The sequence below is a fragment of the Phasianus colchicus genome, chromosome Z, assembly GCF_987193195.1.
Source record: "Phasianus colchicus chromosome Z, bPhaCol1.hap1.1, whole genome shotgun sequence".
NCBI lineage: Eukaryota > Metazoa > Chordata > Aves > Galliformes > Phasianidae > Phasianus > Phasianus colchicus.
This window is the reverse complement of record NC_143476.1, coordinates 9,826,317-9,966,454: the sequence shown is the minus strand read 5'-3', so window position 1 is coordinate 9,966,454 and position 140,138 is coordinate 9,826,317. Positions and strand designations below refer to the sequence as shown.

Sequence of the window (140,138 nt, the reverse complement as noted above, 5' to 3'; positions counted from 1 at the left end):
TCCAAGGTGAGGGCACACTCTGCTCTTTAACTGGCACTCAAAGAGAAATAGAAAATGAAAAACAGATGTGTTTCCCTGCCCATGGCAAACACCAGCCTTTCCATCCTTACAGTCCTTCCTGACATCATCAGCAACTGAAACAACTTCCCACTCACCTTTGCCATGTCTGGCAGAGGTTGCAGCTCTTTCTATTGCATCCCTCTAGCTTTCAAGTCAAGAGCTCCTGTGTCACACAAGGAAAAGCAATCTTTTACCTGCTGTGCCATGCTCATGGCAGCAGCAATGCAGATGCCAGCAGCTGATGCCCACAAGGACAGCCAGCCTGGACTTATTTTCATTGCACATCTTTATACTGATGTCCTTCTAGAAGCTGGAACATTTCTCCATCTCAGCAGAAGAGGGCAGGAGGGGTCCAAAGTGAGGGCACACTCTGCTCTTTTTCTGTACACAAAGAGAAAATGAAAACCAGATGTGTTTCCCTGCCCATGGCAAACACCAGCCTTTCCATCCTTACAGGCCTTCCTGACATCAGCACTCATTGAAACAACATCCCACTCACCTTTGCCATGTCTGGCAGAGGTTGCAGCTCTTTCTATTGCATCCCTCTAGCTTTCAAGTCAAGAGCTCCTGTGTCACACAAGGAAAAGCAATCTTTTACCTGCTTTGCCATGCTCATGGCAGCACCAATGCAGATGCCAGCAGCTGATGCCCACAAGGACAGCCAGCCTGGATTATTTTCATTACATATCCTTGTCCTGATGTCCTTCTAGAAGCTGTAACATTTCTCCATCTCAGCAGAAGAGGGCAGGAGGGGTCCAAGGTGAGGGCATACTCTGCTCTTTTCCTGGCACACAAAGAGAAAATGAAAACCAGATGTGTTTCCCTGCCCATGGCAAACACCAGCCTTTCCATCCTTAAAGTCCTTCCTGACATCAGCACTAATTGAAACAACATCCCTCTCACCTTTGCCATGTCTGGCTGAGGTTGCAGCTCTTTCTATTGCATCCCTCTAGCTTTCAAGTCAAGAGCTCCTGTGTCACACAAGGAAAAGCAATCTTTTACCTGCTGTGCCATGCTCATGGCAGCAGCAATGCAGATGCCAGCAGCTGATGCCCACAAGGACAGCCAGCCTGGACTTATTTTCATTACATATCTTTGTACTGATGTCCTTCTAGAAGCTGTAACATTTCTCCATCTCAGCAGAAGAGGGCAGGATGGGTCCAAGGTGAGGGCACACTCTGCTCTTTATCTGGCACTCAAAGAGAAAGAGAAAATGAAAACAATATGTGTTTCCCAGCCCATGGCAAACACCAGCATTTATATCCTTACAGTCCTTCCTGCAATCATCAGCAATGGAAACAACATCCCACTCACCTTTGCCATGTCTGGCAGAGGTTGCAGCTCTTTCTATTGCATCCCTCTAGCTGTCAAGTCAAGAGCTCCTGTGTCACACAAGGAAAAGCAATCTTTTACCTGCTGTGCCATGCTCATGGCAGCAGCAATGCAGATGCCAGCAGCTGATGCCCACAAGGACAGCCAGCCTGGACTTATTTTCATTGCACATCTTTATACTGATGTCCTTCTAGAAGCTGGAACATTTTTCCATCTCAGCAGAAGAGGGCAGGATGGGTCCAAGGTGAGGGCACACTCTCCTCTTTTTCTGGAACACAAAGAGAAAATGAAAACCAGATGTGTTTCCCTGCCCATGGCAAACACCAGACTTTCCATCCTTACAGTCCTTCCTGACATTAGCAGCAACTGAAACAACATCCCACTCACCTTTGCCATGTCTGGCAGAGGTTGCAGCTCTTTCTATTGCATCCCTCTAGCTGTCAAGAGCTCCTGTGTCACACAACGAAAAGCAATCTTTTACCTGCTGTGCCATGCTCATGGCAGCAGCAATGCAGATGCCAGCAGCTGATGCCCACAAGGACAGCCAGCCTGGACTTATTTTCATCACATATCCTTGTCCTGATGTCCTTCTACAAGCTGTAACATTTCTCCATCTCAGCAGAAGAGGGCAGGAGGGGTCCAAGGTGAGGGCACACTCTGCTCTTTAACTGGCACTCAAAGAGAAATAGAAAATGAAAAACAGATGTGTTTCCCTGCCCATGGCAAACACCAGCCTTTCCATCCTTACAGTCCTTCCTGACATCAGCAGCAACTGAAACAACTTCCCACTCACCTTTGCCATGTCTGGCAGAGGTTGCAGCTCTTTCTATTGCATCCCTCTAGCTGTCAAGTCAAGAGCTCCTGTGTCACACAAGGAAAAGCAATCTTTTACCTGCTGTGCCATGCTCATGGCAGCAGCAATGCAGATGCCAGCAGCTGATGCCCACAAGGACAGCCAGCCTGGACTTATTTTCATTGCACATCTTTATACTGATGTCCTTCTAGAAGCTGGAACATTTTTCCATCTCAGCAGAAGAGGGCAGGATGGGTCCAAGGTGAGGGCACACTCTCCTCTTTTTCTGGAACACAAAGAGAAAATGAAAACCAGATGTGTTTCCCTGCCCATGGCAAACACCAGACTTTCCATCCTTACAGTCCTTCCTGACATTAGCAGCAACTGAAACAACATCCCACTCACCTTTGCCATGTCTGGCAGAGGTTGCAGCTCTTTCTATTGCATCCCTCTAGCTGTCAAGAGCTCCTGTGTCACACAACGAAAAGCAATCTTTTACCTGCTGTGCTATGCTCATGGCAGCAGCAATGCAGATGCCAGCAGCTGATGCCCACAAGGACAGCCAGCCTGGACTTATTTTCATCACATATCCTTGTCCTGATGTCCTTCTACAAGCTGTAACATTTCTCCATCTCAGCAGAAGAGGGCAGGATGGGTCCAAGGTGAGGGCACACTCTGCTCTTTAACTGGCACTCAAAGAGAAATAGAAAATGAAAAACAGATGTGTTTCCCTGCCCATGGCAAACACCAGCCTTTCCATCCTTACAGTCCTTCCTGACATCAGCAGCAACTGAAACAACTTCCCACTCACCTTTGCCATGTCTGGCAGAGGTTGCAGCTCTTTCTATTGCATCCCTCTAGCTGTCAAGTCAAGAGCTCCTGTGTCACACAACGAAAAGCAATCTTTTACCTGCTGTGCCATGCTCATGGCAGCAGCAATGCAGATGCCAGCAGCTGATGCCCACAAGGACAGCCAGCCTGGACTTATTTTCATTACATGTCCTTGTCCTGATGTCCTTCTAGAAGCTGTAACATTTCTCCATCTCAGCAGCAGAGGGCAGGAGGGGTCCAAGGTGAGGGCACACTCTGCTCTTTATCTGGCACTCAAAGAGAAAGAGAAAATGAAAACAATATGTGTTTCCCAGCCCATGGCAAACACCAGCCTTTCCATCCTTACAGTCCTTCCTGCAATCATCAGCAATGGAAACAACATCCCACTCACCTTTGCCATGTCTGGCAGAGGTTGCAGCTCTTTCTATTGCATCCCTCTAGCTTTCAAGTCAAGAGCTCCTGTGTCACACAAGGAAAAGCAATCTTTTACCTGCTGTGCCATGCTCATGGCAGCAGCAATGCAGATGCCAGCAGCTGATGCCCACAAGGACAGCCAGCCTGGACTTATTTTCATTGCACATCTTTATACTGATGTCCTTCTAGAAGCTGGAACATTTCTCCATCTCAGCAGAAGAGGGCAGGATGGGTCCAAAGTGAGGGCACACTCTGCTCTTTTTCTGTACACAAAGAGAAAATGAAAACCAGATGTGTTTCCCTGCCCATGGCAAACACCAGCCTTTCCATCCTTACAGTCCTTCCTGACATCAGCACTAATTGAAACAACATCCCACTCACCACTGCCATGTCTGGCAGAGGTTGCAGCTCTTTCTATTGCATCCCTCTAGCTGTCAACTCAAGAGCTCCTGTGTCACACAACGAAAAGCAATCTTTTACCTGCTGTGCCATACTCATGGCAGCAGCAATGCAGATGCCAGCAGCTGATGCCCACAAGGACAGTCAGCCTGGACTTATTTTCATTACATATCTTTGTCCTGATTTCCTTCTAGAAGCTGGAACATTTCTCCATCTCAGCAGAAGAGGGCAGGAGGGGTCCAAGGTGAGGGCACACTCTGCTCTTTATCTGGCACTCAAATAGAAAGAGAAAATGAAAACCTGATGTGTTTCCCAGCCCATGGCAAACACCAGCCTTTCCATCCTTACAGTCCTTCCTGACATCAGCACTAATTGAAACAACATCCCACTCACCTTTGCCATGTCTGGCAGAGGTTGCAGCTCTTTCTATTGCATCCCTCTAGCTTTCAAGTCAAGAGCTCCTGTGTCACACAAGGAAAAGCAATCTTTTACCTGCTTTGCCATGCTCATGGCAGCAGCAATGCAGATGCCAGCAGCTGATGCCCACAAGGACAGCCAGCCTGGACTTATTTTCATTACATATCTTTGTCCTGATTTCCTTCTAGAAGCTGGAACATTTCTCCATCTCAGCAGAAGAGGGCAGGAGAGTTCCAAGGTGAGGGCACACTCTGCTCTTTATCTGGCACTCAAAGAGAAAGGGAAAATGAAAACCAGATGTGTTTCCCTGCCCATGGCAAACACCAGACTTTCCATCCTTACAGTCCTTCCTGACATTAGCAGCAACTGAAACAACATCCCACTCACCTTTGCCATGTCTGGCAGAGGTTGCAGCTCTTTCTATTGCATCCCTCTAGCTGTCAAGAGCTCCTGTGTCACACAACGAAAAGCAATCTTTTACCTGCTGTGCCATGCTCATGGCAGCAGCAATGCAGATGCCAGCAGCTGATGCCCACAAGGACAGCCAGCCTGGACTTATTTTCATCACATATCCTTGTCCTGATGTCCTTCTACAAGCTGTAACATTTCTCCATCTCAGCAGAAGAGGGCAGGATGGGTCCAAGGTGAGGGCACACTCTGCTCTTTAACTGGCACTCAAAGAGAAATAGAAAATGAAAAACAGATGTGTTTCCCTGCCCATGGCAAACACCAGCCTTTCCATCCTTACAGTCCTTCCTGACATCAGCAGCAACTGAAACAACTTCCCACTCACCTTTGCCATGTCTGGCAGAGGTTGCAGCTCTTTCTATTGCATCCCTCTAGCTGTCAAGTCAAGAGCTCCTGTGTCACACAAGGAAAAGCAATCTTTTACCTGCTGTGCCATGCTCATGGCAGCAGCAATGCAGATGCCAGCAGCTGATGCCCACAAGGACAGCCAGCCTGGACTTATTTTCATTGCACATCTTTATACTGATGTCCTTCTAGAAGCTGGAACATTTTTCCATCTCAGCAGAAGAGGGCAGGATGGGTCCAAGGTGAGGGCACACTCTCCTCTTTTTCTGGAACACAAAGAGAAAATGAAAACCAGATGTGTTTCCCTGCCCATGGCAAACACCAGACTTTCCATCCTTACAGTCCTTCCTGACATTAGCAGCAACTGAAACAACATCCCACTCACCTTTGCCATGTCTGGCAGAGGTTGCAGCTCTTTCTATTGCATCCCTCTAGCTGTCAAGAGCTCCTGTGTCACACAACGAAAAGCAATCTTTTACCTGCTGTGCCATGCTCATGGCAGCAGCAATGCAGATGCCAGCAGCTGATGCCCACAAGGACAGCCAGCCTGGACTTATTTTCATCACATATCCTTGTCCTGATGTCCTTCTACAAGCTGTAACATTTCTCCATCTCAGCAGAAGAGGGCAGGATGGGTCCAAGGTGAGGGCACACTCTGCTCTTTAACTGGCACTCAAAGAGAAAGAGAAAATGAAAACAATATGTGTTTCCCAGCCCATGGCAAACACCAGCCTTTCCATCCTTACAGTCCTTCCTGCAATCATCAGCAATGGAAACAACATCCCACTCACCTTTGCCATGTCTGGCAGAGGTTGCAGCTCTTTCTATTGCATCCCTCTAGCTTTCAAGTCAAGAGCTCCTGTGTCACACAAGGAAAAGCAATCTTTTACCTGCTGTGCCATGCTCATGGCAGCAGCAATGCAGATGCCAGCAGCTGATGCCCACAAGGACAGCCAGCCTGGACTTATTTTCATTGCACATCTTTATACTGATGTCCTTCTAGAAGCTGGAACATTTCTCCATCTCAGCAGAAGAGGGCAGGATGGGTCCAAAGTGAGGGCACACTCTGCTCTTTTTCTGTACACAAAGAGAAAATGAAAACCAGATGTGTTTCCCTGCCCATGGCAAACACCAGCCTTTCCATCCTTACAGTCCTTCCTGACATCAGCACTAATTGAAACAACATCCCACTCACCACTGCCATGTCTGGCAGAGGTTGCAGCTCTTTCTATTGCATCCCTCTAGCTGTCAACTCAAGAGCTCCTGTGTCACACAACGAAAAGCAATCTTTTACCTGCTGTGCCATACTCATGGCAGCAGCAATGCAGATGCCAGCAGCTGATGCCCACAAGGACAGTCAGCCTGGACTTATTTTCATTACATATCTTTGTCCTGATTTCCTTCTAGAAGCTGGAACATTTCTCCATCTCAGCAGAAGAGGGCAGGAGGGGTCCAAGGTGAGGGCACACTCTGCTCTTTATCTGGCACTCAAATAGAAATAGAAAATGAAAAACAGATGTGTTTCCCTGCCCATGGCAAACACCAGCCTTTCCATCCTTACAGTCCTTCCTGACATCATCAGCAATGGAAACAACATCCCACTCACCCTTGCCATGTCTGGCAGAGGTTGCAGCTCTTTCTATTGCATCCCTCTAGCTGTCAAGTCAAGAGCTCCTGTGTCACACAAGGAAAAGCAATCTTTTACCTGCTGTGCCATGCTCATGGCAGCAGCAATGCAGATGCCAGCAGCTGATGCCCACAAGGACAGCCAGCCTGGACTTATTTTCATTGCACATCTTTATACTGATGTCCTTCTAGAAGCTGGAACATTTTTCCATCTCAGCAGAAGAGGGCAGGATGGGTCCAAAGGTGAGGGCACACTCTCCTCTTTTTCTGGAACACAAAGAGTAAATGAAAACCAGATGTGTTTCCCTGCCTATGGCAAACACCAGACTTTCCATCCTTACAGTCCTTCCTGACATTAGCAGCAACTGAAACAACATCCCACTCACCTTTGCCATGTCTGGCAGAGGTTGCAGCTCTTTCTATTGCATCCCTCTAGCTGTCAAGAGCTCCTGTGTCACACAACGAAAAGCAATCTTTTACCTGCTGTGCCATGCTCATGGCAGCAGCAATGCAGATGCCAGCAGCTGATGCCCACAAGGACAGCCAGCCTGGACTTATTTTCATCACATATCCTTGTCCTGATGTCCTTCTACAAGCTGTAACATTTCTCCATCTCAGCAGAAGAGGGCAGGATGGGTCCAAGGTGAGGGCACACTCTGCTCTTTAACTGGCACTCAAAGAGAAATAGAAAATGAAAAACAGATGTGTTTCCCTGCCCATGGCAAACACCAGCCTTTCCATCCTTACAGTCCTTCCTGACATCAGCAGCAACTGAAACAACTTCCCACTCACCTTTGCCATGTCTGGCAGAGGTTGCAGCTCTTTCTATTGCATCCCTCTAGCTGTCAAGTCAAGAGCTCCTGTGTCACACAACGAAAAGCAATCTTTTACCTGCTGTGCCATGCTCATGGCAGCAGCAATGCAGATGCCAGCAGCTGATGCCCACAAGGACAGCCAGCCTGGACTTATTTTCATTACATGTCCTTGTCCTGATGTCCTTCTAGAAGCTGTAACATTTCTCCATCTCAGCAGCAGAGGGCAGGAGGGGTCCAAGGTGAGGGCACACTCTGCTCTTTATCTGGCACTCAAAGAGAAAGAGAAAATGAAAACAATATGTGTTTCCCAGCCCATGGCAAACACCAGCCTTTCCATCCTTACAGTCCTTCCTGCAATCATCAGCAATGGAAACAACATCCCACTCACCTTTGCCATGTCTGGCAGAGGTTGCAGCTCTTTCTATTGCATCCCTCTAGCTTTCAAGTCAAGAGCTCCTGTGTCACACAAGGAAAAGCAATCTTTTACCTGCTGTGCCATGCTCATGGCAGCAGCAATGCAGATGCCAGCAGCTGATGCCCACAAGGACAGCCAGCCTGGACTTATTTTCATTGCACATCTTTATACTGATGTCCTTCTAGAAGCTGGAACATTTCTCCATCTCAGCAGAAGAGGGCAGGATGGGTCCAAAGTGAGGGCACACTCTGCTCTTTTTCTGTACACAAAGAGAAAATGAAAACCAGATGTGTTTCCCTGCCCATGGCAAACACCAGCCTTTCCATCCTTACAGTCCTTCCTGACATCAGCACTAATTGAAACAACATCCCACTCACCACTGCCATGTCTGGCAGAGGTTGCAGCTCTTTCTATTGCATCCCTCTAGCTGTCAACTCAAGAGCTCCTGTGTCACACAACGAAAAGCAATCTTTTACCTGCTGTGCCATACTCATGGCAGCAGCAATGCAGATGCCAGCAGCTGATGCCCACAAGGACAGTCAGCCTGGACTTATTTTCATTACATATCTTTGTCCTGATTTCCTTCTAGAAGCTGGAACATTTCTCCATCTCAGCAGAAGAGGGCAGGAGGGGTCCAAGGTGAGGGCACACTCTGCTCTTTATCTGGCACTCAAATAGAAAGAGAAAATGAAAACCTGATGTGTTTCCCAGCCCATGGCAAACACCAGCCTTTCCATCCTTACAGTCCTTCCTGACATCAGCACTAATTGAAACAACATCCCACTCACCTTTGCCATGTCTGGCAGAGGTTGCAGCTCTTTCTATTGCATCCCTCTAGCTTTCAAGTCAAGAGCTCCTGTGTCACACAAGGAAAAGCAATCTTTTACCTGCTTTGCCATGCTCATGGCAGCAGCAATGCAGATGCCAGCAGCTGATGCCCACAAGGACAGCCAGCCTGGACTTATTTTCATTACATATCTTTGTCCTGATTTCCTTCTAGAAGCTGGAACATTTCTCCATCTCAGCAGAAGAGGGCAGGAGAGTTCCAAGGTGAGGGCACACTCTGCTCTTTATCTGGCACTCAAAGAGAAAGGGAAAATGAAAACCAGATGTGTTTCCCTGCCCATGGCAAACACCAGACTTTCCATCCTTACAGTCCTTCCTGCAATCATCAGCAATGGAAACAATATCCCACTCACCTTTGCCATGTCTGGCAGAGGTTGCAGCTCTTTCTATTGCATCCCTCTAGCTGTCAAGTCAAGAGCTCCTCTGTCACACAAAGAAAAGCAGTATTTTACCTGCTGTGCCATGCTCATGGCAGCAGCAATGCAGATGCCAGCAGCTGATGCCCACAAGGACAGCCAGCCTGGACTTATTTTCATTACATGTCTTTGTCCTGATTTCCTTCTAGAAGCTTGGACATTTCTCCCTCTGAGCAGCAGAGGGCAGGATGGGTCCAAGGTGAGGGCACACTCTGCTCTTTATCTGGCACTCAAAGAGAAAGAGAAAATGAAAACCAGCTGTGTTTCCCTGCCCATGGCAAACACCAGCCTTTCCATCCTTCCAGTCCTTCCTGACATCAGCACTAATTGAAACAACATCCCACTCACCTTTGCCATGTCTGGCAGAGGTTGCAGCTCTTTCTATTGCATCCCTCTAGCTGTCAAGTCAAGAGCTCCTGTGTCACACAAGGAAAAGCAATCTTTTACCTGCTGTGCCATGCTCATGGCAGCAGAAGTCCAGATGCCAGCAGCTGATGCCCACAAGGACAGCCAGCCTGGACTTATTTTCATTACCTTTCCTTGTCCTGATGTCCTTCTAGAAGCTGGGACATTTCACCATCTCAGCAGCAGAGGGCAGGATGGGTCCAAGGTGAGGGCACACTCTGCTCTTTATCTGGCACTCAAATAGAAAGAGAAAATGAAAACCTGATGTGTTTCCCAGCCCATGGCAAACACCAGCCTTTCCATCCTTACAGTCCTTCCTGACATCAGCACTAATTGAAACAACATCCCACTCACCTTTGCCATGTCTGGCAGAGGTTGCAGCTCTTTCTATTGCATCCCTCTAGCTTTCAAGTCAAGAGCTCCTGTGTCACACAAGGAAAAGCAATCTTTTACCTGCTGTGCCATGCTCATGGCAGCAGCAATGCAGATGCCAGCAGCTGATGCCCACAAGGACAGCCAGCCTGGACTTATTTTCATTACATATCTTTGTCCTGATTTCCTTCTAGAAGCTGGAACATTTCTCCATCTCAGCAGAAGAGGGCAGGAGAGTTCCAAGGTGAGGGCACACTCTGCTCTTTATCTGGCACTCAAAGAGAAAGGGAAAATGAAAACCAGATGTGTTTCCCTGCCCATGGCAAACACCAGACTTTCCATCCTTACAGTCCTTCCTGCAATCATCAGCAATGGAAACAATATCCCACTCACCTTTGCCATGTCTGGCAGAGGTTGCAGCTCTTTCTATTGCATCCCTCTAGCTGTCAAGTCAAGAGCTCCTCTGTCACACAAAGAAAAGCAGTATTTTACCTGCTGTGCCATGCTCATGGCAGCAGCAATGCAGATGCCAGCAGCTGATGCCCACAAGGACAGCCAGCCTGGACTTATTTTCATTACATGTCTTTGTCCTGATTTCCTTCTAGAAGCTTGGACATTTCTCCCTCTGAGCAGCAGAGGGCAGGATGGGTCCAAGGTGAGGGCACACTCTGCTCTTTATCTGGCACTCAAATAGAAAGAGAAAATGAAAACCTGATGTGTTTCCCAGCCCATGGCAAACACCAGCCTTTCCATCCTTACAGTCCTTCCTGACATCAGCACTAATTGAAACAACATCCCACTCACCTTTGCCATGTCTGGCAGAGGTTGCAGCTCTTTCTATTGCATCCCTCTAGCTTTCAAGTCAAGAGCTCCTGTGTCACACAAGGAAAAGCAATCTTTTACCTGCTTTGCCATGCTCATGGCAGCAGCAATGCAGATGCCAGCAGCTGATGCCCACAAGGACAGCCAGCCTGGACTTATTTTCATTACATATCTTTGTCCTGATTTCCTTCTAGAAGCTGGAACATTTCTCCATCTCAGCAGAAGAGGGCAGGAGAGTTCCAAGGTGAGGGCACACTCTGCTCTTTATCTGGCACTCAAAGAGAAAGGGAAAATGAAAACCAGATGTGTTTCCCTGCCCATGGCAAACACCAGACTTTCCATCCTTACAGTCCTTCCTGCAATCATCAGCAATGGAAACAATATCCCACTCACCTTTGCCATGTCTGGCAGAGGTTGCAGCTCTTTCTATTGCATCCCTCTAGCTGTCAAGTCAAGAGCTCCTCTGTCACACAAAGAAAAGCAGTCTTTTACCTGCTGTGCCATGCTCATGGCAGCAGCAATGCAGATGCCAGCAGCTGATGCCCACAAGGACAGCCAGCCTGGACTTATTTTCATTACATGTCTTTGTCCTGATTTCCTTCTAGAAGCTTGGACATTTCTCCCTCTGAGCAGCAGAGGGCAGGATGGGTCCAAGGTGAGGGCACACTCTGCTCTTTATCTGGCACTCAAAGAGAAAGAGAAAATGAAAACCAGCTGTGTTTCCCTGCCCATGGCAAACACCAGCCTTTCCATCCTTCCAGTCCTTCCTGACATCAGCACTAATTGAAACAACATCCCACTCACCTTTGCCATGTCTGGCAGAGGTTGCAGCTCTTTCTATTGCATCCCTCTAGCTGTCAAGTCAAGAGCTCCTGTGTCACACAAGGAAAAGCAATCTTTTACCTGCTGTGCCATGCTCATGGCAGCAGAAGTCCAGATGCCAGCAGCTGATGCCCACAAGGACAGCCAGCCTGGACTTATTTTCATTACCTTTCCTTGTCCTGATGTCCTTCTAGAAGCTGGGACATTTCACCATCTCAGCAGCAGAGGGCAGGATGGGTCCAAGGTGAGGGCACACTCTGCTCTTTATCTGGCACTCAAATAGAAAGAGAAAATGAAAACCTGATGTGTTTCCCAGCCCATGGCAAACACCAGCCTTTCCATCCTTACAGTCCTTCCTGACATCAGCACTAATTGAAACAACATCCCACTCACCTTTGCCATGTCTGGCAGAGGTTGCAGCTCTTTCTATTGCATCCCTCTAGCTTTCAAGTCAAGAGCTCCTGTGTCACACAAGGAAAAGCAATCTTTTACCTGCTTTGCCATGCTCATGGCAGCAGCAATGCAGATGCCAGCAGCTGATGCCCACAAGGACAGCCAGCCTGGACTTATTTTCATTACATATCTTTGTCCTGATTTCCTTCTAGAAGCTGGAACATTTCTCCATCTCAGCAGAAGAGGGCAGGAGAGTTCCAAGGTGAGGGCACACTCTGCTCTTTATCTGGCACTCAAAGAGAAAGAGAAAATGAAAACCAGATGTGTTTCCCTGCCCATGGCAAACACCAGACTTTCCATCCTTACAGTCCTTCCTGCAATCATCAGCAATGGAAACAATATCCCACTCACCTTTGCCATGTCTGGCAGAGGTTGCAGCTCTTTCTATTGCATCCCTCTAGCTGTCAAGTCAAGAGCTCCTCTGTCACACAAAGAAAAGCAGTCTTTTACCTGCTGTGCCATGCTCATGGCAGCAGCAATGCAGATGCCAGCAGCTGATGCCCACAAGGACAGCCAGCCTGGACTTATTTTCATTACATGTCTTTGTCCTGATTTCCTTCTAGAAGCTTGGACATTTCTCCCTCTGAGCAGCAGAGGGCAGGATGGGTCCAAGGTGAGGGCACACTCTGCTCTTTATCTGGCACTCAAAGAGAAAGAGAAAATGAAAACCAGCTGTGTTTCCCTGCCCATGGCAAACACCAGACTTTCCATCCTTACAGTCCTTCCTGACATCAGCACTAATTGAAACAACATCCCACTCACCTTTGCCATGTCTGGCAGAGGTTGCAGCTCTTTCTATTGCATCCCTCTAGCTTTCAAGTCAAGAGCTCCTGTGTCACACAAGGAAAAGCAATCTTTTACCTGCTGTGCCATGCTCATGGCAGCAGCAATGCAGATGCCAGCAGCTGATGCCCACAAGGACAGCCAGCCTGGACTTATTTTCATTGCACATATTTGTACTGATGTCCTTCTAGAAGCTGGAACATTTCTCCATCTAAGCAGAAGAGGGCAGGATGGGTCCAAAGTGAGGGCACACTCTGCTCTTTTTCTGGACACAAAGAGAAAATGAAAACCAGATGTGTTTCCCTGCCCATGGCAAACACCAGCCTTTCCATCCTTACAGTCCTTCCTGACATCAGCAGCAATTGAAACAACATCCCACTCACCTTTGCCATGTCTGGCAGAGGTTGCAGCTCTTTCTATTGCATCCCTCTAGCTTTCAAGTCAAGAGCTCCTATGTCAAACAAGGAAAAGCAATCATTTACCTGCTTTGCCTTGCTCATGGCAGCAGCAATGCAGCTGCCAGCAGCTGATGCCCACAAGGACAGCCAGCCTGGACTTCCTTTGATTCCTTCCCTTTGGATCAGCGTCCTTCAGGAAGGCGGAACATCTCTCCAGCTGAGCAGCAGAGGACAGCAGGGCTTCGTTGTCTGGGCATGTTCTCTTCTGGCCCTCTGGCCCTCACAGACACAGGAGGAGGACACAGAGGCTGCTGTAACACAGCCAGCCCTGCCTCTCAGGTCAGCTCTCAGGCCATCCTCTCTCCCCTCAGCAGCAGCTCACTGTTCTGCACTCCTCTGGCCTGGGCTGGCAGAGGTGTGCAGCAGTTCTGCTGATCTCCCAGTGCTGGCCATGTCTGCAGTGCCTGTGTGAAAGACACAGGAAGCTGCCAGCATTGCACTGCTCTGCTGTGCCCCTGCCATCACCGAGTTTGCTGTCAGCAGCTGCTGCTACACGTCCATTCAGGCACAGGCCTTTCCTTCCTGGCCCTCTTTCCCCCCCTCTCTCCTCTGCTCTCTCTCGTGCTCCCCTTTGGCCTGGGCTGGCTGAGCAGTGCAGGCCTTGTTGTTGCTCCCTGGGCCAACTACGTCACGGTTCCCCGTGACTCTGCCAGCTGCTCTGACACAGCGACTGCGTCCTCAGTGTGGATTCCAGAATGCGACAGACGTCCAGAGAAGACTTCCAGGGCTGATTGGAACATGCTGCCATCAAGAACTGCCATGGCTCAGGCCCCCTGGGAATCTGCTCACAGCGAAAGCTGCTGTCACTCTGTGTGGGCACAGCCTTGTCTGTGTAGGCCTGCTCACACTGCAGCCCCTGTCTGCACCAGAACCGTGCCGATCCACCTTCTCTTGGCCTCCTTGCCTGCATGGAAAAGGGCAGCTTGGGCTGAAGTCCCTCAACTTTCAGATGGCCGAGTGAAGTCTCTGAGCCCTGGTGACCCACTCAGCTCTTCAGCCTTCTGACCTGCTCTGCTGGGGCTGTCTTAAAAGGCAGAGGGCACGTTATCCTTATGTCCCCACATCCATCCCTCTTAGCATACTGTAGGCCAGTTCCTAAAAGGACACCTGCACAATCTCTCTGAATGTTAATCAACACGTAGTTGGTCTGTGCACTGCAGAAATTGCACCTAGGTTTTCAGTGGTGATTAGCTATGTGTTTAGTCAGAGGTGCAATGGTTCTAATGGTGAGAGAAAGACATTCCCAGTTGTCATCAGGTGGAACACACTTCAGACTGGAATTGTACTTGAGGGCATCTGTTGCTGGAAAATTTAATGTCAGTAAGCTGCCTAGATAATGACAGAATGAGGGTGACAATAGAATGGTACGTAATCACAGTGCAATGAAAAAAGTATGCAGGGTGCAGGAAGGGAGGTGTGGACATTCTGAGTTGCAACTCTTTATTTGCTCCAGAAAGCTCTATCAGAATGGAAGACTGAAGGAAATACTTTGAGTGTTTTTTTAATGTGACTGGACAAAAGATCCATGTGGCAAATTGAATAACTGAGTGGTAAAGGGACATAGATACCTCACTGTTTCATGGAACCTTTCAATTAAGCATCTGAGCACTGTGTACAGGACTTGGGAATATAAGTATTAGAGGATGATGGAATATCTTTATTTGGAAGGGACCTCGAGGATCATGTATTCCACCTCCTGGTTCCACACCGGACCTCCTATGGGTCAAGCCCTGTGTCTGAGAGCATTGTGCAAATGCTCTTTGGCCTTTGTCAGCTCAGTGCCAAACCACTGCCCTGGGGAGCCAGTGCCAAATTCCATGTATCTAGTTCATCCTACAGAATGATGCCAAGAACAGTTATAGAGATCGACTTACAAACAAAATTCTTGTCTTGAATTAATGGTACACTCACCATTTAAAAAAAAAAAAAAAAGAAAGAAAGAAAAAGAAAAAAAAATCAAAGCCACATTCTTACAGTGGCATTTTACAGTATTGTCAGATTTTTGTAATTCTGTTTTGTCATATAAGATTCTCTCATCATGAAATAATGACCAAATTCTCTTTTCAGATCTAAACATACAAATGTTAAAGGCAACAGTGCTGTTCAAGAGTACATTACCAGCTCAAACACTGCTTTGGCTGTAAAACTGAAGGCAGTCAGGAATTTTATCAAGGAGTTAGAAGAAAACATGTAAGTGTAGATTTAAAAGCAACCTGTATTGTTACTTAGAGTTTGATATAGTGTAATCCAATGCACAGTACTTGTAACGTGTGTTTTACAAAATGCTTTGCAATGTAGGCATCTATTAAGATTAATGCTGCAAGTTCTGATATGTCCATGACCTTTTCAAACTGTTCCTTACTCCTACACATCACTACGAGTAGTTCTTCTGTCAGGAAGGATCACATGAGTGATTAACCTGTGACCTTAAGTTTGGAATTAAATGCATACAGTGGAAGTAAGAGCTGTGGGTTATTTTGCTCTTTCAGTGTTGAACAGCCGAGGTGTTTTGTTTTGGAGGGTGGATGGTGATGGGACAAGTGGGGAATGGCTTTAAACTGAGACGGGGGGTGTTGAGGTTGAGGTTGGATGTGAGGAGGAAGTTTTTCAGCCAGAGGGTGGTGAGGCACTGGAACAGGTTGCCCAAGGAGGCTGTGGATGCCCCATCCCTGCAGGCATCCAAGGCCAGGCTGGATGTGGCTCTGGGCAGCCTGGGCTGCTGGTTGGCAGGTTAGAAACCCAACATGACTTTATTGCAGCCCTGGGTGCAGGGGGATCACTGCTCCTAGCATGCACACAGAAGAGCTGGAGCACACAGGTGATGTACATTCCACTTGTGAACATTCCTGCAATTCCAGAGAGCGTGCGCCTGTTCCAATCACTGCTGCACAGATTAAAAACTGATTGCAGATGAGCTGTTTTGGTATGGGGTTCTTGCCAACGGTCTGCAGTGGCTGTGTGATTCCTCGGGGAGTTGCTCTCCAGCCCAAAGGTCATGTCCTAAGTCGACCAGATCCCGTTTGTGTCCAGAAATGGCTGACAACAGATCAGCTGCTGGTCTAGTTTCTAACATCACACTGGCCTTGCTCCAGTGTCTGTGTCATCAGCCCCAGCACATATGGTGCACCTCTTCAAGGCTTTGGAACACTGAGACTCTGCGCTTGGGCTCCAGACATCCTGCTGCACCAAGAGGTTATTCTAGCTTTGGTATCTTGCAACTTTGTATATAACTACATCACTGTAATCATAAATGTCTAGGAGCATGGAGATGGAGAAATTAATCTTCCTGTAATTCTCTGTACTGCAGCCCCGTGGTAGTCAACACCTAATGCAATATTGAAATTTCAGTTGAGAAATTGAAAGCTGTCCCTAACAAAAAACATCTAAATTTGTTATTGAAATCACAGTGAGGATCAAGAAATCCAAATGCTTCTAGCATAACCACGATTATAGGCAGTGTTTAGACAAGCTCTTACAAGAAAACCATGAACACAAGGCTTAGGAGAGACTAAGTGATGCACTCTGCAGGAATACTCATGGAAGTCTTCACAGTGCAGGAGTCTGATCTGATTACAGATGCTGTGCTTTAGGTACCCCTTATCATATCTTTGTTTTCACTGTTGTGCAGGGGTTGGACTCAGTGATCTCTGGAGGCTGGAGATGCTGTTTGCTAATGGCAGATGGAGAGAGGAAAAGCAAGTCCAAGGCATGCTGTGCATAGCCACCACATGGCATCTGCACCATTTCCCCCTGCACAAAGGAGGAGCAGCTCACAAGCTTGGCCTGGGCCAGGGAAGGGAGCAGACAAACATCTGGACCGACCCCAAACGAGCTGGTTCTGCAGGTTGGGTGTCTTCTGCTGCTTGTCTCACATCCTGCTGCTCAGCGGTAGATTTGTTCCTGCTCAGTGCTAACAGGAAACTCACACAGCATTTCTGTTTCAGCTGTGCCAACGCTTTGATCCCTTGCTGCTTGGATGGGGCGTTTGAAGAATGATGCCTGTGCTGATGTCCAGCCAGGCTTTGGGGATGAGTCTCCACACCAGGGTCCGTCTGACAGGACTGAGGGTTGGGGATCCAGCCAGGTCGAGTCCAGTGTGCTTTGCTCTTGTTCTTAGTGCTTGTTTTTGCTCAGGAGGGCAGGAGGTGAACCCCGTGAAGCAATGCCTGCAGACGGGGTTTGCAGAGAAAGAGGTCCTGCAGGCCTTGTGTGACAGCCACGGAGCTGCAGCGAGGCTGCATCAGTGTAAAACACCAGAGATCCACGGAGGTGTGAAGGGGAGCTGTGGGCTGCAGTCACGCAGGAAGGGATGTGCATGCTCGGGGTTTGGTTGTTGTGTGTGTGTTAAGTGACTGTGATACCACTGCTGGGTCAGTGTGAGTGTACGGAACAAGTGTGACAGCCTTTTTGATGGAGCCCTGTGAAAGGAGTCCTATGGACTTGAGATCCAACTATCAGCCTGTGGGCATCATTTAGGAGTTGGGGTAGGGGATGAGGCAAGGGAAGTTGGGCTGAGAAAGGGATAAAGCAGTCTGGCAGTAGTTCTGTGTTTCTCCCATCTCCTGCTTTATTTCCTTCCAGGTGAAATAGATGGGTGCTGCAACATGCCCTTGAATGTAACAAAACCCACTCTAGTGTGGATTTGACATGGGCCCAGCACTGCAAGGTACGCTGCTGGGAGGAAGCGTCCATCTGGCTGAGGGCAGGAAGGCCCTCCAGAGGGATGCACTGAGGCCAGTTGTGCGAGGCTCAACAAGAGCAAGCGCCAGGTCCTGCGCTTTGGTCATGACGACCCCGTGCCAGCTTCTCCAGGATTTGGCTGGGGTAGAATTCCAAGCAGCCCCTGATTCCAGAACGTTGGGCTGGGCTGTTGGAATCTTCTGCCCTTGTGACTGGTCTTGCCTCCCCACCCTGTCCGTCGTGGTGGAGCAGCCTGGTGGCCCTCAGTGATGTCATAAGGGCTAGAATGAGGGGAGGAGCAGTGCGTGCTGCGTCCCTTCATTGGAGTGCTGGAGCTCTGACTGAGCAGCTCGCTTGTTGCACTTGTGCACCGACTGCGTCCCTTTGTCTTCACACCGTCCTGTGCAGCACCTTGTAGGTAAGCTGAGACAGTGTGGGAGAGACGGGGGGACAGTGAGTGCTGAGAACTGCTGGCTGGCGGAGCTCATAGGATCACATTATCTCCATCAGCAGAGGGGTGGCCATGAGGGACAGGGAGGTGATCGTCCCCCCCTGCTCTGCTCTTGTGAGGCCCCAGCTGCAGTACAGTGTCCAGAAAGACAGGGAGCTGTTGGAGAGGGTCCAGAGGCGAGCCACAGAGATGATCAGGGGACAGAAGCACCTCCCCTGCCAAGACAGGCTGAGGGAGCTGGGCTTGTTCAGCCTGGAGAAATGAAGGCTGCGGGGTGACCTCATGGCAGCCTTCAGTACCTAAAGGGAGCCTAAAAAGAGGGGGGGAATCAACTCTTTGAAAGGGTAGATAACAGCAGGACAAGGGGAAATGGTTTTAAGTTGAAAACTTAAGTTTTTAAGTTGAGGGAGGGCAGATTTTGGATTTTCCGTCGTAGTCTTTGCTAAACCGTGGAAGCAAACTGACCTGCTCTTTCTCTCTCCTCTCTCCACCCTCTGCCTGCTTCCCTGCTGCAGCTTTTGCTCGTGGAAGATCAGAGCAAAGTGACAAGGAACGGCTGCGGATTCGTGAGATTTCTCTCCCTCGTTCTGATCTCTTGCCAGGTACCTGCCATGGTTTGTCCCCCCACATGCTTTAGCAGCCCGTGACGCCCCGTGTTTGGTAACACAGCCTCATCCAGCTTTGATGGGACGCTGGTCACGTGTGGGTTTTCTCCACGTGCTCTGCAGCTCAGCCCTCAGAAGGATGCTGTCTGTGGTGCTGTGACCAGCTGGTCTACAGGAAACCAATCCCTTAGGCAAAGAGTCCCAGCCCCAGCTTGTGCAGAGCTGCACAGCATCACCAGGGACACCAGCAGGCGTGCTTGGGCTGTGTGAGTGTGCCCGACAGCTGTAGGGAGCACAGCAGAGATGTGAACAGAGAAAATAAAAGTGTGTTTCTTTTCAGTTCCAGCTTGTCACACCTACGCTGATGGCTGTGGCGTGCAGCGAGATCAGCTGTGGGCCTGACCTGGCATGGACAGAGGTAGAGTATGAAGCTCTGATTGGTCTTTGTTCCCTGACTGCAGCCAGCAGAGTGAGCCGCAGATGTGCTCTCCTGCTTTCCAAGAGAGCTCCTCTGTGGCAAGACAGTAGTGCAAGCGTGGCAAGTTTATAAAAGTACCAGAGCCATCTCGGCTGTTGTGTTTGTCCTCTACTGACTTTTCCCTTGAAATGGCTGCAGAAACAACAATCATTCTCTGCTCTGTTTGGCCTCGCTGTTGGTTGGACTGCTCAAGAGAGCTGCTTGGTGCTTGCAATGGCACTGTTTGCACCTTGTAACTGCAGCCGTAGCTTTGGTTTCCCTCTTCACGGTCTCCTAGCATCTTAAACAGTCAGCCTTCCTGCACAAAGAGCGCAGGAAAGGATGTGGCAAAATACACAAGGCCACCTGTCTGTGTCAGTGCCATTGCTGATTAGTCTGGATGGGGAGAGATGCATCTTTGCTGGCGTGTGCCTGCTGCACACCAGGGAGAGAAACAGCCGTTATTAGACTTGCAGTTCCTTCTGAAGTGCCCATGATAAGGACCGAGTGCATTTCCTGCAGCTTTCTCTGCAGATGTGCTCCTCACCTTGAAGTCCTCCTTGTTGGTTCCCAGCTCCTCACCGTGGCCTGTGCTCTCTGTTTCAGGCTGAGAACAAGGGGAAGCCCCTGCTGGACCATGAGGTGGCACCTGTGAATGTTCCAGCTATTGCTGCTGCCCATGCTATTAAGAGATACGTTGCCCAGGCAGCGGATGAACTCTCCTTTGAGGTAAGCAGTTCAAGGCGTTCCTTGTTGCTCAATTTTACAATGGCAAATGCCTTCAGAGCTGCACTGGTGCAAGTGCTTTAATGCTCTGCGATGTTTGGCAGTGCAGAAGAATGCAGTCATTTGAGCTGTGCTTTCCTCCCAGCCGTGCTGAAGCTGGGATTGACACTGCAATCTCTTGCAGGTCGGAGACATCGTGTGTGTCATCGACATGCCACCAAAGGAGCTGACCCCCTGGTGGAGAGGCAAGCTCGGCTTCCAGGTAGGCACAAGCTTCAGACTGGAGAGTGCAACTGCAGTAAAGGCAGGAATCTTAGCTTAGAGCTGCTCTGCATGCACAGGATGCCTAATGGACGTAAACAGTTTCCCTGTGTCGGTGTCAGGGGACCTTGCCGTTGGCTGCAAATGTTGAAAAATTATTACCTTTATGCTGTGAACTATGGCCATTTTCTGCTGGATAGTCTTATGGAACGTCAGGCAAGCACGTTCCGAGGGAAATGTTATGTGGCTTTTGGTTTAACAGTTCAGACCTGAGAAGTGCTGCATGCAATAGTTGGCTTCTCTTCTTGTTACAGGTTGGATTTTTCCCAGGGGAGTGTGTGGAACTGATTAATAAGAACATTCCTGAGGCACTCATCAACTCAGTGCCAAAGCCAGGTAGGGATGTTACATTTGATGGTGTGGGGAAGCAAAATGAAGTCTTTTTGGGGGTGCGTTCCATGTTTAGTACCTCCTTTATCCATCCCACATTGTCCTCTGGGTTGATGATTCTTCATGCACACCATGGGGCAGAGATTTGGCCCAATCCTCCTGTGTTTATGATTGGACTTGGGGAAACTATAGAATCTTCATAGAATGGCTTGGGATGGTAGGGTCCTTAAGGATCCTCAAGCTTCCACTTCCTTGCATCAGGCTGTGCTGCCAGCCCCCACATTTAATGTCAGATTAGACCAGGCTGCCCAGGGCCCCATCCAACCTGGCCTTGGGCTCCTCCAGAGATGGGGAAAATCCCTTTTTGTATGTACTGGTTGGTAATGTTCTTCCCGTTCTGACGTGCTCTGTAGAATGTGCTGTGCTCGGCCTCGTCCAACGGAGCCAGACCTGAAATGACCTGGTTTCTTCCTTTTGTTGTGCAGTGCCCAAGAAACGCAGCAAGATCCTCACCTTCCTTCGTTCCTTGGTGAAGGCCCGCCCAAAGAAACCGACCGAGCGGGAGGTGGAGAAGGAAAGGGTGTTTGGCGGTGACCTGGGAGAGCATCTTCTCCACTCCGGTCGTGATGGTAAGGAGCAGCCCATTCCTGAGATCTTCCTCTGCTGGGCATCTAAAGAGGATGAAAGGGAGCTCATATCTAGCAGGGGGCAGGCTGATAGCCGTGGAGACACGTGTAATGGGAGTTGATGGCTGAAGGATAAAGTGAGGCGGATGCTCCTAAGAGACAAGCACATCTGTATTTGCTTCAGCCACGCCTGGCTGGGCTTAGTGGATGGGATGTGACTCCCGGAAGCACAAGCTGCAGCAGGACTTGAATCAGGAGCTCCACTGACGGCTGGCACGTGTTCTTCAGTCCCCCAGGTCCTCCAGAGCTGCGCTGAGTTCATTGAGCAGCACGGCGTGGTGCAGGGGATATACCGCCTGTCCGGCGTCGCGTCCAACATCCAGAGACTGCGGTAAGAGTGCTGCGACTGACACAGCCTGAGTGCATCTGGTGTGGCTTTGGGCTTGCCTTCCTCTCGCTCAACCGGGTTTGCGTCCCTCTCTCCAGGCAGGAATTTGAGTCGGAGCAGATTCCTGAGCTCACCGTCCGTGACATTCACAGCGTGAGCTCCCTCTGCAAGATGTACTTCAGGGAGCTCCCGAACCCTCTGCTCACCCACCAGCTGTACGGCAAGTTCTCGGTAAGCACAAGGCCACGTCTTTCGTTTCCCTCTTCCTGGGCCTCTTGGCAGATGGCTGCAGCAGTGCCCCAGCTCGGAGGCCCTTTTGCTGTCAGCCCCACGAGGTTTACTCGCAGTGGTGTACTAGCCTGATTGGTGTCTCGCTCCCTTTCTGCACTACTCCAGGATGCTGTTGGTGCCGCTACAGAGGAGGAGCGGCTGCTCAGAATGCAGGACGTCATCCAGCAGCTGCCCGCTCCTCACTACAGGTCAGTGCTGCCCTCAGCCTGCTGAGCTCAGCCCTGCTGCATTGCAGAGGGCAACGATGTGGTTCCAGCCTTTGTCTTTCTGAATTGCAGCACGGCATGCTCGTTGGTGCTGAACGTTTGCCTCTCTTGTTTTCCAGGACACTGGAGTTCCTGATGAGACACTTGGCGTGTCTGGCTGGGAGCTCCACCATCACAAACATGCATGCCAAGAACCTAGCCATTGTGTGGGCTCCAAACCTCTTAAGGTAAACTGCTGGTTCTGTTTCAACACAACGCTTACATCTGTTCTCCATTAAAAAAAAAAACAGTGCTCCCTTTTTCTCCATCAAATGTGCTCTTCTCCTGTAAAATCTGTGGCTGACAGAAGAGCAGGAGCCTGAGCTGTTCTCCATCCCCACGGGCACAATGTCTAGGTGACAATTTCTGCAGTCTTGTTGAGATGGGACTGACGTGTCCTTGATCATCCAGGGGAATTTCTGCAGTGCCATCACTGATTGCCCACTGCGGAAGTCTCCAGAGCCTCAGCTGACAGCTTTTGGCTGCAACAATTCAGACTCAGGGAAACGGTCTTGGAGAAATGACTTCTAAAATCTGCCTTTTCTACAGATCACAGCAGAACGAGTCTGCCTGCGCCAGCGGAAGAGCTGCCTGCATGGAGCTGCAGACGCAGTCGGATGTGGTGGAATTTCTCATCAACCACACCGACGTCCTCTTCGGCTCCAAATCCGGAGCAGACATTGCAGATGCAGCAGGTGAGTGTCTTCCTCCATTAGCTTGATCTTGACCTGACACCTTGACCAAATGCAGGCCTTCTCCAGGACCTTTTAGATACTCTTTTACCATCAAGGGGACAGCAGACCTCTGGACTTCCATTAGGATATGGCATCCTGTTGCTGGATGCTGAGAATGTCCAAGCCCAAACTTCACAAGGAGGAAACTGTCATTATTATGGTTTGCACGCAGGAAAAGCTTGATGCAAGTGTGGCAGCGAAGCTTTCTCAGTTCCCTGCCCCCATTTCCTTGGGTTTTTCCTTGCCTATTTTGATACAGTAAGCTGCTCTTAATGATGACCGTGTCCTTTGCCATAAACACACCTCTTCCCACATGGTTATTTTGGGCTCCTCTTCTTCCAGTGGCTCGGATAAGCAAGCCTGAGAAAAATACAGCACCTCCCCCAGAACTGTGGTGGCTGTGCTGCTGCTTTCTGATCCTCGCTCTTACCTGTGGTTTTCCCTGACAGGGCACAATTCTCTCCCAGGGCCCAAGTCTGTGGGGGTCTCTTCTGCTGCCACAAAGCTGCTCAGCCTGGAGGAGGCACAGGCACAGAGGCGAGGCCACAGCACCTCTTCTGTGGTAACAGAGAGCAGCAGGGACATTGAAGTGGAAGAAAGCCCTGCAGCTGGGCAGGGCAAATTCCACACCGTCGTTGACTTTCCATCTGACAGGTAAAGAGGACTTTCTTTTCCAGCACCTAGCATCATTGTTTGGGTGGGTTTTTGTGTTTTCCTGCAGAAACCAGGCAGTGCTAGGAACAAGCAACTGCTGCCAAGAGCTCAGTGCTGCTCTTCCCTCACCCTGCACCACGCACGACTCACAGCATTGGCTGTTTTCTCTCTCCAGACAAAATCCACCCAGCAAGAATGAGGAATCACCAGCTAGCAGTTGGTGTTGCTGCTTCAGCCTCAGGAAGCCATCCTCTGGCAGCAAACGCCAACTGCAGCGCAATGCCAGGCAGCCCTCTGAAACAGCAGTGGTAGTCCTGGCAGGTAAGGGTGCAAATGCAGCTTCCAAATCCCTGCTTTTCAGGAACATACAATTCAAGCTTGCTCTGCACATGTATCTCTTTCTAGCGTTCAATCCCGTGCCTAAATCTTCACCCCTGATCAAGTACCACTGTCGTAATTCAGCTTGTGAAAGTTTGACACTAACCCCTGTGTATCCTTTCTAGGTGAATCGAGCCCTTGCCAAGCCATAAGATCCAGGGCAAGTAGCGAGGATGCTCTGTGTGCTTCCATCAGTGGAGAGCTCATAGGAAGCACAAGTTGCTGCAGTTCTAATAGCAGCCTTCCATCTGACATCAGTAATGGAGAGAAGGAGCTCATCGAAGTCCATGCTCTCATTACACCTGGCTCTGCTGAAGTTGCTGACCTGAGCCTCCCAGACACCACAGTCACAAGTGTGGATTTTAACCCAGAGTCTCTGCAGTGCAGCCCATCTGAAGCACAGTGTGAGTGCCCCGACAGCAGCACCTCCATGCAGGAGCAGGTCAGCATCAGTGAAGAGGAGCAGAGCCTTTTGCAGGGGGACTTTCAATCAGACCTCCAGTCCCAGGCACCGGACAGCAGCACTGAGAGCTCTGAGCCACTCTCTCCATGACAAGACAGGATGAGTCCCATCTTCACCGTGGACCTCTCACACCCTCCTGTCCTTTATATAATAATAAAAGCACACTCGTGCTCAATCAACGCCTTGACTGCCTCCAGAGTCTTCATTCACACGGACTGGGATGAATGCAGCACACAGCAAGGCACCCCAGCTTGCAATGCTGTGGCTGTGGGGTGCGTGCAGCACAGCTCCGGGTTTGTTCCTGTTTTGTCTGGCTCTGGGATGTCTGCAGGGGGAGCTCTGCTACCATTTGGCATGGTAGCAAATAATCTCTCGCATCCTGGATGCTGCTCATGATACTCCCAAGCTTCCTGGCTGTGGCTTTGTGATGCTTTTCAGGGCCTTCTGATGCATTTTGATGCCTTGGATGTTGCTTAACACCTCCCTCCTCCCATCATGTCCTTTCCTGGCTCCCACCTACGAGCTGGCCCTGCAGATCATCTCCAGACCTGTCATCAGCACACTGCGGCAGGAGAAGCTCCCCCTGGCCAACGTCAGGCAGTACTGCTTGGTCTGCAGCTCAGTGGCCATTTCCCTTTTAGGCGGCTCCTGCAGAAGAATCAAGCAGCAGAACCTTTTGCTCACCCTGCACCACACAAATGCTACAAAAGCAGAAACAACCTGGGAATCTCTGGTTTGCAAGACTTCACAGACACTTATTGACTGTGTCTGATGGCTCCCTCCCATCCTTGATTTCCTTCTCCCCTTCTCCTCGTCTGATCCCACTGCTGAGCCATGATCAAGCTGCCCAGTGTGGCAGAGCATCGTGCAGAGCCGTGCTGGCACCTCATCCCCTTCCTCTCCTGCAGCTCAGCCTGCAACCTGAGCAAGTTTTTTTCTGAGAAAGTGACCAGCTCTTTTCCATCCCTTTGCCCCTAGAAACAGTTGTCCAGAGGATCTCGTCCAAGAATTCCTGGAACAGCCTGCAGCTGGCTCTCCTGAAGTTCAGGCTCCTGCCTTTGCTTCCTGCCAGGCCCGCATTCCTTGAGATCACCAACTCAAGGAGGGCATGGTCACTGCAGCCCTGACCGCCTCCTGTCGTAACCCCTGGTGTGCACCATGTCCAGCAATGCTTCCCTTCTGCTTGCTGTGCCCAATGCCTGCACCACAGAGTGATTCTCACTGCACTCCAGGAGTCTGTCAGATTGCTTGCAGCCAGCCATGCTGATTTCCCAGACTGACTGGAATCCCCCATCAGGATGAGAGTCAGTGAGTGCGATGCTTCTGCTGGCTGCAGTAAGCAGCTCCCACCAACAAGCTCTCTTTCCAGGCGGCTGTAGCAGACCCTCACCTCCAGAAGCCCTGCACTGCTGCACTTCCTAATTTTACCCACAAGTTCACAACCTGGTCATGGCTCTTCTTAGTTCTTTGCAGTCAACTTCTCATCATAGAGGGCAAATCCCTTGCCTTCCAGAATTCCGTAGTATCAATTGTGTCTGCTAATGTCAGGATTTTTTTTCTTTCCTTTCTTTTTCCATTTTCTAGGTAGGAAAATGAATTTCTGAGCCAGGAGAAGCAGAAGTGAAACAGTCTTCCTGGCACTGCTCAGGTTGCAGGAGTTGCCAAGTGCTCCTCAGGTAATGTGTGCTGAAGAGCTGACCTTGGTGGCAGGGGCTGTGGCTGCATTTTGTGCCTGTCATGCGGGAATCCAAGAAAGCCTATTCAGAGCAGGAGCTGCAGAGCGAGATAAACATCACGAGAAGGTAAGGCTGAGAAGCAAGGACACCTCCAGAAAGAAGAGAAAAACTGAGTCAAGTGAGCTGCGTGACGGCCGTGTGATGCTGACCATGATTGGAGGAAGAGCGCATGGCTGGGAATGACTGATGGCTCTGGTTGGATGGGTGCCTGTGTGCACAGAGTTAAGGAGTGTTTGTGGGATGTTTTGCTGGCATCTAACGGCTGTAAGGGGAAGTCAAGAGAGAAAACTTGTGAATGCGTATAAGGGATGTTAAAATCTGGAACAGACTGTTTGGATCAGTCACAGCTGAGTCCAGATTGCCACACTGTCAGAACCTGGGGCCTAGGATTTTCCTTTAAGAGTGCCAACTGCTCATTTTAAATGATAAAAAGTAACATTGATAGAAGCTTCCCTCCTTGCATTAGAATAAGGCATTGATATCTGATGTTTCTGTCTTTCCATTCCTTTAGCAGCCTGGGTGTTGATGCACCTGCATGCATCTGCTGCCCTCCCCTTCTGTTTTGTGTAAAAGAACAGTAAAATATGCAATCAGTGTGAGATCTTTCTGAAGTATTTTACTTTATTTGCCCCGAGGCTGCAATGGCTGGGAAATGGCAGTGTCACCCAGGAGCCCACACGGCGACCTGATGTCTCATTGTTGGGGTCTATTGGAAACCACCACGATGACAAAAGAATGCCTGGGATTCCTCCGGCCCAAATGCCAAACCTTGCACTTGGCTGTGCTGAACCTCATGAGGTTCACCCAGGCCCACCTCTCAAGTCTGCTGAGCTCAAACAGATGTCCTTTTTCTCGTGTCCTTCCGTTCCGAGTCCATCTGTTCCCCAAAGCAAAAGAATTTGGAGGGAACCACCGACAGTTATGTGAGCGATTTCAGCGTCTATTTCTGATCATGGCAACAACTTCAGAGGTCACACTTAATTTACGGTGCCCGTTGTAATTCTGACCAAGGCTGCAGTTGCAGCTGACTTCCCAAGGCTGCAAGACGTGGTGGTGACACAGCCTTGTGCTTCTGCATTGGTGCTCATCCCACGTTTCCTTTCTCTGTCTCGCAGGTCAGCTCCTGCTGGAAGCAGATGGTATCCCAGTGTGAATGAAGGTCAGTGCAGGAGCAGCTGCTGATGGGAGGAAGGAAGTCCATGCTGAAGAGCTCTGAAGCATCTGCAGGTATGGTTCTGGAGGAGGCAGCAGTGATGTCGGAGGGCTCCCCAGCAGGAAGCTGTCTCATCCAAATGCTTGCTGAGTGGTTGGAAGGGAGCTTTCTGCATGACAGCAGCACCAGCTGCTTGCTTCAAATGCTGCAAAGACAAGGATTAGCACGAGTTCCAGTATCTACAGTATCATCACGAATCACGATAGGATTACAATGTGTCCTCATACAAACGCAGCCATTTCTCTCTGAGTCCAAAGGCTGTCCGGAAAGCATCTGTGAGGTCTCTCACACCAAACCACTGCTGTCCGTGTGGGATCTGACTCATTAGGGTATAGGGGTTAGGAGCCGCAGGCTGTCTTTTGAGAACGGGTTCAGTCATTTCCTTACATCTTGCACCAGCCGATACGTGCCGTCTGCCTTCCGTGCCGACAGGATTGGGGTGTTATAAGGCCACAGACAAGGTTCCAGAAGACCATCCTTAAGCACTGTCTGTGTTACAGCTTTTAGACCCACTCTCCCTTCTAAGGCTATGGGATATTCTTGCTGTTTCACAGCTCCACTCCCTCCTTGGGCAGTTCTTTGTAAGGGAAAATTGTGAGTCCACCCCGATTTCCTTCCCCTGCCCACACCTTTGGATTCATTTCTTCTCATCACCAGCTGTTAACACATTCATTGAAACCTGATATCTGTTTCACAGACTTGCAGCTGTAATCCTCATTTAACTGTTAAATCTCTCCCCCATAAATCGGTCCCTGCTTCAGGCACAGAGAACAATTGCCCTGCAACTATTTTATCTTTCCATTTTAGTTCTGTGGTCTCCAAGAGTGGAGCTGTCATTTCTGATCCCTCAGCCCCAGTTATGCACAACAGCCACATCCAGATACACGTCTGGTACCTCTGAACTAGCTAATGCTGTAGGATGGAATGTTGTTTCTGCACTGGCTATCAAATGAGGGATTGCTCTGAAGCAGTACAGCACCATGTGTTTTGTAATTTGCCCTTAGAAACAGTTTGAAAAAGTAGAAAGACTTTATTAGTATTAGTAAAAAGAAGTTATTTCATAACATATTTTAGAAATACAGTTGTTCAATCATGTGATCAATTCTCACTTACAGAACTGTAATAGTTACAAATTGCATGGGTATAGTATTAAGGACCAGAAAGCATGTTGTAAGACCATGCTGTTTATATAGGAGAAGCTCAGCAAAAGAAAAACAGACTCCAAAGAAGCCAGGGCCTCCACACAGGGCCGAATTGACTCACTCTGTGGGCAAGTTGGGATGCAACAGGCAGGCATCAAGAGACTCCCCTCTGTCCTCCTTCCAAACTTCTCTCTATTCAGGGATGAGCAGGTGTCCAGAAATAGTGGCCAAGTGTTGATAAGCAGCTGTCAGGCGTTCAATAATTAGTAGTATACCTGCTGAGCTAGCAACAATTGGTGTTTAGCCAGTCACACACACACACACAGAATGGCACGGGTTGGAAGGGACCTCAAGGATCAGGAATCTCCAACTCCCTGCCACAGGCAGGGCCACCAACCTCTGTACCACTGCACATATTAACATTGCTGGACAGAAACAGCAGTGTGGGAAAAACTGTATACTGTGGATGCAAAGGGTGAATAAGAACGGCTTAACACCTGTCCAGCAAGGAAAAGCAATATCTTACCTGCTGTGCCATGCTCATGGCAACACCAATGCAGATGCCAGCAGGTGATGCCCACAAGGACAGCCAGCCTGGACTTATTTTCACTACATATCTTTGTCCTGATGTCCTTTTATGACCTGGGACATTTCTCCATCTCAGCAGCAGAGGGCAGGAGAGTTCCAAGGTGAGGGCACACTCTCCCCTGTTTATCTGGCACAAAAAGAGAAAGAGAAAATGAAAACCAGATGTGTTTCCCTGCCCATGGCAAACACCAGACTTTCCATCCTTACAGTCCTTCCTGCCATCAGCAGCAATGGAAAGAACATCCCACTCACCTTTGCCATGTCTGGCAGAGGTTGCAGCTCTTTCTATTGCATCCCTCTAGCTTTCAAGTCTAGAGCTCCTGTGTCACACAAGGAAAAGCAACCATATACCTGCTTTGCCATGCTCATGAGAGCAGCAATGCAGATGCCAGCAGCTGATGCCCACAAGGACAGCCAGCCTGGACTTATTTTCATTACATATCTTTGTCCTGATGTCCTTCTACAAGCTGGAACATTTCTCCATCTCAGCAGAAGAGGGCAGGAGGGGTCCAAGGTGAGGGCACACTCTGCTCTTATTCTGGCACACAAAGAGAAAATGAAAACAAGATGTGTTTCCCAGCCCATGGCAAACACCAGCCTTTCCATCCTTACAGTCCTTCCTGACATCAGCACTAATTGAAACAACATCCCACTCACCTTTGCCATGTCTGCCAGAGGTTGCAGCTCTTTCTATTGCATCCCTCTAGCTTTCAAGTCAAGAGCACCTGTGTCACTCAAGGAAAAGCAATCTTTTACCTGCTTTGCCATGCTCATGGCAGCAGCAATGCAGATGCCAGCAGCTGATGCCCACAAGGACAGCCAGCCTGGACTTATTTTCATTACATATCTTTGTCCTGATGTCCTTCTAGAAGCTGGAACATTTCTGAATCTCAGCAGAAGAGGGCAGGATGGGTCCAACTTACAGGCACACTCTCCTCTTTTTCTGGCACACAAAGAGAAGATGAAAAGCAGATGTGTTTCCCTGCCCATGGCAAACACCAGACTTTCCATCCTTACAGTTCTTCCTGACATCAGCACTAATTGAAACAACATCCCACTCACTCACCTTTGCCATGTCTGGCAAATGTTGCAGCTCTTTCTATTACATCCCTCTAGCTGTCAAGTCAAGAGCTCCTGTGTCACACAAGGAAAAGCAATCCTTTACCTGCTGTGCCATGCTCATGGCAGCAGCAATGCAGATGCCAGCAGCTGATGCCCACAAGGACAGCCAGCCTGGACTTATTTTCATTACATATCTTTGTCCTGATGTCTTTCTAGAAGCTGGAACATTTTTCCATCTCAGCAAAAGAGGGCATGATTGGTCCAAGGTGAGGGCACACTCTCCTCTTTTTCTGGAACACAAAGAGAAAATGAAAACAAGATGTGTTTCCCTGCCCATGGCAAACGCCAGACTTTACATCCTTCCAGTCCTTCCTGACATCAGCACTAATTGAAACAACATCCCACTCACCTTTGCCATGTCTGGCAGAGGTTGCAGCTCTTTCTATTGCATCCCTCTAGCTTTCAAGTCAAGAGCTCCTGTGTCACACAAGGAAAAGCAATCTTTTACCTGCTGTGCCATGCTCATAGCAGCAGCAATGCAGATGCCAGCAGCTGATGCCCACAAGGACAGCCAGCCTGGACTTATTTTCATTACATATCCTTGCCCTGATGTCCTTCTAGAAGCTGTAACATTTCTCCACCTCAGCAGAAGAGGGCAGGAGGGGTCCAAGGTGAGGGCACACTCTGCTCTTTATCTGGCACTCAAAGAGAAAGAGAAAATGAAAACAATATGTGTTTCCCTGCCCATGGCAAACACCAGCCTTTCCATCCTTACAGTCCTTCCTGACATCAGTAGCAACTGAAACAACATCCCACTCACCTTTGCCATGTCTGGCAGAGGTTGCAGCTCTTTCTATTGCATCCCTCTAGCTTTCAAGTCAAGAGCTCCTGTGTCACACAAGGAAAAGCAATCTTTTACCTGCTGTGCCATGCTCATGGCAGCAGCAATGCAGATGCCAGCAGCTGATGCCCACAAGGACAGCCAGCCTGGACTTATTTTCATTACATATCTTTGTCCTGATGTCCTTCTAGAAGCTGGAACATTTCTCCCTCTGAGCAGCATAGGACAGGATGGGTCCAAGTTGAGGGCACACTCTCCTCTTTTTCTGGCAATCAAAGAGAAAGAGAAAATGAAAACAATATGTGTTTCCCAGCCCATGGCAAACACCAGCCTTTCCATCCTTACAGTCCTTCCTGACATCAGCACTAATTGAAACAACATCCCACTCACCTTTGCCATGTCTGGCAGAGGTTGCAGCTCTTTCTATTGCATCCCTCTAGCTGTCAAATCAAGAGCTCCTGTGTCACACAAGGAAAAGCAATCTTTTACCTGCTTTGCCATGCTCATGGCAGCAGCAATGCAGATGCCAGCAGCTGATGCCCACAAGGACAGCCAGCCTAGACTTATTTTCATTACATATCTTTGTCCTGATGTCCTTCTAGAAGCTGGAACATTTCTCCACCTCAGCAGAAGAGGGCAGGAGGGGTCCAAGGTGAGGGCACACTCTGCTCTTTATCTGGCACTCAAAGAGAAAGAGAAAATGAAAACCTGATGTGTTTCCCAGCCCATGGCAAACACCAGCCTTTCCATCCTTACAGTCCTTCCTGCAATCATCAGCAATGGAAACAACATCCCACTCACCTTTGCCATGTCTGGCAGAGGTTGCAGCTCTTTCTATTGCATCCCTCTAGCTTTCAAGTCAAGAGCTCCTGTGTCACACAAGGACAAGCAATCTTTTACCTCCTGTGCCATGCTCATGGCAGCAGCAATGCAGATGCCAGCAGCTGATGCCCACAAGGACAGCCAGCCTGGACTTATTTTCATTACATATCTTTGTCCTGATGTCCTTCTAGAAGCTGGAACATTTCTCCCTCTGAGCAGCATAGGACAGGATGGGTCCAAGTTGAGGGCACACTCTCCTCTTTTTCTGGCAATCAAAGAGAAAGAGAAAATGAAAACAATATGTGTTTCCCAGCCCATGGCAAACACCAGCCTTTCCATCCTTACAGTCCTTCCTGACATCAGCACTAATTGAAACAACATCCCACTCACCTTTGCCATGTCTGGCAGAGGTTGCAGCTCTTTCTATTGCATCCCTCTAGCTGTCAAATCAAGAGCTCCTGTGTCACACAAGGAAAAGCAATCTTTTACCTGCTTTGCCATGCTCATGGCAGCAGCAATGCAGATGCCAGCAGCTGATGCCCACAAGGACAGCCAGCCTGGACTTATTTTCATTACATATCACTGTCCTGACGTCCTTCTAGAAGCTGGAACATTTCTCCATCTCAGCAGAAGAGGGCAGGAGGTGTCCAAGGTGAGGGCACACTCTGCTCTTTATCTGGCACTCAAAGAGAAAGAGAAAATGAAAACCTGATGTGTTTCCCTGCCCATGGCAAACACCAGCCTTTCCATCCTTACAGTCCTTCCTGCAATCATCAGCAATGGAAACAACATCCCACTCACCTTTGCCATGTCTGGCAGAGGTTGCAGCTCTTTCTATTGCATCCCTCTAGCTTTCAAGTCAAGAGCTCCTGTGTCACACAAGGAAAAGCAATCTTTTACATTCTTTGCCATGCTCATGGCAGCAGCAATGCAGATGCCAGTACCTGATGCCCACAAGGACAGCCAGCCTGGACTTATTTTCATTACATATCTTTGTCCTGATGTCCTTCTAGAAGCTGGAACATTTCTCCCTCTGAGCAGCATAGGACAGGATGGGTCCAAGGTGAGGGCACACTCTGCTCTTTATCTGGCACTCAAAGAGAAAGAGAAAATGAAAACAATATGTGTTTCCCTGCCCATGGCAAACACCAGCCTTTCCATCCTTCCAGTCCTTCCTGACATCAGCACTAATTGAAACAACATCCCACTCACCTTTGCCATGTCTGGCAGAGGTTGCAGCTCTTTCTATTGCATCCCTCTAGCTTTCAAGTGAATAGCTCCTGTGTCACACAAGGAAAAGCAATCTTTTACATCCTGTGCCATGCTCATGGCAGCAGCAATGCAGATGCCAGCAGCTGATGCCCACAAGGACAGCCAGCCTGGACTTATTTTCATTACATGTCTTTGTCCTGATTTCCTTCTAGAAGCTTGGACATTTCTCCCTCTGAGCAGCAGAGGGCAGGATGGGTCCAAGGTGAGGGCACACTCTCCTCTTTTTCTGGAACACAAAGAGAAAATGAAAACCAGCTGTGTTTCCCTGCCCATGGCAAACACCATCCTTTCCATCCTTACAGTCCTTCCTGCAATCATCAGCAATGGAAACAACATCCCACTCACCTTTGCCATGTCTGGCAGAGGTTGCAGCTCTTTCTATTGCATCCCTCTAGCTTTCAAGTCAAGAGCTCCTGTGTCACACAAGGAAAAGCAATCTTTTACCTGCTTTGCCATGCTCATGGCAGTAGCAATGCAGATGCCAGCAGCTGATGCCCACAATGACAGCCAGCCTGGACTTATTTTCATCACATATCCTTGTCCTGATGTCCTTCTACAAGCTGGAACATTTCTCCATCTCAGCAGCAGAGGGCAGGAGGGGTCCAAGGTGAGGGCACACTCTGCTCTTTATCTGGCACTCAAAGAGAAAGAGAAAATGAAAACAATATGTGTTTCCCAGCCCATGGCAAACACCAGCCTTTCCATCCTTACAGTCCTTCCTGCAATCATCAGCAACTGAAACAACATCCCACTCACCTTTGCCATGTCTGGCAGAGGTTGCAGCTCTTTCTATTGCATCCCTCTAGCTTTCAAGTCAAGAGCTCCTGTGTCACACAAGGAAAAGCAATCTTTTACCACCTGTGCCACGCTCATGGCAGCAGAAGTCCAGATGCCAGCAGGTGATGCCCACAAGGACTGCCAGCCTAGACTTATTTTCATTACATATCTTTGTCCTGATGTCCTTCTAGAAGCTGGAACATTTCTCCATCTCAGCAGAAGAGGGCAGGAGGGGTCCAAGGTGAGGGCACACTCTGCTCTTTATCTGGCACTCAAAGAGAAAGAGAAAATGAAAACCAGCTGTGTTTCCCAGCCCATGGCAAACACCAGCCTTTCCATCCTTACAGTCCTTCCTGCAATCATCAGCAATGGAAACAACATCCCACTCACCTTTGCCATGTCTGGCAGAGGTTGCAGCTCTTTCTATTGCATCCCTCTAGCTTTCAAGTCAAGAGCTCCTGTGTCACACAAGGAAAAGCAATCTTTTACCTGCTGTGCCATGCTCATGGCAGCAGCAATGCAGATGCCAGCAGCTGATGCCCACAAGGACAGCCAGCCTGGACTTATTTTCATTACATATCTTTGTCCTGATGTCCTTCTAGAAGCTGGAACATTTCTCCCTCTGAGCAGCATAGGACAGGATGGGTCCAAGTTGAGGGCACACTCTCCTCTTTTTCTGGCAATCAAAGAGAAAGAGAAAATGAAAACAATATGTGTTTCCCAGCCCATGGCAAACACCAGCCTTTCCATCCTTACAGTCCTTCCTGACATCAGCACTAATTGAAACAACATCCCACTCACCTTTGCCATGTCTGGCAGAGGTTGCAGCTCTTTCTATTGCATCCCTCTAGCTTTCAAGTCAAGAGCTCCTGTGTCACACAAGGAAAAGCAATCTTTTACCTGCTTTGCCATGCTCATGGCAGCAGCAATGCAGATGCCAGCAGCTGATGCCCACAAGGACAGCCAGCCTAGACTTATTTTCATTACATATCTTTGTCCTGATGTCCTTCTAGAAGCTGGAACATTTCTCCACCTCAGCAGAAGAGGGCAGGAGGGGTCCAAGGTGAGGGCACACTCTGCTCTTTATCTGGCACTCAAAGAGAAAGAGAAAATGAAAACCTGATGTGTTTCCCAGCCCATGGCAAACACCAGCCTTTCCATCCTTACAGTCCTTCCTGCAATCATCAGCAATGGAAACAACATCCCACTCACCTTTGCCATGTCTGGCAGAGGTTGCAGCTCTTTCTATTGCATCCCTCTAGCTTTCAAGTCAAGAGCTCCTGTGTCACACAAGGACAAGCAATCTTTTACCTCCTGTGCCATGCTCATGGCAGCAGCAATGCAGATGCCAGCAGCTGATGCCCACAAGGACAGCCAGCCTGGACTTATTTTCATTACATATCTTTGTCCTGATGTCCTTCTAGAAGCTGGAACATTTCTCCCTCTGAGCAGCATAGGACAGGATGGGTCCAAGTTGAGGGCACACTCTGCTCTTTATCTGGCACTCAAAGAGAAAGAGAAAATGAAAACAATATGTGTTTCCCAGCCCATGGCAAACACCAGCCTTTCCATCCTTACAGTCCTTCCTGACATCAGCACTAATTGAAACAACATCCCACTCACCTTTGCCATGTCTGGCAGAGGTTGCAGCTCTTTCTATTGCATCCCTCTAGCTGTCAAATCAAGAGCTCCTGTGTCACACAAGGAAAAGCAATCTTTTACCTGCTTTGCCATGCTCATGGCAGCAGCAATGCAGATGCCAGCAGCTGATGCCCACAAGGACAGCCAGCCTGGACTTATTTTCATTACATATCATTGTCCTGACGTCCTTCTACAAGCTGGAACATTTCTCCATCTCAGCAGAAGAGGGCAGGAGGTGTCCAAGGTGAGGGCACACTCTGCTCTTTATCTGGCACTCAAAGAGAAAGAGAAAATGAAAACCTGATGTGTTTCCCTGCCCATGGCAAACACCAGCCTTTCCATCCTTACAGTCCTTCCTGCAATCATCAGCAATGGAAACAACATCCCACTCACCTTTGCCATGTCTGGCAGAGGTTGCAGCTCTTTCTATTGCATCCCTCTAGCTTTCAAGTCAAGAGCTCCTGTGTCACACAAGGAAAAGCAATCTTTTACATTCTTTGCCATGCTCATGGCAGCAGCAATGCAGATGCCAGTAGCTGATGCCCACAAGGACAGCCAGCCTGGACTTATTTTCATTACATATCTTTGTCCTGATGTCCTTCTAGAAGCTGGAACATTTCTCCCTCTGAGCAGCATAGGACAGGATGGGTCCAAGGTGAGGGCACACTCTGCTCTTTATCTGGCACTCAAAGAGAAAGAGAAAATGAAAACAATATGTGTTTCCCTGCCCATGGCAAACACCAGCCTTTCCATCCTTCCAGTCCTTCCTGACATCAGCACTAATTGAAACAACATCCCACTCACCTTTGCCATGTCTGGCAGAGGTTGCAGCTCTTTCTATTGCATCCCTCTAGCTTTCAAGTGAATAGCTCCTGTGTCACACAAGGAAAAGCAATCTTTTACATCCTGTGCCATGCTCATGGCAGCAGCAATGCAGATGCCAGCAGCTGATGCCCACAAGGACAGCCAGCCTGGACTTATTTTCATTACATATCCTTGTCCTGATGTCCTTCTAGAAGCTGTAACATTTCTCCATCTCAGCAGAAGAGGGCAGGAGGGGTCCAAGGTGAGGGCACACTCTGCTCTTTATCTGGCACTCAAATAGAAAGAGAAAATGAAAACCTGATGTGTTTCCCAGCCCATGGCAAACACCAGCCTTTCCATCCTTACAGTCCTTCCTGCAATCATCAGCAATGGAAACAACATCCCACTCACCTTTCCCATGTCTGGCAGAGGTTGCAGCTCTTTCTATTGCATCCCTCTAGCTTTCAAGTCAAGAGCTCCTGTGTCACACAAGGAAAAGCAATCTTTTACCTCCTGTGCCATGCTCATGGCAGCAGCAATGCAGATGCCAGCAGCTGATGCCCACAAGGACAGCCAGCCTGGACTTATTTTCATTACATGTCTTTGTCCTGATTTCCTTCTAGAAGCTTGGACATTTCTCCCTCTGAGCAGCAGAGGGCAGGATGGGTCCAAGGTGAGGGCACACTCTCCTCTTTTTCTGGAACACAAAGAGAAAATGAAAACCAGCTGTGTTTCCCTGCCCATGGCAAACACCATCCTTTCCATCCTTACAGTCCTTCCTGCAATCATCAGCAATGGAAACAACATCCCACTCACCTTTGCCATGTCTGGCAGAGGTTGCAGCTCTTTCTATTGCATCCCTCTAGCTTTCAAGTCAAGAGCTCCTGTGTCACACAAGGAAAAGCAATCTTTTACCTGCTTTGCCATGCTCATGGCAGTAGCAATGCAGATGCCAGCAGCTGATGCCCACAATGACAGCCAGCCTGGACTTATTTTCATCACATATCCTTGTCCTGATGTCCTTCTACAAGCTGGAACATTTCTCCATCTCAGCAGCAGAGGGCAGGAGGGGTCCAAGGTGAGGGCACACTCTGCTCTTTATCTGGCACTCAAAGAGAAAGAGAAAATGAAAACCTGATGTGTTTCCCAGCCCATGGCAAACACCAGCCTTTCCATCCTTACAGTCCTTCCTGCAATCATCAGCAACTGAAACAACATCCCACTCACCTTTGCCATGTCTGGCAGAGGTTGCAGCTCTTTCTATTGCATCCCTCTAGCTTTCAAGTCAAGAGCTCCTGTGTCACACAAGGAAAAGCAATCTTTTACCACCTGTGCCACGCTCATGGCAGCAGAAGTCCAGATGCCAGCAGGTGATGCCCACAAGGACTGCCAGCCTAGACTTATTTTCATTACATATCTTTGTCCTGATGTCCTTCTAGAAGCTGGAACATTTCTCCATCTCAGCAGAAGAGGGCAGGAGGGGTCCAAGGTGAGGGCACACTCTGCTCTTTATCTGGCACTCAAAGAGAAAGAGAAAATGAAAACCAGCTGTGTTTCCCAGCCCATGGCAAACACCAGCATTTCCATCCTTACAGTCCTTCCTGCAATCATCAGCAATGGAAACAACATCCCACTCACCTTTGCCATGTCTGGCAGAGGTTGCAGCTCTTTCTATTGCATCCCTCTAGCTTTCAAGTCAAGAGCTCCTGTGTCACACAAGGAAAAGCAATCTTTTACCTGCTGTGCCATGCTCATGGCAGCAGCAATGCAGATGCCAGCAGCTGATGCCCACAAGGACAGCCAGCCTGGACTTATTTTCATTACATATCTTTGTCCTGATGTCCTTCTAGAAGCTGGAACATTTCTCCCTCTGAGCAGCATAGGACAGGATGGGTCCAAGTTGAGGGCACACTCTCCTCTTTTTCTGGCAATCAAAGAGAAAGAGAAAATGAAAACAATATGTGTTTCCCAGCCCATGGCAAACACCAGCCTTTCCATCCTTACAGTCCTTCCTGACATCAGCACTAATTGAAACAACATCCCACTCACCTTTGCCATGTCTGGCAGAGGTTGCAGCTCTTTCTATTGCATCCCTCTAGCTGTCAAATCAAGAGCTCCTGTGTCACACAAGGAAAAGCAATCTTTTACCTGCTTTGCCATGCTCATGGCAGCAGCAATGCAGATGCCAGCAGCTGATGCCCACAAGGACAGCCAGCCTGGACTTATTTTCATTACATATCATTGTCCTGACGTCCTTCTACAAGCTGGAACATTTCTCCATCTCAGCAGAAGAGGGCAGGAGGTGTCCAAGGTGAGGGCACACTCTGCTCTTTATCTGGCACTCAAAGAGAAAGAGAAAATGAAAACCTGATGTGTTTCCCTGCCCATGGCAAACACCAGCCATTCCATCCTTACAGTCCTTCCTGCAATCATCAGCAATGGAAACAACATCCCACTCACCTTTGCCATGTCTGGCAGAGGTTGCAGCTCTTTCTATTGCATCCCTCTAGCTTTCAAGTCAAGAGCTCCTGTGTCACACAAGGAAAAGCAATCTTTTACATTCTTTGCCATGCTCATGGCAGCAGCAATGCAGATGCCAGTAGCTGATGCCCACAAGGACAGCCAGCCTGGACTTATTTTCATTACATATCTTTGTCCTGATGTCCTTCTAGAAGCTGGAACATTTCTCCCTCTGAGCAGCATAGGACAGGATGGGTCCAAGGTGAGGGCACACTCTGCTCTTTATCTGGCACTCAAAGAGAAAGAGAAAATGAAAACAATATGTGTTTCCCTGCCCATGGCAAACACCAGCCTTTCCATCCTTCCAGTCCTTCCTGACATCAGCACTAATTGAAACAACATCCCACTCACCTTTGCCATGTCTGGCAGAGGTTGCAGCTCTTTCTATTGCATCCCTCTAGCTTTCAAGTGAATAGCTCCTGTGTCACACAAGGAAAAGCAATCTTTTACATCCTGTGCCATGCTCATGGCAGCAGCAATGCAGATGCCAGCAGCTGATGCCCACAAGGACAGCCAGCCTGGACTTATTTTCATTACATATCCTTGTCCTGATGTCCTTCTAGAAGCTGTAACATTTCTCCATCTCAGCAGAAGAGGGCAGGAGGGGTCCAAGGTGAGGGCACACTCTGCTCTTTATCTGGCACTCAAATAGAAAGAGAAAATGAAAACCTGATGTGTTTCCCAGCCCATGGCAAACACCAGCCTTTCCATCCTTACAGTCCTTCCTGCAATCATCAGCAATGGAAACAACATCCCACTCACCTTTGCCATGTCTGGCAGAGGTTGCAGCTCTTTCTATTGCATCCCTCTAGCTTTCAAGTCAAGAGCTCCTGTGTCACACAAGGAAAAGCAATCTTTTACCTGCTGTGCCATGCTCATGGCAGCAGCAATGCAGATGCCAGCAGCTGATGCCCACAAGGACAGCCAGCCTGGACTTATTTTCATTACATATCTTTGTCCTGATGTCCTTCTAGAAGCTGGAACATTTCTCCCTCTGAGCAGCATAGGACAGGATGGGTCCAAGTTGAGGGCACACTCTCCTCTTTTTCTGGCAATCAAAGAGAAAGAGAAAATGAAAACAATATGTGTTTCCCAGCCCATGGCAAACACCAGCCTTTCCATCCTTACAGTCCTTCCTGACATCAGCACTAATTGAAACAACATCCCACTCACCTTTGCCATGTCTGGCAGAGGTTGCAGCTCTTTCTATTGCATCCCTCTAGCTTTCAAGTCAAGAGCTCCTGTGTCACACAAGGAAAAGCAATCTTTTACCTGCTTTGCCATGCTCATGGCAGCAGCAATGCAGATGCCAGCAGCTGATGCCCACAAGGACAGCCAGCCTAGACTTATTTTCATTACATATCTTTGTCCTGATGTCCTTCTAGAAGCTGGAACATTTCTCCACCTCAGCAGAAGAGGGCAGGAGGGGTCCAAGGTGAGGGCACACTCTGCTCTTTATCTGGCACTCAAAGAGAAAGAGAAAATGAAAACCTGATGTGTTTCCCAGCCCATGGCAAACACCAGCCTTTCCATCCTTACAGTCCTTCCTGCAATCATCAGCAATGGAAACAACATCCCACTCACCTTTGCCATGTCTGGCAGAGGTTGCAGCTCTTTCTATTGCATCCCTCTAGCTTTCAAGTCAAGAGCTCCTGTGTCACACAAGGACAAGCAATCTTTTACCTCCTGTGCCATGCTCATGGCAGCAGCAATGCAGATGCCAGCAGCTGATGCCCACAAGGACAGCCAGCCTGGACTTATTTTCATTACATATCTTTGTCCTGATGTCCTTCTAGAAGCTGGAACATTTCTCCCTCTGAGCAGCATAGGACAGGATGGGTCCAAGTTGAGGGCACACTCTGCTCTTTATCTGGCACTCAAAGAGAAAGAGAAAATGAAAACAATATGTGTTTCCCAGCCCATGGCAAACACCAGCCTTTCCATCCTTACAGTCCTTCCTGACATCAGCACTAATTGAAACAACATCCCACTCACCTTTGCCATGTCTGGCAGAGGTTGCAGCTCTTTCTATTGCATCCCTCTAGCTGTCAAATCAAGAGCTCCTGTGTCACACAAGGAAAAGCAATCTTTTACCTGCTTTGCCATGCTCATGGCAGCAGCAATGCAGATGCCAGCAGCTGATGCCCACAAGGACAGCCAGCCTGGACTTATTTTCATTACATATCATTGTCCTGACGTCCTTCTACAAGCTGGAACATTTCTCCATCTCAGCAGAAGAGGGCAGGAGGTGTCCAAGGTGAGGGCACACTCTGCTCTTTATCTGGCACTCAAAGAGAAAGAGAAAATGAAAACCTGATGTGTTTCCCTGCCCATGGCAAACACCAGCCTTTCCATCCTTACAGTCCTTCCTGCAATCATCAGCAATGGAAACAACATCCCACTCACCTTTGCCATGTCTGGCAGAGGTTGCAGCTCTTTCTATTGCATCCCTCTAGCTTTCAAGTCAAGAGCTCCTGTGTCACACAAGGAAAAGCAATCTTTTACATTCTTTGCCATGCTCATGGCAGCAGCAATGCAGATGCCAGTAGCTGATGCCCACAAGGACAGCCAGCCTGGACTTATTTTCATTACATATCTTTGTCCTGATGTCCTTCTAGAAGCTGGAACATTTCTCCCTCTGAGCAGCATAGGACAGGATGGGTCCAAGGTGAGGGCACACTCTGCTCTTTATCTGGCACTCAAAGAGAAAGAGAAAATGAAAACAATATGTGTTTCCCTGCCCATGGCAAACACCAGCCTTTCCATCCTTCCAGTCCTTCCTGACATCAGCACTAATTGAAACAACATCCCACTCACCTTTGCCATGTCTGGCAGAGGTTGCAGCTCTTTCTATTGCATCCCTCTAGCTTTCAAGTGAATAGCTCCTGTGTCACACAAGGAAAAGCAATCTTTTACATCCTGTGCCATGCTCATGGCAGCAGCAATGCAGATGCCAGCAGCTGATGCCCACAAGGACAGCCAGCCTGGACTTATTTTCATTACATATCCTTGTCCTGATGTCCTTCTAGAAGCTGTAACATTTCTCCATCTCAGCAGAAGAGGGCAGGAGGGGTCCAAGGTGAGGGCACACTCTGCTCTTTATCTGGCACTCAAATAGAAAGAGAAAATGAAAACCTGATGTGTTTCCCAGCCCATGGCAAACACCAGCCTTTCCATCCTTACAGTCCTTCCTGCAATCATCAGCAATGGAAACAACATCCCACTCACCTTTCCCATGTCTGGCAGAGGTTGCAGCTCTTTCTATTGCATCCCTCTAGCTTTCAAGTCAAGAGCTCCTGTGTCACACAAGGAAAAGCAATCTTTTACCTCCTGTGCCATGCTCATGGCAGCAGCAATGCAGATGCCAGCAGCTGATGCCCACAAGGACAGCCAGCCTGGACTTATTTTCATTACATGTCTTTGTCCTGATTTCCTTCTAGAAGCTTGGACATTTCTCCCTCTGAGCAGCAGAGGGCAGGATGGGTCCAAGGTGAGGGCACACTCTCCTCTTTTTCTGGAACACAAAGAGAAAATGAAAACCAGCTGTGTTTCCCTGCCCATGGCAAACACCATCCTTTCCATCCTTACAGTCCTTCCTGCAATCATCAGCAATGGAAACAACATCCCACTCACCTTTGCCATGTCTGGCAGAGGTTGCAGCTCTTTCTATTGCATCCCTCTAGCTTTCAAGTCAAGAGCTCCTGTGTCACACAAGGAAAAGCAATCTTTTACCTGCTTTGCCATGCTCATGGCAGTAGCAATGCAGATGCCAGCAGCTGATGCCCACAATGACAGCCAGCCTGGACTTATTTTCATCACATATCCTTGTCCTGATGTCCTTCTACAAGCTGGAACATTTCTCCATCTCAGCAGCAGAGGGCAGGAGGGGTCCAAGGTGAGGGCACACTCTGCTCTTTATCTGGCACTCAAAGAGAAAGAGAAAATGAAAACCTGATGTGTTTCCCAGCCCATGGCAAACACCAGCCTTTCCATCCTTACAGTCCTTCCTGCAATCATCAGCAACTGAAACAACATCCCACTCACCTTTGCCATGTCTGGCAGAGGTTGCAGCTCTTTCTATTGCATCCCTCTAGCTTTCAAGTCAAGAGCTCCTGTGTCACACAAGGAAAAGCAATCTTTTACCACCTGTGCCACGCTCATGGCAGCAGAAGTCCAGATGCCAGCAGGTGATGCCCACAAGGACTGCCAGCCTAGACTTATTTTCATTACATATCTTTGTCCTGATGTCCTTCTAGAAGCTGGAACATTTCTCCATCTCAGCAGAAGAGGGCAGGAGGGGTCCAAGGTGAGGGCACACTCTGCTCTTTATCTGGCACTCAAAGAGAAAGAGAAAATGAAAACCAGCTGTGTTTCCCAGCCCATGGCAAACACCAGCATTTCCATCCTTACAGTCCTTCCTGCAATCATCAGCAATGGAAACAACATCCCACTCACCTTTGCCATGTCTGGCAGAGGTTGCAGCTCTTTCTATTGCATCCCTCTAGCTTTCAAGTCAAGAGCTCCTGTGTCACACAAGGAAAAGCAATCTTTTACCTGCTGTGCCATGCTCATGGCAGCAGCAATGCAGATGCCAGCAGCTGATGCCCACAAGGACAGCCAGCCTGGACTTATTTTCATTACATATCTTTGTCCTGATGTCCTTCTAGAAGCTGGAACATTTCTCCCTCTGAGCAGCATAGGACAGGATGGGTCCAAGTTGAGGGCACACTCTCCTCTTTTTCTGGCAATCAAAGAGAAAGAGAAAATGAAAACAATATGTGTTTCCCAGCCCATGGCAAACACCAGCCTTTCCATCCTTACAGTCCTTCCTGACATCAGCACTAATTGAAACAACATCCCACTCACCTTTGCCATGTCTGGCAGAGGTTGCAGCTCTTTCTATTGCATCCCTCTAGCTGTCAAATCAAGAGCTCCTGTGTCACACAAGGAAAAGCAATCTTTTACCTGCTTTGCCATGCTCATGGCAGCAGCAATGCAGATGCCAGCAGCTGATGCCCACAAGGACAGCCAGCCTGGACTTATTTTCATTACATATCATTGTCCTGACGTCCTTCTACAAGCTGGAACATTTCTCCATCTCAGCAGAAGAGGGCAGGAGGTGTCCAAGGTGAGGGCACACTCTGCTCTTTATCTGGCACTCAAAGAGAAAGAGAAAATGAAAACCTGATGTGTTTCCCTGCCCATGGCAAACACCAGCCATTCCATCCTTACAGTCCTTCCTGCAATCATCAGCAATGGAAACAACATCCCACTCACCTTTGCCATGTCTGGCAGAGGTTGCAGCTCTTTCTATTGCATCCCTCTAGCTTTCAAGTCAAGAGCTCCTGTGTCACACAAGGAAAAGCAATCTTTTACATTCTTTGCCATGCTCATGGCAGCAGCAATGCAGATGCCAGTAGCTGATGCCCACAAGGACAGCCAGCCTGGACTTATTTTCATTACATATCTTTGTCCTGATGTCCTTCTAGAAGCTGGAACATTTCTCCCTCTGAGCAGCATAGGACAGGATGGGTCCAAGGTGAGGGCACACTCTGCTCTTTATCTGGCACTCAAAGAGAAAGAGAAAATGAAAACAATATGTGTTTCCCTGCCCATGGCAAACACCAGCCTTTCCATCCTTCCAGTCCTTCCTGACATCAGCACTAATTGAAACAACATCCCACTCACCTTTGCCATGTCTGGCAGAGGTTGCAGCTCTTTCTATTGCATCCCTCTAGCTTTCAAGTGAATAGCTCCTGTGTCACACAAGGAAAAGCAATCTTTTACATCCTGTGCCATGCTCATGGCAGCAGCAATGCAGATGCCAGCAGCTGATGCCCACAAGGACAGCCAGCCTGGACTTATTTTCATTACATATCCTTGTCCTGATGTCCTTCTAGAAGCTGTAACATTTCTCCATCTCAGCAGAAGAGGGCAGGAGGGGTCCAAGGTGAGGGCACACTCTGCTCTTTATCTGGCACTCAAATAGAAAGAGAAAATGAAAACCTGATGTGTTTCCCAGCCCATGGCAAACACCAGCCTTTCCATCCTTACAGTCCTTCCTGCAATCATCAGCAATGGAAACAACATCCCACTCACCTTTCCCATGTCTGGCAGAGGTTGCAGCTCTTTCTATTGCATCCCTCTAGCTTTCAAGTCAAGAGCTCCTGTGTCACACAAGGAAAAGCAATCTTTTACCTCCTGTGCCATGCTCATGGCAGCAGCAATGCAGATGCCAGCAGCTGATGCCCACAAGGACAGCCAGCCTGGACTTATTTTCATTACATGTCTTTGTCCTGATTTCCTTCTAGAAGCTTGGACATTTCTCCCTCTGAGCAGCAGAGGGCAGGATGGGTCCAAGGTGAGGGCACACTCTCCTCTTTTTCTGGAACACAAAGAGAAAATGAAAACCAGCTGTGTTTCCCTGCCCATGGCAAACACCATCCTTTCCATCCTTACAGTCCTTCCTGCAATCATCAGCAATGGAAACAACATCCCACTCACCTTTGCCATGTCTGGCAGAGGTTGCAGCTCTTTCTATTGCATCCCTCTAGCTTTCAAGTCAAGAGCTCCTGTGTCACACAAGGAAAAGCAATCTTTTACCTGCTTTGCCATGCTCATGGCAGTAGCAATGCAGATGCCAGCAGCTGATGCCCACAATGACAGCCAGCCTGGACTTATTTTCATCACATATCCTTGTCCTGATGTCCTTCTACAAGCTGGAACATTTCTCCATCTCAGCAGCAGAGGGCAGGAGGGGTCCAAGGTGAGGGCACACTCTGCTCTTTATCTGGCACTCAAAGAGAAAGAGAAAATGAAAACAATATGTGTTTCCCAGCCCATGGCAAACACCAGCCTTTCCATCCTTACAGTCCTTCCTGCAATCATCAGCAACTGAAACAACATCCCACTCACCTTTGCCATGTCTGGCAGAGGTTGCAGCTCTTTCTATTGCATCCCTCTAGCTTTCAAGTCAAGAGCTCCTGTGTCACACAAGGAAAAGCAATCTTTTACCACCTGTGCCACGCTCATGGCAGCAGAAGTCCAGATGCCAGCAGGTGATGCCCACAAGGACTGCCAGCCTAGACTTATTTTCATTACATATCTTTGTCCTGATGTCCTTCTAGAAGCTGGAACATTTCTCCATCTCAGCAGAAGAGGGCAGGAGGGGTCCAAGGTGAGGGCACACTCTGCTCTTTATCTGGCACTCAAAGAGAAAGAGAAAATGAAAACCAGCTGTGTTTCCCAGCCCATGGCAAACACCAGCATTTCCATCCTTACAGTCCTTCCTGCAATCATCAGCAATGGAAACAACATCCCACTCACCTTTGCCATGTCTGGCAGAGGTTGCAGCTCTTTCTATTGCATCCCTCTAGCTTTCAAGTCAAGAGCTCCTGTGTCACACAAGGAAAAGCAATCTTTTACCTCCTGTGCCATGCTCATGGCAGCAGCAATGCAGATGCCAGCAGCTGATGCCCACAAGGACAGCCAGCCTGGACTTATTTTCATTACATATCTTTGTCCTGATGTCCTTCTACAAGCTGGAACATTTCTCCATCTCAGCAGAAGAGGGCAGGAGGGGTCCAAGGTGAGGGCACACTCTGCTCTTTAACTGGCACTCAAAGAGAAAGAGAAAATGAAAACCAGATGTGTTTCCCTGCCCATGGCAAACACCAGCCTTTCCATCCTTACAGTCCTTCCTGACATCAGCACTAATTGAAACAACATCCCACTCACCTTTGCCATGTCTGGCAGAGGTTGCAGCTCTTTCTATTGCATCCCTCTAGCTTTCAAGTCAAGAGCTCCTGTGTCACACAAAAAAAAGCAATCTTTTACATTCTTTGCCATGCTCATGGCAGCAGCAATGCAGATGCCAGTAGCTGATGCCCACAAGGACAGCCAGCCTGGACTTATTTTCATTACATATCTTTGTCCTGATGTCCTTCTAGAAGCTGGAACATTTCTCCCTCTGAGCAGCATAGGACAGGATGGGTCCAAGGTGAGGGCACACTCTGCTCTTTATCTGGCACTCAAATAGAAAGAGAAAATGAAAACCTGATGTGTTTCCCAGCCCAGGCAAACACCAGCCTTTCCATCCTTACAGTCCTTCGTGCAATCATCAGCAATGGAAACAACATCCCACTCACCTTTCCCATGTCTGGCAGAGGTTGCAGCTCTTTCTATTGCATCCCTCTAGCTTTCAAGTCAAGAGCTCCTGTGTCACACAAGGAAAAGCAATCTTTTACCTCCTGTGCCATGCTCATGGCAGCAGCAATGCAGATGCCAGCAGCTGATGCCCACAAGGACAGCCAGCCTGGACTTATTTTCATTACATATCTTTGTCCTGATGTCCTTCTAGAAGCTGGAACATTTCTCCCTCTGAGCAGTATAGGACAGGATGGGTCCAAGGTGAGGGCACACTCTGCTCTTTATCTGGCACTCAAAGAGAAAGAGAAAATGAAAACCAGCTGTGTTTCCCTGCCCATGGCAAACACCAGCCTTTCCATCCTTCCAGTCCTTCCTGACATCAGCACTAATTGAAACAACATCCCACTCACCTTTGCCATGTCTGGCAGAGGTTGCAGCTCTTTCTATTGCATCCCTCTAGCTTTCAAGTCAAGAGCTCCTGTGTCACACAAGGAAAAGCAATCTTTTACCTGCTGTGCCATGCTCATGGCAGCAGCAATGCAGATGCCAGCAGCTGATGCCCACAAGGACAGCCAGCCTGGACTTATTTTCATTACATGTCTTTGTCCTGATTTCCTTCTAGAAGCTTGGACATTTCTCCCTCTGAGCAGCAGAGGGCAGGATGGGTCCAAGGTGAGGGCACACTCTCCTCTTTTTCTGGAACACAAAGAGAAAATGAAAACCAGCTGTGTTTCCCTGCCCATGGCAAACACCATCCTTTCCATCCTTACAGTCCTTCCTGCAATCATCAGCAATGGAAACAACATCCCACTCACCTTTGCCATGTCTGGCAGAGGTTGCAGCTCTTTCTATTGCATCCCTCTAGCTTTCAAGTCAAGAGCTCCTGTGTCACACAAGGAAAAGCAATCTTTTACCTGCTTTGCCATGCTCATGGCAGTAGCAATGCAGATGCCAGCAGCTGATGCCCACAATGACAGCCAGCCTGGACTTATTTTCATTACATATCCTTGTCCTGATGTCCTTCTACAAGCTGGAACATTTCTCCATCTCAGCAGCAGAGGGCAGGAGGGGTCCAAGGTGAGGGCACACTCTGCTCTTTATCTGGCACTCAAAGAGAAAGAGAAAATGAAAACAATATGTGTTTCCCAGCCCATGGCAAACACCAGCCTTTCCATCCTTACAGTCCTTCCTGCAATCATCAGCAACTGAAACAACATCCCACTCACCTTTGCCATGTCTGGCAGAGGTTGCAGCTCTTTCTATTGCATCCCTCTAGCTTTCAAGTCAAGAGCTCCTGTGTCACACAAGGAAAAGCAATCTTTTACCACCTGTGCCACGCTCATGGCAGCAGAAGTCCAGATGCCAGCAGGTGATGCCCACAAGGACTGCCAGCCTAGACTTATTTTCATTACATATCTTTGTCCTGATGTCCTTCTAGAAGCTGGAACATTTCTCCATCTCAGCAGAAGAGGGCAGGAGGGGTCCAAGGTGAGGGCACACTCTGCTCTTTATCTGGCACTCAAAGAGAAAGAGAAAATGAAAACCAGCTGTGTTTCCCAGCCCATGGCAAACACCAGCATTTCCATCCTTACAGTCCTTCCTGCAATCATCAGCAATGGAAACAACATCCCACTCACCTTTGCCATGTCTGGCAGAGGTTGCAGCTCTTTCTATTGCATCCCTCTAGCTTTCAAGTCAAGAGCTCCTGTGTCACACAAGGAAAAGCAATCTTTTACCTCCTGTGCCATGCTCATGGCAGCAGCAATGCAGATGCCAGCAGCTGATGCCCACAAGGACAGCCAGCCTGGACTTATTTTCATTACATATCCTTGTCCTGATGTCCTTCTAAGAGCTGGAACATTTCTCCATCTCAGCAGGAGAGGTCAGGAGGGGTCCAAGGTGAGGGCACACTCTGCTCTTTATCTGGCACTCAAAGAGAAAGAGAAAATGAAAACAATATGTGTTTCCCTGCCCATGGCAAACACCAGCCTTTCCATTCTTCCAGTCCTTCCTGACATCAGCACTAATTGAAACAACATCCCACTCACCTTTGCCATGTCTGGCAGAGGTTGCAGCTCTTTCTATTGCATCCCTCTAGCTTTCAAGTGAATAGCTCCTGTGTCACACAAGGAAAAGCAATCTTTTACATCCTGTGCCATGCTCATGGCAGCAGCAATGCAGATGCCAGCAGCTGATGCCCACAAGGACAGCCAGCCTGGACTTATTTTCATTACATATCCTTGTCCTGATGTCCTTCTAGAAGCTGTAACATTTCTCCATCTCAGCAGAAGAGGGCAGGAGGGGTCCAAGGTGAGGGCACACTCTGCTCTTTATCTGGCACTCAAATAGAAAGAGAAAATGAAAACCTGATGTGTTTCCCAGCCCATGGCAAACACCAGCCTTTCCATCCTTACAGTCCTTCGTGCAATCATCAGCAATGGAAACAACATCCCACTCACCTTTCCCATGTCTGGCAGAGGTTGCAGCTCTTTCTATTGCATCCCTCTAGCTTTCAAGTCAAGAGCTCCTGTGTCACACAAGGAAAAGCAATCTTTTACCTCCTGTGCCATGCTCATGGCAGCAGCAATGCAGATGCCAGCAGCTGATGCCCACAAGGACAGCCAGCCTGGACTTATTTTCATTACATATCTTTGTCCTGATGTCCTTCTAGAAGCTGGAACATTTCTCCCTCTGAGCAGTATAGGACAGGATGGGTCCAAGGTGAGGGCACACTCTGCTCTTTATCTGGCACTCAAAGAGAAAGAGAAAATGAAAACCAGCTGTGTTTCCCTGCCCATGGCAAACACCAGCCTTTCCATCCTTCCAGTCCTTCCTGACATCAGCACTAATTGAAACAACATCCCACTCACCTTTGCCATGTCTGGCAGAGGTTGCAGCTCTTTCTATTGCATCCCTCTAGCTTTCAAGTCAAGAGCTCCTGTGTCACACAAGGAAAAGCAATCTTTTACCTGCTGTGCCATGCTCATGGCAGCAGCAATGCAGATGCCAGCAGCTGATGCCCACAAGGACAGCCAGCCTGGACTTATTTTCATTACATGTCTTTGTCCTGATTTCCTTCTAGAAGCTTGGACATTTCTCCCTCTGAGCAGCAGAGGGCAGGATGGGTCCAAGGTGAGGGCACACTCTCCTCTTTTTCTGGAACACAAAGAGAAAATGAAAACCAGCTGTGTTTCCCTGCCCATGGCAAACACCATCCTTTCCATCCTTACAGTCCTTCCTGCAATCATCAGCAATGGAAACAACATCCCACTCACCTTTGCCATGTCTGGCAGAGGTTGCAGCTCTTTCTATTGCATCCCTCTAGCTTTCAAGTCAAGAGCTCCTGTGTCACACAAGGAAAAGCAATCTTTTACCTGCTTTGCCATGCTCATGGCAGTAGCAATGCAGATGCCAGCAGCTGATGCCCACAATGACAGCCAGCCTGGACTTATTTTCATCACATATCCTTGTCCTGATGTCCTTCTACAAGCTGGAACATTTCTCCATCTCAGCAGCAGAGGGCAGGAGGGGTCCAAGGTGAGGGCACACTCTGCTCTTTATCTGGCACTCAAAGAGAAAGAGAAAATGAAAACAATATGTGTTTCCCAGCCCATGGCAAACACCAGCCTTTCCATCCTTACAGTCCTTCCTGCAATCATCAGCAACTGAAACAACATCCCACTCACCTTTGCCATGTCTGGCAGAGGTTGCAGCTCTTTCTATTGCATCCCTCTAGCTTTCAAGTCAAGAGCTCCTGTGTCACACAAGGAAAAGCAATCTTTTACCACCTGTGCCACGCTCATGGCAGCAAAAGTCCAGATGCCAGCAGGTGATGCCCACAAGGACTGCCAGCCTAGACTTATTTTCATTACATATCTTTGTCCTGATGTCCTTCTAGAAGCTGGAACATTTCTCCATCTCAGCAGAAGAGGGCAGGAGGGGTCCAAGGTGAGGGCACACTCTGCTCTTTATCTGGCACTCAAAGAGAAAGAGAAAATGAAAACCAGCTGTGTTTCCCAGCCCATGGCAAACACCAGCCTTTCCATCCTTACAGTCCTTCCTGCAATCATCAGCAATGGAAACAACATCCCACTCACCTTTGCCATGTCTGGCAGAGGTTGCAGCTCTTTCTATTGCATCCCTCTAGCTTTCAAGTCAAGAGCTCCTGTGTCACACAAGGAAAAGCAATCTTTTACCTCCTGTGCCATGCTCATGGCAGCAGCAATGCAGATGCCAGCAGCTGATGACCACAAGGACAGCCAGCCTGGACTTATTTTCATTACATATCTTTGTCCTGATGTCCTTCTACAAGCTGGAACATTTCTCCATCTCAGCAGAAGAGGGCAGGAGGGGTCCAAGGTGAGGGCACACTCTGCTCTTTATCTGGCACTCAAAGAGAAAGAGAAAATGAAAACCAGATGTGTTTCCCTGCCCATGGCAAACACCAGCCTTTCCATACTTACAGTCCTTCCTGACATCAGCACTAATTGAAACAACATCCCACTCACCTTTGCCATGTCTGGCAGAGGTTGCAGCTCTTTCTATTGCATCCCTCTAGCTTTCAAGTCAAGAGCTCCTGTGTCACACAAAAAAAAGCAATCTTTTACCTGCTTTGCCATGCTCATGGCAGCAGCAATGCAGATGCCAGCAGCTGATGCCCACAAGGACAGCCAGCCTGGACTTATTTTCATTACATATCCTTGTCCTGATGTCCTTCTAAGAGCTGGAACATTTCTCCATCTCAGCAGAAGAGGGCAGGAGGGGTCCAAGGTGAGGGCACACTCTGCTCTTTATCTGGCACTCAAAGAGAAAGAGAAAATGAAAACCAGCTGTGTTTCCCAGCCCATGGCAAACACCAGCATTTCCATCCTTACAGTCCTTCCTGCAATCATCAGCAATGGAAACAACATCCCACTCACCTTTGCCATGTCTGGCAGAGGTTGCAGCTCTTTCTATTGCATCCCTCTAGCTTTCAAGTCAAGAGCTCCTGTGTCACACAAGGAAAAGCAATCTTTTACCTCCTGTGCCATGCTCATGGCAGCAGCAATGCAGATGCCAGCAGCTGATGACCACAAGGACAGCCAGCCTGGACTTATTTTCATTACATATCTTTGTCCTGATGTCCTTCTACAAGCTGGAACATTTCTCCATCTCAGCAGAAGAGGGCAGGAGGGGTCCAAGGTGAGGGCACACTCTGCTCTTTAACTGGCACTCAAAGAGAAAGAGAAAATGAAAACCAGATGTGTTTCCCTGCCCATGGCAAACACCAGCCTTTACATCCTTACAGTCCTTCCTGACATCAGCACTAATTGAAACAACATCCCACTCACCTTTGCCATGTCTGGCAGAGGTTGCAGCTCTTTCTATTGCATCCCTCTAGCTTTCAAGTCAAGAGCTCCTGTGTCACACAAAAAAAAGCAATCTTTTACCTGCTTTGCCATGCTCATGGCAGCAGCAATGCAGATGCCAGCAGCTGATGCCCACAAGGACAGCCAGCCTGGACTTATTTTCATTACATATCCTTGTCCTGATGTCCTTCTAGAAGCTGTAACATTTCTCCATCTCAGCAGAAGAGGGCAGGAGGGGTCCAAGGTGAGGGCACACTCTGCTCTTTAACTGGCACTCAAAGAGAAAGAGAAAATGAAAACGAGCTGTGTTTCCCTGCCCATGGCAAACACCAGCCTTTCCATCCTTCCAGTCCTTCCTGACATCAGCACTAATTGAAACAACAATCCCACTCACCTTTGCCATGTCTGGCAGAGGTTGCAGCTCTTTCTATTGCATCCCTCTAGCTTTCAAGTCAAGAGCTCCTGTGTCACACAAGGAAAAGCAATTTTTACCTCCTGTGCCATGCTCATGGCAGCAGCAATGGAGATGCCAGCAGCTGATGCCCACAAGGACTGCCAGCCTAGACTTATTTTCATTACATATCTTTGTCCTGATGTCCTTCTAGAAGCTGGAACATTTCTCCATCTCAGCAGAAGAGGGCAGGAGGGGTCCAAGGTGAGGGCACACTCTGCTCTTTATCTGGCACTCAAAGAGAAAGAGAAAATGAAAACCAGCTGTGTTTCCCAGCGCATGGCAAACACCAGCCTTTCCATCCTTACAGTCCTTCCTGCAATCATCAGCAATGGAAACAACATCCCACTCACCTTTGCCATGTCTGGCAGAGGTTGCAGCTCTTTCTATTGCATCCCTCTAGCTTTCAAGTCAAGAGCTCCTGTGTCACACAAGGAAAAGCAATCTTTTACCTCCTGTGCCATGCTCATGGCAGCAGCAATGCAGATGCCAGCAGCTGATGCCCACAAGGACAGCCAGCCTGGACTTATTTTCATTACATATCTTTGTCCTGATGTCCTTCTACAAGCTGGAACATTTCTCCATCTCAGCAGAAGAGGGCAGGAGGGGTCCAAGGTGAGGGCACACTCTGCTCTTTAACTGGCACTCAAAGAGAAAGAGAAAATGAAAACCAGATGTGTTTCCCTGCCCATGGCAAACACCAGCCTTTCCATCCTTACAGTCCTTCCTGACATCAGCACTAATTGAAACAACATCCCACTCACCTTTGCCATGTCTGGCAGAGGTTGCAGCTCTTTCTATTGCATCCTTCTAGCTTTCAAGTCAAGAGCTCCTGTGTCACACAAAAAAAAGCAATCTTTTACCTGCTTTGCCATGCTCATGGCAGCAGCAATGCAGATGCCAGCAGCTGATGCCCACAAGGACAGCCAGCCTGGACTTATTTTCATTACATATCCTTGTCCTGATGTCCTTCTACAAGCTGGAACATTTCTCCATCTCAGCAGGAGAGGGCAGGAGGGGTCCAAGGTGAGGGCACACTCTGCTCTTTAACTGGCACTCAAAGAGAAAGAGAAAATGAAAACGAGCTGTGTTTCCCTGCCCATGGCAAACACCAGCCTTTCCATCCTTCCAGTCCTTCCTGACATCAGCACTAATTGAAACAACAATCCCACTCACCTTTGCCATGTCTGGCAGAGGTTGCAGCTCTTTCTATTGCATCCCTCTAGCTTTCAAGTCAAGAGCTCCTGTGTCACACAAGGAAAAGCAATTTTTACCTCCTGTGCCATGCTCATGGCAGCAGCAATGGAGATGCCAGCAGCTGATGCCCACAAGGACTGCCAGCCTAGACTTATTTTCATTACATATCTTTGTCCTGATGTCCTTCTAGAAGCTGGAACATTTCTCCATCTCAGCAGAAGAGGGCAGGAGGGGTCCAAGGTGAGGGCACACTCTGCTCTTTATCTGGCACTCAAAGAGAAAGAGAAAATGAAAACCAGCTGTGTTTCCCAGCGCATGGCAAACACCAGCCTTTCCATCCTTACAGTCCTTCCTGCAATCATCAGCAATGGAAACAACATCCCACTCACCTTTGCCATGTCTGGCAGAGGTTGCAGCTCTTTCTATTGCATCCCTCTAGCTTTCAAGTCAAGAGCTCCTGTGTCACACAAGGAAAAGCAATCTTTTACCTCCTGTGCCATGCTCATGGCAGCAGCAATGCAGATGCCAGCAGCTGATGCCCACAAGGACAGCCAGCCTGGACTTATTTTCATTACATATCTTTGTCCTGATGTCCTTCTACAAGCTGGAACATTTCTCCATCTCAGCAGAAGAGGGCAGGAGGGGTCCAAGGTGAGGGCACACTCTGCTCTTTAACTGGCACTCAAAGAGAAAGAGAAAATGAAAACCAGATGTGTTTCCCTGCCCATGGCAAACACCAGCCTTTCCATCCTTACAGTCCTTCCTGACATCAGCACTAATTGAAACAACATCCCACTCACCTTTGCCATGTCTGGCAGAGGTTGCAGCTCTTTCTATTGCATCCTTCTAGCTTTCAAGTCAAGAGCTCCTGTGTCACACAAAAAAAAGCAATCTTTTACCTGCTTTGCCATGCTCATGGCAGCAGCAATGCAGATGCCAGCAGCTGATGCCCACAAGGACAGCCAGCCTGGACTTATTTTCATTACATATCCTTGTCCTGATGTCCTTCTACAAGCTGGAACATTTCTCCATCTCAGCAGGAGAGGGCAGGAGGGGTCCAAGGTGAGGGCACACTCTGCTCTTTAACTGGCACTCAAAGAGAAAGAGAAAATGAACACCAGCTGTGTTTCCCTGCCCATGGCAAACACCAGCCTTTCCATCCTTACAGTCCTTCCTGACATCATCAGCAATGGAAACAACATCCCACTCACCTTTGCCATGTCTGGCAGAGGTTGCAGCTCTTTCTATTGCATCCCTCTAGCTTTCAAGTCAAGAGCTCCTGTGTCACACAAGGAAAAGCAATCTTTTGCCTGCTGTGCCATGCTCATGGCAGCAGGAATGCAGATGCCAGCAGCTGATGCCCACAAGGACAGCCAGCCTGGACTTATTTTCATTACATATCTTTGTCCTGATGTCCTTCTAGAAGCTGTAACATTTCTCCCTCTGAGCAGCAGAGGACAGGATGGGTCCAAGGTGAGGTCACACTCTCCCCTGTTTATCTGGGACAAAAAGAGAAAGAGAAAATGAAAACGAGATGTGTTTCCCAGCCCATGGCAAACACCAGACTTTCCATCCTTACAGTCCTTCCTGACATCAGCACTAATTGAAACAACAATCCCACTCACCTTTGCCATGTCTGGCAGAGGTTGCAGCTCTTTCTATTGCATCCCTCTAGCTTTCAAGTCAAGAGCTCCTGTGTCACACAAGGAAAAGCAATCTTTTACCTGCTGTGCCATGCTCATGGCAGCAGCAATGCAGATGCCAGCAGCTGATGCCCACAAGGACAGCCAGCCTGGACTTATTTTCATTACATATCTTTGTCCTGATGTCCTTCTAGAAGCTGGAACATTTCTCCATCTCAGCAGAAGAGGGCAGGAGGGGTCCAAGGTGAGGGCACACTCTGCTCTTTATCTGGCACTCAAAGAGAAAGAGAAAATGAAAACATTATGTGTTTCCCAGCCCATGGCAAACACCAGCCTTTCCATCCTTACAGTCCTTCCTGCAATCATCAGCAATGGAAACAACATCCCAGTCACCTTTGCCATGTCTGGCAGAGGTTGCAGCTTTTTCTATTGCATCCCTCTAGCTTTCAAGTCAAGAGCTCCTGTGTCACACAAGGAAAAGCAATCTTTTACCTCCTGTGCCATGCTCATGGCAGCAGCAATGCAGATGCCAGCAGCTGATGCCCACAAGGACAGCCAGCCTGGACTTATTTTCATTACATATCTTTGTCCTGATGTCCTTCTACAAGCTGGAACATTTCTCCATCTCAGCAGAAGAGGGCAGGAGGGGTCCAAGGTGAGGGCACACTCTCCTCTCTATCTGGCACTCAAAGAGAAAGAGAAAATGAAAACCAGATGTGTTTCCCTGCCCATGGCAAACACCAGCCTTTCCATCCTTACAGTCCTTCCTGCAATCATCAGCAATGGAAACAACATCCCACTCACCTTTGCCATGTCTGGCAGAGGTTGCAGCTCTTTCTATTGCATCCCTCTAGCTTTCAAGTCAAGAGCTCCTGTGTCACACAAGGAAAAGCAATCTTTTACCTGCTGTGCCATACTCATGGCAGCAGCAATGCAGATGCCAGCAGCTGATGCCCACAAGGACAGCCAGCCTGGACTTATTTTCATTACATATCTTTGTCCTGATGTCCTTCTAGAAGCTGGAACATTTCTCCCTCTGAGCAGAAGAGGGCAGGATGGGTCCAAGGTGAGGGCACACTCTCCTCTCTATCTGGCACTCAAAGAGAAAGAGAAAATGAAAACCAGATGTGTTTCCCTGCCCATGGCAAACACCAGCCTTTCCATCCTTACAGTCCTTCCTGCAATCATCAGCAATGGAAACAACATCCCACTCACCTTTGCCATGTCTGGCAGAGGTTGCAGCTCTTTCTATTGCATCCCTCTAGCTGTCAAGTCAAGAGCTCCTGTGTCACACAAGGAAAAGCAATCTTTTACCTGCTGTGCCATGCTCATGGCAGCAGCAATGCAGATGCCAGTAGCTGATGCCCACAAGGACAGCCAGCCTGGACTTATTTTCATTACATATCTTTGTCCTGATGTCCTTCTACAAGCTGGAACATTTCTCCATCTCAGCAGAAGAGGGCAGGAGTGTTCCAAGGTGAGGGCACACTCTGCTCTTTATCTGGCACTCAAAGAGAAAGAGAAAATGAAAACATTATGTGTTTCCCAGCCCATGGCAAACACCAGCCTTTCCATCCTTACAGTCCTTCCTGCAATCATCAGCAATGGAAACAACTTCCCACTCACCTTTGCCATGTCTGGCAGAGGTTGCAGCTCTTTCTATTGCATCCCTCTAGCTTTCAAGTCAAGAGCTCCTGTGTCACACAAGGAAAAGCAATCTTTTACCTCCTGTGCCATGCTCATGGCAGCAGCAATGCAGATGCCAGTAGCTGATGCCCACAAGGACAGCCAGCCTGGACTTATTTTCATTACATATCTTTGTCCTGATGTCCTTCTACAAGCTGGAACATTTCTCCATCTCAGCAGAAGAGGGCAGGAGTGTTCCAAGGTGAGGGCACACTCTGCTCTTTATCTGGCACTCAAAGAGAAAGAGAAAATGAAAACCAGCTGTGTTTCCCAGCCCATGGCAAACACCAGCCTTTCCATCCTTCCAGTCCTTCCTGACATCAGCACTAATTGAAACAACATCCCACTCACCTTTGCCATGTCTGGCAGAGGTTGCAGCTCTTTCTATTGCATCCCTCTAGCTTTCAAGTCAAGAGCTCCTGTGTCACACAAGGAAAAGCAATCTTTTACCTCCTGTGCCATGCTCATGGCAGCAGCAATGCAGATGCCAGCAGCTGATGCCCACAAGGACAGCCAGCCTGGACTTATTTTCATTACATATCTTTGTTCTGATGTCCTTCTAGAAGCTGGAACATTTCTCCCTCTGAGCAGCATAGGACAGGATGGGTCCAAGGTGAGGGCACACTCTGCTCTTTATCTGGCACTCAAAGAGAAAGAGAAAATGAAAACAATATGTGTTTCCCAGCCCATGGCAAACACCAGCCTTTCCATCCTTACAGTCCTTCCTGCAATCATCAGCAATGGAAACAACATCCCACTCACCTTTCCCATGTCTGGCAGAGGTTGCAACTCTTTCTATTGCATCCCTCTAGCTTTCAAGTCAAGAGCTCCTGTGTCACACAAGGAAAAGCAATCTTTTACCTCCTGTGCCATGCTCATGGCAGCAGCAATGCAGATGCCAGCAGCTGATGCCCACAAGGACATCCAGCCTGGACTTATTTTCATTACATATCTTTGTCCTGATTACCTTCTAGAAGCTTGGACATTTCTCCCTCTGAGCAGCAGAGGGCAGGATGGGTCCAAGGTGAGGGCACACTCTGCTCTTTATCTGGCACTCAAAGAGAAAGAGAAAATGAAAACCAGCTGTGTTTCCCTGCCCATGGCAAACACCAGCCTTTCCATCCTTCCAGTCCTTCCTGACATCAGCACTAATTGAAACAACATCCCACTCACCTTTGCCATGTCTGGCAGAGGTTGCAGCTCTTTCTATTGCATCCCTCTAGCTTTCAAGTCAAGAGCTCCTGTGTCACACAAGGAAAAGCAATTTTTACCTCCTGTGCCATGCTCATGGCAGCAGCAATGCAGATGCCAGTAGCTGATGCCCACAAGGACAGCCAGCCTGGACTTATTTTCATTACATATTTTTGTCCTGATGTCTTTCTAGAAGCTGGAACATTTCTCCATCTCAGCAGAAGAGGGCAGGAGGGGTCCAAGGTGAGGGCACACTCTGCTCTTTAACTGGCACTCAAAGAGAAAGAGAAAATGAAAACCTGATGTGTTTCCCAGCCCATGGCAAACACCAGCCTTTCCATCCTTACAGTCCTTCCTGACATCATCAGCAACTGGAAAAACATCCTACTCACCTTTGCCATGTCTGGCAGAGGTTGCAGCTCTTTCTATTGCATCCCTCTAGCTGTCAAGTCAAGAGCTCCTGTGTCACACAAGGAAAAGCAATCTTTTACTTGCTGTGCCATACTCATGGCAGCAGCAATGCAGATGCCAGCAGCTGATGCCCACAAGGACAGCCAGCCTGGACTTATTTTCATTACATATCTTTGTCCTGATTTCCTTCTAGAAGCTTGGACATTTCTCCCTCTGAGCAGCAGAGGGCAGGATGGGTCCAAGGTGAGGGCACACTCTGCTCTTTATCTGGCACTCAAAGAAAAAGAGAAAATGAAAACCAGCTGTGTTTCCCTGCCCATGGCAAACACCATCCTTTCCATCCTTACAGTCCTTCCTGCAATCATCAGCAATGGAAACAACATCCCACTCACCTTTGCCATGTCTGGCAGAGGTTGCAGCTCTTTCTATTGCATCCCTCTAGCTTTCAAGTCAAGAGCTCCTGTGTCACACAAGGAAAAGCAATCTTTTACCTGCTGTGCCATGCTCATGGCAGCAGCAATGCAGATGCCAGCAGCTGATGCCCACAAGGACAGCCAGCCTGGACTTATTTTCATTACATATCTTTGTCCTGATTTCCTTCTAGAAGCTTGGATATTTCTCCCTCAGAGCAGCAGAGGGCAGGATGGGTCCAAGGTGAGGGCACACTCTCCTCTTTATCTGGCACTCAAAGAGAAAGAGAAAATGAAAACGAGATGTGTTCCCCTGCCCATGGCAAACACCAGCCTTTCCATCCTTACAGTCCTTCCTGACATCAGCAGCAACTGAAACAACATCCCACTCACCTTTGCCATGTCTGGCAGAGGTTGCAGCTCTTTCTATTGCATCCCTCTAGCTTTCAAGTCAAGAGCTCCTGTGTCACACAAGGAAAAGCAATCTTTTACCTGCTGTGCCATGCTCATGGCAGCAGCAATGCAGATGCCAGCAGCTGATGCCCACAAGGACAGCCAGCCTGGACTTATTTTCATCACATATCCTTGTCCTGATGTCCTTCTACAAGCTGGAACATTTCTCCATCTCAGCAGCAGAGGGCAGGAGGGGTCCAAGGTGAGGGCACACTCTGCTCTTTAACTGGCACTCAAAGAGAAAGAGAAAATGAAAACCAGATGTGTTTCCCTGCCCATGGCAAACACCAGCCTTTCCATCCTTACAGTCCTTCCTGCAATCATCAGCAATGGAAACAACATCCCACTCACCTTTGCCATGTCTGGCAGAGGTTGCAGCTGTTTCTATTGCATCCCTCTAGCTGTCAAGTCAAGAGCTCCTGTGTCACACAAGGAAAAGCAATCTTTTACCTGCTGTGCCATGCTCATGGCAGCAGCAATGCAGATGCCAGCAGCTGATGCCCACAAGGACATCCAGCCTGGACTTATTTTCATTACATATCTTTGTCCTGATGTCCTTCTAGAAGCTCTATCATTTCTGAGCAGCAGCAGAGGAGGGCAGGAGGGGTCCAAGGTGAGGGCACACTCTCCTCTTTTTCTGGAACACAAAGAGAAAATGAAAACATTATGTGTTTCCCAGCCCATGGCAAACACCAGACTTTCCATCCTTACAGTCCTTCCTGCAATCATCAGCAATGGAAACAACATCCCACTCACCTTTGCCATGTCTGGCAGAGGTTGCAGCTCTTTCTATTGCATCCCTCTAGCTTTCAAGTCAAGAGCTCCTGTGTCACACAAGGAAAAGCAATCTTTTACCTGCTGTGCCATGCTCATGGCAGCAGCAATGCAGATGCCAGCAGCTGATGCCCACAAGGACAGCCAGCCTGGACTTATTTTCATTACATGTCCTTGTCCTGATGTCCTTCTACAAGCTGGAACATTTCTCCATCTCAGCAGAAGAGGGCAGGAGGGGTCCAAGGTGAGGGCACACTCTGCTCTTTATCTGGCACTCAAAGAGAAAGAGAAAATGAAAACAATATGTGTTTCCCAGCCCATGGCAAACACCAGCCTTTCCATCCTTCCAGTCCTTCCTGCAATCATCAGCAATGGAAACAACATCCCACTCACCTTTCCCATGTCTGGCAGAGGTTGCAGCTCTTTCTATTGCATCCCTCTAGCTTTCAAGTCAAGAGCTCCTGTGTCACACAAGTAAAAGCAATCTTTTACCTGCTTTGCCATGCTCATGGCAGCAGCAATGCAGATGCCAGCAGCTGATGCCCACAAGGACAGCCAGCCTGGACTTATTTTCATTACATATCTTTGTCCTGATGTCTTTCTAGAAGCTGGAACATTTTTCCATGTCAGCAGAAGAGGGCAGGATGGGTCCAAGGTGAGGGCACACTCTCCTCTTTTTATAGAACACAAAGAGAAAATGAAAACCAGATGTGTTTCCCTGCCCATGGCAAACACCAGACTTTCCATCCTTACAGTCCTTCCTGCAATCATCAGCAATGGAAACAACATCCCAGTCACCTTTGCCATGTCTGGCAGAGGTTGCAGCTCTTTCCATTGCATCCCTCTAGCTGTCAAGTCAAGAGCTCCTGTGTCACACAAGGAAAAGCAATCTTTTACCTGCTGTGCCATGCTCATGGCAGCAGCAATGCAGATGCCAGCAGCTGATGCCCACAAGGACAGCCAGCCTGGACTTATTTTCATTACATATCTTTGTCCTGATGTCCTTCTAGAAGCTGGAACATTTCTCCCTCTGAGCAGCATAGGACAGGATGGGTCCAAGGTGAGGGCACACTCTGCTCTTTATCTGGCACTCAAAGAGAAAGAGAAAATGAAAACTAGCTGTGTTTCCCTGCCCATGGCAAACACCAGCCTTTCCATCCTTCCAGTCCTTCCTGACATCAGCACTAATTGAAACAACTTCCCACTCACCTTTGCCATGTCTGGCAGAGGTTGCAGCTCTTTCTATTGCATCCCTCTAGCTTTCAAGTCAAGAGCTCCTGTGTCACACAAGGAAAAGCAATCTTTTACCTCCTGTGCCATGCTCATGGCAGCAGCAATGCAGATGCCAGCAGCTGATGCCCACAAGGACAGCCAGCCTGGACTTATTTTCATCACATATCCTTGTCCTGATGTCCTTCTACAAGCTGGAACATTTCTCCATCTCAGTAGCAGAGGGCAGTAGGTGTCCAAGGTGAGGGCACACTCTGCTCTTTAACTGGCACTCAAAGAGAAAGAGAAAATGAAAACAATATGTGTTTCCCAGCCCATGGCAAACACCAGCCTTTCCATCCTTCCAGTCCTTCCTGACATCATCAGCAATGGAAACAACATCCCACTCACCTTTTTCATGTCTGGCAGAGGTTGCAGCTCTTTCTATTGCATCCCTCTAGCTTTCAAGTCAAGAGCTCCTGTGTCACACAAGGAAAAGCAATCTTTTACCTGCTGCACCATGCTCATGGCAGCAGCAATGCAGATGCCAGCAGCTGATGCCCACAAGGACAGCCAGCCTGGACTTATTTACATTACATATCTTTGTCCTGATTTCCTTCTAGAAGCTAGAACATTTTTCCATCTCAGCAGAAGAGGGCAGGAGGGGTCCAAGGTGAGGGCACACTCTCCTCTTTTTCTGGAACACAAAGAGAAAATGAAAACCAGATGTGTTTCCCAGCCCATGGCAAACACCAGAGTTTCCATCGTTAAAGTCCTCCTGACATCAGCACTAATTGAAACAACATCCCACTCACCTTTGCCATGTCTGGCAGAGGTTGCAGCTCTTTCTATTGCAACCCTCTAGCTTTCAAGTCAAGAGCTCCTGTGTCACACAAGGAAAAGCAATCTTTTACCTCCTGTGCCATGCTCATGGCAGCAGCAATGCAGATGCCAGCAGCTGATGCCCACAAGGACAGCCAGCCTGGACTTCCTTTGATTCCTTCCCTTTGGATCAGCGTCCTTCAGGAAGGCGGAACATCTCTCCAGCTGAGCAGCAGAGGACAGCAGGGCTTCGTTGTCTGGGCATGTTCTCTTCTGGCCCTCTGGCCCTCACAGACACAGGAGGAGGACACAGAGGCTGCTGTCACACAGCCAGCCCTGCCTCTCAGGTCAGCTCTCAGGCCATCCTCTCTCCCCTCAGCAGCAGCTCACTGTTCTGCACTCCTCTGGCCTGGGCTGGCAGAGGTGTGCAGCAGTTCTGCTGATCTCCCAGTGCTGGCCATGTCTGCAGTGCCTGTGTGAAAGACACAGGAAGCTGCCAGCATTGCACTGCTCTGCTGTGCCCCTGCCATCACCGAGTTTGCTGTCAGCAGCTGCTGCTACACGTCCATTCAGGCACAGGCCTTTCCTTCCTGGCCCTCTTTCCCCCCCTCTCTCCTCTGCTCTCTCTCGTGCTCCCCTTTGGCCTGGGCTGGCTGAGCAGTGCAGGCCTTGTTGTTGCTCCCTGGGCCAACTACGTCACGGTTCCCCGTGACTCTGCCAGCTGCTCTGACACAGCGACTGCGTCCTCAGTGTGGATTCCAGAATGCGACAGACGTCCAGAGAAGACTTCCAGGGCTGATTGGAACATGCTGCCATCAAGAACTGCCATGGCTCAGGCCCCCTGGGAATCTGCTCACAGCGAAAGCTGCTGTCACTCTGTGTGGGCACAGCCTTGTCTGTGTAGGCCTGCTCACACTGCAGCCCCTGTCTGCACCAGAACCGTGCCGATCCACCTTCTCTTGGCCTCCTTGCCTGCATGGAAAAGGGCAGCTTGGGCTGAAGTCCCTCAACTTTCAGATGGCCGAGTGAAGTCTCTGAGCCCTGGTGACCCACTCAGCTCTTCAGCCTGCTGACCTGCTCTGCTGGGGCTGTCTTAAAAGGCAGAGGGCACGTTATCCTAATGTCCCCACATCCATCCCTCTTAGCATACTGTAGGCCAGTTCCTAAAAGGACACCTGCACAATCTCTCTGAATGTTAATCAACATGTAGTTAGTTTTCAGTGGTGATTAGCTATGTGTTTAGTCAGAGGTGCAATGGTTCTAATGGTGAGAGAAAGACATTCCCAGTTGTCATCAGGTGGAACACACTTCAGACTGGAATCCTCAAGCAGACTGCAGTCAAGCTTTCTTAATTATTCGTTGTTGTTATCAATTCAGACGCATCTCTTAATTCCTGCTTATGAACATTCTGTAATAATCTGCTGAGACAGTGCAAGGCTTGACAATGAGACTATAGTTTATGAAAGCAGCACTTTTTACTTCCTTTACAAGTTCTTATCTGAATGCTAAATACAACATCAATTCACTTCTCACTGGGTTGAACGTTTTAAATATTTGGTAAACATAATGGTTCTAATTCTGACATTTAATATGAAAATATTAAAACTCCTTGTAAGTACTTTTTTGTTAGAATGCCAGATGCTAAAGGGATGAAGTGGCACAAGAAAGCAAAATATCTCTGCTGATGGCAGGAAGGACTGTAAGGATGGAAAGGCTGGTGTTTGCCATGGGCAGGGAAACACATCTGGTTTTCTTGTTCCCTTTGTCTTTGAGTGCCTGAAAAATAGAGGAGTGTGCCATCAGCTTTGACCCCACCTGCCCTATTCTGCTGAGATGGAGAAATGTCCCACCTCCTACAAGGACATCAGGACAAAGATAAGTATTGGAAATAAGTCCAGGCTGGCTGTACTTGTGGGCATCTGTTGCTGGAAAATTTAATGGCAGTAAACTGCCTAGATAATGACAGAATGAGGGTGACAATAGAATGGTACGTAATCACAGTGCAATGAAAAATGTATGCAGGGTGCAGGAAGGGAGGTGTGGACATTCTGAGTTGCAACTCTTTATTTGCTCCAGAAAGCTCTATCAGAATGGAAGACTGAAGGAAATACTTTGAGGGGTTTTTTAATGTGACTGGATAAAAGATCCACGTGGCAAATTGAATAACTGGGTGGTAAAGGGACATAGATACCTCACTGTTTCATGGAACCTTTCAATTAAGCATCTGAGCACTGTGTACAGGACTTGGGAATATAAGTATTAGAGGATCATGGAATATCTGTATTTGGAAGGGACCTCGAGGATCATGTATTCCACCTCCTGGTTCCACACCGGACCTCCTATGGGTCAAGCCCTGTGTCTGAGAGCATTGTGCAAATGCTCTTTGGCCTTTGTCAGCTCAGTGCCAAACCACTGCCCCGGGGAGCCAGTGCCAAATTCCATGTATCTAGTTCATCCTACAGAATGATGCCAAGAACAGTTATAGAGATCGACTTACAAACAAAATTCTTGTCTTGAATTAATGGTACACTCACCATTTAAAAAAAAAAAAGAAAAAAAAAAATATCAAAGCCACATTCTTACGCTGGCATTTTACAGTATTGTCAGATTTTTGTAATTCTGTTTTGTCATATAAGATTCTCTCATCGTGAAATAATGACCAAGTTCTCTTTTCAGATCTAAACATACAAATGCTGAAGGCAGCAGTGCTGTTCAAGAGTACATTACCAGCTCAAACACTGCTTTGGCTATAAAACTGAAGGCAGTCAGGAATTTTATCAAGGAGTTAGCATAGTAGTTCTTCTGTCAGGAAGGATCACATGAGTAATTAACCTGTGACCTTAAGTTTGGAATTAAATGCATACAGTGGAAGTAAGAGCTGTGGGTTATTTTGCTCTTTCAGTGTTGAACAGCCGAGGTGTTTTGTTTTGGAGGGTGGACAGTGATGGGACACGTGGGGAATGGCTTTAAACTGAGACGAGGGGTGTTGAGGTTTAGGTTGGATGTGAGGAGGAAGTTTTTCAGCCAGAGGGTGGTGAGGCACTGGAACAGGTTGCCCAGGGAGGCTGTGGATGCCCCATCCCTGCAGGCATCCAAGGCCAGGCTGGATGTGGCTCTGGGCAGCCTGGGCTGCTGGTGGGCAGGTTAGAAAGCCCACAGGACCTTATTGCAGCCCTGGGTGCAGGGGGATCACTGCTCCTAGCATGCACACAGAAGAGCTGGAGCACACAGGTGATGTACATTCCACTTGTGAACATTCCTGCAATTGCAGAGAGCGTGCGCCTGTTCCAATCACTGCTGCACAGATTAAAAACTGATTGCAGATGAGCTGTTTTGGTATGGGGTTCTTGCCAACGGTCTGCAGTGGCTGTGTGATTCCTCGGGGAGTTGCTCTCCAGCCCAAAGGTCATGTCCTAAGTCGACCAGATCCCGTTTGTGTCCAGAAATGGCTGACAACAGATCAGCTGCTGGTCAAGTTTCTAACATCACACTGGCCTTGCTCCAGTGTCTGTGTCATCAGCCCCAGCACATACGGTGCACCTCTTCAAGGCTTTGCAACACTGAGACTCTGCACTTGGGCTCCAGACATCCTGCTGCACCAAGAGGTTATTCTAGCTTTGGTATCTTGCAACTTTGTATATAACTACATCACTGTAATCATAAATGTCTAGGAGCATGGAGATGGAGAAATTAATCTCCCTGTAATTCTCTGTACTGCAGCCCCGTGGTTGTCAACACCTAACGCAATATTGAAATTTCAGTTGAGAAATTGAAAGCTGCCCTTAACAAAAAAGCATCTGGATTTGTTATTGAAATTACACTGAGGATCAAGAAATCCAAATGCTTCTAGCATAACCACGATTACAGGCAGTGTTTAGACAAGCTCTTACAGGAAAACCATGAACACAAGGCTTAGGAGAGACTAAGTGATGCACTCTGCAGGAATACTCATGGAAGTCTTCACAGTGCAGGAGTCTGATCTGATTACAGATGCTGTGCTTTAAGTACCCCTTATCATATCTTTTTTTTTCACTGTTGTGCAGGGGTTGGACTCAGTGATCTCTGGAGGCTGGAGATGCTGTTTGCTAATGGCAGATGGAGATAGGAAAAGCAAGTAAAAGGCATGCTGTGCATAGCCACCACATGGCATCTGCACCATTTCCCCCTGCACCAAGGAGGAGCAGCTCACAAGCTTGGCCTGGGCCAGGGAAGGGAGCAGACAAACATCTGGACCGACCCCAAACGAGCTGGTTCTGCAGGTTGGGTGTCTTCTGCTGCTTGTCTCACATCCTGCTGCTCAGCGGTAGATTTGTTCCTGCTCAGTGCTAACAGGAAACTCACACAGCATTTCTGTTTCAGCTGTGCCAACGCTTTGATCCCTTGCTGCTTGGATGGGGCGTTTGAAGAAGGATGCCTGTGCTGATGTCCAGCCAGGCTTTGGGGATGAGTCTCCACACCAGGGTACGACTGACAGGACTGAGGGTTGGGGATCCAGCCAGGTCGAGTCCAGTGTGCTTTGCTCTTGTTCTTAGTGCTTGTTTTTGCTCAGGAGGGCAGGAGGTGAACCTCGTGAACCAATGCCTGCAGACGGGGTTTGCAGAGAAAGAGGTCCTGCAGGCCTTGTGTGACAGCCACGGAGCTGCAGCGAGGCTGCATCCGTGTAAAACACCAGAGATCCACGGAGGTGTGAAGGGGAGCTGTGGGCTGCAGTCACGCAGGAAGGGATGTGCATGCTCGGGGTTTGGTTGTTGTGTGTGTGTTAAGTGACTGTGATACCACTGCTGGGTCAGTGTGAGTGTACGGAACAAGTGTGACAGCCTTTTTGATGGAGCCCTGTGAAAGGAGTCCTATGGACTTGAGATCCAACTATCAGCCCGTGGGCATCATCCAGGAGTTGGGGTAGGGGATGAGGCAAGGGAAGTTGGGCTAAGAAAGGGATAAAGCAGTCTGGCAGTAGTTCTGTGTTTCTCCCATCTCCTGCTTTATTTCCTTCCAGGTGAAATAGATGGGTGCTGCAACATGCCCTTGAATGTAACAAAACCCACTCTAGTGTGGATTTGACATGGGCCCAGCACTGCAAGGTACGCTGCTGGGAGGAAGCGTCCATCTGGCTGAGGGCAGGAAGGCCCTCCAGAGGGATGCACTGAGGCCAGTTGTGCGAGGCTCAACAAGAGCAAGCGCCAGGTCCTGCGCTTTGGTCATGACGACCCCGTGCCAGCTTCTCCAGGATTTGGCTGGGGTAGAATTCCAAGCAGCCCCTGATTCCAGAACGTTGGGCTGGGCTGTTGGAATCTTCTGCCCTTGTGACTGGTCTTGCCTCCCCACCCTGTGCGTCGTGGTGGAGCAGCCTGGTGGCCCTCAGTGATGTCATAAGGGCTAGAATGAGGGGAGGAGCAGTGCGTGCTGCGTCCCTTCATTGGAGCGCTGGAGCTCTGACTGAGCAGCTCGCTTGTTGCACTTGTGCACCGACTGCGTCCCTTTGTCTTCACACCGTCCTGTGCAGCACCTTGTAGGTAAGCTGAGACAGTGTGGGAGAGACGGGGGGACAGTGAGTGCTGAGAACTGCTGGCTGGCGGAGCTCATAGGATCACATTATCTCCATCAGCAGAGGGGTGGCCATGAGGGACAGGGAGGTGATCGTCCCCCCCTGCTCTGCTCTTGTGAGGCCCCAGCTGCAGTACAGTGTCCAGAAAGACAGGGAGCTGTTGGAGAGGGTCCAGAGGCGAGCCACAGAGATGATCAGGGGACTGGAGCACCTCCCCTGCAAAGACAGGCTGAGGGAGCTGGGCTTGTTCAGCCTGGAGAAAAGAAGGCAGTGGGGTGACCTCATGGCAGCCTTCAGTACCTAAAGGGAGCCTAAAAAGAGGAGGGGAATCAACTCTTTGAAAGGGTAGATAACTGCAGGACAAGGGGAAATGGTTTTAAGTTGAAAACTTAAGTTTTTAAGTTGAGGGAGGGCAGATTTTGGATTTTCCCTCGTATTCTTTGCTAAACCGTGGAAGCAAACTGACCTGCTCTTTCTCTCTCCTCTCTCCACCCTCTGCCTGCTTCCCTGCTGCAGCTTTTGCTCGTGGAAGATCAGAGCAAAGTGACAAGGAACGGCTGCAGATTCGAGAGATTTCTCTCCCTCGTTCTGATCTCTTGCCAGGTACCTGCCATGGTTTGTCCCCCCACATGCTTTAGCAGCCCGTGACGCCCCGTGTTTAGTAACACAGCCTCATCCAGCTTTGATGGGATGCTGGTCACGTGTGGGTTTTCTCCACGTGCTCTGCAGCTCAGCCCTCAGAAGGATGCTGTCTGTGGTGCTGTGACCAGCTGGTCTACAGGAAACCAATCCCTTAGGCAAAGAGTCCCAGCCCCAGCTTGTGCAGAGCTGCACAGCATCACCAGGGACACCAGCAGGCGTGCTTGGGCTGTGTGAGTGTGCCCGACAGCTGTAGGGAGCACAGCAGAGATGTGAACAGAGAAAATAAAAGTGTGTTTCTTTTCAGTTCCAGCTTGTCACACCTACGCTGATGGCTGTGGCGTGCAGCGAGATCAGCTGTGGGCCTGACCTGGCATGGACAGAGGTAGAGTATGAAGCTCTGATTGGTCTTTGTTCCCTGACTGCAGCCAGCAGAGTGAGCCGCAGATGTGCTCTCCTGCTTTCCAAGAGAGCTCCTCTGTGGCAAGACAGTAGTGCAAGCGTGGCAAGTTTATAAAAGTACCAGAGCCATCTCGGCTGTTGTGTTTGTCCTCTACTGACTTTTCCCTTGAAATGGCTGCAGAAACAACAATCATTCTCTGCTCAGCTTGGCCTCGCTGTTGGTTGGACTGCTCAAGAGAGCTGCTTGGTGCTTGCAGTGGCACTGTTTGCACCTTGTAACTGCAGCCGTAGCTTTGGTTTCCCTCTTCACGGTCTCCTAGCATCTGAAACAGTCAGCCTTCCTGCACAAAGAGCGCAGGAAAGGAGGGGGCAAAATGGACAAGGCCACCTGTCTGCGTCAGTGCCATTGCTGATTAGACTGGGTGGGGAGAGATGCAGCATTGCCTGGCGTGTGCCTGCTGCACACCAGGGAGAGAAACAGCCGTTATTAGACTTGCAGTTCCTTCTGAAGTGCCCATGATAAGGACCGAGTGCATTTCCTGCAGCTTTCTCTGCAGATGTGCTCCTCACCTTGAAATCCTCCTTGTTGGTTCCCAGCTCCTCACCGTGGCCTGTGCTCTCTGTTTCAGACTGAGAACAAGGGGAAGCCCCTGCTGGACCATGAGGTGGCACTTGTGAATGTTCCAGCTATTGCTGCTGCCCATGCTATTAAGAGATACGTTGCCCAGGCAGCGGATGAACTCTCCTTTGAGGTAAGCAGTTCAAGGCGTTCCTTGTTGCTCAATTTTACAATGGCAAATGCCTTCAGAGCTGCACTGGTGCAAGTGCTTTAATGCTCGGCGATGTTTGGCAGTGCAGAAGAATGCAGACATTTGAGCTGTGCTTTCCTCCCAGCTGTGCTGAAGCTGGGATTGACGTTGCAATCTCTTGCAGGTGGGAGACATCATCTGTGTCATCGACATGCCACCAAAGGAGCTGACCCCCTGGTGGAGAGGCAAGCTCGGCTTCCAGGTAGGCACAAGATTCAGACTGGAGAGTGCAACTTCAGTAGAGGCAGGAATCTCAGCCTAGAGCTGCTCTGCCTGCATAGGATGCCTAGTGGACATAAACAGTTTCCCTGTGTCGGTGTCAGAGGACCTTGTCTTTGGCTGCAAATGTTGAAAAATTATTACCTTTATGCTGTGAACTATGGCCATTTTCTGCTGGATAGTCTTATGGAACGTCCGGCAATCAGGTTCCGAGGGAAATGTTACGTGGCTTTTGGTTTAACAGTTCAGATCTGAGAAGTGCTGCATGCAATAGTTGGCCTCTCTTCTTGTTACAGGTTGGATTTTTCCCAGGGGAGTGTGTGGAACTCATTAATAAGAACATTCCTGAGGCACTCATCAACTCTGTGCCAAAGCCAGGTACGGATGTTACATTTCATGGTGTGGGGAAGCAAAATGAAGTCTTTTTTGGGGTGTGTTCCATGTTTAGTACCTCCTTTATCCATGCCACATTGTCCTCTGGGTTGATGATTCTTCATGCACACCATGGGGCAGGGATTTGGCCCAATCCTCCTGTGTTTATGATTGGACTTGGGGAAACTATAGAATCTTCATAGAATGGCTTGGGATGGAAGGGATTTCGGAGATCATCATGCTCCAACCCTCCCGCCTCAGGCTGTGCTGCCAGCCCCCACATTTAATGTGAGACTAGATCAGGCTGCCCAGGGCCCCATCCAACCTGGCCTTGGGCTCCTCCAGAGATGGGGAAAATCCCTTTTTGTATGTACTGGTTGGTAATGTTCTTCCCGTTCTGACGTGCTCTGTAGAATGTGCTGTGCTCGGCCTCGTCCAACGGAGCCAGACCTGAAATGACCTGGTTTCTTCCTTTTGTTGTGCAGTGCCCAAGAAACGCAGCAAGATCCTCACCTTCCTTCGTTCCTTGGTGAAGGCCCGCCCAAAGAAACCGACCGAGCGGGAGGTGGAGAAGGAAAGGGTGTTTGGCGGTGACCTGGGAGAGCATCTTCTCCACTCCGGTCGTGATGGTAAGGAGCTGCCCATTCCTGAGATCTTCCTCTGCTGGGCATCTAAAGAGGATGAAAGGGAGCTCATATCTAGCAGGGGGCAGGCTGATAGCCATGGAGACACGTGTAATGGGAGTTGATGGCTGAAGGATAAAGTGAGGCGGATGCTCCTAAGAGACAAGCACATCTGTATTTGCTTCAGCCAAGCCTGGCTGGGCTTAGTGGATGGGATGTGAAGCACAGCCTGCAGCACGACTGAATCAGGAGCTCCACTGACGGCTGGCACGTGTTCTTCAGTCCCCCAGGTCCTCCAGAGCTGCGCTGAGTTCCTTGAGCAGCACGGCGTGGTGCAGGGGATATACCGCCTGTCCGGCGTCGCGTCCAACATCCAGAGACTGCGGTAAGAGTGCTGCGACTGACACAGCCTGAGTGCATCTGGTGTGGCTTTGGGCTTGCCTTCCTCTCGCTCAACCGGGTTTGCGTCCCTCTCTCCAGGCAGGAATTTGAGTCGGAGCAGATTCCTGAGCTCACCGTCCGTGACATTCACAGCGTGAGCTCCCTCTGCAAGATGTACTTCAGGGAGCTCCCGAACCCTCTGCTCACCCACCAGCTGTACGGCAAGTTCTCGGTAAGCACAAGGCCACAAGGTCTTTCATTTCCCTCTTCCTGGGCCTCTTGGCAGATGGCTGCAGCAGTGCCCCAGCTCGGAGGCCCTTTTGCTGTCAGCCCCACGAGGTTTACTCGCAGTGGTGTACTAGCCTGATTGGTGTCTCGCTCCCTTTCTGCACTACTCCAGGATGCTGTTGGTGCCGCTACAGAGGAGGAGCGGCTGCGCAGAATGCAGGACGTCATCCAGCAGCTGCCCGCTCCTCACTACAGGTCAGTGCTGCCCTCAGCCTGCTGAGCTCAGCCCTGCTGCATTGCAGAGGGCAACGATGCGGTTCCAGCCTTTGTCTTCATGAATTGCAGCATGGCATGCTCGTTGGTGCTGAACGTTTGCCTCTCTTGTTTTCCAGGACACTGGAGTACCTCATGAGACACTTGGCGTGTCTGGCTGGGAGCTCCACGATAACAAACATGCATGCCAAGAACCTAGCCATTGTGTGGGCTCCAAACCTCTTAAGGTAAACTTCTGCTTCTGTTTCAACGCTTCATCTGTTCTTTAGTAAAAAAAAAACAGTCCTCCCTTTTTCTCCATCAAATGTGCTCTTCTCCTGTAAAATCTGTGGCTGACAGCAGAGCTGGAGCCTGGGCTGTTATCCATCCCCACGGGCACAATGTCTAGGTGACAACTGTGCTCTGTTCTTTAGATGGGACTGACGTGTCCTTGATCATCCAGGGGAATTTCTGCAGTGGCATCACTGATTGCCCACTGCGGAAGTCTCCAGAGCCTCAGCTGACAGCTTTTGGCTGCAACAATTCAGACTCGGGGAAACGGTCTTGGAGAAATGACTTCTAAAATTTGCCTTTTCTACAGATCACAGCAGAACGAGTCTGCCTGCGCCAGCGGAAGAGCTGCCTGCATGGAGCTGCAGACGCAGTCGGATGTGGTGGAATTTCTCATCAACCACACAGACGTCCTCTTCTGCTCCAAATCCGGAGCAGACATCGCAGATGCAGCAGGTGAGTGTCTTCCTCCATTAGCTTGATCTTGACCTGACACCTTGATCAAATGCAGGCCTTCTCCGGGACCTTTGAGATTCTCTTTTACCATCAAGGGGACAGCACACCTCTGGGCTTCCATTAGAATCTGGCATCCTGTAGCTGGATGCTGAGAATGTCCAAACCCAAACTTCACAAGGAGGAAACCATCATTATTATGGTTTGCATGCTAGAGAAGCTTGATGCAAGTGTGGCAGCGAAGCTTTCTCAGTTCCCTGCCCCCATTTCCTTGGGTTTTTCCTTGCCTATTTTGATACAGTAAGCTGCTCTTAATGATGACCGTGTCCTTTGCCATAAACAGATCTCTGCCCACATGGTTATTTTGAGCTCCTCTTCTTCCAGTGGCTCGGATAAGCAAGCCTGAGAAAAATACAGCACCTCCCTCAGAACTGTGGTGGCTGTGCTGCTGCTTTCTGATCCTCGCTCTTACCTGTGGTTTTCCCTGACAGGGCACAATTCTCTCCCAGGGCCCAAGTCTGTGGGGGTCTCTTCTGCTGCCACAAAGCTGCTCAGCCTGGAGGAGGCACAGGCACAGAGGCGAGGCCACAGCAGCTCTCCCCCTGTGACAGAGAGCAGTCACGACATTGAAGTGCAGGAAAGCCCTGCAGCTGGGCAGGGCAAATTCCACACCGTCATCGACTTTCCATCTGACAGGTAAAGAGGACTTTCTTTTCCAGCACCTAGCATCATTGTTTGGGTGGGTTTTTGTGTTTTTTTCCCAGGATTTCTAGTGCCAAAAGTTGCTGAAAGTAAGTTAGGCTAAGGTGGGGTTTTCCAGATGTCAGGGCCACATGCCTGAAACCAATTCCAGTTCTCCTCTAAGCAGAGCTGTTGGTCAGACTTGCTGGCACTAGAAATTAAACATGGCAGTGAGATGAGGCTGATGAGGTGCTAATGTAAGAGTCAGAGATGCTTCTGAACTTCCTTTATGGCTGCACGGTCCCTCAGAAAGCAGTTACGCCTGCCAGCTCCATCAAAGCCATCCCTCAGATGCTGTGCTGTACAGCTGTGGAGCCTTTGCTCACATGCTCTGCATCTTGCAGAGTTGAGGGGAATTCAGCCAGCAAGACTTCAGGGCTGAGCGATAGAACAGAGCGATCCTCAACTGCTGGAAACAGAGCGAGTTTCTAAGTTGTGTTTCTGCAGAAACCAGGCAGTGCTAGGAACAAGCAACTGCTGCCAAGAGCTCAGTGCTGCTCTTCCCTCACCCTGCACCACGCACGACTCACAGCATTGGCTGTTTTCTCTCTCCAGGCAAAATCCACCCAGCAAGAAGGAGGAATCACCAGCTAGCAGTTGGTGTTGCTGCTTCAGCCTCAGGAAGCCATCCTCTGGCAGCAAACGCCAACTGCAGCGCAATGCCAGGCATCCCTCAGAAACAGCAGTGGTAGTCCTGGCAGGTAAGGGTGCAAATGCAGCTTCCAAATCCCTGCTTTTCAGGAACATAGAATTCAAGCTTGCAGTGCACTTGTATCTCCTTCTGGCATTCCAGCCCCTGCCTAGCATCTTCAGTTCACCCCTGATCAAGAACCACTGTCGTAATTCAGCTTGTGAAAGTTTGACACTAACCCCTGTGTATCCTTTCTAGGTGAATCGAGCCCTTGCCAACCCACAAGATCCAGGGCAAGTAGCGAGAATGCTCTGTGTGCTTCCATCAGTGGAGAGCTCTTAGGAAGCACAAATTGCTGCAGTTCCAACAGCAGCCTTACACATGACAACAGTGATGGAGAGAAGGAGCTCATTCAAGTTCATGCCCTCATTACACCTGGCTCTGCTGAAAATGCTGACCTGGGCCTGCCAGACACCACAGTCACCAGCCTGGATTGTAACCAGGAGTCTCTGCAGTGCAGGCCATCCCAAGAGCAGTGTGAGTGCCCCAACAGCAGCACCTCCATGCAGGAGCAGGTCAGCGTCAGTGAGGAGGAGCAGAGCCTCTTGCAGGGGGACTTTCAATCAGGCCTCCAGTCCCAGGCACCGGACAGCAGCACTGAGAGCTCTGAGCCACTCTCTCCATGACAAGACAGGATGAGTCCCATCTTCACCGTGGACCTCTCCCACCCTCCTGTCCTTTATATAATAATAAAAGCACATTTGTGCTCAACAACGCCTTGACCACCTCCAGAGTCTTCATTCACACGGACTGGGATGAATGCAGCACACAACAAGGCACCCCAGCTTGCAATGCTGTGGCTGTGGGGTGCGTGCAGCTCAGCTCCGGGTTTGTTCCTGTTTTGTCTGGCTTTGGGATGTCTGCAGGGGGAGCTCTGCTACCATTTGGCATGGTAGCAAATAATCTCTCGCATCCTGGATGCTGCTCATGATACTCCCAAGCTTCCTGGCTGTGGCTTTGTGATGCTTTTCAGGGCTTTCTGATGCATTTTCATGCCTTGGCTGCTCCTTAACACCTCTCTCTTCCCATCATGTCCTTTCCTGGCTCCCACCTACAAGCTGGCCGTGCAGATCATCTCCAGACCTGTCATCAGCACACTGCGGCAGGAGAAGCTCCCCTGGCCAACGTCAGGCAGTACTGCTTGGTCTGCAGCTCAGTGGCCATTTCCCTTTTAGGCGGCTCCTGCAGAAGAATCAAGCAGCAGAACCTTTTGCTCACCCTGCAGCACAAAGATGCTACGAAAGCAGAAACAACCTGGGAATCTCTGGGTCTGCAAGACTTCACAGACACTCACCGACTGTGTCTGATGTTTCCCTCCCATCCTTGATTTCCTTCTCCCCTTCTCCTCGTCGGATCCCACTGCTGAGCCATGATCAAGCTGCCCAGTGTGGCAGAGCATCGTGCAGAGCCGTGCTGGCACCTCCTCCCCTTCCTCTCCTGCAGCTCAGCGTGCAACCTGAGCAAGTTTTCTTCTGAGAAAGTGACCAGCTCTTTTCCATCCCTTTGTCCCTACAAACAGTTGTCCAGAGGATCTCGTCCAAGAATTCCTGGAACAGCCTGCAGCTGGCTCTCCTGAAGTTCAGGCTCCTGCCTTTGCTTCCTGCCAGGCCCGCATTCCTTGAGATCACCAACTCAAGGAGGGCATGGTCACTGCAGCCCTGACCGCCTCCTGTCGTAACCCCTGGTGTGCACCATGTCCAGCAATGCTTCCCTTCTGCTTGCTGTGCCCAATGCCTGCACCACAGAGTGATTCTCACTGCACTCCAGGAGTCTGTCAGATTGCTTGCAGCCAGCCATGCTGATTTCCCAGACTGACTGGAATCCCCCATCAGGATGAGAGTCAGTGAGTGCGATGCTTCTGCTGGCTGCAGTAAGCAGCTCCCACCAACAGGCTCTCTTTCCAGGCGGCTGTAGCAGACCCTCACCTCCAGAAGCCCTGCACTGCTGCACTTCCTAATTTTACCCACAAGTTCAAAACCTGGTCATGGCTCTTCTGAGTTCTTTGCAGTCAACTACTCATCACAGAGGGCAAATCCCTTGCCTTCCAGAATTCCATAGTATCAATTGTGTCTGCTTTATGTCAGGATTTTTTTGTCTTTCTTTTCTTTTCCCATTTTCTAGGTAGGAAAATGAATTTCTGAGCCAGGAGAAGCAGAAGTGAAACAGTCTTCCTGGCACTGCTCAGGTTGCAGGAGTTGCCAAGTGCTCCTCAGGTAATGTGTGCTGAAGAGCTGACCTTGGTGGCAGGGGCTGTGGCTGCATTGTGTGCCTGTCATGCGGGAATCCAAGAAAGCCTATTCAGAGCAGGAGCTGCAGAGCGAGATAAACATCACGAGAAGGTAAGGCTGAGAAGCAAGGACACCTCCAGAAAGAAGAGAAAAACGGAGTCAAGTGAGCTGCGTGACGGCCGTGTGATGCTGACCATGATTGGAGGAAGAGCGCATGGCTGGGAATGACTGATGGCTCTGGTTGGATGGGTGCCTGTGTGCACAGAGGTAAGGAGTGTTTGTGGGATGTTTTGCTGGCATCTAATGGCTGTAAGGGGAAGTCAAGAGAGAAAACTTGTGAATGCATAGAAGGGATGTTAAAATCTGGAACAGACTGTTTGGATCAGTCACAGCTGAGTCCACATTGCCACACTGTCAGAACCTGGGGTCTAGGATTTTCCTTTAAGAGTGCCAACTGCTTATTTTAAATGATAAAAAATAACATTGAAAAAAGCTTCCCTCCTTGCATTAGAATAACATATTTGATGTTTCTGTCTTTCCATTCCTTTAGCAGCCTGGGTGTTGATGCAGCTGCATGCATCTGCTGCCCTCCCCTTCTGTTTTGTGTAAAAGAACAGTAAAATATGCAATCAGTGTGAGATCTTTCTGAAGTATTTTACTTTATTTGCCCCTAGGCTGCAATGGCTGGGAAATGGCAGTGTCACCCAGGAGCCCACACGGCGACCTGATGTCTCATTGTTGGGGTCTATTGGAAACCACCACGATGACAAAAGAATGCCTGGGATTCCTCCGGCCCAAATGCCAAACCTTGCACTTGGCTGTGCTGAACCTCATGAGGTTCACCCAGGCCCACCTCTCAAGTCTGCTGAGCTCAAACAGATGTCATTTTTCTCGTGTCCTTCCATTCCGAGTCCATCTGTTCCCCAAAGCAAAAGAATTTGGAGGGAACCACCGACAGTTATGTGAGCGATTTCAGCGTCTATTTCTGATCATGGCAACAACTTCAGAGGTCACACTTAATTTACGGTGCCCGTTGTAATTCTGACCAAGGCTGCAGTTGCAGCTGACTTCCCAAGGCTGCAAGACGTGGTGGTGACACAGCCTTGTGCTTCTGCATTGGTGCTCATCCCACGTTTCCTTTCTCTGTCTCGCAGGTCAGCTCCTGCTGGAAGCAGATGGTATCCCAGTGTGAATGAAGGTCAGTGCAGGAGCAGCTGCTGATGGGAGGAAGGAAGTCCATGCTGAAGAGCTCTGAAGCATCTGCAGGTATGGTTCTGGAGGAGGCAGCAGTGATGTCGGAGGGCTCCCCAGCAGGAAGCTGTCTCATCCAAATGCTTGCTGAGTGGTTGGAAGGGAGCTTTCTGCATGACAGCAGCACCAGCTGCTTGCTTCAAATGCTGCAAAGACAAGGATTAGCAGGAGTTCCAGTATCTACAGTATCATCACGAATCACGATAGGATTACAATGTGTCCTCATACAAACGCAGCCATTTCTCCCTGAGTCCAAAGGCTGTCCGGAAAGCATCTTTGAGGTCTCTCACACCAAACCACTGCTGTCCATGTGTGATCTGACTCATTAGGGTATAGGGGTTAGGAGCCACAGGCTGTCTTTTGAGAACGGGTTCAGTCATTTCCTTACATCTTGCACCAGCCGATACGTGCCGTCTGCCTTCCGTGCCGACAGGATTGGGGTGTTATAAGGCCACAGACAAGGTTCCAGAAGACCATCCTTAAGCACTGTCTGTGTTACAGCTTTTAGACCCACTCTCCCTTCTAAGGCTATGGGATATTCTTGCTGTTTCACAGCTCCACTCCCTCCTTGGGCAGTTCTTTGTAAGGGAAAATTGTGAGTCCACCCCGATTTCCTTCCCCTGCCCACACCTTTGGATTCATTTCTTCTCATCACCAGCTGTTAACACATTCATTGAAACCTGATATCTGTTTCACAGACTTGCAGCTGTAATCCTCATTTAACTGTTAAATCTCTCCCCCATAAATCGGTCCCTGCTTCAGGCACAGAGAACAATTGCCCTGCAACTATTTTATCTTTCCATTTTAGTTCTGTGGTCTCCAAGAGTGGAGCTGTCATTTCTGATCCCTCAGCCCCAGTTATGCACAACAGCCACATCCAGATACACGTCTGGTACCTCTGAACTAGCTAATGCTGTAGGATGGAATGTTGTTTCTGCACTGGCTATCAAATGAGGGATTGCTCTGAAGCAGTACAGCACCATGTGTTTTGTAATTTGCCCTTAGAAACAGTTTGAAAAAGTAGAAAGACTTTATTAGTATTAGTATTAGTAAAAAGAAGTTATTTCATAACATATTTTAGAAATACAGTTGTTCAATCATGTGATCAATTCTCACTTACAGAACTGTAATAGTTACAAATTGCATGGGTATAGTATTAAGGACCAGAAAGCATGTTGTAAGACCATGCTGTTTATATAGGAGAAGCTCAGCAAAAGAAAAACAGACTCCAAAGAAGCCAGGGCCTCCACACAGGGCCGAATTGACTCACTCTGTGGGCAAGTTGGGATGCAACAGGCAGGCATCAAGAGACTCCCCTCTGTCCTCCTTCCAAACTTCTCTCTATTCAGGGATGAGCAGGTGTCCAGAAATAGTGGCCAAGTGTTGATAAGCAGCTGTCAGGCGTTCAATAATTAGTAGTATACCTGCTGAGCTAGCAAAAGTTGGTGTTTAGCCAGTCACACACACACACACAGAATGGCACGGGTTGGAAGGGACCTCAAGGATCAGGAATCTCCAACTCCCTGCCACAGGCAGGGCCACCAACCTCTGTACCACTGCACATATTAACATTGCTGGACAGAAACAGCAGTGTGGGAAAAACTGTATACTGTGGATGCAAAGGGTGAATCAGAATGGCTTAACACCTGTCCAGCAAGGAAAAGCAATATCTTACCTGCTGTGCCATGCTCATGGCAACACCAATGCAGATGCCAGCAGGTGATGCCCACAAGGACAGCCAGCCTGGACTTATTTTCACTACATATCTTTGTCCTGATGTCCTTTTATGACCTGGGACATTTCTCCATCTCAGCAGAAGAGGGCAGGAGAGTTCCAAGGTGAGGGCACACTCTCCCCTGTTTATCTGGCACAAAAAGAGAAAGAGAAAATGAAAACCAGATGTGTTTCCCTGCCCATGGCAAACACCAGACTTTCCATCCTTACAGTCCTTCCTGCCATCAGCAGCAATGGAAAGAACATCCCACTCACCTTTGCCATGTCTGGCAGAGGTTGCAGCTCTTTCTATTGCATCCCTCTAGCTTTCAAGTCTAGAGAACATGTGTCACTCAAGGAAAAGCAATCTTTTACCTGCTGTGCTATGCTCATGGCAGCAGCAATGCAGATGCCAGCAACTGATGCCCACACGTACAGCCAGCCTGGACTTATTTTTATTACATATCTTTGTCTTGATATCCTTCCAGAAGCTTGGCCATTCTCCCTCTGAGCAGCAGAGGGCAGGAGAGCTCCAAGGTGAGGGCACACTCTCCCCTGTTTATCTGGCACTCAAAGAGAAAGAGAAAATGAAAACGAGATGTGTTTCCCTGCCCATGGCAAACACCAGACTTTCCATCCTTACAGTCCTCCTGACATCAGCAGCAACTGAAACAACATCCCACTCACCTTTGCCATGTCTGGCAGAGGTTGCAGCTCTTTCTATTGCATCCCTCTAGCTTTCAAGTCAAGAGCTCCTGGGTCACTCAAGGAAAAGCAATCTTTTACCTGCTTTGCCATGCTCTTGGCAGCAGCAATGCAGATGCCTGCAGCTGATGCCCACAAGGACAGCCAGCCTGGACTTATTTTCATTACATATCTTTGTCCTGATGTCCTTCTAGAAGCTGGAACATTTCACCATCGCAGCAGAAAAGGGCAGGAGGGTTCCAAGGTGAGGGCACACTCTCCCCTGTTTATCTGGCACTCAAAGAGAAGGAGAAAATGAAAACCAGATGTGCTTCCCTGCCCATGGCAATCACCAGCCTTTCCATCTTTACAGTCCTTCCTGACATCAGCAGCAACTGAAACAACATCCCACTCACCTTTGCCATGTCTGGCAGAGGTTGCAGCTCTTTCTATTGCATCCCTCTAGCTGTCAAGTCAAGAGCTCCTGTGTCACACAAGGAAAAGCAATCTCTTACCTGCTTTGCCATGCTCATGGCAGCAGCAGTGCAGATGCCAGCAGCTGATGCCCACAAGGACAGCCATCCTGGACTTATTTTCATTACATATCTTTGTCCTGATGTCCTTCTACAAGCTGGAACATTACTCCATCTCAGGAGAAGAGGGCAGGATGGGTCCAAGGTGAGGGCACACTCTGCTCTTTAACTGGCACTCAAAGAGAAAATGAAAAGCATATGTGTTTCCCAGCCCATGGCAAACACCAGGCTTTCCATCCTTACAGTCTTCCTGACTTCAGCACTAATTGAAACAACATCCCACTCAACTTTGCCATGTCTGGCAGAGGTTGCAGCTCTTTCTATTGCATCCCTCTAGCTTTCAAGTCAAGAGCTCCTGTGTCACACAAGGAAAAGCAATCTGTTACCTGCTTTGCCATGCTCATGGCAGCAGCAATGCAGATGCCAGCAGCTGATGCCCACAAGTACAGCCAGCCTGGACTTATTTTCATTACATATCTTTGTCCTGATGTCCTTCTAGAAGTTGGAACATTTCTCCCTCTGAGCAGCAGAGGGCAGGAGGGGTCCAGGGTGAGGGCACACTCTGCTCTTTATCTGGCACTCAAAGAGAAAGAGAAAATGAAAACAAGATGTGTTTCCCTGCCCATGGCAAACACCAGCCTTTCCATCCTTACAGTCCTTCCTGACATCAGCAGCAACTGAAACAACATCCCACTCACCTTTGCCATGTCAGGCAGAGGTTGCAGCTCTTTCTATTGCATCCCTCTAGCTTTCAAGTCAAGAGCTCCTGTGTCACACAAGGAAAAGCAATCTTTTACCTGCTTTGCCATGCTCATGGCAGCAGCAATGCAGATGCCAGCAGCTGATGACCACAAGGACAGCCAGCCTGGACTTACATTCATTACATATCTTTGTCCTGATGTCCTTCTACAAGCTGGAAGATTTCTCCATCTCAGCAGAAGAGGGCAGGAGGGGTCCAAGGTGAGGGCACACTCTCCCCTGTTTATCTGGCACTCAAAGAGAAAGAGAAAATGAAAACCAGATGTGTTTCCCTGCCCATGGCAAACACCAGCCTTTCCATCCTTACAGTCCTTCCTGACATCAGCAGCAACTGAAACAACATCCCACTCACCTTTGCCATGTCAGGCAGAGGTTGCAGCTCTTTCTATTGCATCCCTCTAGCTTTCAAGTCAAGAGCTCCTGTGTCACACAAGGAAAAGCAATCTTTTACCTGCCGTGCCATGCTCTTGGCAGCAGCAATGCAGATGCCAGCAGCTGATGCCCACAAGGGCAGCCAGCCTGGACTTATTTTCATTACATATCTTTGTCCTGATGTCCTTCTAGAAGCTTGGACATTACTCCCTCTGAGCAGCAGAGGGCAGGAGAGTTCCAAGGTGAGGGCACACTCTCCCCTGTTTATCTGGCACTCAAAGAGAAAGAGAAAATGAAAACCAGATGTGTTTCCCAGCTTATGGCAAACACCAGCCTTTCTATCCTTAAAGTCTTCCTGACATCTGCACTAATTGAAAGAACATCCCACTCACTTTTGCCATGTCTGGCAGAGGTTGCAGCTCTTTCTATTGCTTCCCTCTAGCTTTCAAGTCAAGAGCTCCTGTGTCACACAAGGAAAAGCAACATTTTACCTGCTTTGCCATGCTCATGGCAGCAGCAATGCAGATGCCTGCAGCTGATGCCCACAGGGACAGCCAGCCTGGACTTATTTTCATTACATATCTTTGTCCTGATGTCCTTCTACAAGCTGGAAGATTTCTCCATCTCAGCAGAAGATGGCAGGATGGGTTCAAGGTGAGGGCACACTCTCCCCTGTTTATCTGGCACTCAAAGAGAAAGAGAAAATGAAAACCAGATGTGTTTCCCTGCCCATGGCAAACACCAGACATTCCATCCTTACAGTCCTTCCTGACATCAGCAGCAATGGAAACAACATCCTACTCACCTTTGCCATGTCAGGCAGAGGTTGCAGCTCTTTCTATTGCATCCCTCTAGCTTTCAAGTCAAGAGCTCCTGTGTCACACAAGGAAACGCAATTTTTACCTGCTTTGCCATGCTCATGGTAAAGAAGTCCAGATGCCAGCAGCTGATGACCACAAGGGCAGCCAGCCTGGAATTATTTTCATTACATATCTTTGTCCTGATGTCCTTCTAGAAGCTTGGACATTTCTTCCTCTGAGCAGCAGAGGGCAGGAGAGTTCCAAGGTGAGGGCACACTCTCCTCTATTTACCTCGCACTGAAAGATTAAGAGAACAAGAAAATAGATGTTTTTCCCAGCCCATGGCAAACACCAGACATACCATACTTACAGTCCTTCCTGACATCAGCAGAAATGGAAACAACATCCCACTCACCTTTGCCATGTCTGGCAGAGGTTGCAGCTCTTTCTATTGCATCCCTCTAGCTTTCAAGTCAAGAGCTCCTGTGTCACACAAGGAAAAGCAACCTTTTACCTGCTTTGCCATGCTCATGGCAGCAGCAATGCAGATGCCTGCAGCTGATGACCACAGGGACAGCCAGCCTGGACTTATTTTCATTACATATCTTTGTCCTGATGTCCTTCTAGAAGCTGGAACAATTCTCCATCTCAGCAGAAGAGGGCAGGATGGGTCCAAGGTGAGGGCACACTCTCCCCTGTTTATCTGGCACTCAAAGAGAAAGAGAAAATGAAAACCAGATGTGTTTCCCTGCCCATGGCAAACACCAGACTTTCCATCCTTACAGTCCTTCCTGACATCAGCAGCAACTGAAACAACATCCCACTCACCTTTGCCATGTCAGGCAGAGGTTGCAGCTCTTTCTATTGCATCCCTCTAGCTTTCAAGTCAAGAGCTCCTGGGTCACACAAGGAAAAGCAACCTTTTACCTGCTTTGCCATGCTCATGGCAGCAGCAGTGCAGATGCCAGCAGCTGATGCCCACAAGGACAGCCAGCCTGGACTTATTTTCATTACATATCTTTGTCCTGATGTCCTTCTACAAGCTGGAACATTTCTCCATCTCAGGAGAAGAGGGCAGGATGGTTCCAACGTGAGGGCACACTCTCCCCTGTTTATCTGGCACTCAAAGAGAAAGAGAAAATGAAAACCAGATGTGTTTCCCAGCCCATGGCAAACACCAGCCTTTCCATCCTTACAGTCTTCCTGACTTCAGCACTAATTGAAACAACATCCCACTCACCTTTGCCATGTCTGGCAGAGGTTGCAGCTCTTTCTATTGCATCCCTCTAGCTGTCAACTCAAGAGCTCCTGTGTCACACAAGGAAATGCAATCTTTTACCTGCTGTGCCATGCTCATGGCAGCAGCAATGCAGATGCCAGCAGCTGATGCCCACAAGGACAGCCAGCCTGGACTTATTTTCATTACATATCTTTGTCCTGATGTCCTTCTACAAGCAGGAGGATTTCTCCATCTCAGCAGAAGAGGGCAGGAGTGTTCCTAGGTGAGGGCACACTCTGCTCTTTATCTGGCACTCAAAGAGAAAGAGAAAATGAAAACAAGATGTGTTTCCCTGCCCATGGCAAACACCAGCCTTTCCATCCTTACAGTCCTTCCTGACATCAGCAGCAACTGAAACAACATCCCACTCACCTTTGCCATGTCTGGCAGAGGTTGCAGCTCTTTCTATTGCATCCCTCTAGCTTTCAAGTCAAGAGCTCCTGTGTCACACAAGGAAAAGCAATCTTTTACCTGCTTTGCCATGCTCATGGCAGCAGCAATGCAGATGCCAGCAGCTGATGCCCACAAGGGCAGCCAGCCTGGACTTATTTTCATTACATATCTTTGTCCTGATGTCCTTTTAGAAGCTTGGACATTTCTCCCTCTGAGCAGCAGAGGGCAGGAGAGTTCCAAGGTGAGGGCACACTCTCCCCTGTTTATCTGGCACTCAAAGAGAAAGAGAAAATGAAAACAAGATGTGTTTCCCAGCTTATGGCAAACACCAGCCTTTCCATCCTTACAGTCTTTCTGACATCAGCACTAATTGAAACAACATCCCACTCACCTTTGCCATGTCTGGCAGAGGTTGCAGCTCTTTCTATTGCTTCCCTCTAGCTTTCAAGTCAAGAGCTCCTGTGTCACACAAGGAAAAGCAACCTTTTACCTGCTTTGCCATGCTCTTGGCAGCAGCAATGCAGATGCCAGCAGCTGATGCCCACAAGGACAGCCAGCCTGGACTTATTTTCATTACATATCTTTGTCCTGATGTCCTTCTAGAAGCTTGGACATTTCTTCCTCTGAGCAGCAGAGGGCAGGAGAGTTCAAAGGTGAGGGCACACTCTCCTCTATTTACCTAGCACTGAAAGATTAAGAGAACAAGAAAATAGATGTTTTTCCCAGCCCATGGCAAAAACCAGACTTTCTATACTTACAGTCCTTCCTGACATCAGTAGCAACTGAAACAACATCCCACTCACCTTTGCCATGTCAGGCAGAGGTTGCAGCTCTTTCTATTGCATCCCTCTAGCTTTCTAGTCAAGAGCTCCTGTGTCACACAAGGAAAAGCAATGTTTTACCTGCTGTGCCATGCTCATGGCAGCAGCAATGCAGTTGCCAGCAGCTGATGCCCACAAGGACAGCCAGCCTGGACTTACTTTCATTACATATCTTGGTCCTGATGTCCTTCTACAAGCTGGAACATTTCTCCATCTCAGCAGAAGAGGGCAGGATGGGTTCAAGGTGAGGGCACACTCTCCCCTGTTTATCTGGCACTCAAAGAGAAAGAGAAAATGAAAACCAGATGTGTTTCCCTGCCCATGGCAAACACCAGACATTCCTTCCTTACAGTCCTTCCTGACATCAGTAGCAACTGAAACAACATCCCACTCACCTTTGCCATGTCTGGCAGAGGTTGCAGCTCTTTCTATTGCATCCCTCTAGCTTTCAAGTCAAGAGCTCCTGTGTCACACAAGGACAAGCAATCTTTTACCTCCTGTGCCATGCTCATGGCAGCAGCAATGCAGATGCCTGCAGCTGATGCCCACAGGGACAGCCAGCCTGGACTTATTTTCATTACATATCTTTGTCCTGATGTCCTTCTACAAGCTGGAACAATTCTCCATCTCAGCAGAAGAGGGCAGGATGGGTCCAAGGTGAGGGCACACTCTCCCCTGTTTATCTGGCACTCAAAGAGAAAGAGAAAATGAAAACCAGATGTGTTTCCCAGCACATGGCAAACACCAGCCTTTCCATCCTTACAGTCCTTCCTGACATCAGCAGCAACTGAAACAACATCCCACTCACATTTGCCATGTCAGGCAGAGGTTGCATCTCTTTCTATTGCATCCCTCTAGCTTTCAAGTCAAGAGCTCCTGTGTCACACAAGGAAAAGCAACCTTTTACCTGCACTGCCATGCTCTTGGCAGCAGCAATGCAGATGCCAGCAGCTGATGCCCACAAGGACAGCCAGCCTGGACTTATTTTCATTACATATCTTTGTCCTGATGTCCTTCTAGAAGCTTGGACATTTCTTCCTCTGAGCAGCAGAGGGCAGGAGAGTTCAAAGGTGAGGGCACACTCTCCTCTATTTACCTAGCACTGAAAGATTAAGAGAACAAGAAAATAGATGTTTTTCCCAGCCCATGGCAAAAACCAGACTTTCTATACTTACAGTCCTTCCTGACATCAGTAGCAACTGAAACAACATCCCACTCACCTTTGCCATGTCAGGCAGAGGTTGCAGCTCTTTCTATTGCATCCCTCTAGCTTTCTAGTCAAGAGCTCCTGTGTCACACAAGGAAAAGCAATGTTTTACCTGCTGTGCCATGCTCATGGCAGCAGCAATGCAGTTGCCAGCAGCTGATGCCCACAAGGACAGCCAGCCTGGACTTACTTTCATTACATATCTTGGTCCTGATGTCCTTCTACAAGCTGGAACATTTCTCCATCTCAGCAGAAGAGGGCAGGATGGGTTCAAGGTGAGGGCACACTCTCCCCTGTTTATCTGGCACTCAAAGAGAAAGAGAAAATGAAAACCAGATGTGTTTCCCTGCCCATGGCAAACACCAGACATTCCTTCCTTACAGTCCTTCCTGACATCAGTAGCAACTGAAACAACATCCCACTCACCTTTGCCATGTCTGGCAGAGGTTGCAGCTCTTTCTATTGCATCCCTCTAGCTTTCAAGTCAAGAGCTCCTGTGTCACACAAGGAAAAGCAACCTTTTACCTGCTATGCCATGCTCATGGCAGCAGCAATGCAGATGCCTGCAGCTGATGCCCACAGGGACAGCCAGCCTGGACTTATTTTCATTACATATCTTTGTCCTGATGTCCTTCTAGAAGCTGGAACAATTCTCCATCTTAGCAGAAGAGGGCAGGATGGGTCCAAGGTGAGGGCACACTCTCCCCTGTTTATCTGGCACTCAAAGAGAAAGAGAAAATGAAAACCAGATGTGTTTCCCTGCCCATGGCAAACACCAGCCTTTCCATCCTTACAGTCCTTCCTGACATCAGCACTAATTGAAACAACATCCCACTCACCTTTGCCATGTCTGGCAGAGGTTGCAGCTCTGTCTATTGCATCCCTCTAGCTGTCAAGTCAAGAGCTCCTGTGTCACACAAGGAAAAGCAATCTGTTACCTGCTGTGCCATGCTCATGGCAGCAGCAATGCAGATGCCAGCAGCTGATGCCCACAAGGACAGCCAGCCTGGACTTATTTTCATTACATATTGTTGTCCTGATGTCCTTCTAGAAGCTGGAACATTTCTCCCTCTCAGCAGCACAGGGGAGGAGAGCTCCAAGGTTAGGGCACACTCTCCTCTTTTTCTGGAACACAAAGAGAAAATGAAAACCAGATGTGTTTCCTTGCCTTTGCCAAACGCCAGCCTTTTCCATCCTTACAGTCCTTCCTGACATCAGCACTAATTGAAACAACATCCCACTCACCTTTGCCATGTCTAGCAGAGCTTGCAGCTCTTTCTATTGCATCCCTCTTGCTTTCAAGTCAAGAGCTCGTGTGTCACACAAGGAAAAGCAATTTTTACCTGCTGTGCCTTGCCCATGGCAGCAGCAATGCAGATGCCAGCAGCTGATGCCCACAAGGACAGCCAGCCTGGACTTATTTTCATTACATATCTTTGTCCTGATGTCCTTCTAGAAGCTGGAACACTTCTCCATCTCAGCTGCAATGGTCAAAAAATGTCCAAGTTTAGGGCACACTCTCCTCATGGCCTCTTGCACTCAAAGACAAAGGGAATATGAAAACCAGAAGTGTTTCTTTGCCCATGCTAGACACTAGCCTTTCCATCCTGACAGTCCTTCCTACAATCACCTGGAATTGAAACATCATCCCCCACATCTCTTTTTTGAACTTATTCATGCATGAATAATGATAATGAGAATTTTTCTGTTTCTTATTTCTGCATGGAAACGATCAGAAAACTGGAGCATTTTTCTCTAAAACAATCCAGCAAATTTTCATTGCTTATCTATGTACGCAAATTGTTTTTGCCATTCATCTCAAATATCAATACATCTGGCAAAATAAGATAGAAAAAGTATTTACAGACATTTTTGGACAGTCATTAGAGCAGAATCCTTTCACTGATGAAATCCCACAGTCGTGATTCATACAACACTGACACTGGAGGACACAGTAGTTTAGATGAGAGCGCATTAAAAATGACTAAGTTAAGGTCTCAGAAATAGCAAAGAGTGACAAGTATGAAAAAAAGAGGTTGCAGAAACTGCTTCAGTTTGGCACTCTGGCATAAAGTATGACAACACACAACCTGCCTGTGCAGTTCCAGAAGCAGAAGAAAGCCGTCAACCAAGACTTGTTCTCATCTGCTCTGAAAGTCCACTGGGACAAGGCCACTTTTCTCTGACGTGCTTCCAGAAGTATCACTTCTGAGCACTGTGCCAGGGAGTTACAAGATACTGTTTGTGTGTACAGAGGAGAAAAAGACGTCTGTCTGGAAACAGACATTGACTTGGTGAAGGAGAAGCAGCATTTTCCAGAGTACTTCAGAAAGAACTGAGCACTGCCCCAAGAGCTTCAGAGCGGCAGGCTGTCACAGTGTGCCAACCAGCTCAGCTGTGAGTTGGCACTGAAGCTGCACCACAGGGAGAACAAAGCCCCCTGTGCACCCTTGGAGAGCCAAGGGTTGGAGATTCATGAACCTTGAGCTCCTTTCCAACCCGGGCCATGCTGTGATTCTGGGATTCTCACCTTTGCCTCATCTGGCAGAGGGAGGCAGCTCTTTCTCTTGTCTCCCTCTGGCTGTCAGGTCACCAGGGCCAGTGTCACACAGGGAACTGCAAACACTGTGTGTGCTGTGCCCTGCCCATGGCAGCACAGAGGCAGCTGCCAGCAGCTGATGCCCACAAGGACAGCCAGCCTGGACTTCCTTTGATTCCTTCCCTTTGGATCAGCGTCCTTCAGGAAGGCGGAACATCTCTCCAGCTGAGCAGCAGAGGACAGCAGGGCTTCGTTGTCTGGGCATGTTCTCTTCTGGCCCTCTGGCCCTCACAGACACAGGAGGAGGACACAGAGGCTGCTGTAACACAGCCAGCCCTGCCTCTCAGGTCAGCTCTCAGGCCATCCTCTCTCCCCTCAGCAGCAGCTCACTGTTCTGCACTCCTCTGGCCTGGGCTGGCAGAGGTGTGCAGCAGTTCTGCTGATCTCCCAGTGCTGGCCATGTCTGCAGTGCCTGTGTGAAAGACACAGGAAGCTGCCAGCATTGCACTGCTCTGCTGTGCCCCTGCCATCACCGAGTTTGCTGTCAGCAGCTGCTGCTACACGTCCATTCAGGCACAGGCCTTTCCTTCCTGGCCCTCTTTCCCCCCTCTCTCCTCTGCTCTCTCTCGTGCTCCCCTTTGGCCTGGGCTGGCTGAGCAGTGCAGGCCTTGTTGTTGCTCCCTGGGCCAACTACGTCACGGTTCCCCGTGACTCTGCCAGCTGCTCTGACACAGCGACTGCGTCCTCAGTGTGGATTCCAGAATGCGACAGACGTCCAGAGAAGACTTCCAGGGCTGATGGGAACATGCTGCCATCAAGAACTGCCATGGCTCAGGCCCCCTGGGAATCTGCTCACAGCGAAAGCTGCTGTCACTCTGTGTGGGCACAGCCTTGTCTGTGTAGGCCTGCTCACACTGCAGCCCCTGTCTGCACCAGAACCGTGCCGATCCACCTTCTCTTGGCCTCCTTGCCTGCATGGAAAAGGGCAGCTTGGGCTGAAGTCCCTCAACTTTCAGATGGCCGAGTGAAGTCTCTGAGCCCTGGTGACCCACTCAGCTCTTCAGCCTGCTGACCTGCTCTGCTGGGGCTGTCTTAAAAGGCAGAGGGCACGTTATCCTCATGTCCCCACATCCATCCCTCTTAGCATACTGTAGGCCAGTTCCTAAAAGGACACCTGCACAATCTCTCTGAATGTTAATCAACACGTAGTTGGTCTGTGCACTGCAGAAATTGCACCTAGGTTTTCAGTGGTGATTAGCTATGTGTTTAGTCAGAGGTGCAATGGTTCTAATGGTGAGAGAAAGACATTCCCAGTTGTCATCAGGTGGAACACACTTCAGACTGGAATCCTCAAGCAGACTGCAGTCAAGCTTTCTTAATTACTCATTGTTCTTATCAATTCAGACGCATCTCTGAATTCCTGCTTGAATGAACATTCTGTAATAATCTGCTGAGACAGTGCAAGGCTTGACATTGAGACTATAGTTTATGAAAGCAGCACTTTTTACTTACTTTACAAGTTCTTATCTGAATGTTAAATGCAACATCAATTCACTTCTCACTGGGTTGAACGTTTTAAATATTTGGTAAACATAATGGTTCTAATTCTGACATTTAATATGAAAATATTAAAACTCCTTGTAAGTACTTTTTTGTTAGAATGCCAGATGCTAAAGGGATGAAGTGGCACAAGAAAGCAAAATGTCTCTGCTGATGGCAGGAAGGACTGTAAGGATGGAAAGGCTGGTGTTTGCCATGGGCAGGGAAACACATCTGGTTTTCTTGTTCCCTTTGTCTCTGAGTGCCAGAAAAACAGAGGAGAGCGTGCCCTCACCTTGGACCCCTCCTGCCCTCTGCTGCTGAGATGGAGAAATGTCCCACCTCCTACAAGGACATCAGGACAAAGGTAAGTATTGAAAATAAGTCCAGGCTGGCTGTCCTTGTGGGCATCTGTTGCTGGAAAATTTAATGGCAGTAAACTGCCTAGATAATGACAGAATGAGGGTGACAATAGAATGGTACGTAATCACAGTACAATTAAAAAAGTATGCAGGGTGCAGGAAGGGAGGTGTGGACATTCTGAGTTGCAACTCTTTATTTGCTCCAGAAAGCTCTATCAGAATGGAAGACTGAAGGAAATACTTTGAGGGGTTTTTTAATGTGACTGGATAAAAGATCCACGTGGCAAATTGAATAACTGGGTGGTAAAGGGACATAGATACCTCACTGTTTCATGGAACCTTTCAATTAAGCACCTGAGCACTGTGTACAGGACTTGGGAATATAAGTATTAGAGGATCATGGAATATCTTTATTTGGAAGGGACCTCGAGGATCATGTATTCCACCTCCTGGTTCCACACCGGACCTCCTATGGGTCAAGCCCTGTGTCTGAGAGCATTGTGCAAATGCTCTTTGACCTTTGTCAGCTCAGTGCCAAACCACTGCCCTGGGGAGCCAGTGCCAAATTCCATGTATCTAGTTCATCCTACAGAATGATGCCAAGAACAGTTATAGAGATCGACTTACAAACAAAATTCTTGTCTTGAATTAATGGTACACTCACCATTTAAAAAAAAAAAAAAGGAGTTAGAAGAAAACATGTAAGTGTAGATTTAAAAGCAACCTGTATTGTTACTTAGAGTTTGATATAGTGTAATCCAGTGCACAGTACTTGTAACGTGTGTTTTACAAAATGCTTTGCAATGTAGGGATCTATTAAGATAAATGCTGCAAGTTCTAATATGTCCATGACCTTTTCAAACTGTTCCTTACTCCTACACATCACTACGAGTAGTTCTTCTGTCAGGAAGGATCACCTGAGTAATTAACCTGTGACCTTAAGTTTGGAATTAAATGCATACAGTGGAAGTAAGAGCTGTGGGTTATTTTGCTCTTTCAGTGTTGAACAGCCGAGGTGTTTTGTTTTGGAGGGTGGATAGTGATGGGACAAGTGGGGAATGGCTTTAAACTGAGACGGGGGGTGTTGAGGTTTAGGTTGGATGTGAGGAGGAAGTTTTTCAGCCAGAGGGTGGTGAGGCACTGGAACAGGTTGCCCAAGGAGGCTGTGGATGCCCCATCCCTGCAGGCATGCAAGGCCAGGCTGGATGTGGCTCTGGGCAGCCTGGGCTGCTGGTGGGCAGGTTAGAAACCCAACATGACTTTATTGCAGCCCTGGGTGCAGGGGGATCACTGCTCCTAGCATGCACACAGAAGAGCTGGAGCACACAGGTGATGTCCATTCCACTTGTGAACATTCCTGCAAATGCAGAGAGCGTGCGTCTGTTCCAATCACTGCTGCACAGATTAAAAACTGATTGCAGATGAGCTGTTTTGGTATGGGGTTCTTGCCAACGGTCTGCAGTGGCTGTGTGATTCCTCGGGGAGTTGCTCTCCAGCCCAAAGGTCATGTCCTAAGTCGACCAGATCCCGTTTGTGTCCAGAAATGGCTGACAGCAGATCAGCTGCTGGTCAAGTTTCTAACATCACACTGGCCTTGCTCCAGTGTCTGTGTCATCAGCCCCAGCACATACGGTGCACCTCTTCAAGGCTTTGCAACACTGAGACTCTGCACTTGGGCTCCAGACATCCTGCTGCACCAAGAGGTTATTCTAGCTTTGGTATCTTGCAACTTTGTATATAACTACATCACTGTAATCATAAATGTCTAGGAGCATGGAGATGGAGAAATTCATCTTCCTGTAATTCTCTGTACTGCAGCCCCGTGGTTGTCAACACCTAATGCAATATTGAAATTTCAGTTGAGAAATTGAAAGCTGTCCCTAACAAAAAAACATCTGCATTTGTTATTGAAATCACAGTAAGGATCAATAAATCCAAATGCTTCCAGCATAACCACGATTATAGGCAGTGTTTAGACAAGCTCTTACAGGAAAACCATGAACACAAGGCTAAAGAGAGACTAAGTGATGCACTGTGCAGGAATACTCATGGAAGTCTTCACAGTGCAGGAGTCTGATCTGATTACAGATGCTGTGCTTTAAGTACCCCTTATCATATCTTTTTTTTCACTGTTGTGCAGGGGTTGGACTCAGTGATCTCTGGAGGCTGGAGATGCTGTTTGCTAATGGCAGATGGAGAGAGGAAAAGCAAGTCCAAGGCATGCTGTGCATAGCCACCACATGGCATCTGCACCATTTCCCCCTGCACCAAGGAGGAGCAGCTCACAAGCTTGGCCTGGGCCAGGGAAGGGAGCAGACAAACATCTGGACCGACCCCAAACGAGCTGGTTCTGCAGGTTGGGTGTCTTCTGCTGCTTGTCTCACATCCTGCTGCTCAGCGGTAGATTTGTTCCTGCTCAGTGCTAACAGGAAACTCACACAGCATTTCTGTTTCAGCTGTGCCAACGCTTTGATCCCTTGCTGCTTGGATGGGGCGTTTGAAGAAGGATGCCTGTGCTGATGTCCAGCCAGGCTTTGGGGATGAGTCTCCACACCAGGGTCCGTCTGACAGGACTGAGGGTTGGGGATCCAGCCAGGTCGAGTCCAGCGTGCTTTGCTCTTGTTCTTAGTGCTTGTTTTTGCTCAGGAGGGCAGGAGGTGAACCTCGTGAACCAATGCCTGCAGACGGGGTTTGCAGAGAAAGAGGTCCTGCAGGCCTTGTGTGACAGCCACGGAGCTGCAGCGAGGCTGCATCCGTGTAAAACACCAGAGATCCACGGAGGTGTGAAGGGGAGCTGTGGGCTGCAGTCACGCAGGAAGGGATGTGCATGCTCGGGGTTTGGTTGTTGTGTGTGTGTTAAGTGACTGTGATACCACTGCTGGGTCAGTGTGAGTGTACGGAACAAGTGTGACAGCCTTTTTGATGGAGCCCTGTGAAAGGAGTCCTATGGACTTGAGATCCAACTATCAGCCCGTGGGCATCATCCAGGAGTTGGGGTAGGGGATGAGGCAAGGGAAGTTGGGCTAAGAAAGGGATAAAGCAGTCTGGCAGTAGTTCTGTGTTTCTCCCATCTCCTGCTTTATTTCCTTCCAGGTGAAATAGATGGGTGCTGCAACATGCCCTTGAATGTAACAAAACCCACTCTAGTGTGGATTTGACATGGGCCCAGCACTGCAAGGTACGCTGCTGGGAGGAAGCGTCCATCTGGCTGAGGGCAGGAAGGCCCTCCAGAGGGATGCACTGAGGCCAGTTGTGCGAGGCTCAACAAGAGCAAGCGCCAGGTCCTGCGCTTTGGTCATGACGACCCCGTGCCAGCTTCTCCAGGATTTGGCTGGGGTAGAATTCCAAGCAGCCCCTGATTCCAGAACGTTGGGCTGGGCTGTTGGAATCTTCTGCCCTTGTGACTGGTCTTGCCTCCCCACCCTGTGCGTCGTGGTGGAGCAGCCTGGTGGCCCTCAGTGATGTCATAAGGGCTAGAATGAGGGGAGGAGCAGTGCGTGCTGCGTCCCTTCATTGGAGCGCTGGAGCTCTGACTGAGCAGCTCGCTTGTTGCACTTGTGCACCGACTGCGTCCCTTTGTCTTCACACCGTCCTGTGCAGCACCTTGTAGGTAAGCTGAGACAGTGTGGGAGAGACGGGGGGACAGTGAGTGCTGAGAACTGCTGGCTGGCGGAGCTCATAGGATCACATTATCTCCATCAGCAGAGGGGTGGCCATGAGGGACAGGGAGGTGATCGTCCCCCCCTGCTCTGCTCTTGTGAGGCCCCAGCTGCAGTACAGTGTCCAGAAAGACAGGGAGCTGTTGGAGAGGGTCCAGAGGCGAGCCACAGAGATGATCAGGGGACAGGAGCACCTCCCCTGCAAAGACAGGCTGAGGGAGCTGGGCTTGTTCAGCCTGGAGAAATGAAGGCTGTGGGGTGACCTCATGGCAGCCTTCAGTACCTAAAGGGAGCCTAAAAAGAGGAGGGGAATCAACTCTTTGAAAGGGTAGATAACAGCAGGACAAGGGGAAATGGTTTTAAGTTGAAAACTTAAGTTTTAAGTTGAGGGAGGGCAGATTTTGGTTTTTCCCTCATAGTCTTTGCTAAACCGTGGAAGCAAACTGACCTGCTCTTTCTCTCTCCTCTCTCCACCCTCTGCCTGCTTCCCTGCTGCAGCTTTTGCTCGTGGAAGATCAGAGCAAAGTGACAAGGAAAGGCTGCGGATTCGTGAGATTTGTCTCCCTCGTTCTGATCTCTTGCCAGGTACCTGCCATGGTTTGTCCCCCCACATGCTTTAGCAGCCCGTGACGCCCCGTGTTTAGTAACACAGCCTCATCCAGCTTTGATGGGACGCTGGTCACGTGTGGGTTTTCTCCACGTGCTCTGCAGCTCAGCCCTCAGAAGGATGCTGTCTGTGGTGCTGTGACCAGCTGGTTTTATGGAAAGCAATCCCTTAGGCAAAGAGTCCCAGCCCCAGCTTGTGCAGAGCTGCACAGCATCACCAGGGACACCAGCAGGCGTGCTTGGGCTGTGTGAGTGTGCCCGACAGCTGTAGGGAGCACAGCAGAGATGTGAACAGAGAAAATAAAAGTGTGTTTCTTTTCAGTTCCAGCTTGTCACACCTACGCTGATGGCCGTGGCGTGCAGCGAGATCAGCTGTGGGCCTGACCTGGCATGGACAGAGGTAGAGTATGAAGCTCTGATTGGTCTTTGTTCCCTGACTGCAGCCAGCAGAGTGAGCCGCAGATGTGCTCTCCTGCTTTCCAAGAGAGCTCCTCTGTGGCAAGTCAGTAGTGCAAGCGTGGCAAGTTTTTAAAAGTACCAGAGCCATCTCGGCTGTGGGGTTTGTCCTCTACTGACTTTTCCCTTGAAATGGCTGCAGAAACAACAATCATTCTCTGCTCTGTTTGGCCTCGCTGTTGGTTGGACTGCTCAAGAGAGCTGCTTGGTGCTTGCAATGGCACTGTTTGCACCTTGTAACTGCAGCCGTAGCTTTGGTTTCCCTCTTCACAGTCTCCTAGCTTCTTAAACAGCCAGCCTTCCTGCACAAAGAGCGCAGGAAAGGAGGGGGCAAAATGGACAAGGCCACCTGTCTGCGTCAGTGCCATTGCTGATTAGTCTGGATGGGGAGAGATGCATCTTTGCTGGTGTGTGCCTGCTGCACACCAGGGAGAGAAACAGCCGTTATTAGACTTGCAGTTCCTTCTGAAGTGCCCATGATAAGGACCGAGTGCATTTCCTGCAGCTTTCTCTGCAGATGTGCTCCTCACCTTGAAATCCTCCTTGTTGGTTCCCAGCTCCTCACCGTGGCCTGTGCTCTCTGTTTCAGGCTGAGAACAAGGGGAAGCCCCTGCTGGACCATGAGGTGGCACCTGTGAATGTTCCAGCTATTGCTGCTGCCCATGTCGTTAAGAGATACGTTGCCCAGGCAGCGGATGAACTCTCCTTTGAGGTAAGCAGTTCAAGGCGTTCCTTGTTGTTCAATTTTACAGTGGCAAATGCCTTCAGAGCTGCACTGGTGCAAGTGCTCTCAAGCTCGGCGATGTTGGGCAGTGCAGAAGAATGCAGTCATTTGAGCTGTGCTTTCCTCCCAGCCGTGCTGAAGCTGGGACTGACACTGCAATCTCTTGCAGGTGGGAGACATCGTGTGTGTCATCGACATGCCACCAAAGGAGCTGACCCCCTGGTGGAGAGGCAAGCTCGGCTTCCAGGTAGGCACAAGATTCAGACTGGAGAGTGCAACTGCAGTAAAGGCAGGAATCTCAGCTTAGAGCTGCTCTGCCTGCTCAGGATGCCTAATGGACATAAACAGTTTCCCTGTGTCGGTGTCAGGGGACCTTGTCTTTGGCTGCAAATGTTGAAAAATTGTTACCTTTATGCTGTGAACTATGGCCATTTTCTGCTGGATAGTCTTATGGAACGTCAGGCAAGCACGTTCTGAGGGAAATGTTACGTGGCTTTTGGTTTATCAGTTCAGATCTGAGAAGTGCTGCATGCAATAGTTGGCCTCTCTTTTCTTCTTGTTACAGGTTGGATTTTTCCCAGGGGAGTGTGTGGAACTCATTAATAAGAACATTCCTGAGGCACTCATCAATTCTGTGCCAAAGCCAGGTAGGGATGTTACATTTGATGGTGTGGGGAAGCAAAATGAAGTCTTTTTGGGGGTGTGTTCCATGTTTAGTACCTCCTTTATCGATGCCACATTGTCCTCTGGGTTGATGATTCTTCATGCACACCATGGGGCAGAGATTTGGCCCAATCCTCCTGATTTTATGATTGGACTTGGCAAAACTATAGAATCTTCATAGAATGGCTTGGGATGGAAGGGACCTCAGGGATCATCATGCTCCAACCCTCCTGCCTCAGGATGGTCTCCCAGCCCCCACATTTAATGTCAGATTAGACCAGGCTGCCCAGGGCCCCATCCAACCTGGCCTTGGGCTTTTCCAGAGATGGGGAAAATCCCTTTTTGTATGTACTGGTTGGTAATGTTCTTCCCGTTCTGACGTGCTCTGTAGAATGTGCTGTGCTCGGCCTCGTCCAACGGAGCCAGACCTGAAATGACCTGGTTTCTTCCTTTTGTTGTGCAGTGCCCAAGAAACGCAGCAAGATCCTCACCTTCCTTCGTTCCTTGGTGAAGGCCCGCCCAAAGAAACCGACCGAGCGGGAGGTGGAGAAGGAAAGGGTGTTTGGCGGTGACCTGGGAGAGCATCTTCTCCACTCCGGTCGTGATGGTAAGGAGCTGCCCATTCCTGAGATCTTCCTCTGCTGGGCATCTAAAGAAGATGAAAGGGAGCTCGTATCTAGCAGGGGGCAGGCTGACAGCCGTGGAGACACGTGTAATGGGAGTTGATGGCTGAAGGATAAAGTGAGGCGGATGCTCCTAAGAGACAAGCACATCTGTATTTGCTTCAGCCAAGCCTGGCTGGGCTTAGTGGATGGGATGTGAAGCACAGCCTGCAGCACGACTGAATCAGGAGCTCCACTGACGGCTGGCACGTGTTCTTCAGTCCCCCAGGTCCTCCAGAGCTGCGCTGAGTTCATTGAGCAGCACGGCGTGGTGCAGGGGATATACCGCCTGTCCGGCGTCGCGTCCAACATCCAGAGACTGCGGTAAGAGTGCTGCGACTGACACAGCCTGAGTGCATCTGGTGTGGCTTTGGGCTTGCCTTCCTCTCGCTCAACCGGGTTTGCGTCCCTCTCTCCAGGCAGGAATTTGAGTCGGAGCAGATTCCTGAGCTCACCGTCCGTGACATTCACAGCGTGAGCTCCCTCTGCAAGATGTACTTCAGGGAGCTCCCGAACCCTCTGCTCACCCACCAGCTGTACGGCAAGTTCTCGGTAAGCACAAGGCCACGTCTTTCATTTCCCTCTTCCTGGGCCTCTTGGCAGATGGCTGCAGCAGTGCCCCAGCTCGGAGGCCCTTTTGCTGTCAGCCCCACGAGGTTTACTCGCAGTGGTGTACTAGCCTGATTGGTGTCTCGCTCCCTTTCTGCACTACTCCAGGATGCTGTTGGTGCCGCTACAGAGGAGGAGCGGCTGCTCAGAATGCAGGACGTCATCCAGCAGCTGCCCGCTCCTCACTACAGGTCAGTGCTGCCCTCAGCCTGCTGAGCTCAGCCCTGCTGCATTGCAGAGGGCAACGATGCGGTTCCAGGCTCTGTCTCACGCCGGCAACACGATGCCTGTGTATGCTGAAGGGTTGAAGGCTCCATGGGGTTACTTTATGGGGTCAGTTCCTGGGCACGGGGGCACGCTTGGTGCAGCTGATGGCTGCGGCTGTGCTGTGCTGGGGCTTGGTGCTGCAGCGTGGCACTCAGTCAGGTTGGATCTACTTCATCTTCGGTGACAGTAGCAATCACAAGAAGTAGCTTGAATGGAGGTTTGCTTTCTGAATTGCAGCACGGCATGCTCGTTGGTGCTGAACGTTTGCCTCTCTTGTTTTCCAGGACACTGGAGTTCCTGATGAGACACTTGGCGTGTCTGGCTGGGAGCTCCACCATCACAAACATGCATGCCAAGAACCTAGCCATTGTGTGGGCTCCAAACCTCTTAAGGTAAACTGCTGGTTCTGTTTCAACACAACGCTTACATCTGTTCTCCATTAAAAAAAAAAACAGTGCTCCCTTTTTCTCCATCAAATGTGCTCTTCTCCTGTAAAATCTGTGGCTGACAGAAGAGCAGGAGCCTGAGCTGTTCTCCATCCCCACGGGCACAATGTCTAGTTGACAATTTCTGCAGTCTTGTTGAGATGGGACTGACGTGTCCTTGATCATCCAGGGGAATTTCTGCAGTGGCATCACTGATTGCCCACTGCGGAAGTCTCCAGAGCCTCAGCTGACAGCTTTTGGCTGCAACAATTCAGACTCGGGGAAACGGTCTTGGAGAAATGACTTCTAAAATCTGCCTTTTCTACAGATCACAGCAGAACGAGTCTGCCTGCGCCAGCGGAAGAGCTGCCTGCATGGAGCTGCAGATGCAGTTGGATGTGGTGGAATTCATCATCAACCACACCGACGTCCTCTTCTGCTCCAAATCCAGAGCAGACATTGCAGATGCAGCAGGTGAGTGTCTTCCTCCATTAGCTTGATCTTGACCTGACACCTTGATCAAATGCAGGCCTTCTCCGGGACCTTTGAGATTCTCTTTTACCATCAAGGGGACAGCACACCTCTGGGCTTCCATTAGAATCTGGCATCCTGTAGCTGGATGCTGAGAATGTCCAAACCCAAACTTCACAAGGAGGAAACCATCATTATTATGGTTTGCATGCTAGAGAAGCTTGATGCAAGTGTGTTGCATGCGAAGCTTTCTCAGTTCCCTGCCCCCATTTCCTTGGGTTTTTCCTTGCCTATTTTGATACAGTAAGCTGCTCTTAATGATGACCGTGTCCTTTGCCATAAACAGATCTCTGCCCACATGGTTATTTTGAGCTCCTCTTCTTCCAGTGGCTCGGATAAGCAAGCCTGAGAAAAATACAGCACCTCCCTCAGAACTGTGGTGGCTGTGCTGCTGCTTTCTGATCCTCGCTCTTACCTGTGGTTTTCCCTGACAGGGCACAATTCTCTCCCAGGGCCCAAGTCTGTGGGGGTCTCTTCTGCTGCCACAAAGCTGCTCAGCCTGGAGGAGGCACAGGCACAGAGGCGAGGCCACAGCACCTCTTCTGTGGTAACAGAGAGCAGCAGGGACATTGAAGTGGAAGAAAGCCCTGCAGCTGGGCAGGGCAAATTCCACACCGTCGTTGACTTTCCATCTGACAGGTAAAGAGGACTTTCTTTTCCAGCACCTAGCATCATTGTTTGGGTGGGTTTTTGTGTTTTCCTGCAGAAACCAGGCAGTGCTAGGAACAAGCAACTGCTGCCAAGAGCTCAGTGCTGCTCTTCCCTCACCCTGCACCACGCACGACTCACAGCATTGGCTGTTTTCTCTCTCCAGACAAAATCCACCCAGCAAGACTGAGGAATCACCAGCTAGCAGTTGGTGTTGCTGCTTCAGCCTCAGGAAGCCATCCTCTGGCAGCAAACGCCAACTGCAGCGCAATGCCAGGCAGCCCTCAGAAACAGCAGTGGTAGTCCTGGCAGGTAAGGGTGCAAATGCAGCTTCCAAATCCCTGCTTTTCAGGAACATAGAATTCAAGCTTGCTCTGCACATGTATCTCTTTCTAGCGTTCAATCCCGTGCCTAAATCTTCACCCCTGATCAAGAACCACTGTCGTAATTCAGCTTGTGAAAGTTTGACACTAACCCCTGTGTATCCTTTCTAGGTGAATCGAGCCCTTGCCAACCCACAAGATCCAGGGCAAGTAGCGAGGATGCTCTGTGTGCTTCCATCAGTGGAGAGCTCATAGGAAGCACAAATTGCTGCAGTTCCAATAGCAGCCTTCCATCTAACAACATTAATGGAGAGAAGGAGCTCATCGAAGTCCATGCTCTCATTACACCTGGCTCTGCTGAAGTTGCTGACCTGAGCCTCCCAGACACCACAGTCACAAGTGTGGATTTTAACCCAGAGTCTCTGCAGTGCAGCCCATCTGAAGCACAGTGTGAGTGCCCCGACAGCAGCACCTCCATGCAGGAGCAGGTCAGCATCAGTGAAGAGGAGCAGAGCCTCTTGCAGGGGGACTTTCAATCAGGCCTCCAGTCCCAGGCACCGGACAGCAGCACTGAGAGCTCTGAGCCACTCTCTCCATGACAAGACAGGATGAGTCCCATCTTCACCGTGGACCTCTCACACCCTCCTGTCCTTTATATAATAATAAAAGCACACTCGTGCTCAATCAACGCCTTGACTGCCTCCAGAGTCTTCATTCACACAGACTGGGATGAATGCAGCACACAGCAAGGCACCCCAGCTTGCAATGCTGTGGCTGTGGGGTGCGTGCAGCACAGCTCCGGGTTTGTTCCTGTTTTGTCTGGCTTTGGGATGTCTGCAGGGGGAGCTCTGCTACCATTTGGCATGGTAGCAAATAATCTCTCGCATCCCGGATGCTGCTCATGATACTCCCAAGCTTCCTGGCTGTGGCTTTGTGATGCTTTTCAGGGCCTTCTAATGCATTTCCATGCCTTGGCTGTTCTTTAACACCTCTCTCCTCCCATCGTGTCCTTTCCTGGCTCCCACCTACGAGCTGGCCGTGCAGATCATCTCCAGACCTGTCATCAGCACACTGCGGCAGGAGAAGCTCCCCCTGGCCAACGTCAGGCAGTACTGCTTGGTCTGCAGCTCAGTGGCCATTTCCCTTTTAGGCGGCTCCTGCAGAAGAATCAAGCAGCAGAACCTTTTGCTCACCCTGCACCACACAAATGCTGCAAAAGCAGAAACAACCTGGGAATCTCTGGTTTGCAAGACTTCACAGACACTTATTGACTGTGTCTGATGGCTCCCTCCCATCCTTGATTTCCTTCTCCCCTTCTCCTCGTCTGATCCCACTGCTGAGCCATGATCAAGCTGCCCAGTGTGGCAGAGCATCGTGCAGAGCCGTGCTGGCACCTCCTCCCCTTCCTCTCCTGCAGCTCAGCCTGCAACCTGAGCAAGTTTTTTTCTGAGAAAGTGACCAGCTCTTTGCCATCCCTTTGCCCCTACAAACAGTTGTCCAGAGGATCTTGTCCAAGAATTCCTGGAACAGCCTGCAGCTGGCTCTCCTGAAGTTCAGGCTCCTGCCTTTGCTTCCTGCCAGGCCCGCATTCCTTGAGATCACAAGCTCAAGGAGGGCATGGTCACTGCAGCCCTGACCGCCTCCTGTCGTAACCCCTGGTGTGCACCATGTCCAGCAATGCTTCCCTTCTGCTTGCTGTGCCCAATGCCTGCACCACAGAGTGATTCTCACTGCACTCCAGGAGTCTGTCAGATTGCTTGCAGCCAGCCATGCTGATTTCCCAGACTGACTGGAATCCCCCATCAGGATGAGAGTCAGTGAGTGCGATGCTTCTGCTGGCTGCAGTAAGCAGCTCCCACCAACAGGCTCTCTTTCCAGGCGGCTGTAGCAGACCCTCACCTCCAGAAGCCCTGCACTGCTGCACTTCCTAATTTTACCCCCAAGTTCACAACCTGCTCATGGCTCTTCTGAGTTCTTTGCAGTCAACTTCTCATCACAGAGGGCAAATCCCTTGCCTTCCAGAATTCCATAGTAACACTTGTGTCTGCTTATGTCAGGATTGTTTTTCTTTCTTTTCCCATTTTCTAGGTAGGAAAATGAATTTCTGAGCCAGGAGAAGCAGAAGTGAAACAGTCTTCCTGGCACTGCTCAGGTTGCAGGAGTTGCCAAGTGCTCCTCAGGTAATGTGTGCTGAAGAGCTGACCTTGGTGGCAGGGGCTGTGGCTGCATTTTGTGCCTGTCATGCGGGAATCCAAGAAAGCCTATTCAGAGCAGGAGCTGCAGAGCGAGATAAACATCACGAGAAGGTAAGGCTGAGAAGCAAGGACACCTCCAGAAAGAAGAGAAAAACGGAGTCAAGTGAGCTGCGTGACGGCCGTGTGATGCTGACCATGATTGGAGGAAGAGCGCATGGCTGGGAATGACTGATGGCTCTGGTTGGATGGGTGCCTGTGTGCACAGAGTTAAGGAGTGTTTGTGGGATGTTTTGCTGGCATCTAACGGCTGTAAGGGGAAGTCAAGAGAGAAAACTTGTGAATGCATAGAAGGGATGTTAAAATCTGGAACAGACTGTTTGGATCATTCACAGCTGAGTCCAGATTGCCACACTGCCAGAACCTGGGGCCTAGGATTTTCCTTTAAGAGTGCCAACTGCTTATTTTAAATGATAAAAAGTAACATTGAAAAAAGCTTCCCTCCTTGCATTAGAATAACATATTTGATGTTTCTGTCTTTCCATTCCTTTAGCAGCCTGGGTGTTGATGCAGCTGCATGCATCTGCTGCCCTCCCCTTCTGTTTTGTGTAAAAGAACAGTAAAATATGCAATCAGTGTGAGATCTTTCTGAAGTATTTTACTTTATTTGCCCCTAGGCTGCAATGGCTGGGAAATGGCAGTGTCACCCAGGAGCCCACACGGCAACCTGATGTCTCATTGTTGGGGTCTATTGGAAACCACCACGATGACAAAAGAATGCCTGGGATTCCTCCGGCCCAAATGCCAAACCTTGCACTTGGCTGTGCTGAACCTCATGAGGTTCACCCAGGCCCACCTCTCAAGTCTGCTGAGCTCAAACAGATGTCATTTTACTCGTGTCCTTCCATTCCGAGTCCATCTGTTCCCCAAAGCAAAAGAATTTGGAGGGAACCACCGACAGTTATGTGAGCGATTTCAGCGTCTATTTCTGATCATGGCAACAACTTCAGAGGTCACACTTAATTTACGGTGCCCGCTGTAATTCTGACCAAGGCTGCAGTTGCAGCTGACTTCCCAAGGCTGCAAGACGTGGTGGTGACACAGCCTTGTGCTTCTGCATTGGTGCTCATCCACGTTTCCTTTCTCTGTCTCGCAGGTCAGCTCCTGCTGGAAGCAGATGGTATCCCAGTGTGAATGAAGGTCAGTGCAGGAGCAGCTGCTGATGGGAGGAAGGAAGTCCATGCTGAAGAGCTCTGAAGCATCTGCAGGTATGGTTCTGGAGGAGGCAGCAGTGATGCCGGAGGGCTCCCCAGCAGGAAGCTGTCTCATCCAAATGCTTGCTGAGTGGTTGGAAGGGAGCTTTCTGCATGACAGCAGCACCAGTTGCTTGCTTCACATGTTGCAAAGACAAGGATTAGCACGAGTTCCAGTATCTACAGTATCATCACGAATCACGATAGGATTACAATGTGTCCTCATACAAACGCAGCCATTTCTCTCTGAGTCCAAAGGCTGTCCGGAAAGCATCTTTGAGGTCTCTCACACCAAACCACTGCTGTCCGTGTGGGATCTGACTCATTAGGGTACAGGGGTTAGGAACCACAGGCTGTCTTTTGAGAACGGGTTCAGTCATTTCCTTACATCTTGCACCAGCCGATACGTGCCGTCTGCCTTCCGTGCCGACAGGATTGGGGTGTTATAAGGCCACAGACAAGGTTCCAGAAGACATCCTTAACCAGTGTCTGTGTTACAGCTTTTAGACCCACTCTCCCTTCTAAGGCTATGGGATATTGTTGCTGTTTCACAGCTCCACTCCCTCCTTGGGCAGTTATTTGTAAGGGAAAATTGTGAGTCCACCCCGATTTCCTTCCCCTGCCCACACCTTTGGATTCATTTCTTCTTCATCACAGCTGTTAACACATTCATTGACCCCTGATATCTGTTTCACAGACTTGCAGCTGTAATCCTCATTTAACTGTTAAATCTCTCCCCCATAAATCGGTCCCTGCTTCAGGCACACAGAACAATTGCCCTGCAACTATTTTATCTTTCCATTTTAGTTCTGTGGTCTCCAAGAGTGGAGCTGTCACTTCTGATCCCTCAGCCCCAGTTATGCACAACAGCCACATCCAGATACACGTCTGGTACCTCTGAACTAGCTAATGCTGTAGGATGGAATGTTGTTTCTGCACTGGCTATCAAATGTGGCATTGCTCTGAAGCAGTACAGCACAATGTGTTTTGTAATTTGCCCTTAGAAACAGTTTGAAAAAGTAGAAAGACTTTATTAGTATTAGTATTAGTAAAAAGAAGTTATTTCATAACATATTTTAGAAATACAGTTGTTCAATCATGTGATCAATTCTCACTTACAGAACTGTAATAGTTACAAACTGCATGGGTATAGCATTAAGGACCAGAAAGCATGTTGTAAGGCCATTCTGTTTGGATAGGAGAAGCTCAGCAAAAGAAAAACAGACTCCAAAGAAGCCAGGGCCTCCACACAAGGCCGAAGTGACTCACTCTGTGGGCAGGTTGGGATGCAACAGGCAGGCATCAAGAGACTCCCCTCTGTCCTCCTTCCAAACTTCTCTCTCTTCAGGGATGAGCAGCTGTCCAGAAATAGTGGCCAAGTGTTGATAAGCAGCTGTCAGACGTTCAATAATTAGCAGTATACCTGCTGAGCTAGCAACAATTGGTGTTTAGCCAGTCACACACACACACACAGAATGGCCCGGGTTGGAAGGGACCTCAAGGATCAGGAATCTCCAACCCCCTGCCACAGGCAGGACCACCAACATCTGTAGCACTGCACATATGCACACTGCTGGATAGAAACAGCAGTGTGGGAAAAAACTGTATGCTGTGGATGCAAAGGGTGAATCAGAATGGCTTAACAGCTGTCCCACAAGGAAAAGCAATCCCTTACCTGCTGTGCCATGCTCATGGCAACACCAATGCAGAAGCCAGCAGCTGATGCCCACAAGGACAGCCAGCCTGGACTTATTTTCACTACATATCTTTGTCCTGATGTCCTTGTAGAACCTGGGACATTTCTCCATCTCAGCAGTAGAGGGCAAGACGGGTAGAAAGCACGCACACTCTCCTCTATTTTTCTGGCACTCAAAGAGAAAGAGAAGATGAAAACCAGCATTGTTTCCCTGCCCATGGCAAACACCAGCCTTTCCATCCTTACAGTCTTCCTGACATCAGCACTAATTGAAACAACATCCCACTCACCTTTGCCATGTCTGGCAGAGGTTGCAGCTCTTTCTATTGCATCCCTCTAGCTTTCAAGTCAAGAGCTCCTGTGTCACACAAGGAAAAGCAATCTTTTACCTGCTGTGCCACGCTCATGGCAGCAGCAATGCAGATGCCAGCAGCTGATGCCCACAAGGACAGCCAGCCTGGACTTATTTTCATTACATATCTTTGTCCTGATGTCCTTCTAGAAGCTCTAACATTTCTCAGCAGCAGCAGAGGAGGGCAGGAGGGGTCCAAGGTGAGGGCACACTCTGCTCTTTATCTGGCACTCAAAGAGAAATAGACAATGAAAACAAGATGTGTTTCCCAGCCCATGGCAAACACCAGCCTTTCCATCCTTACAGTCCTTTTTGACATCAGCACTAATTGAAACAAGATCCCACTCACCTTTGCCATGTCTGGCAGAGGTTGCAGCCCTTTCCATTGCATCCCTCTAGCTTTCAAGTCAAGAGCTCCTGTGTCACACAAGGAAAAGCAATCTTTTACCTGCTTTGCCATGCTCATGGCAGCAGAAGTCCAGATGCCAGCAGCTGATGCCCACAAGGACAGCCAGCCTGGACTTATTTTCATTACATATCCTTGTCCTGATGTCCTTCTACAAGCTGGAACATTTCTCCATCTCAGCAGAAGAGGGCAGGAGGGGTCCAAGGTGAGGGCACACTCTGCTCTTTATCTGGCACTCAATGAGAAAGCGAAAATGACAACCAGATGTGTTTCCCTCCCCATGGCAAACACCAGCCTTTCCATCCTTACAGTCCTTCCTGCCATCATCAGCAATGGAAACAACATCCCACTCACCTTTGCCATGTCTGGCAGAGGTTGCAGCTCTTTCTATTGCATCCCTCTAGCTTTCAAGTCAAGAGCTCCTGTGTCACACAAGGAAAAGCAATCTTTTACCTGCTGTGCCATGCTCATGGCAGCAGCAATGCAGATGCCAGCAGCTGATGCCCACAAGGACAGCCAGCCTGGACTTATTTTCATTACATATCCTTGTCCTGATGTCCTTCTAGAAGCTGGAACATTTCTCCATCTCAGCAGAAGAGGGCAGGAGGGGTCCAAGGTGAGGGCACACTCTGCTCTTTATCTGGCACTCAAAGAGAAAGAGAAAATGAAAACCAGATGTGTTTCCCAGCCCATGGCAAACACCAGCCTTTCCATCCTTACAGTCCTTCCTGACATCAGCACTAATTGAAACAAGATCCCACTCACCTTTGCCATGTCTGGCAGAGGTTGCAGCTCTTTCTATTGCATCCCTCTAGCTTTCAAGTCAAGAGCTCCTGTGTCACACAAGGAAAAGCAATCTTTTACCTCCTGTGCCATGCTCATGGCAGCAGCAATGCAGATGCCAGCAGCTGATGCCCACAAGGACAGCCAGCCTGGACTTATTTTCATTACACATCTTTGTACTGATGTCCTTCTAGAAGCTGGAACATATCTCCATCTCAGAAGAAGAGGGCAGGATGGGTCCAAAGTGAGGGCACACTCTGCTCTTTTTCTGGCACACAAAGAGAAAATGAAAACCAGATGTGTTTCCCTGCCTATGGCAAACACCAGACTTTCCATCCTTACAGTCTTCCTGACTTCAGCAATAATTGAAACAACATCCCACTCACCTTTGCCATGTCTGGCAGAGGTTGCAGCCCTTTCCATTGCATCCCTCTAGCTGTCAAGTCAAGAGCTCCTGTGTCACACAAGGAAAAGCAATCTTTTACCTGCTGTGCCATGCTCATGGCAGCAGCAATGCAGATGCCAGCAGCTGATGCCCACAAGGACATCCAGCCTGGACTTATTTTCATTACATATCTTTGTCCTGATGTCCTTCTAGAAGCTGGAACATTTCTCCATCTCAGCAGAAGAGGGCAGGAGGGGTCCAAGGTGAGGGCACACTCTGCTCTTTATCTGGCACTCAAAGAGAAAGAGAAAATGAAAACCAGCTGTGTTTCCCTGCCCATGGCAAACACCAGCCTTTCCATCCTTACAGTCCTTCCTGCCATCATCAGCAATGGAAACAACATCCCACTCACCTTTGCAATGTCTGGCAGAGGTTGCAGCTCTTTCTATTGCATCCCTCTAGCTTTCAAGTCAAGAGCTCCTGTGTCACACATGGAAAAGCAATCTTTTACCTCCTGTGCCATGCTCATGGCAGCAGCAATGCAGATGCCAGCAGCTGATGCCCACAAGGACAGCCAGCCTGGACTTATTTTCATTACACATCTTTGTACTGATGTCCTTCTAGAAGCTGGAACATTTCTCCATCTCAGCAGAAGAGGGCAGGATGGGTCCAAGGTGAGGGCACACTCTGCTCTTTTTCTGGCACACAAAGAGAAAATGAAAACCAGATGTGTTTCCCTGCCTATGGCAAACACCAGACTTTCCATCCTTACAGTCTTCCTGACTTCAGCAATAATTGAAACAACATCCCACTCATCTTTGCCATGTCTGGCAGAGGTTGCAGCTCTTTCTATTGCATCCCTCTAGCTTTCAAGTCAAGAGCTCCTGTGTCACACAAGGAAAAGCAATCTTTTACCTGCTGTGCCATGCTCATGGCAGCAGCAATGCAGATGCCAGCAGCTGATGCCCACAAGGACAGCCAGCCTGGACTTATTTTCATTACATATCTTTGTCCTGATGTCCTTCTAGAAGCTGGAACATTTCTCAGCAGCAGCAGAGGAGGGCAGGAGGGGTCCAAGGTGAGGGCACACTCTGCTCTTTATCTGGCACTCAAAGAGAAATAGACAATGAAAACAAGATGTGTTTCCCAGCCCATGGCAAACACCAGACTTTCCATCCTTACAGTCCTTCCTGACATCAGCAGCAACTGAAACAACATCCCACTCAACTTTGCCATGTCTGGCAGAGGTTGCAGCTCTTTCTATTGCATCCCTCTAGCTTTCAAGTCAAGAGCTCCTGTGTCACACAAGGAAAAGCAATCTTTTACCTGCTGTGCCATGCTCATGGCAGCAGCAATGCAGATGCCAGCAGCTGATGCCCACAAGGACAGCCAGCCTGGACTTATTTTCATTACATATCTTTGTCCTGATGTCCTTCTAGAAGCTGGAACATTTCTCCCTCTGAGCAGCAGAGGGCAGGAGGGGTCCAAGGTGAGGGCACACTCTGCTCTTTTTCTGGCACACAAAGAGAAAATAAAAACAAGATGTGTTTCCCTGCCCATGGCAAACACCAGACGTTGCATCCTTACAGTCCTCCTGACATCAGCAGCAACTGAAACAACATCCCACTCACCTTTGCCATGTCTGGCAGAGGTTGCAGCTCTTTCTATTGCATCCCTCTAGCTTTCAAGTCAAGAGCTCCTGTGTCACACAAGGAAAAGCAATCTTTTACCTGCTTTGCCATGCTCATGGCAGCTGAAGTCCAGATGCCAGCAGCTGATGCCCACAAGGACAGCCAGCCTGGACTTATTTTCATTACATATCCTTGTCCTGATGTCCTTCTACAAGCTGGAACATTTTTCCATCTCAGCAGAAGAGGGCAGGAGGGGTCCAAGGTGAGGGCACACTCTGCTCTTTTTCTGGCACACAAAGGGAAAATGAAAACCAGATGTCTTTCCCTGCCCATGGCAAACACCAGCCTTTCCATCCTTACAGTCCTTCCTGACATCATCAGCAACTGAAACAACATCCCACTCACCTTTGCCATGTCTGGCAGAGGTTGCAGCTCTTTCTATTGCATCCCTCTAGCTGTCAAGTCAAGAGCTCCTGTGTCACACAAGGAAAAGCAATCTTTTACCTGCTGTGCCATGCTCATGGCAGCAGCAATGCAGATGCCAGCAGCTGATGCCCACAAGGACAGCCAGCCTGGACTTATTTTCATTACATATCCTTGTCCTGATGTCCTTCTACAAGCTGGAACATTTCTCCATCTCAGCAGAAGAGGGCAGGAGGGGTCCAAGGTGAGGGCACACTCTGCTCTTTATCTGGCACTCAGTGAGAAAGAGAAAATGACAATTAGATGTGTTTCCCTCCCCATGGCAAACACCAGACTTTCCATCTGTACAGTCCTTCCTGACATCAGCACTAATTGAAACAACATCCCACTCACCTTTGCCATGTCTGGCAGAGGTTGCAGCTCTTTCTATTGCATCCCTCTAGCTGTCAAGTCAAGAGCTCCTGTGTCACACAAGGAAAAGCAATCTTTTACCTGCTGTGCCATGCTCATGGCAGCAGCAATGCAGATGCCAGCAGCTGATGCCCACAAGGACAGCCAGCCTGGACTTATTTTCATTACATATCCTTGTCCTGATGTCCTTCTAGAAGCTGGAACATTTTTCCATCTCAGCAGAAGAGGGCAGGAGGGGTCCAAGGTGAGGGCACACTCTCCTCTTTTTCTGGAATACAAAGAGAAAATGAAAACAAGATGTGTTTCCCTGCCCATGGCAAACACCAGCCTTTCCATCCTTAAAGTCCTCCTGACATCAGCACTAATTGAAACAACATCCCACTCACCTTTGCCATGTCTGGCAGAGGTTGCAGCTCTTTCTATTGCATCCCTCTAGCTGTCAAGTCAAGAGCTCCTGGGTCACTCAAGGAAACGCAATTTTTTACCTGCTGTGCCATGCTCATGGCAGCAGCAATGCAGATGCCAGCAGCTGATGCCCACAAGGACAGCCAGCCTGGACTTATTTTCATTACATATCCTTGTCCTGATGTCCTTCTACAAGCTGGAACATTTCTCCATCTCAGCAGAAGAGGGCAGGAGGGGTCCAAGGTGAGGGCACACTCTGCTCTTTATCTGGCACTCAGTGAGAAAGAGAAAATGACAATTAGATGTGTTTCCCTCCCCATGGCAAACACCAGACTTTCCATCTGTACAGTCCTTCCTGACATCAGCACTAATTGAAACAACATCCCACTCACCTTTGCCATGTCTGGCAGAGGTTGCAGCTCTTTCTATTGCATCCCTCTAGCTTTCAAGTCAAGAGCTCCTGTGTCACACAAGGAAAAGCAATCTTTTACCTGCTGTGCCATGCTCATGGCAGCAGCAATGCAGATGCCAGCAGCTGATGCCCACAAGGACAGCCAGCCTGGACTTATTTTCATTACACATCTTTGTCCTGATGTCCTTCTAGAAGCTGGGACATTTCTCACTCTGAGCAGCAGAGGGCAGGAGAGTTAGAAGTTGCAGGCACACTCTCCTCTTTTTCTGCCACACAAAGAGAAAATGAAAACCAGATGTGTTTCCCTGCCCATTTGAAACACCAGACGTTGCATCCTTACAGTCCTCCTGACATCAGCAGCAACTGAAACAACATCCCACTCACCTTTGCCATGTCTGGCAGAGGTTGCAGCTCTTTCTATTGCATCCCTCTAGCTTTCAAGTCAAGAGCTCCTGTGTCACACAAGGAAAAGCAATCTTTTACCTGCTGTGCCATGCTCATGGCAGCAGCAATGCAGATGCCAGCAGCTGATGCCCACAAGGACAGCCAGCCTGGACTTATTTTCATTACATATCCTTGTCCTGATGTCCTTCTACAAGCTGGAACATATCTCCCTCTGAGCAGCAGAGGGCAGGATGGGTCCAAGGTGAGGGCACACTCTGCTCTTTATCTGGCACTCAAAGAGAAAGAGAAAATGAAAACCAGATGTGTTTCCCTGCCCATGGCAAACACCAGCCTTTCCATCCTTCCAGTCCTTCCTGCAATCATCAGCAATGGAAACAACATTCCACTCACCTTTGCCATGTCTGGCAGAGGTTGCAGCTCTTTCTATTGCATCCCTCTAGCTTTCAAGTCAAGAGCTCCTGTGTCACACAAGGAAAAGCAATCTTTTACCTGCTGTGCCATGCTCATGGCAGCAGCAATGCAGATGCCAGCAGCTGATGCCCACAAGGACAGCCAGCCTGGACTTATTTTCATTACATATCCTTGTCCTGATGTCCTTCTACAAGCTGGAACATTTCTCCCTCTGAGCAGCAGAGGGCAGGATGGGTCCAAGGCGAGGGCACACTCTGCTCTTTATCTGGCACACAAAGAGAAAGAGAAAATGAAAACCAGATGTGTTTCCCAGCCCATGGCAAACACCAGACTTTCCATCCTTACATTTCTTCCTGACATCAGCACTAATTGAAACAACATCCCACTCACTCACCTTTGCCATGTCTGGCAGAGGTTGCAGCTCTTTCTATTGCATCCCTCTAGCTTTCAAGTCAAGAGCTCCTGTGTCACACAAGGAAAAGCAACCTTTTACCTGCTTTGCCATGCTCATGGCAGCAGCAATGCAGATGCCAGCAGCTGATGCCCACAAGGACAGCCAGCCTGGACTTATTTTCATTACATATCCTTGTCCTGATGTCCTTCTAGAAGCTGGAACATTTTTCCATCTCAGCAGAAGAGGGCAGGAGGGGTCCAAGGTGAGGGCACACTCTGCTCTTTTTCTGGCACACAAAGAGAAAATAAAAACAAGATGTGTTTCCCAGCCCATGGCAAACACCAGACTTTCCATCCTTCCAGTCCTTCCTGACATCAGCACTAATTGAAACAACATCCCACTCACCTTTGCCATGTCTGGCAGAGGTTGCAGCTCTTTCTATTGCATCCCTCTAGCTGTCAAGTCAAGAGCTCCTGTGTCACACAAGGAAAAGCAATCTTTTACCTGCTGTGCCATGCTCATGGCAGCAGCAATGCAGATGCCAGCAGCGGATGTCCACAAGGACAGCCAGCCTGGACTTATTTTCATTACATATCCTTGTCCTGATGTCCTTCTACAAGCTGGAACATTTCTCCATCTCAGCAGAAGAGGGCAGGAGGGGTCCAAGGTGAGGGCACACTCTGCTCTTTATCTGGCACTCAAAGAGAAAGAGAAAATGAAAACCAGTTGTGTTTCCCAGCCCATGGCAAACACCAGCCTTTCCATCCTTCCAGTCCTTCCTGACATCAGCACTAATTGAAACAACATCCCACTCACCTTTGCCATGTCTGGCAGAGGTTGCAGCTCTTTCTATTGCATCCCTCTAGCTGTCAAGTCAAGAGCTCCTGTGTCACACAAGGAAAAGCAATCTTTTACCTGCTGTGCCATGCTCATGGCAGCAGCAATGCAGATGCCAGCAGCTGATGCCCACAAGGACAGCCAGCCTGGACTTATTTTCATTACACATCTTTGTACTGATGTCCTTCTACAAGCTGGAACATTTCTCCCTCTCAGCAGCAGAGGGCAGGATGGGTCCAAGGCGAGGGCACACTCTGCTCTTTATCTGGCACTCAAAGAGAAAATGAAAACCAGATGTGTTTCCCTGCCCATGGCAAACACCAGCCTTTCCATCCTTACAGTCCTTCCTGACATCAGCAGCAACTGAAACAACATCCCACTCACCTTTGCCATGTCTGGCAGAGGTTGCAGCCCTTTCCATTGCATCCCTCTAGCTGTCAAGTCAAGAGCTCCTGTGTCACACAAGGAAAAGCAATCTTTTACCTGCTGTGCCATGCTCATGGCAGCAGCAATGCAGATGCCAGCAGCTGATGCCCACAAGGACAGCCAGCCTGGACTTATTTTCATTACATATCCTTGTCCTGATGACCTTCTACAAGCTGGAACATTTCTCCATCTCAGCAGAAGAGGGCAGGAGAGTTCCAAGGTGAGGGCACACTCTCCTCTTTTTCTGGCACACAAAGACAAAGAGAAGATGAAAACAAGATGTGTTTCCCAGCACATGGCAAACACCAGACTTTCCATCCTTACAGTCCTTCCTGACATCAGCAGCAACTGAAACAACATCCCACTCACCTTTGCCATGTCTGGCAGAGGTTGCAGCTCTTTCTATTGCATCCCTCTAGCTGTCAAGTCAAGAGCTCCTGTGTCACACAAGGAAACGCAATCTTTTACCTGCTTTGCCATACTCATGGCTGCAGACGTCTAGATGCCAGCAGCTGATGCCCACAAGGACAGCCAGCCTGGACTTATTTTCATTACATATCCTAGTCCTGATGTCCTTCTACAAGCTGGAACATTTCTCCCTCTCAGCAGAAGAGGGCAGGAGGGGTCCAAGGTGAGGGCACACTCTGCTCTTTTTCTGGAATACAAAGAGAAAATGAAAACAAGATGTGTTTCCCTGCCCATGGCAAACACCAGCCTTTCCATCCTTAAAGTCCTCCTGACATCAGCACTAATTGAAACAACATCCCACTCACCTTTGCCATGTCTGGCAGAGGTTGCAGCTCTTTCTATTGCATCCCTCTAGCTGTCAAGTCAAGAGCTCCTGGGTCACTCAAGGAAACGCAATCTTTTACCTGCTGTGCCATGCTCATGGCAGCAGCAATGCAGATGCCAGCAGCTGATGCCCACAAGGACAGCCAGCCTGGACGTATTTTCATTACACATCTTTGTACTGATGTCCTTCTAGAAGCTGGAACATTTCTCAATCTCAGCAGAAGAGGGCAGGAGGGGTCCAAGGTGAGGGCACACTCTCCTCTTTATCTGGCACTCAAAGAGAAAGAGAAAATGAAATCCAGATGTGTTTCCCAGCCCATGGCAAACACCAGCCTTTCCATCCTTACAGTCCTTCCTGACATCAGCACTAATTGAAACAACATCCCACTCAACTTTGCCATGTCTGGCAGAGGTTGCAGCTCTTTCTATTGCATCCCTCTAGCTTTCAAGTCAAGAGCTCCTGTGTCACACAAGGAAAAGCAATCTTTTACCTGCTGTGCCATGCTCATGGCTGCAGACGTCCAGATTCCAGCAGCTGATGCCCACAAGGACAGCCAGCCTGGACTTTTTTTCATTACACATCTTTGTTCTGATGTCCTTCTAGAAGCTGGAACATTTCTCCATCTCAGCAGAAGAGGGCAGGAGGGGTCCAAGGTGAGGACACACTCTGCTCTTTATCTGGCACACAAAGTCAAAGAGAAGATGATAACCAGATGTCTTTCCCAGCCCATGGCAAACACCAGACTTTCCATCCTTACAGTCCTTCCTGACATCAGCAGCAACTGAAACAACATCCCACTGACCTTTGCCATGTCTGGCAGAGGTTGCAGCTCTTTCTATTGCATCCCTCTAGCTTTCAAGTCAAGAGCTCCTGTGTCACACAAGGAAAAGCAATCTTTTACCTGCTGTGCCATGCTCATGGCAGCAGCAATGCAGATGCCAGCAGCTGATGCCCACAAGGACAGCCAGCCTGGACTTATTTTCATTACATATCTTTGTCCTGATTTCCTTCTAGAAGCTTGGACATTTCTCCCTCTGAGCAGCAGAGGGCAGGATGGGTCCAAGGTGAGGGCACACTCTGCTCTTTATATGGCCCTCAAAGAGAAAGAGAAAATGAAAACCAGATGTGTTTCCCTGCCCATGGCAAACACCAGACTTTCCATCCTTACATTCCTTCCTGACATCAGCACTAATTGAAACAACATCCCACTCACCTTTGCCATGTCTGGCAGAGGTTGCAGCTCTTTCTATTGCATCCCTCTAGCTTTCAAGTCAAGAGCTCCTGTGTCACACAAGGAAACGCAATCTTTTACCTGCTTTGCCATGCTCATGGCAGCAGAGGTTCAGATGCCAGCAGCTGATGCCCTCAAGGACAGCCAGCCTGGACTTATTTTCATTACATATCTATGTCCTGATGTCCTTCTAGAAGCTTGGACATTTCTCCCTCTGAGCAGCAGAGAGCTGGATGGGTCCAAGGTGAGGGCACACTCTGCTCTTTATCTGGCACACAAAGAGAAAGAGAAGATGATAAACAGATGTCTTTCCCAGCCCATGGCAAACACCAGCCTTTCCATCCTTACAGTCTTCCTGACTTCAGCAATAATTGAAACAACATCCCACTCACCTTTGCCATGTCTGGCAGAGGTTGCAGCTCTTTCTATTGCATCCCTCTAGCTGTCAAGTCAAGAGCTCCTGTGTCACTCAAGGAAACGCAATCTTTTACCTGCTGTGCCATGCTCATGGCAGCAGAAGTCCAGATGCCAGCAGCTGATGCCCACAAGGACAGCCAGCCTGGACTTATTTTCATTACATATCTTTGTCCTGATGTCCTTCTAGAAGGTTGAACACTTCTCCATCTCTGCTGCAATGGTCAAAAAGGGTGCAAGTTTAGGGCACACTCTCCTCATGGCCTCTTGCACTCAAAGACAAAGGGAACATGAAAACCAGAAGTGTTTCTTTGCCCGTGGCAGACACTAGCCTTTCCATCCTGACAGTCCTTCCTACAATCAGCTTGAATTGAAACAACATCCCCCACATCTCTTTTTTGTGCTTATTCATGCGTGAATAATAATGAGGATTTTTCTGTAAATCTTATTTCTGCATGGAAACGATCAGATAACCGGAGCTTTTTTCTCTAAAACAATCCTGCAAATTTGCATTGCTTATCTATGTGCGCAAAATGTTTTTGCCATTCATCTCAAATATCAATACATCTGGCAAAATAAGATAGAAAAAGTATTTACAGACATTTTTGGACATAGATTACTTCTGGTCAAGTGGGAAAGAATCCCTAAGCTGCAATCATGATATTCTTTTATCAGTTTCTCTGATTTAGCCAGTGTTACTAAAAGGGAAATAAGACACAGGCTTTTGATAGCAGCTGCCAATTTAAGAATGATAATAAGTTTTATTATTCTTGGCTAAGATCAAAGTCCTGCATTTCAGGTTTATCTGCATTTCATCAAGTATAATTAACAGTTTTGGATAGCCACATTATTATATGGCAATATTGTCTTCCTGCAAGGAATTTCATTGTTTTACACGTGCCACAGGTTGTTAATAGATTGCCTGATTACCATTTATTTTTTTTATTGGCTTATGATGACCACAGAAAACTATACAGCAGCACCATAAAAACTTTAAATCCTATCCCATGTATCTGCATTCATACGAAAATTATATTGGAAAGCATTGGTGAAACTAAGATTACAAAATAAAGCAGGGGACAATTTCAGTGAAAGCCTGCAGGTTTTACAGCTCTGCCCATTTCAACCCCCTGAAGACATCCACGGGTTTCCTGCTGTGGGACACAGGCACTCACCTGCAGCTCAGCACTGCCTGCTCATGCCTGCGCACACCTTCAGGCTGGAACCAAGGAAATCCTCAGCAAAGACATCAGTACACTTTTGTTAGGATGACTTTCCTAAAGAAGCATCAAATATTTCTTCACGAGATATACTGCAAGTCCCTTTGACACTAGCCCTTATTTTAAATGTTTAGATTTGTGCTTCATTCAGGCGTGCTGTCACTCCCAAAAAGATTTTTATTCTTTTGTTTGTCATTCTGAAGAACACAGTGATTTCTGCCTTGTTTACTGACTGTAGGCACAGCAATACTCCTGCACCTTCCGGGAAACAGCAAATCCATCTCTTTCACACCCTACTTCTATCAAGCTCATTCACCTTACAAGGTATTTATTGCAAGCAGCTCTTCCAAAAATGGAGATTAACAGAACCTGCAACCCAGGACACCTCAGTAAGCCAGTACTTTTCATCTCCTGAAGGTGTAGGTAGACACAGAGCTGGAACATCTTTTCCAGAGCTGTGTGATGCTATCTCATCTATGTTCCTTTACTGTTGACTCAGTTTCACTTCTTATCTAACCTGGTTGCATCCCAGGATTTCTGGTGCCAGAAACAAACTGACAGCTTTCATCACTAGTTAAAAGGAAACTGCAATAGGAAAAGCAATTTTTCTGATTTCTCTGTTGATCAAAGATGCTTCATGCAAGCCTGATGCGGTAGAAACAATATCAGCTTTAGAATGACAGTCATTAGAGCAGAATCCTTTCACTGATGAAATCCCACAGTCCTGATTCATACAACACTGACACTGGAGGACTCAGTAGTTTAGATGAGAGCGCATTAAAAATGACTAAGTTAAGGTCTCAGCAAAGAGTGACAAGTATGAAAAAAAGAGGTTGCAGAAACTGCTTCAGTTTGGCACTCTGGCATAAAGTATGACAACACACAACCTGCCTGTGCAGTTCCAGAAGCAGAAGAAAGCCGTCAACCAAGACTTGTTCTCATCTGCTCTGAAAGTCCACTGGGACAAGGCCACTTTTCTCTGACGTGCTTCCAGAAGTATCACTTCTGAGCACTGTGCCAGGGAGTTACAAGATACTGTTTGTGTGTACAGAGGAGAAAAAGACGTCTGTCTGGAAACAGACTTGGTGAAGGAGAAGCAGCATTTTCCAGAGTACTTCAGAAAGAACTGAGCACTGCCCCAAGAGCTTCAGAGCGGCAGGCTGTCACAGTGTGCCAACCAGCTCAGCTGTGAGTTGGCACTGAAGCTGCACCACAGGGAGAACAAAGCCCCCTGTGCACCCTTGGAGAGCCAAGGGTTGGAGATTGATGAACCTTGAGCTCCTTTCCAACCCGGGCCATGCTGTGATTCTGGGATTCTCACCTTTGCCTCATCTGGCAGAGGGAGGCAGCTCTTTCTCTTGTCTCCCTCTGGCTGTCAGGTCACCAGGGCCAGTGTCACACAGGGAACTGCAAACACTGTGTGTGCTGTGCCCTGCCCATGGCAGCACAGAGGCAGCTGCCAGCAGCTGATGCCCACAAGGACAGCCAGCCTGGACTTCCTTTGATTCCTTCCCTTTGGATCAGCGTCCTTCAGGAAGGCGGAACATCTCTCCAGCTGAGCAGCAGAGGACAGCAGGGCTTCGTTGTCTGGGCATGTTCTCTTCTGGCCCTCTGGCCCTCACAGACACAGGAGGAGGACACAGAGGCTGCTGTCACACAGCCAGCCCTGCCTCTCAGGTCAGCTCTCAGGCCATCCTCTCTCCCCTCAGCAGCAGCTCACTGTTCTGCACTCCTCTGGCCTGGGCTGGCAGAGGTGTGCAGCAGTTCTGCTGATCTCCCAGTGCTGGCCATGTCTGCAGTGCCTGTGTGAAAGACACAGGAAGCTGCCAGCATTGCACTGCTCTGCTGTGCCCCTGCCATCACCGAGTTTGCTGTCAGCAGCTGCTGCTACACGTCCATTCAGGCACAGGCCTTTCCTTCCTGGCCCTCTTTCCCCCCCTCTCTCCTCTGCTCTCTCTCGTGCTCCCCTTTGGCCTGGGCTGGCTGAGCAGTGCAGGCCTTGTTGTTGCTCCCTGGGCCAACTACGTCACGGTTCCCCGTGACTCTGCCAGCTGCTCTGACACAGCGACTGCGTCCTCAGTGTGGATTCCAGAATGCGACAGACGTCCAGAGAAGACTTCCAGGGCTTATTGGAACATGCTGCCATCAAGAACTGCCATGGCTCAGGCCCCCTGGGAATCTGCTCACAGCGAAAGCTGCTGTCACTCTGTGTGGGCACAGCCTTGTCTGTGTAGGCCTGCTCACACTGCAGCCCCTGTCTGCACCAGAACCGTGCCGATCCACCTTCTCTTGGCCTCCTTGCCTGCATGGAAAAGGGCAGCTTGGGCTGAAGTCCCTCCACTTGCAGATGGCCGAGTGAAGTCTCTGAGCCCTGGTGACCCACTCAGCTCTTCAGCCTGCTGACCTGCTCTGCTGGGGCTGTCTTAAAAGGCAGAGGGCACGTTATCCTCATGTCCCCACATCCATCCCTCTTAGCATACTGTAGGCCAGTTCCTAAAAGGACACCTGCACAATCTCTCTGAATGTTAATCAGCACGTAGTTGGTCTGTGCACTGCAGAAATTGCACCTAGGTTTTCAGTGGTGATTAGCTATGTGTTTAGTCAGAGGTGCAATGGTTCTAATGGTGAGAGAAAGACATTCCCAGTTGTCATCAGGTGGAACACACTTCAGACTGGAATCCTCAAGCAGACTGCAGTCAAGCTTTCTTAATTATTCGTTGTTCTTATCAATTCAGACACATCTCTGAATTCCTGCTTGAATGAACATTCTGTAATAATCTGCTGAGACAGCGCAAGGCTTGACAATGAGACTATAGTTTATGAAAGCAGCACTTTTTACTTACTTTACAAGTTCTTATCTGAATGCTAAATGCAACATCAATTCACTTCTCACTGGGTTGAACGTTTTAAATATTTGGTAAACATAATGGTTCTAATTCTGACATTTAATATGAAAATATTAAAATTCCATGTAAGTACTTTTTTGTTAGAATGCCAGATGCTAAAGGGATGAAGTGGCACAAGAAAGCAAAATGTCTGTGCTGATGGCAGGAAGGACTGTAAGGATGGAAAGGCTGGTGTTTGCCATGGGCAGGGAAACACATCTGGTTTTCTTGTTCCCTTTGTCTTTGAGTGCCAGAAAAATAGAGGAGAGCGTGCCCTCACCTTGGACCCCTCCTGCCCTCTGCTGCTGAGATGGAGAAATGTCCCACCTCCTACAAGGACATCAGGACAAAGGTAAGTAATCAAAATATTTCCAGGCTGGCTGTCCTTGTGGGCATCTGTTGCTGGAAAATTTAATGTCAGTAAACTGCCTAGATAATGACAGAATGAGGGTGACAATGGAATGGTACGTAATCACAGTACAATGAAAAAAGTATGCAGGGTGCAGGAAGGGAGGTGTGGACATTCTGAGTTGCAACTCTTTATTTGCTCCAGAAAGCTCTATCAGAATGGAAGACTGAAGGAAATACTTTGAGTGCTTTTTTCATGTGACTGGATAAAAGATCCATGTGGCAAATTGAATAACTGAGTGGTAAAGGGACATAGATACCTCACTGTTTCATGGAACCTTTCAATTAAGCACCTGAGCACTGTGTACAGGACTTGGGAATATAAGTATTAGAGGATCATGGAATATCTTTATTTGGAAGGGACCTCGAGGATCATGTATTCCACCTCCTGGTTCCACACCGGACCTCCTATGGGTCAAGCCCTGTGTCTGAGAGCATTGTGCAAATGCTCTTTGGCCTTTGTCAGCTCAGTGCCAAACCACTGCCCTGGGGAGCCAGTGCCAAATTCCATGTATCTAGTTCATCCTACAGAATGATGCCAAGAACAGTTACAGAGATCGACTTACAAACAAAATTATTGTCTTGAATTAATGGTACACTCAACATTTAAAAAAAAAAAGAAAAAAAGAAAAAAAAAAGAGAAAAAGAAGAAAAACAAGAAAAAAAAAAATGAAAGCCACATTCTTACGCTGGCATTTTACAGTATTGTCAGATTTTTGTAATTCTTTTGTGTCAGATCAAGGTTCTCTCATCGTGAAATAATGACCAAATTCTCTTTTCAGATCTAAACATACAAATGTTAAAGGCAACAGTGCTGTTCAAGAGTACATTACCAACTCAAACACTGCTTTGGCTGTAAAACTGAAGGTAGTAAGGAATTTTATCAAGGAGTTAGAAGAAAACATGTAAGTGTAGATTTAAAAGCAACCTGTATTGTTACTTAGAGTTTGATATAGTGTAATCCAATGCACAGTACTTGTAACGTGTGTTTTACAAAATGCTGTGCAATGTAGGCATCTATTAAGATAAATGATGCAAGTTCTAATATGTCCATGACCTTTTCAAGCTGTTCCTTACTCCTACACATCACTACGAGTAGTTCTTCTGTCAGGAAGGATCACATGAGTAATTAACCTGTGACCTTAAGTCTGGAATTAAATGCATACAGTGGAAGTAAGAGCTGTGGGTTATTTTCTTTCTCTTTCAGTGTTGAAGAGCCGAGGTGTTTTGTTTTGGAGGGTGGACAGTGATGGGACACGTGGGGAATGGCTTTAAACTGAGACGGGGGGTGTTGAGGTTTAGGTTGGATGTGAGGAGGAAGTTTTTCAGCCAGAGGGTGGTGAGGCACTGGAACAGGTTGCCCAGGGAGGCTGTGGATGCCCCATCCCTGCAGGCATCCAAGGCCAGGCTGGATGTGGCTCTGGGCAGCCTGGGCTGCTGGTGGGCAGGTTAGAAAGCCCACAGGACTTTATTGCAGCCCTGGGTGCAGGGGGATCACTGCTCCTAGCATGCACACAGAAGAGCTGGAGCACACAGGTGATGTACATTCCACTTGTGAACATTCCTGCAATTGCAGAGAGCGTGCGCCTGTTCCAATCACTGCTGCACAGATTAAAAACTGATTGCAGATGAGCTGTTTTGGTATGGGGTTCTTGCCAACGGTCTGCAGTGGCTGTGTGATTCCTCGGGGAGTTGCTCTCCAGCCCAAAGGTCATGTCCTAAGTCGACCAGATCCCGTTTGTGTCCAGAAATGGCTGACAACAGATCAGCTGCTGGTCAAGTTTCTAACATCACACTGGCCTTGCTCCAGTGTCTGTGTCATCAGCCCCAGCACATACGGTGCACCTCTTCAAGGCTTTGCAACACTGAGACTCTGCACTTGGGCTCCAGACATCCTGCTGCACCAAGAGGTTATTCTAGCTTTGGTATCTTGCAACTTTGTATATAACTACATCACTGTAATCATAAATGTCTAGGAGCATGGAGATGGAGAAATTAATCTTCCTGTAATTCTCTGTACTGCAGCCCCGTGGTTGTCAACACCTAATGCAATATTGAAATTTCAGTTGAGAAATTGAAAGTTGTCCCTAACAAAAAAACATCTAAATTTGTAATTGAAATTACAGTAAGGATCAATGAATCCAAATGCTTCTAGCATAACCACGATTATAGGCAGTGTTTAGACAAGCTCTTACAGGAAAACCATGAACACAAGGCTAAAGAGAGACTAAGTGATGCACTCTGCAGGAATACTCATGGAAGTCTTCACAGTGCAGGAGTCTGATCTGATTACAGATGCTGTGCTTTAAGTACCCCTTATCATATCTTTTCTTTCACTGTTTTGCAGGGGTTGGACTCAGTGATCTCTGGAGGCTGGAGATGCTGTTTGCAAATGGAAGATGGCAGATGGAGAGAGGAAAAGCAAGTGCAAGGCATGCTGTGCATAGCCACCACATGGCATCTGCACCATTTCCCCCTGCACAAAGGAGGAGCAGCTCACAAGCTTGGCCTGGGCCAGGGAAGGGAGCAGACAAACATCTGGACCGACCGCAAAGGAGCTGGTTCTGCAGGTTGGGTGTCTTCTGCTGCTTGTCTCACATCCTGCTGCTCAGCGGTAGATTTGTTCCTGCTCAGTGCTAACAGGAAACTCACACAGCATTTCTGTTTCAGCTGTGCCAACGCTTTGATCCCTTGCTGCTTGGATGGGGCGTTTGAAGAAGGATGCCTGTGCTGATGTCCAGCCAGGCTTTGGGGATGAGTCTCCACACCAGGGTCCGTCTGACAGGACTGAGGGTTGGGGATCCAGCCAGGTCGAGTCCAGCGTGCTTTGCTCTTGTTCTTAGTGCTTGTTTTTGCTCAGGAGGGCAGGAGATGAAACTCGTGAACCAATGCCTGCAGACGGGGTTTGCAGAGAAAGAGGTCCTGCAGGCTTTCTGTGACAGCCACAGAGCTGCAGCGAGGCTGCATCAGTGTAAAACACCAGAGATCCACGGAGGTGTGAAGGGGAGCTGTGGGCTGCAGTCACGCAGGAAGGGATGTGCATGCTCGGGGTTTGGTTGTTGTGTGTGTGTTAAGTGACTGTGATACCACTGCTGGGTCAGTGTGAGTGTACAGAACAAGTGTGACAGCCTTTTTGATGGAGCCCTGTGAAAGGAGTCCTATGGACTTGAGATCCAACTGTCAGCCTGTGGGCATCATCCAGGAGTTGGGGTAGGGCATGAGGCAAGGGAAGTTGGGCTGAGAAAGGGATAAAGCAGTCTGGCAGTAGTTCTGTGTTTCTCCCATCTCCTGCTTTATTTCCTTCCAGGTGAAATAGATGGGTGCTGCAACATGCCCTTGAATGTAACAAAACCCACTCTAGTGTGGATTTGACATGGGCCCAGCACTGCAAGGTACGCTGCTGGGAGGAAGCGTCCATCTGGCTGAGGGCAGGAAGGCCCTCCAGAGGGATGCACTGAGGCCAGTTGTGCGAGGCTCAACAAGAGCAAGCGCCAGGTCCTGCGCTTTGGTCATGACGACCCCGTGCCAGCTTCTCCAGGATTTGGCTGGGCTAGAATTCCAAGCAGCCCCTGATTCCAGAACGTTGGGCTGGGCTGTTGGAATCTTCTGCCCTTGTGACTGGTCTTGCCTCCCCACCCTGTCCGTCGTGGTGGAGCAGCCTGGTGGCCCTCAGTGATGTCATAAGGGCTAGAATGAGGGGAGGAGCAGTGCGTGCTGCGTCCCTTCATTGGAGCGCTGGAGCTCTGACTGAGCAGCTCGCTTGTTGCACTTGTGCACCGACTGCGTCCCTTTGTCTTCACACCGTCCTGTGCAGCACCTTGTAGGTAAGCTGAGACAGTGTGGGAGAGACGGGGGGACAGTGAGTGCTGAGAACTGCTGGCTGGCGGAGCTCATAGGATCACATTATCTCCATCAGCAGAGGGGTGGCCATGAGGGACAGGGAGGTGATCGTCCCCCCCTGCTCTGCTCTTGTGAGGCCCCAGCTGCAGTACAGTGTCCAGAAAGACAGGGAGCTGTTGGAGAGGGTCCAGAGGCGAGCCACAAAGATGATCAGGGGACTGGAGCACCTCCCCTGCAAAGACAGGCTGAGGGAGCTGGGCTTGTTCAGCCTGGAGAAATGAAGGCTGTGGGGTGACCTCATGGCAGCCTTCAGTACCTAAAGGGAGCCTAAAAAGAGGAGGGGAATCAACTCTTTGAAAGGGTAGATAACAGCAGAACAAGGGGAAATGGTTTTAAGTTGAAAACTTAAGTTTTTAAGTTGAGGGAGGGCAGATTTAGTTTTTTCCGTTGTATTCTTTGCTAAACCATGGAAGCAAACTGACCTGCTCTTTCTCTCTCCTCTCTCCACCCTCTGCCTGCTTCCCTGCTGCAGCTTTTGCTCGTGGAAGATCAGAGCAAAGTGACAAGGAACGGCTGCGGATTCGTGAGATTTCTCTCCCTCGTTCTGATCTCTTGCCAGGTACCTGCCATGCTTTGTCCCCCCACATGCTTTAGCAGCCCGTGACGCCCCGTGTTTAGTAACACAGCCTCATCCAGCTTTGATGGGACGCTGGTCACGTGTGGGTTTTTCTCCACGTGCTCTGCAGCTCAGCCCTCAGAAGGATGCTGTCTGTGGTGCTGTGACCAGCTGGTCTTAAGGAAAGCAATCCCTTAGGCAAAGAGTCCCAGCCCCAGCTTGTGCAGAGCTGCACAGCATCACCAGGGACACCAGCAGGCGTGCTTGGGCTGTGTGAGTGTGCCCAACAGCTGTAGGGAGCACAGCAGAGATGTGAACAGAGAAGATAAAAGTGTGTTTCTTTTCAGTTCCAGCTTGTCACACCTACGCTGATGGCTGTGGCGTGCAGCGAGATCAGCTGTGGGCCTGATGTGGCATGGACAGAGGTAGAGTATGAAGCTCTGATTGGTCTTTGTTCCCTGACTGCAGCCAGCAGAGTGAGCCGCAGATGTGCTCTCCTGCATTCCAAGAGAGCTCCTCTGTGGCAAGACAGTAGTGCAAGCGTGGCAAGTTTATCAAAGTACCAGAGCCATCTCGGCTGTTGTGTTTGTCCTCTACTGACTTTTCCCTTCAAATGGCTGCAGAAACAACAGTCATTCTCTGCTCTGTTTGGCCTCGCTGTTGGTTGGACTGCTCAAGAGAGCTGCTTGGTGCTTGCAATGGCACTGTTTGCACCTTGTAACTGCAGCCGTAGCTTTGGTTTCCCTCTTCACGGTCTCCTAGCATCTGAAACAGTCAGCCTTCCTGCACAAAGAGCGCAGGAAAGGAGGGGGCAAAATGGACAAGGCCACCTGTCTGCGTCAGTGCCATTGCTGATTGGTCTGGGTGGGGAGAGATGCATCTTTGCTGGCGTGTGCCTGCTGCACACCAGGGAGAGAAACAGCCGTTATTAGACTTGCAGTACCTTCTGAAGTGCCCATGATAAGGACCGAGTGCATTTCCTGCAGCTTTCTCTGCAGATGTGCTCCTCACCTTGAAATCCTCCTTGTTGGTTCCCAGCTCCTCACCGTGGCCTGTGCTCTCTGTTTCAGGCTGAGAACAAGGGGAAGCCCCTGCTGGACCATGAGGTGGCACCTGTGAATGTTCCAGCTATTGCTGCTGCCCATGCTATTAAGAGATACGTTGCCCAGGCAGCGGATGAACTCTCCTTTGAGGTAAGCAGTTCAAGGCGTTCCTTGTTGTTCAGTTTTACAATGGCAAATGCCTTCAGAGCTGCACTGGTGCAAGTGCTTTAATGCTCGGCGATGTTTGGCAGTGCAGAAGAATGCAGTCATTTGAGCTGTGCTTTCCTCCCAGCCGTGCTGAAGCTGGGATTGACGTTGCAATCTCTTGCAGGTGGGAGACATCGTGTGTGTCATCGACATGCCACCAAAGGAGCTGACCCCCTGGTGGAGAGGCAAGCTCGGCTTCCAGGTAGGCACAAGCTTCAGACTGGAGAGTGCAACTTCAGTAGAGGCAGGAATCTCAGCTTAGAGCTGCTCTGCCTGCTCAGGATGCCTAGTGGACATAAACAGTTTCCCTGTGTCGGTGTCAGGGGACCTTGTCTTTGGCTGCAAATGCTGAAAAATTATTACCTTTATGCTGTGAACTATGGCCATTTTCTGCTGGATAGTCTTATGGAACGTCAGGCAAGCACGTTCCGAGGGAAATGTTACGTGGCTTTTGGTTTAACAGTTCAGATCTGAGAAGTGCTGCATGCAATAGTTGGCCTCTCTTCTTGTTACAGGTTGGATTTTTCCCAGGGGAGTGTGTGGAACTCATTAATAAGAACAGTCCTGAGGCACTCATCAACTCTGTGCCAAGGCCAGGTACGGATGTTACATTTGATGGTGTGGGGAAGCAAAATGAAGTCTTTTTTGGGGTGTGTTCCATGTTTAGTACCTCCTTTATCCATGCCACATTGTCCTCTGGGTTGATGATTCTTCATGCACACCATGGGGCAGAGATTTGGCCCAATCCTCCTGTGTTTATGATTGGACTTGGGGAAAGTATAGAATCTTCATAGAATGGCTTGGGATGGAAGGGACCTCAGGGATCATCATGCTCCAACCCTCCCGCCTCAGGATGGTCTCCCAGCCCCCACATTTAATGTGAGACTAGATCAGGCTGCCCAGGGCCCCATCCAGCCTGGCCTTGGGCTCCTCCAGAGATGGGGAAAATCCCTTTTTGTATGTACTGGTTGGTAACGTTCTTCCCGTTCTGACGTGCTCTGTAGAATGTGCTGTGCTCGGCCTCGTCCAACGGAGCCAGACCTGAAATGACCTGGTTTCTTCCTTTTGTTGTGCAGTGCCCAAGAAACGCAGCAAGATCCTCACCTTCCTTCGTTCCTTGGTGAAGGCCCGCCCAAAGAAACCGACCGAGCGGGAGGTGGAGAAGGAAAGGGTGTTTGGCGGTGACCTGGGAGAGCATCTTCTCCACTCCGGTCGTGATGGTAAGGAGCTGCCCATTCCTGAGATCTTCCTCTGCTGGGCATCTAAAGAAGATGAAAGGGAGCTCGTATCTAGCAGGGGGCAGGCTGACAGCAGTGGAGACACGTGTAATGGGAGTTGATGGCTGAAGGATAAAGTGAGGCGGATGCTCCTAAGAGACAAGCACATCTGTATTTGCTTCAGCCAAGCCTGGCTGGGCTTAGTGGATGGGATGTGAAGCACAGCCTGCAGCAGGACTTGAATCAGGAGCTCCACTGACGGCTGGCACGTGTTCTTCAGTCCCCCAGGTCCTCCAGAGCTGCGCTGAGTTCATTGAGCAGCACGGCGTGGTGCAGGGGATATACCGCCTGTCCGGCGTCGCGTCCAACATCCAGAGACTGCGGTAAGAGTGCTGCGACTGACACAGCCTGAGTGCATCTGGTGTGGCTTTGGGCTTGCCTTCCTCTCGCTCAACCGGGTTTGCGTCCCTCTCTCCAGGCAGGAATTTGAGTCGGAGCAGATTCCTGAGCTCACCGTCCGTGACATTCACAGCGTGAGCTCCCTCTGCAAGATGTACTTCAGGGAGCTCCCGAACCCTCTGCTCACCCACCAGCTGTACGGCAAGTTCTCGGTAAGCACAAGGCCACGTCTTTCATTTCCCTCTTCCTGGGCCTCTTGGCAGATGGCTGCAGCAGTGCCCCAGCTCGGAGGCCCTTTTGCTGTCAGCCCCACGAGGTTTACTCGCAGTGGTGTACTAGCCTGATTGGTGTCTCGCTCCCTTTCTGCACTACTCCAGGATGCTGTTGGTGCCGCTACAGAGGAGGAGCGGCTGCTCAGAATGCAGGACGTCATCCAGCAGCTGCCCGCTCCTCACTACAGGTCAGTGCTGCCCTCAGCCTGCTGAGCTCAGCCCTGCTGCATTGCAGAGGGCAACGATGTGGTTCCAGCCTTTGTCTTTCTGAATTGCAGCACGGCATGCTCGTTGGTGCTGAACGTTTGCCTCTCTTGTTTTCCAGGACTCTGGAGTATCTGATGAGACACTTGGCGTGTCTGGCTGGGAGCTCCAGTATAACAAACATGCATGCCAAGAACCTAGCCATTGTGTGGGCTCCAAACCTCTTAAGGTAAACTTCTGGTTCTGTTTCAACACAACGCTTACATCTGTTCTCCATTAAAAAAAAAAACAGTGCTCCCTTTTTCTCCATCAAATGTGCTCTTCTCCTGTAAAATCTGTGGCTGACAGAAGAGCAGGAGCCTGAGCTGTTCTCCATCCCCACGGGCACAATGTCTAGTTGACAATTTCTGCAGTCTTGTTGAGATGGGACTGACGTGTCCTTGATCATCCAGGGGAATTTCTGCAGTGGCATCACTGATTGCCCACTGCGGAAGTCTCCAGAGCCTCAGCTGACAGCTTTTGGCTGCAACAATTCAGACTCGGGGAAACGGTCTTGGAGAAATGACTTCTAAAATCTGCCTTTTCTACAGATCACAGCAGAACGAGTCTGCCTGCGCCAGCGGAAGAGCTGCCTGCATGGAGCTGCAGACGCAGTCGGATGTGGTGGAATTCATCATCAACCACACCGACGTCCTCTTCGGCTCCAAATCCGGAGCAGACATTGCAGATGCAGCAGGTGAGTGTCTTCCTCCATTAGCTTGATCTTGACCTGACACCTTGACCAAATGCAGGCCTTCTCCAGGATGTTTGAGATACTCTTTTACCATCAAGGGGACAGCAGACCTCTGGACTTCCATTAGGGTATGGCATCCTGTTGCTGGATGCTGAGAATGTCCAAGCCCAAACTTCACAAGGAGGAAACCGTCATTATTATGGTTTGCACGCAGGAAAAGCTTGATGCAAGTGTGGCAGCGAAGCTTTCTCAGTTCCCTGCCCCCATTTCCTTGGGTTTTTCCTTGCCTATTTTGATACAGTAAGCTGCTCTTAATGATGACCGTGTCCTTTGCCATAAACACACCTCTTCCCACATGGTTATTTTGGGCTCCTCTTCTTCCAGTGGCTCGGATAAGCAAGCCTGAGAAAAATACAGCACCTCCCCCAGAACTGTGGTGGCTGTGCTGCTGCTTTCTGATCCTCGCTCTTACCTGTGGTTTTCCCTGACAGGGCACAATTCTCTCCCAGGGCCCAAGTCTGTGGGGGTCTCTTCTGCTGCCACAAAGCTGCTCAGCCTGGAGGAGGCACAGGCACAGAGGCGAGGCCACAGCACCTCTTCTGTGGTAACAGAGAGCAGCAGGGACATTGAAGTGGAAGAAAGCCCTGCAGCTGGGCAGGGCAAATTCCACACCGTCGTTGACTTTCCATCTGACAGGTAAAGAGGACTTTCTTTTCCAGCACCTAGCATCATTGTTTGGGTGGGTTTTTGTGTTTTCCTGCAGAAACCAGGCAGTGCTAGGAACAAGCAACTGCTGCCAAGAGCTCAGTGCTGCTCTTCCCTCACCCTGCACCACGCACGACTCACAGCATTGGCTGTTTTCTCTCTCCAGACAAAATCCACCCAGCAAGACTGAGGAATCACCAGCTAGCAGTTGGTGTTGCTGCTTCAGCCTCAGGAAGCCATCCTCTGGCAGCAAACGCCAACTGCAGCGCAATGCCAGGCAGCCCTCAGAAACAGCAGTGGTAGTCCTGGCAGGTAAGGGTGCAAATGCAGCTTCCAAATCCCTGCTTTTCAGGAACATACAATTCAAGCTTGCTCTGCACATGTATCTCTTTCTAGCGTTCAATCCCGTGCCTAAATCTTCACCCCTGATCAAGTACCACTGTCGTAATTCAGCTTGTGAAAGTTTGACACTAACCCCTGTGTATCCTTTCTAGGTGAATCGAGCCCTTGCCAAGCCATAAGATCCAGGGCAAGTAGCGAGGATGCTCTGTGTGCTTCCATCAGTGGAGAGCTCATAGGAAGCACAAATTGCTGCAGTTCTAATAGCAGCCTTCCATCTAACAACATTAATGGAGAGAAGGAGCTCATCGAAGTCCATGCTCTCATTACACCTGGCTCTGCTGAAGTTGCTGACCTGAGCCTCCCAGACACCACAGTCACAAGTGTGGATTTTAACCCAGAGTCTCTGCAGTGCAGCCCATCTGAAGCACAGTGTGAGTGCCCCGACAGCAGCACCTCCATGCAGGAGCAGGTCAGCATCAGTGAGGAGGAGCAGAGCCTCTTGCAGGGGGACTTTCAATCAGGCCTCCAGTCCCAGGCACTGGACAGCAGCACTGAGAGCTCTGAGCCACTCTCTCCATGACAAGACAGGATGAGTCCCATCTTCACCGTGGACCTCTCACACCCTCCTGTCCTTTATACAATAATAAAAGCACACTCGTGTTCAGTCAACGCCTTGACTGCCTCCAGAGCCTTCATTCACACGGACTGGGATGAATGCAGCACACAGCAAGGCACCCCAGCTTGCAATGCTGTGGCTGTGGGGTGCGTGCAGCACAGCTCCGGGTTTGTTCCTGTTTTGTCTGGCTTTGGGATGTCTGCAGGGGGAGCTCTGCTACCATTTGGCATGGTAGCAAATAATCTCTCGCATCCTGGATGCTGCTCATGATACTCCCAAGCTTCCTGGCTGTGGCTTTGTGACGCTTTTCAGGGCTTTTTGATGCATTTTGATGCCTTGGCTGTTCCTTAACACCTCTCTCCTCCCATCATTTCCTTTCCTGGCTTCCACCTACGAGCTGGCCGTGCAGATCATCTCCAGACCTGTCATCAGCACACTGCGGCAGGAGAAGCTCCCCCTGGCCAACGTCAGGCAGTACTGCTTGGTCTGCAGCTCAGTGGCCATTTCCCTTTTAGGCGGCTCCTGCAGAAGAATCAAGCAGCAGAACCTTTTGCTCACCCTGCAGCACACAAATGCTACGAAAGCAGAAACAACCTGGGAATCTCTGGGTCTGCAAGACTGCACAGACACTCACCGACTGTGTCTGATGGCTCCCTCCCATCCTTGATTTCGTTCTCCCCTTCTCCACGTCGGATCCCACTGCTGAGCCATGATCAAGCTGCCCAGTGTGGCAGAGCATCGTGCAGAGCTGTGCTGGCACCTCCTCCCCTTCCTCTCCTGCAGCTCAGCCTGCAACCTGAGCAAGTTTTTTTCTGAGAAAGTGACCAGCTCTTTTCCATCCCTTTGCCCCTACAAACAGTTGTCCAGAGGATCTCGTCCAAGAATTCCTGGAACAGCCTGCAGCTGGCTCTCCTGAAGTTCAGGCTCCTGCCTTTGCTTCCTGCCAGGCCCGCATTCCTTGAGATCACCAACTCAAGGAGTGCATGGTCACTGCAGCCCTGACCGCCTCCTGTCGTAACCCCTGGTGTGCACCATGTCCAGCAATGCTTCCCTTCTGCTTGCTGTGCCCAATGCCTGCACCACAGAGTGATTCTCACTGCACTCCAGGAGTCTGTCAGATTGCTTGCAGCCAGCCATGCTGATTTCCCAGACTGACTGGAATCCCCCATCAGGATGAGAGTCAGTGAGTGCGATGCTTCTGCTGGCTGCAGTAAGCAGCTCCCACCAACAGGCTCTCTTTCCAGGCGGCTGTAGCAGACCCTCACCTCCAGAAGCCCTGCACTGCTGCACTTCCTAATTTTACCCACAAGTTCACAACCTGCTCATGGCTCTTCTTAGTTCTTTGCAGTCAACTTCTCATCATAGAGGGCAAATCCCTTGCCTTCCAGAATTCCATAGTATCAATTGTGTCTGCTTTATGTCAGGATTTTTTGTCTTTCTTTTCTTTTTCCATTTTCTAGGTAGGAAAATGAATTTCTGAGCCAGGAGAAGCAGAAGTGAAACAGTCTTCCTGGCACTGCTCAGGTTGCAGGAGTTGCCAAGTGCTCCTCAGGTAATGTGTGCTGAAGAGCTGACCTTGGTGGCAGGGGCTGTGGCTGCATTTTGTGCCTGTCATGCGGGAATCCAAGAAAGCCTATTCAGAGCAGGAGCTGCAGAGCGAGATAAACATCACGAGAAGGTAAGGCTGAGAAGCAAGGACACCTCCAGAAAGAAGAGAAAAACTGAGTCAAGTGAGCTGCGTGACGGCCGTGTGATGCTGACCATGATTGGAGGAAGAGCGCATGGCTGGGAATGACTGGTGGCTCTGGTTGGATGGGTGCCTGTGTGCACAGAGGTAAGGAGTGTTTGTGGGATGTTTTGCTGGCATCTAACGGCTGTAAGGGGAAGATAAGACAGAAAACTTGAGAATGCATATAAGGGATGTTAAAATCTGGAACAAACTGTTTGGATCATTCACAGCTGAGTCCGTGCCAGATTGCCACACTGCCAGAACCTGGGGCCTAGGATTTTCCTTTAAGAGTGCCAACTGCTTATTTTACATGATAAAAAGTAACATTGAAAAAAGCTTCCCTCCCTGCATTAGAATAACGCATTGATATTTGATGTTTCTGTCTTTCCATTCCTTTAGCAGCCTGGGTGTTGATGCAGCTGCATGCATCTGCTGCCCTCCCCTTCTGTTTTGTGTAAAAGAACAGTAAAATATGCAATCAGTGTGAGATCTTTCTGAAGTATTTTACTTTATTTGCCCCTAGGCTGCAATGGCTGGGAAATGGCAGTGTCACCCAGGAGCCCACACGGCGACCTGATGTCTCATTGTTGGGGTCTATTGGAAACCACCACGATGACAAAAGAATGCCTGGGATTCCTCCGGCCCAAATGCCAAACCTTGCACTTGGCTGTGCTGAACCTCATGAGGTTCACCCAGGCCCACCTCTCAAGTCTGCTGAGCTCAAACAGATGTCATTTTTCTCGTGTCCTTCCATTCCGAGTCCATCTGTTCCCCAAAGCAAAAGAATTCTGACCAAGGTTGCAGTTGCAGCTGACTTCCCAAGGCTGCAAGACGTGGTGGTGACACAGCCTTGTGCTTCTGCATTGGTGCTCATCCTCGTTTCCTTTCTCTGTCTCGCAGGTCAGCTCCTGCTGGAAGCAGATGGTATCCCAGTGTGAATGAAGGTCAGTGCAGGAGCAGCTGCTGATGGGAGGAAGGAAGTCCATGCTGAAGAGCTCTGAAGCATCTGCAGGTATGGTTCTGGAGGAGGCAGCAGTGATGTCGGAGGGCTCCCCAGCAGGAAGCTGTCTCATCCAAATGCTTGCTGAGTGGTTGGAAGGGAGCTTTCTGCATGACAGCAGCACCAGCTGCTTGCTTCAAATGCTGCAAAGACAAGGATTAGCACGAGTTCCAGTATCTACAGTATCATCACGAATCACGATAGGATTACAATGTGTCCTCATACAAACGCAGCCATTTCTCTCTGAGTCCAGAGGCTGTCCGGAAAGCATCTTTGAGGTCTCTCACACCAAACCACTGCTGTCCGTGTGGGATCTGACTCATTAGGGTATAGGGGTTAGGAACCACAGGCTGTCTTTTGAGAACGGGTTCAGTCATTTCCTTACATCTTGCACCAGCCGATACGTGCCGTCTGCCTTCCGTGCCGACAGGATTGGGGTGTTATAAGGCCACAGACAAGGTTCCAGAAGACCATCCTTAACCAGTGTCTGTGTTACAGCTTTTAGACCCACTCTCCCTTCTAAGGCTATGGGATATTGTTGCTGTTTCACAGCTTCACTCCCTCCTTGGGCAGTTATTTGTAAGGGAAAATTGTGAGTCCACCCCGATTTCCTTCCCCTGCCTACACCTTTGGATTCATTTCTTCTTCATCAGAGCTGTTAACACATTCATTGACACCTGACATCTGTTTCACAGACTTGCAGCTGTAATCCTCATTTAACTGTTAAATCTTAACAGTTTAAGATCGGTCCCTGCTTCAGGCACACAGAACAATTGCCCTGCAACTATTTTATCTTTCCATTTTAGTTCTGTGGTCTCCAAGAGTGGAGCTGTCATTTCTGATCCCTCAGCCCCAGTTATGCACAACAGCCACATCCAGATACACGCCTGGTACCTCTGAACTAGCTAATGCTGTAGGATGGAATGTTGTTTCTGCACTGGCTATCAAATGTGGGATTGCTCTGAAGCAGTACAGCACGATGTGTTTTGTAATTTGCCCTTAGAAACAGATTGAAAAAGTAGAAAGACTTTATTAGTATTAGTAAAAAGAAGTTATTTCATAACATATTTTAGAAATACAGTTGTTCAATCATGTGATCAATTCTCACTTACAGAACTGTAATAGATACAAATTGCATGGGTTTAGTATTAAGGACCAGAAAGCATGTTGTAAGGCCATTCTGTTTGGATAGGAGAAGCTCAGCAAAAGAAAAACAGACTCCAAAGAATCCAGGGCCTCCACACAAGGCCGAACTGACTCACTCTGTGGGCAAGTTGGGATGCAACAGGCAGGCATCAAGAGACTCCCCTCTGTCCTCCTTCCAAACTTCTCTCTCTTCAGGGATGAGCAGGTGTCCAGAAATAGTGGCCAAGTGTTGATAAGCAGCTGTCAGGCGTTCAATAATTAGCAGTACACCTGCTGAGCTAGCAACAATTGGTGTTTAGCCAGTCACACACACACACACAGAATGGCCCGGGTTGGAAGGGACCTCAAGGATCAGGAATCTCCAACCCCCTGCCACAGGCAGGGCCACCAACCTCTGTACCACTGCACATATGCACATTGCTGGATAGAAACAGCAGTGTGGGAAAAACTGTATGCTGTGGATGCATAGGGTGAATCAGAATGGCTTAACAGCTGTCCCACAAGGAAAAGCAATCTTTTACCTGCTGTGCCATGCTCATGGCAGCAGCAATGCAGATGCCAGCAGCTGATGCCCACAGGGACAGCCAGCCTGGACTTATTTTCATTACATATCTTTGTCCTGATGTCCTTCTACAAGCTGGAAGATTTCTCCATCTCAGCAGAAGATGGCAGGATGGGTTCAAGGTGAGGGCACACTCTCCCCTGTATATCTGGCACTCAAAGAAAAAGAGAAAATGAAAACCAGATGTGTTTCCCTGCCCATGGCAAACACCAGACATTCCATCCTTACAGTCCTTCCTGACATCAGTAGCAACTGAAACAACATCCCACTCACCTTTGCAATGTCAGGCAGAGGTTGCAGCTCTTTCTATTGCATCCCTCTAGCTTTCAAGTCAAGAGCTCCTGTGTCACACAAGGAAACGCAATTTTTACCTGCTTTGCCATGCTCATGGCACAGAAGTCCAGATGCCAGCAGCTGATGCCCACAAGGACAGCCATCCTGGACTTATTTTCATTACATATCTTAGTCCTGATGTCCTTCTACAAGTTGGAACATTTCTCCGTCGCAGCAGAAGAGGGCAGGAGAGTTCCAAGGTGAGGGCACACTCTTTTCTATTTATCTAGCACTGAAAGATTAAGACAAAATGAAAAGCAAATGTGTTTCCCTGCCCATGGCAAACACCAGCCTTTCCATCCTTACAGTCCTTCCTGCCATCAGCACTAATTGAAACAACATCCCACTCACCTTTTCCTAATCTCGCAGGGAGGTGATGCTCTTTCTATTATACCCCTCTTGCTTTGAATTCACCAGTGCTTGTGTCACACAAGGAAATGCAACATTCCAGCTGTTCTGCCATTCCCATAGCAACAACTATGCAGATGCGAGCAGCTTATGCACACAAGGACAGCCAACCTGGACTTATTTTCATTACATATCTTTGTCCTGAAGTCCTTCTAGAAGGTTGAACACTTCTCCATCTCTGCTGCAATGGTCAAAAAGGGTGCAAGTTTAGGGCACACTCTCCTCATGGCCTCTTGCACTCAAAGACAAAGGGAACATGAAAACCAGAAGTGTTTCTTTGCCCATGGCAGACACTAGCCTTTCCATCCTGACAGTCCTTCCTACAATCACCTGGAATTGAAACAACATCCCCCACATCTCTTTTTTGAACTTATTCATGCATGAATAATAATAATGAGAATTTTTCTGTAAATCTTATTTCTGCATGGAAACGATCTGATAACCAGAGCTTTTTTCTCTAAAACAATCCAGCGAATTTGCATTGCTTATCTATGTACGCAAAATGTTTTTGCCATTCATCTCAAATATCAATAGATCTGGCAAAATTAGATAGAAAATGTATTTACAGACATTTTTGGACATAGATTACTTCTGGTCAAGTGGGAAAGAATCCCTAAGCTGCAATCATGATATTCTTTTATCAGTTTCTCTGATTTAGCCAGTGTTACTAAAAGGGAAATAAGACACAGGCTTTTGATAGCAGCTGCCAATTTAAGAATGATAATAAGTTTTATTATTCTTGGCTAAGATCAAAGTCCTGCATTTCAGGTTTATCTGCATTTCATCAAGTATAATTAACAGTTTTGGATAGCCACATTATTATATGGCAATATTGTCTTCCTGCAAGGAATTTCATTGTTTTACACGTGCCACAGGTTGTTAATAGATTGCCTGATTACCATTTATTTTTTTTATTGGCTTATGATGACCACAGAAAACTATACAGCAGCACCATAAAAACTTTAAATCCTATCCCATGTATCTGCATTCATACGAAAATTATATTGGAAAGCATTGGTGAAACTAAGATTACAAAATAAAGCAGGGGACAATTTCAGTGAAAGCCTGCAGGTTTTACAGCTCTGCCCATTTCAACCCCCTGAAGACATCCACGGGTTTCCTGCTGTGGGACACAGGCACTCACCTGCAGCTCAGCACTGCCTGCTCATGCCTGCGCACACCTTCAGGCTGGAACCAAGGAAATCCTCAGCAAAGACATCAGTACACTTTTGTTAGGATGACTTTCCTAAAGAAGCATCAAATATTTCTTCACGAGATATACTGCAAGTCCCTTTGACACTAGCCCTTATTTTAAATGTTTAGATTTGTGCTTCATTCAGGCGTGCTGTCACTCCCAAAAAGATTTTTATTCTTTTGTTTGTCATTCTGAAGAACACAGTGATTTCTGCCTTGTTTACTGACTGTAGGCACAGCAATACTCCTGCACCTTCCGGGAAACAGCAAATCCATCTCTTTCACACCCTACTTCTATCAAGCTCATTCACCTTACAAGGTATTTATTGCAAGCAGCTCTTCCAAAAATGGAGATTAACAGAACCTGCAACCCAGGACACCTCAGTAAGCCAGTACTTTTCATCTCCTGAAGGTGTAGGTAGACACAGAGCTGGAACATCTTTTCCAGAGCTGTGTGATGCTATCTCATCTGTGTTCCTTTACTGTTGATTCAATTTCACTTCTTATCTAACCTGGTTGCATCCCAGGATTTCTGGTGCCAAAAATAAACTGACAGCTTTCATCACTAGTTAAAAGGAAACTGCAATAGGAAAAGCAATTTTTCTGATTTCTCTGTTGATCAAAGATGCTTCATGCAAGCCTGATGCGGTAGAAACAATATCAGCTTTAGAATGACAGTCATTAGAGCAGAATCCTTTCACTGATGAAATCCCACAGTCCTGATTCATACAACACTGACACTGGAGGACACAGTAGTTTAGATGAGAGCGCATTAAAAATGACTAAGTTAAGGTCTCAGCAAAGAGTGACAAGTATGAAAAAAAGAGGTTGCAGAAACTGCTTCAGTTTGGCACTCTGGCATAAAGTATGACAACACACAACCTGCCTGTGCAGTTCCAGAAGCAGAAGAAAGCCGTCAACCAAGACTTGTTCTCATCTGCTCTGAAAGTCCACTGGGACAAGGCCACTTTTCTCTGACGTGCTTCCAGAAGTATCACTTCTGAGCACTGTGCCAGGGAGTTACAAGATACTGTTTGTGTGTACAGAGGAGAAAAAGACGTCTGTCTGGAAACAGACATTGACTTGGTGAAGGAGAAGCAGCATTTCCAGAGTACTTCAGAAAGAACTGAGCACTGCCCCAAGAGCTTCAGAGCGGCAGGCTGTCACAGTGTGCCAACCAGCTCAGCTGTGAGTTGGCACTGAAGCTGCACCACAGGGAGAACAAAGCCCCCTGTGCACCCTTGGAGAGCCAAGGGTTGGAGATTCATGAACCTTGAGCTCCTTTCCAACCCGGGCCATGCTGTGATTCTGGGATTCTCACCTTTGCCTCATCTGGCAGAGGGAGGCAGCTCTTTCTCTTGTCTCCCTCTGGCTGTCAGGTCACCAGGGCCAGTGTCACACAGGGAACTGCAAACACTGTGTGTGCTGTGCCCTGCCCATGGCAGCACAGAGGCAGCTGCCAGCAGCTGATGCCCACAAGGACAGCCAGCCTGGACTTCCTTTGATTCCTTCCCTTTGGATCAGCGTCCTTCAGGAAGGCGGAACATCTCTCCAGCTGAGCAGCAGAGGACAGCAGGGCTTCGTTGTCTGGGCATGTTCTCTTCTGGCCCTCTGGCCCTCACAGACACAGGAGGAGGACACAGAGGCTGCTGTAACACAGCCAGCCCTGCCTCTCAGGTCAGCTCTCAGGCCATCCTCTCTCCCCTCAGCAGCAGCTCACTGTTCTGCACTCCTCTGGCCTGGGCTGGCAGAGGTGTGCAGCAGTTCTGCTGATCTCCCAGTGCTGGCCATGTCTGCAGTGCCTGTGTGAAAGACACAGGAAGCTGCCAGCATTGCACTGCTCTGCTGTGCCCCTGCCATCACCGAGTTTGCTGTCAGCAGCTGCTGCTACACGTCCATTCAGGCACAGGCCTTTCCTTCCTGGCCCTCTTTCCCCCCTCTCTCCTCTGCTCTCTCTCGTGCTCCCCTTTGGCCTGGGCTGGCTGAGCAGTGCAGGCCTTGTTGTTGCTCCCTGGGCCAACTACGTCACGGTTCCCCGTGACTCTGCCAGCTGCTCTGACACAGCGACTGCGTCCTCAGTGTGGATTCCAGAATGCGACAGACGTCCAGAGAAGACTTCCAGGGCTGATTGGAACATGCTGCCATCAAGAACTGCCATGGCTCAGGCCCCCTGGGAATCTGCTCACAGCGAAAGCTGCTGTCACTCTGTGTGGGCACAGCCTTGTCTGTGTAGGCCTGCTCACACTGCAGCCCCTGTCTGCACCAGAACCGTGCCGATCCACCTTCTCTTGGCCTCCTTGCCTGCATGGAAAAGGGCAGCTTGGGCTGAAGTCCCTCAACTTTCAGATGGCCGAGTGAAGTCTCTGAGCCCTGGTGACCCACTCAGCTCTTCAGCCTGCTGACCTGCTCTGCTGGGGCTGTCTTAAAAGGCAGAGGGCACGTTATCCTCATGTCCCCACATCCATCCCTCTTAGCATACTGTAGGCCAGTTCCTAAAAGGACACCTGCACAATCTCTCTGAATGTTAATCAACATGTAGTTAGTTTTCAGTGGTGATTAGCTATGTGTTTAGTCAGAGGTGCAATGGTTCTAATGGTGAGAGAAAGACATTCCCAGTTGTCATCAGGTGGAACACACTTCAGACTGGAATCCTCAAGCAGACTTCAGTCAAGCTTTCTTAATTACTCGTTGTTGTTATCAATTCAGACGCATCTCTGAATTCCTGCTTGAATGAACATTCTGTAATAATCTGCTGAGACAGCGCAAGGCTTGACAATGAGACTATAGTTTATGAAAGCAGCACTTTTTACTTCCTTTACAAGTTCTTATCTGAATGCTAAATGCAACATCAATTCACTTCTCACTGGGTTGAACGTTTTAAATATTTGGTAAACATAATGGTTCTAATTCTGACATTTCATATGAAAATATTAAAATTCCATGTAAGTACTTTTTTGTTAGAATGCCAGATGCTAAAGGGATGAAGTGGCACAAGAAAGCAAAATGTCTGTGCTGATGGCAGGAAGGACTGTAAGGATGGAAAGGCTGGTGTTTGCCATGGGCAGGGAAACACATCTGGTTTTCTTGTTCCCTTTGTCTTTGAGTGCCAGAAAAATAGAGGAGAGCGTGCCCTCACCTTGGACCCCTCCTGCCCTCTTCTGCTGAGATGGAGAAATGTCCCAGCTCCTACAAGGACATCAGGACAAAGGTAAGTATTGGAAATAAGTCCAGGCTGGCTGTACTTGTGGGCATCTGTTGCTGGAAAATTTAATGGCAGTAAACTGCCTAGATAATGACA

General features: G+C 49.0%; 5 protein-coding genes and 5 long non-coding RNA genes across 11 annotated transcripts; 7 read left to right on the top strand and 3 right to left on the bottom strand.

Moving 5' to 3' along the window:
- The first annotated feature begins 20,819 nt into the window (after positions 1–20,819).
- On the top strand, positions 20,820–21,874 carry LOC149912464 (uncharacterized). The gene is made up of 3 exons (XR_016462223.1): positions 20,820–20,868; positions 21,348–21,491; positions 21,777–21,874. It is a non-coding gene; the product is annotated as an uncharacterized LOC149912464 (long non-coding RNA).
- A 403-nt stretch (positions 21,875–22,277) lies between these two features.
- LOC149912463 (rho GTPase-activating protein 33-like) lies at positions 22,278–23,155 on the top strand. The gene is made up of 3 exons (XM_090132292.1): positions 22,278–22,355; positions 22,493–22,600; positions 22,962–23,155. The coding sequence occupies exons 1-3, from the start codon at positions 22,315–22,317 to the stop codon at positions 23,131–23,133; spliced, it is 321 nt and encodes a 106-aa protein (XP_089988418.1). The 5' UTR covers positions 22,278–22,314; the 3' UTR covers positions 23,134–23,155.
- A 44,902-nt stretch (positions 23,156–68,057) lies between these two features.
- On the top strand, positions 68,058–70,635 carry LOC149912462 (rho GTPase-activating protein 33-like). 2 transcript variants are annotated; one of them, XM_090132143.1, is made up of 5 exons: positions 68,058–68,315; positions 68,864–68,950; positions 69,294–69,371; positions 70,018–70,140; positions 70,322–70,635. In XM_090132143.1, exons 3-5 carry the CDS (start codon positions 69,318–69,320, stop codon positions 70,457–70,459), a joined length of 315 nt encoding a protein of 104 aa, XP_089988269.1. In that variant the 5' UTR covers positions 68,058–68,315; positions 68,864–68,950; positions 69,294–69,317; the 3' UTR covers positions 70,460–70,635. The 2 variants fall into 2 exon arrangements, with proteins under 2 accessions (XP_089988269.1, XP_089988270.1); XM_090132144.1 differs by lacking the exon at positions 68,058–68,315 and having other exon boundaries at positions 68,732–68,950.
- A 1,666-nt stretch (positions 70,636–72,301) lies between these two features.
- Positions 72,302–75,225, top strand: LOC149912461 (rho GTPase-activating protein 32-like). Its single transcript, XM_090131203.1, has 5 exons — positions 72,302–72,520; positions 72,874–73,019; positions 73,508–73,712; positions 74,313–74,458; positions 74,647–75,225. Exons 1-5 carry the CDS (start codon positions 72,372–72,374, stop codon positions 75,072–75,074), a joined length of 1,074 nt encoding a protein of 357 aa, XP_089987329.1. The 5' UTR covers positions 72,302–72,371; the 3' UTR covers positions 75,075–75,225.
- A 9,494-nt stretch (positions 75,226–84,719) lies between these two features.
- On the bottom strand, positions 84,720–85,553 carry LOC149912460 (uncharacterized). The gene is made up of 3 exons (XR_016462304.1): positions 85,441–85,553; positions 85,264–85,331; positions 84,720–85,145 (listed from the first exon to the last, which is right to left on the bottom strand). It is a non-coding gene; the product is annotated as an uncharacterized LOC149912460 (long non-coding RNA).
- Positions 85,554–86,051: 498 nt separating this feature from the next.
- LOC149912459 (uncharacterized) lies at positions 86,052–86,821 on the bottom strand. Its single transcript, XR_016462318.1, has 3 exons — positions 86,679–86,821; positions 86,502–86,569; positions 86,052–86,383 (listed from the first exon to the last, which is right to left on the bottom strand). It is a non-coding gene; the product is annotated as an uncharacterized LOC149912459 (long non-coding RNA).
- Positions 86,822–87,327: 506 nt separating this feature from the next.
- LOC149912458 (uncharacterized) lies at positions 87,328–88,441 on the bottom strand. Its single transcript, XR_016462117.1, has 2 exons — positions 87,734–88,441; positions 87,328–87,613 (listed from the first exon to the last, which is right to left on the bottom strand). It is a non-coding gene; the product is annotated as an uncharacterized LOC149912458 (long non-coding RNA).
- An 8,010-nt stretch (positions 88,442–96,451) lies between these two features.
- On the top strand, positions 96,452–99,499 carry LOC149912457 (rho GTPase-activating protein 33-like). Its single transcript, XM_090131106.1, has 7 exons — positions 96,452–96,461; positions 97,500–97,643; positions 97,920–98,022; positions 98,118–98,250; positions 98,416–98,498; positions 98,859–98,966; positions 99,328–99,499. Exons 1-7 carry the CDS (start codon positions 96,452–96,454, stop codon positions 99,497–99,499), a joined length of 753 nt encoding a protein of 250 aa, XP_089987232.1.
- An 853-nt stretch (positions 99,500–100,352) lies between these two features.
- LOC149912456 (uncharacterized) lies at positions 100,353–101,189 on the top strand. The gene is made up of 2 exons (XR_016461457.1): positions 100,353–100,490; positions 100,673–101,189. It is a non-coding gene; the product is annotated as an uncharacterized LOC149912456 (long non-coding RNA).
- Positions 101,190–126,131: 24,942 nt separating this feature from the next.
- On the top strand, positions 126,132–128,834 carry LOC149912455 (rho GTPase-activating protein 32-like). Its single transcript, XM_090131105.1, has 8 exons — positions 126,132–126,182; positions 126,496–126,577; positions 127,057–127,200; positions 127,478–127,580; positions 127,676–127,808; positions 127,974–128,056; positions 128,194–128,301; positions 128,663–128,834. The coding sequence occupies exons 1-8, from the start codon at positions 126,132–126,134 to the stop codon at positions 128,832–128,834; spliced, it is 876 nt and encodes a 291-aa protein (XP_089987231.1).
- The last annotated feature ends 11,304 nt before the right edge of the window (positions 128,835–140,138 follow it).

Bases quoted from the DNA above. Each gene is read 5' to 3' on its own strand.
- LOC149912463 (XM_090132292.1), top strand. From the start codon at position 22,315: ATGCAGGACGTCATCCAGCAGCTGCCCGCTCCTCACTACAG. The intron at 22,356-22,492 runs GTCAGTGCTGCC...CTTGTTTTCCAG, and splicing joins CTGCCCGCTCCTCACTACAG to GACACTGGAGTTCCTGATGA. The intron at 22,601-22,961 runs GTAAACTGCTGG...CCTTTTCTACAG, and splicing joins TGGGCTCCAAACCTCTTAAG to ATCACAGCAGAACGAGTCTG.
- LOC149912462 (XM_090132143.1), top strand. From the start codon at position 69,318: ATGGCTGTGGCGTGCAGCGAGATCAGCTGTGGGCCTGACCTGGCATGG. The intron at 69,372-70,017 runs GTAGAGTATGAA...TCTCTGTTTCAG, and splicing joins CTGACCTGGCATGGACAGAG to ACTGAGAACAAGGGGAAGCC. The intron at 70,141-70,321 runs GTAAGCAGTTCA...AATCTCTTGCAG, and splicing joins CGGATGAACTCTCCTTTGAG to GTGGGAGACATCATCTGTGT.
- LOC149912461 (XM_090131203.1), top strand. From the start codon at position 72,372: ATGCTCGTTGGTGCTGAACGTTTGCCTCTCTTGTTTTCCAGGACACTG. The intron at 72,521-72,873 runs GTAAACTTCTGC...CCTTTTCTACAG, and splicing joins TGGGCTCCAAACCTCTTAAG to ATCACAGCAGAACGAGTCTG. The intron at 73,713-74,312 runs GTAAAGAGGACT...TTCTCTCTCCAG, and splicing joins ATCGACTTTCCATCTGACAG to GCAAAATCCACCCAGCAAGA.
- LOC149912457 (XM_090131106.1), top strand. The intron at 98,023-98,117 runs GTAAGAGTGCTG...CCCTCTCTCCAG, and splicing joins TCCAACATCCAGAGACTGCG to GCAGGAATTTGAGTCGGAGC. The intron at 98,499-98,858 runs GTCAGTGCTGCC...CTTGTTTTCCAG, and splicing joins CTGCCCGCTCCTCACTACAG to GACACTGGAGTTCCTGATGA.
- LOC149912455 (XM_090131105.1), top strand. From the start codon at position 126,132: ATGCCACCAAAGGAGCTGACCCCCTGGTGGAGAGGCAAGCTCGGCTTC. The intron at 126,183-126,495 runs GTAGGCACAAGC...TTCTTGTTACAG, and splicing joins GAGGCAAGCTCGGCTTCCAG to GTTGGATTTTTCCCAGGGGA. The intron at 128,057-128,193 runs GTCAGTGCTGCC...CTTGTTTTCCAG, and splicing joins CTGCCCGCTCCTCACTACAG to GACTCTGGAGTATCTGATGA.